This window comes from Hippopotamus amphibius, chromosome 16 (genome assembly GCF_030028045.1).
Source record: "Hippopotamus amphibius kiboko isolate mHipAmp2 chromosome 16, mHipAmp2.hap2, whole genome shotgun sequence".
NCBI lineage: Eukaryota > Metazoa > Chordata > Mammalia > Artiodactyla > Hippopotamidae > Hippopotamus > Hippopotamus amphibius.
Window position 1 is genome coordinate 20,333,263 of NC_080201.1, and position 144,179 is coordinate 20,477,441.

General features: G+C 45.8%; 1 long non-coding RNA gene across 1 annotated transcript; it reads left to right on the plus strand.

Annotated features, from left to right (window-relative positions):
* Positions 1–9,560: 9,560 nt before the first annotated feature.
* Positions 9,561–103,179, plus strand: LOC130839078 (uncharacterized). Its single transcript, XR_009049761.1, has 3 exons — positions 9,561–9,612; positions 12,067–12,110; positions 103,126–103,179. It is a non-coding gene; the product is annotated as an uncharacterized LOC130839078 (long non-coding RNA).
* Positions 103,180–144,179: the final 41,000 nt, after the last annotated feature.

Genomic DNA, 144,179 nt, shown 5'->3' on the forward strand with positions numbered 1-144,179 from the left:
AGCTCTGCCCTGGGGGTGGGGTGTCCAGTGGGACGTCCTGGCTTTGCCCACAACCCCCACCCCCTGCATCTTCAAGTGAAGGAGGCTGTTACTTGGATCACTCAGAATAAAATCTTACTTATTAAAAAAGCGTATTTCCCTCCAACTTTATAAATAAGGCAGAGAGGATTGAATGAATGAATGTTAACAAAATAACCCCCTTAGAAATAAACGAACATTTCATATTGCGCTTCATTTCAGTTTCATGAGCTCCAAAATAGCACTTCAAGTGATTAATGTTTTCTTCATTAACCGTAACTAAACCCAAGTAAAACCTTGCTCTTTTCTCTAACATGTTTTTTTAGGAGATGGAGGGTAGTTCATTTCTAAGAATAATCCTTTGAAATGTGCTGTAGGCAGTTCAAGGTGGTGCAGAGAGTATGCGCTTTTGGTGTCAGGCAGACCTGGGCTTGGATCTTGGTGCTGTGACGCTCTAACTGTGTGGATCTGAAAGAATGAGCCTTAGTGTCACTTTATGATATGGAAATATTAATGTGAGCCTCACAGAATCGTGGCAGTTTCTTACATTGGTGGCCTCCAATGAGCCAGGTGTCCTGGTATCCGTGTGCTTTGAATCTAGGCTGTGTTTATGGGTTGTTTTAATCAATAGAATGTGGTAGAACTTCCAAGAATACTGAAATGTAAATTGTTAGTTTTTCTAAAGTTGTGATTCTCAATGGGACCCGATTTTACCCTCCACGGAACATTTGGCAATGTCTAGAGACATTTTTTATTGTCCCAACTGGAAGAGTGCTACTGGCATCTAGTGAGTGGAGAACAGGGAGGACGCTAAACATTCTGCGATGCACAGGACAGGTGTCTGCCACCCCCTCCCCAGCAAAGAATTATCCAACCCCAATTGTCAATAGTGCCAAGGTTGAGAAACTCCCCTCTAAGGCTTAGACTGGGAACTAGCCCTGAGTCTCCACGTAAGAAAACCGGCCACCTTGCTGGAAAGACCATGTAAACAGGCTGCCTGGAATTGATGAAGCCACATTGAGAAGAAGAAGCCCTCGGACTCCCGGGAGAGGGAAGAGAGGCCCGGCTACCTCGGCATCCCAGCTGAGCTCAGCCCCCCACAGCTTCCTCAGCAGCAGAATACAGCCAATGAGTCGTCACCAGCAAGACCAGCAGAAGAATTGCCCACTGGAGCCCAGCCCATTTTGCAGAATCATGAGCAAAATGGAAATGTTTTGTTTGTTTCAGGCTGTGTTTTGGGATGGTTGTACATCAGTAGGTAACTAAAATCATAGCACACATTAAAGGAAACTGTAGTGTCTCAACTAATGTCAGAGTCCATTGACAGGGCTCTTCAGGTCTCAGCTTGCATCCCCCCAGCTGCTGGTAGTATTGGTGGCTGACAGTTCACAGTCGAGTGCCTCTCCAGGATTTGCCTTCTGCTGAAGAGACTCGCCTCACCCGAGCTCAAAATGCCTTCCCTGGGGTAGCCTGAATCAGATAACTGGTCCATGTGCAGGAAGAAAGTCCTGGAACCCTTGCTTAAAGCACGACAACAATAGCAGATCACCTCAGCACTGGTGCTCTCCAGGGCCACTGCTGAGACTGCAGTTGCTGAGCCCCTCCCTTGGCCAGCTGCAGGTTCTGTCACCTCCTCCAGGTCTTAATCTTGAGAAAACTCCCCCAAGAATCTCCTGCGTGCTGATCTCTGTCTCAGAGTCTCCTTCCCAGAAACCTGACTTGGAATGCCTTTCTTCCCCCTGTCTTCCTCCCATCTAGAAGTTTTTGTCTTAAGACCCTCAGGACAGAAGGTAGTTTGGCCAAGAGCATGTCCTGAGATGCTGAACCAAACCATAGTCCCTGCTGCATCACTGGCTTTTGGGTCTCTGTTAAGTTTCTGTTGCCTTGACAGTAAAGAAAGAAGCAAAACGCCATGCCCTGAATGTGATGAGAGATTCAAAAGTTTAACGGTAACTCTGGGAAACTTATAAATAGCAAAGAAACACAGGGAAACATATTAATCTTCACCAGAAATGCAAGAAGTGCAAATTAAATCCACCTTGAGATACCATTTTACACTGACTAAATTAGCAGAACAAAGTAAAAATAAATTCAGATACACATTGCTGGTGACATTATGGTGAATATTGGGTCCTCTTAATCTGCTGGTTTAAATATAAATTTCTCAACACCAGGAGAAAGCAACACGGCAATACACAATGGAAACTATAAATATGCCTTTGCCCTCTGGCCCATTAATAAGAATGTATCTGAATCAGTTTGTTTAAGAGAGGTTTGGGGATTTAAATTCTGATCTCTTAAATTTCACCAGGCTGAAAAATGTAGTGTAAATAAATATGTACTGGATAATAAGAAGCTACAATATAGAATTGGAAGATTGGGAGATACATGTTATATAAGAAAAAAAGACTAGTTGTTGACCATGTGGCAATGTTTCTCAAGGCGTAGTCTTCTGACTACCAGTATCAAAATTGCCTGGGGTGTTATTAAAAGGTACAATCCTGAGCCTGACCCCAAATCTCGAGTAGCAGAGTTTATTGTGAATTGGTCCTGGGGACCTGCATTTTAAGTAAATTTCCCATGTGTCCTTATGCCTCCCAAGTATGACAGTTCTAGATTGAAAGCCATCCCTTTATGCCTTTTTGAGGGAGCTAGAATTGGGAGGGACATTATCTTTTTCAAATTTGCTGTAGTTATTTTGTTATGTTTATGTAATTGTTAAGAGGAAAAAATGTAATTTTCCTTGAGCACTCTGGAGAAAAGTCATTTTAATTATAGGTGTCTTAATAGTTCCTCATTAAGGGGCATAGCTTAGCCTCATCCACAGGGGAAGGTGGAGTATCAAGAGAGAAAAGCCTTGCACTAAGAAAGGGCATTCTTATCATTATTCATCTTCCTAGTAATAGATATTTATGATATATTTAAGAATCTTCCATTATTAACCATTCCCAAGTCCCCTTGGGTTCTGTGTCAAACACACTCTTGGCTCCAGCTTGGGAGGTTCGGATGGCTTCAGTGTGGTTGAAGCTGTGTCACTGGGTTTAGGGAGAGCTGTTCTGAAGGTTGAAGCAGAGACATTAAATCCCAAAGCTTAAAAATATTGTGGCCTTCAGTCTGGAGAGGAAGAACACTTGTGAGACAGGCATGCCACAGAGTGGAACTGGCAAGATGGGCAGAAACATTGGATTTTGACCTCGACACCCCCTTCTTTGCCTTGTGCAGTCATTAGCACAAACTGAGATAGCTTTTGTAAAACTAATGTGTATTTCTGTCTCAAGACCTTATTTCAACAACTGTTTAACTAACTCTGTGCTAACCTAGCAGGCATTCTCGTCTAAAATTTAAGAAAAAAATCCTGGCTTTATCAGAAACACCTTTTTTTTTTTTTTTTTTTTTTTGGTTGGTGGTTCTGCCTGTGAAATGATGTTAAATTTATTTCATGTTATTCTGGTCTACAAATTTGAAGTATTGAAGAAACGTATTTCTATAGTGGGCTTAATTATATGAAGTGCTCATTTGAATTTCACTGTCTATTTTTTAATTAATTTTTATTGGCGTATAGTTGATGTACAATGTTGTGTTAGTTTCTGCAGTACAGCAAAGTGAATCAGTTATAGATATACGTATATCCACTCTTTTTTTAGATACTTTTCCCATATAGGTCATTACAGAATATTGAGTAGACTTCTCTGTGCTACACAGTAGGTTCTCATTCGTTATCTATTTTATATATCGTAGTGTATATATGTCAATCCCTATCTCCCAAGTTATCCCCCCATCCTTTTCCCCCTTGGTACGTCTTTAAGCTCTGTATCAGAGGGATATTGGTCAGGGAGATTTTTCAAAGGTGAGCCCTCAATGCTAGCTTTTCGTCCCTCATATCCAGCCCTGTTATTAACTGGAGGGAATGCAAGAAGATTAGAATGCAGGTGCTACTCATGTGTGCACGCACACACACACAGTTACACACACACACACACACACGCACCATGCAAGAGCCTCCAAAGGGCAAACAACAAATACAGTGAAGAAATGTTACAATGTTATGGAAGGCAAATACTGATGCTGTTGAAGTCAAATGAGAGAGACAGAAACTTCTCTTTCCACCTCTGTCATGTCTAAAGAAGATGAAACAAGTGTCTATCCTTGGTTATACAGGAGCTGGAACGAGGTCACTAGGGAACCAAATGGCTACAGGGACTTTGACTTCAAATAAAGTTGTGTAAAGCTTGGTGTTCTGAGAAGTCGCAAAGGCTTTTGTTTTTTTCTAACAAAAGAAATAATGATTATAAAAGGACATTCTCGTTAAGACTGACTGCTGTGACTGAGATTTCACCAAGTGGATTAAGGATAAGAATGGATGGAAAGGGCATTCAGTTCAATCTCAAGCTTTATTTTCTTTAAGTCTTGCCCTATGTATATTAGCATTTAAGCAGTGCATCAAGAACTGCTAGTGAAAATAACTGTGGTTAAGTGTCCTAACTAAAATTACCATTTTACTTTATTGGAGTGTGGTTGCTTTACCATGCTGTGTCACTTTGTGCTGTACAGCACAGTGAATCTGTTGCCAGATACCATTTTACTTTAATATTAAACTGTTTGAAAAAACTCATGGTTATTTTCTGAATCTCTGGTAAAATGTGTGTCTTGTAATTTATTTTTGGCTGCATTGGGTCTTCGTTGCTGCACATGGGCTTTCTCTAGTTGTGGCGAGCGGGGGCTGCTCTTCGTTGCGGTGCTCGGGCTTCTCAGTGTGGTGGCTTCTCGTTACAGAGCATGGGCTCTAGGCGCATGGGCTTCAGCAGTTGTGGGGCACAGGCTCAGTAGTTGTGGTGCACGGTATGTGGGATCTTCCTGGACCAGGAATCGAACTCATGTCCCCTGCACTGCACTGGCAGGCAGATTCTTAACCCCTGCGCCACCAGGGAAGTCCATGTCTTGTAATTTAGATCATGGATCTCATAAAGGAGACCTTTCCACCCATCTGAAAAACCAAAAATAGCATGACAATAATCATGTTACAGTAGCGCTAAAGTCTTCAGATCATTGAGCTCTAGATACATGTGTGTGTGTCTTTTCTTCCTTCCTCTAAAAGAATTCAAGAGTACTTGTAAGTATAGATTACTATGATACAGTATTTTGAAAACATAAAAGTCTGAATGTTAACATCCGTTAAAACTAGGGGTATGTGATGATCATGTATTGAATTTGTTTTGGTATTTAGCTATATGCTTGAAATATTTTCCTTCTAAAAGCAAACACATAAGCAGAAAAATTATCTGGACAACATATAAATATATGGTAGATGTGTGTGTACGTATGTGTGTGTCTCAGGTAGTAGGCAGAGTGTTTGTTTTTTAGGGAGCCGCACATTTTTTGCAGAGCACCAGTGAGTAAATATTTTCAGGTTGGCGGGCCAGGCAGTAGTCTCTGTGGCATCTACTCAGCTCTGCCATTATAGCGTAAAAGCATCCATAGGGAATACGTTAACGATCGGATGTGGTTGTGGTCCAATAAAACTTTATTTACAAAAACAGATGGTAGGCCAGAATCGGTGGTAGTTTCCTAATCCCTGGTTTAGAGAGTAAGTCAGGCATAATGTGTATCATTAGAACTGTCTTTTCACACTCACCATTTTACTTAAGGAGAACCCAAGGCCCAGAGTAATGACGTGACTGACCCCAAGACACACAGCAAAGGCAGAGTCAGAACCAGCTTTCAATAGTGTTCTCTTGATCCCTGCAACACAGAGTGGGAAGCAAAGTGGCCGCTCCCTGCACAGGCAGAGTGGAGGGGGCGGGCGGAGAGAGTGGAGGGGCAGGAGAGAGTGACAGAGCGTGCAGGGGTGCCCCCCAGTCTCTTCACCCTGGTGACCATTGGGGCTTGTCTGTGTTTTGCCCATGTGTTAATGTTTGTTTGGTTTGTCATGTTGGAAGAACCAGCAGGCAGGGAGGCTTGGAGCTGCCACTGACTTAGCTCTGTGGCTTTGAAGCAAACCACCGCCCCCTCTAGTCTTCACTTCCTTTAACCTGTAAAACAAGGGGCTTGTCTTGATGATCGCGAACTCCCACCCTATTCTCGAGTTTTCTGAATCTTCAAGTGCGTTCCTTCCAGTTTCAGCATCTCCCCCCTCAATCCACGGTGATTCCCAAGTTGGCTGAAACTTACTCTGGCCTTAGGTCCAGAGAGGCTCTACGTTGGTAGCCCCACCCAGGTGTGACCTGGTTACATGTTTGTCTGCTCACCTGGCAGACTCACTCCCCTCAGAGGATCCCAGGAACCCTGATGACCTCATTGCTTCTTGGGCCCAGAGTTAATTACCATAATAAAGGTACCCACCTGCTCACAAAGCCTTTCTGTTTTTGGCTCTGAACTGCTGAGCTGGGCGTTTTACCAACTCAGTAGTCTTGCTTATAGATTTATCTATCCCTTTAGAATCTCTAGTTCTCTCTGAACTTCTGAACAGTAAGCAGTTTTACAGCAAACCAGGCTCTGGCTTCGGCATACACTGGGCCAGGCAAGATGAGGCCCTCCTGCAGACTTGTTCATATATTTTTGCCAAGGACTTAGATTGTCCTTTCTCCACTCCAGGACTTGCATCCACTTAAGTTAATTTTAGTTAAACTCTAGTTCAGTTTTCTTTCTAGAAAGTATGGTGTAGTAAGTGGAGTGCTGGACTGAATCTAGAGACCTGGGTTCAAATCCCAGTGATGTCACTACTTAGATGTATGACCTTGGGCAAGTCCTATAACCTCTCCCAGCTGCCCAGGCATTGAGTGGGTACTAAATACTCTCCAGGTGATTTTAATGAGCCACCAGGCTTGAGAGCCACAGGATTTCATCATCTAAATGATGTCACTGATATAAATACATGTTTCAAAAGGACCTTATCAATGTGTTGTGCTGTCATTTTGTTTATTTCTGTTTAAATGAGAGATACCAAACTCCTGTACGAATAGATCCCTAGGAGAAATAAAATAAATAAGTGAATAAAATGAAGCAGTGTGATATTGTGATTTATAATAAGAAATATATATTTGGCGTTTGCTCTGTGTCGGGCTCAAAGCTCCCCAAACCCTTGGAAGTTCCTGAGTCCTAAGGGCGGTGGGAGTATCTTTTGCTATAATATTTGGTCTCTTGTCCTTTGTTCCTGAAATGGCTGCAGTCAGAAAGGTGAAGTGGGTATCTTACTATTCGTAACAATTCCCTTTCAGCCACACCTGGGTTTTGTTAATGAGGTGACTTTTGGAAATCCTCTAAAGCTGGGGGAGATGATTGGCAAAGCTGGTTGCCAGAGGGGCCAACCATGTGATTGGAGGGTTGGAACTCCCAGTCCTCCCCCCACCCGGCCCCCCCCAACCCGCTCCCTATCTCCTGGGAGGGGAGAGGGGCTGGAGATTGACGTCAATCACCTATGGCCAATGATGTAATTAACCATGCCTGTGTAATGACGCTTCTATATAAAATAAAAGGATGGGTTTGGAGAGCTTCTGGGTGGTGAACAGGTGGAAATTCTGGGAGGGCGGCAGGCTGGAGAGGGCATGGAAGCTCTGCACCCCTTCCCACGTACCTTGCCCTATGCATCTCTTCCATCTGGCTGTTCCTAAGTTCTATCTTTCTATAATAGACTTGTAATCTAGTAAGTAAACCGTTTCTCGGAGTTCTGTGAGCTGCTGTAGCAAATTAACCAAACCCTAGGAGGGGGTCGTTGGAACCTCCACTCTGGAAGAACAGATGACAAGTTTGGCTTATGACTGTCATCTGAAGGGGATGGGAGGAGTCTTATAGGACTGAGCCCTTAACCTGTGAGATCTGACACTATTTCCAAGTAGGTGGTGTCAGAATTGAGTTAAATTGTAGGAGACCCAATTGGTATTGGAGAATTGGTCTCAGAATCTTAGGCAGGCCATCCTGCAGCATATTTTAGTTCTTTGAGGTTTTCTTTGAGATATACAGCCTTTCTGGATTAAAATTAGGGTCAAGTAATTTAACCACCCAACAGCCCCATGTGACTGGGTTGCATGTGCTGCCAGTCTGTTTAATCCTATGGAAACACTGAGAGATGAGGTCGGTGGCCCAGTTTTTCAAAGTGATGCAGGTAAGGCTTGGAAAGGCAAATCACTGTAAGGAGGTTCCACTGTAAGGATATGGAAGTGATGGGACCGAACATCAGAGTCAAGGGCTCTTTGCATTAGATCTCAGCTGCTTCCTGACCCTACCACATAGAGCTTAAAACTTCATCCTTTCAAATTGCAGATGACATACAAATACTGCTAATGATGGCAGTAATATCACATTATCATCTTATGTGATGTCAAGTCTTCAAGATGGTTTCATCTCTCATGATGTCAAGTCTTCAAGATGGTGTCTTTCATATTTTAGAGAATCATCGTATTGAAATCATAACTTCAGCTGGCTACAGTGAGGCTGTCCTCAATTTAAAGGTAAGTAGAGTTTTACAAGTCCTAACAGGGAGTGTCCTAGGGAATGAATGCTATAAACCCCTAGTTGGTAAGTTCTCAGGCTCTCCCGTTGTTGCCCTGTACAATGCCAAGGAGGAGGCTGGGTCGCTGGCTGCTCAAGGCACCACCAGGGAAATCATAAATTTACCAAGTGTCTCGGCAAATCCACTCCTGGGTACCTACCTAAGAGAAGTGAAAACACTCTTCAACAAAGACTTGTTGTACTGCTATGAACACCAAAGTTCATAGCAGTACTATTCATGGTTGTCAAAAAAGTAGAAACAGCACAAATGTCCTTCCACAGATGAACAGGTAAACAGAATATGGACTACCTGAACAAGAGAATATTATTTAGTCATAACAAGGAATGAAGTACTGAAACATGCCTCAGCATGGAAAAATCTGAAAAAACATTACGCTAGTTGAAAGCAGCCAAACACAGAAGTCTGCATAATAGATCGTTCCCTTTATATGAAATTCCCAGAAAAGGCAAATCTATAGAGACAGAAAGCCAATCAGCGGTTGCCTGAGGCTAGAAGGTGGAAACAGGGATTAATTACAAATGAGCACGAGTATCTTCTTGAGCTGATAGAAACGTTCTAATATGGAGTTGTGGTCGTGGTTGCGCCCCATGCAAGTTAATTAGAAAATAAGTCATTGAATTGCACGCTTAAAATGAGTAAACATTATGATATATAAATTTCACTTCACTAAAGTTGTGTTTGTTTGTTTAGGAGCCCGTCAGGAGTATGACAGCAACGTCGGTGTGGTTCCGACTTTGACTTCTTTTTTCACCAGGACTTTTTGGCAGAACGTGGGAGGAAATCGAGCCCATGGGGAGTTGTCTCGGAAATTAGATTCAAGAGACATGTTGAAACCAATTTTCAGCCTCTAAATTTATATGAAGAAACTGATCTTCCCGGAAACAAGAAGGCTCATGTTATTGCAATGAAAAACCAAGGGCCCGCTTTCTGGGTGTGACTGGATAAGAACCCTGGGTGATGGATGGTATCAAGGATGTTTCACAACAGCCACTCAGGAGGCCTGTGAACCGAACCAGTCACTTGCTGGAGATGCTGTTTATCGAGCAGTTTGCTAATGTTTCCCATATCCAGTGACCTGGACATTGCAGGTGAGTCACTGTCAAGTCTGTTCCTCTCTGCTCCCCTTTACCACGTTCCATTCAAACAGTTACTGTTCTGTTCGAGCAGGCTTCCCCCAGCCAGGCAACATGTAATATTTTAGGTTTCTTCATTCTTCTGTATGATGACATTACATATCTGTCTTCTTGAAACTTTGGTGAGGTTATGCTGACCCACCTTCCTGAGGGTAAGATGTGCCTACAGACGGCCGGTCCTCCCAGGACCCCTCAAAGGCCCTCTTCTAGATTCTGGAGATGCCTGCCCCTCCTGTGGACAAGGGAGAGCACTTATTGGCTGAGTTCATTGGCTCAAACCTCATAAACTTCCTATTCTCTTAATATGTATGGAACAAACAGCTGCCTGTTCTCAAAGTGGGTTTAGTATTGGGAGGTTCTAGCATTCTCCCTTCACATGAAACCCAGATCCCTCCAGCTTACTCCTGCTCCTTCCTCATGGAGTTGGATACAAAGACCGGGGTAGAACTGGGTCATCAGTGTGCTGCAGTTTCTATCCCTTGTGGGTGGGCCAGCCTCACGGGTGTATGTCACATCAGTGCTGCCTCTCTCATCTGCTTGAACTGCCGTTGACTCCGATTAGGGTGCTTGATGCTGATGGGCTTGTCTGCGTGTTTCCAAAAAATTAGTGAGCGTTGGCTGTTCCTTGGGAAGGGTCTGCCAGTGGGCCGTCCCCCAGCTCCAGTCCTGATCCCAGCCTTTATTTGATCCATAGTTCTAACAGTAACCCTAGTCTTAGAATTGGATGAACCCCTAACTCAAATGCGATAAGAACACAAAACACTTAGCATGATGACTGACACCATTTCATTGCCAACATATTATTTCACCTTTAGCCATATCCACTGTTTAATCCTAACCCTCATGGTGTTAATCCTATCTTCAGGTTTAATCAAAAGTCCCTTCCATTTATTGAATGCTTAGCGTGTCCCATGTCAGAATCTCTCTTCTACCCATCAGTCAATTTAGCTGTTCATCTGTCTTCCATCATCTGCCTGCTTCTATCAGTTCCAGGGCTTTTCAGTATCAGCACCACTGACATTTTGGGCTGGGTGATTCCTAGGGGCATGTCCTGTGCTTGTAGGGTGTGCAGCAGAACACCAAACCTCTATTCCCTAGATTTTGGTGGCTCTCCTCGCTCAAGTCGTGTTGTGGCAATCAAGAATGTCTCCAAACAATGCCAAATGTCCCCTTGGAGGAGGGGAACAAAATCGATCTAATCTGGCATCTATCAATTGCTTTTTACTGCTTCTTTCAAGAAGGTACAACATAGACACTCTTCCCGTTTTACAAATGAAGAAATTGAGGCTGAGAATTTAGGCGACTTGTACAAGATTCCATAAGTATTAAGTGATGGATCTGGGTTCTAAAATTAGATTAGCCTTATTTTAAAACATCCATGTTCTCTCTATCACATTAGGCTATTTTAAACATAATGCTACCTATTAGATCTTCAGTGCCATATTCTCCTTTATCCTTAATTTAAAATCATCCTCTAATTTAAATCTGACTCTCAAGCCCAAACATATGTCTTCCAGCTAAAACATACGTGAAAATATCTACACCGCAAACCTTCGTTCTAATCCTGTCAACTCAAGATGTAACCCTATTTCCAACCCCAATTCTTAACCATCCAGTTGCTTTCTAAATCCTGTTTCCATCATCCCAGACAAGGAGAGTGTTAATTGGAAGAGAACCCTCCAGCGCCAGTGAACCCAGCAGAAGTGGATAAGCTTGTTTGCGGCCAGGGACGTGTACGTTGTTCCAAAGGAGGAAGGTGCACATGGCCTCTTCTCTGCTGACCCACTGAGTGTGTGCACAGACCCCCTGAGGTTGGGACATTTGGAAATTCCCAAAATAGAAAGCTTCTGTTTGCCCTCTTCAGTGACAGGCTAGAGCTTATAAATGTAGCTTTTGCAAAACTGAGCCAACGAAGAAAGGGTTGTTAACCGATCAGTTGGCTTCTCAGAGCCTAACATATGGGTTCAGCTTCTACCCAGAAGTTTTGATTTCTGCCCTGATACTCTGAGGGCCATTAGATGGCTGACAGCTTCTGGCCTCCATGTCCAGAATTCAAACAGGGAGAGGTGTTGTTTTATAGCAATTAACAGTGATGCTTGGAAGAGATGGCAAGAAGCTGAAAAAAAAATTAATTGAAAATTTAACCTTCAAATAAAAATACTTAGACCTTAGACTTCCATTTGTAAGCAGCTTATACTGTCTGTGCACATTCTGTTGTATTATTTAAGTATTTTCTACACCATTTCTGATTAATACAGCAGTGCTATTTTCCAGTCCAGTCTCTTTAATAAATATATGTGTCAAATATCCGTTTCCTCCCCTGAATGCAAAGGCTTTTAATTCCCCTTGTTTGCATGTGCTAACTGGTTGTGTAACGAGATTAACAGCTCTGTCTTTTTCTTTCTGCAGATTTTATAAGAAAAGCCAGTGGGCTCCCAGACAAAGTTAAAAAGGTACCTTCTTTAATTTTGCATATTGTTAGCTACAATCCAGTTCCTAATGTTTGTTTTATTTCCATCTGTCAAAAGCAATGCCAAAATACGTTGTGTTTGCCTTGAGTTGGCTCAATTAATCCTCCTCTGGAAACGGTTCTGTCATTTCATGTTTGGTTAAGGCCCTAATTCAGTAGCTACCAAACAGGGGTTCATCTCTGCCAACGGCAGCCAGTAAAAGCACAGTTAATACAACTTTCTGGGAAATATCTGTTTGACAAAAGGGAAAGGTGGAGTAGCGCCCTTATAGGAAAGTTGATGTGGAGCCAGACCTGTCGCTCCCATGGGTGCAAATATGTGTGTCCTGGGCTTGATCCTGTAGACCAGTTCCTGTGGAGCTAAAAGAACCCAGCTAACAGGTCACACTGAGAGAGTGGCTTTGTGAGGACTCAACATGGGGCACCCATCCCCCACCAGCACCCCACAAAGTGCAGCCTCCTTGTAAGTCTGATGGTGGTACGTTCGTCTGCTAGGGCTGCCGTAACAAAATACTGCAGACTGGGTGGCTGAAACAACCAGGTTTTCTCAAGGTTCTGGAGGCTGGAAGTCCAAGATCATGGTGTCAGCAGGGTCAGTTTCTTCCAAGACCTCGCTCCTTAGCTTGTGGATGTGACCCGTGTCTTCACACGGGCTTCCCTCTGTGTTTGTGACTTGCCCATAGCAAAATGTCCTCTTTTTATAAGGACACCTGTCATACTGGAATGGGCCCACCGTAATGACCTCATTTTAACTTAATGACCTCTTTAAAGACCCTGTGTCCAAATATAGTCACATCCTGGGATACTTGAGGTTAGGACCTCAACATATGAATTTTGGAGGGATTTAGTTCAGCCCAAAACAGTTGGTAACCAGAAAGAAAATAAAAATATGATGAGGTAAGAAGGGACAGATCTTAGGCCAAATACCATAAAAGCAGTCACTCTGTAGCATTCTCTCTCTCACCTCTCACACTGCTTGCTTCTTCTCTATCTCTGAATAAAGCTCTAGCCACGGTTCCTATGCAGCAGAGTATTTTATGGAAGATAAGCTTTCATTTTAATTTTTTAAATTAATTAATTAATTTGGCTGCGCTGGGTCTTGGTTGCGGCACACAGGATCTTTATTGAGGCGTGCGGACTCTTAATTGCGGCATGCATGTGGGATCTAGTTCCCTCACCAGGGATTGAACCCAGGCCCCCTGCATTGGGAGCATAGAGTCTTAACCACTGGACCACCAGGGAAGTCCTAGTAGGTTTTTGCATCAGCCTGCTCTGAGTCCAAATCCTGACTTGACCTCTTATCAGCTGTATGACCAAGGGCAAGCTGTTTAAATTCTGACTTCTCAGGTTCCTCTTGTTAAAATGGGGTTAATAACTAACCTAGCTGACTTTGTTTCCTAAGGATAATAAGATACTATGTTTGAAAGCCAGTGGCATGCCAGGGTTGGGTAAATGGCGGTGGTCTGCCCTGAGTGCAGGTAGCCGGGGGCTGTGTTGTGGATAGAAAATTTTAAAGTAATAACACAATTGCCTTTTTAAACAGTGTCTGTAGTAAAAATACTCTTCCCCTCTCAGGGAAGATGCCAGGGCGTGCTGACCCACCCTCCCTTGTCTGGAGTAGGGGAGAACCATCTCTGTTTCTGTCTGTTGTGCATTAGCTGCATGTGTCCTCCCCCACCCCTCCCCCACACACGTGTGTCTTGGATTCAGGCATTCTCAGGACAGTGTAATCAGAGGTAGTTCACATGACTGCACATCTTATTTTTTATTCATTTTACTCAGATTGCCAAACCTCAGAGCTAAATTATATATGATTGAAGAGAGTCGTCATTTATTGTTGTTTTGAAAAGAGGAGACTTAGCAGTCTCTGGTTAGAGCCTACCTTTTCCTTCCCAAATATCTTCAGTTCCTCCATCCAGCTTCCAGGACTGGGTCCTCCCAGAAAATATCTTGATATGAGTTAGGAAGCAAAATATGCAACAACTAACCACCGGGGAAGTGTGTGTGGCTGGGCGCGTCACTTTTATGATTCTAGACCCCTTTCTGAAGTGGTACCTGATCCCCTCGCATCTTTATATGAAGTAGCTGCTTATGTAATCGCTATACTATATAAGTAGCTATTTTATATAAACAGAAGAACAGAGAGTTGGTTGGTTGTGCTAAAAAAAAAAAAAAGCAACATAAAACAGAATTCTGAATGGTACATTTCTTTTTTCAGTGGATGACATATGTCTTCATACAGTATCGAAAAGTCTAAACTCTTGGCATGAATCATTAAACTTTCCCAGAGAATATCTTACATTGGGATTTTACAAAGTAACATCCTCAGTCTAGATCTCCAAAGGTGGAGGAAATTGATGATAGTGTGTACATTGCATGGGGTATCATGCAGTTACTAAAATGATGGCTTTGATGGCCATTTAATAAATGGAGCTATTTGATCATATGTTAAGTGAACCAAAAGAAGCAAAATGCTATATAATACGTATTGGAAGGCTTAACAACAAAAAGTAAACACATCTCATTATGTCTAATAATATGTAAAACTTGGCACTCACATAAGAATGCCTTTGGAAAGAGCCCTTTCCTGTGAAGCGAGTGGCAAGTCTTGAATCTGCTCTGTCCACATTGGGTATCAGAATCTTACTAATGTATCCCATTAGCTTGCGCTTGACTTGGATTTCTGTAATTAACTGAACAGGTTGTATGGAGTCTGAGGGTGAAGGGTGGGATCTAATTTAGGATTTAACAACGGCACTCAGCAGATGGGTTAGTATGGTTGAACCCAATCTGAAATGAAAACGTTATAGAGATTTCTAGATGGTTGGCATGCCCATAATTCAGATAACCTTTGAATATTTCCAAGCAGGGCCTTAATAAAAAGCTGCAATTTCTTCTTAGTAAGACACGGCAAAATGTCTAGCTTGTATTTACCAGGAGAATTATCTTTTTGCTCAGATGGCTGATTTTTGCCAGCCAAGTTCTCTCCCCACACCCTCTGGACATGTTACAGATTTGCCCTAAGATAATATTTCCATGGGTCAGGCCCCTAATTGTGAGCTGCAGAATTTTCAAGTTTTCTGTTACTAGAAACTGTTAAGTTAGTAGACTGTGACTAATAAAGTTATTATAAAACCATGTTTGGAGGGCATCCTGCTCTCCTCTGTGCCCCGCCACATGCAACCACATCTCCGGTTTGTTCTGTACAGCATCCTCTGATTTCTGCCCCCTTATCTGATTTCTCTTTGATTGCCATGGGATGTGGAGCTTTCGGGTAGCGGCAATTATTTTTCAAAATGGGAAGATATGAATGACAAAGGGAACATCTCAGCTGCAGGGCGATAGATTCTATGCCTCCTCCTAAATACCACGATTCCATCCTCCCCCTAGAGTCTGGCTGGTGGGTCACTTCACACCCACAGCCACAAGGCTCCACATTGAACAAGGGGCCAGGAAGGAAACATATCGAGATGTTACTAGTGACTGCATTTCAGTCTTGGGATTATGGGAATATTTTCTTCCCTTTTTTCCAAATGTCCTTTAATGACTTTGATGAAAAGAAAAAGGTTTTTTTTTTTTAAAAAAACATAATAGTCTCGGTACTTTTTAATGTGCATACCAAACCTCTTGCTATCATGTGAGCTAACTCTGTTAATTTCAACACTTTTATCATCACACATGAGAAATGGAAATATTGAAATTTATAAAGAGGAATAACTGAAAATTTCCATTAAAATTATTACCACATGCTGGATGCTGGTAGGAGTAACTTTCTAATTTAAAAATTTGAGAAACATTTATATAAAAAAGAAACAAAATAAATAGGATAAATAGAAAGAAATGGAGATTATTGTCTATGATATTAAAAAATATGTGAGTCTGGTTCATCCCAGCCTTTATTTAATCACTTGTTTATTCATTCAACATTTTATATGGGCTCAGCCATTGGATTCACTGGTGAGCCAAGTACGTAGTCCCTGTCCTCAGGGGGCTTATAGTCTAGACTTATTTTCTATCAGAATAAATATATTCTAGGATTAACAGATGCTAAATTAAATGTGGAGAAAAAGGAAAACAATATATTACAGAACTATATATTGCATGCATGGAAGTATGTAGGATAAAAATTTATTTTCCTCTTCATCCAATACACATAGACACACACACACACACACACACACACACACACACACACACACTCACAGTGTCACACTGTCTCTACCTAGCTCAGAGACCCAGGATTTATACCAATCATAAAAGTAGTTATTTATTTAAAGCACTTGTTCTTGAAAGGGGTAGTTGACTCTCCTACCTCTTGTTCAGTCCCACCAATATCTACTCATAGACAAAATAAGTAATAAATTAAAGCAATCAATGAGGGCAGATGGGGCCCCCTTATATCTGAGGGGCCATAACCCCTACAGGGAAAGGGCTGTAGTAGGACAGAGACAGGAAAGCCCTGGTAGAAATGCATATAATAGAGGTGATTCCTATACTTCATTGAGTCATTGGTTTAAAGTGTCAGAGAACCAAACAGATGGATTAGGAGATGAGCTCACCTTGGTCTGTCAGTAGCTGAATGGAAGAACACTTATTACAGACTAGCAATTGCATGTGGCATTACTCAAGAACTTTTATAAAAAGTATATAAGTCAAAGGGGTTGGTTGGGAATACTGCAGAACAAAGAAAGAAATAACATCACCTTGAAAATGATCTGTGGTGTAAGTTGGGTGTTTGTGGGAGGGGAGATTTAGAATGTTTTATAAGATACAGGACGTTGGGACCCCAAAACAGTACTTGGAAACCTTTTTTGGAAACAACTACAACACAGACTGATATGAAACAATGGAGTGAGTGATAGGAGAATAAGTTCCAAGGAAGCTAACACTCAGCCGTAGGGAGGTGAACTGCTAACTACCTGCAGTGAAGACAGAAATTATCAGAAAGTCAAATCCAAGCTGTGTAGGATGAATTTGAAAATATGTCCCCAGACTGGATCTTTCCTTCCCTCTCTCCCTCCCTCTCTTCCTTCATTTTCTTTCCTTCTTTCCTTCAAGACTGTTTATCGAACAGCCTGTATGTGTCAGAGGAATACAAAGCAGACAATGAGAAAAGGATGGAGAGACAGAGAATGGATATAGCACACATACGTTTTAGATATTTTTAACGATTAAAAGCGAGCAATTGAAAGAAAACAATCATCAAGGGTATAATTAGATACAATTTTCTGAAGCTGAAAGGATCTAAATATGGAGATCAAAAATCCCCACTGTATTGTAAAAAGAGGTAATGAAAAAAAGATCTATACCTAGAAGAGCAGAGTAAATGCCAGAAAATGGAACAACTTGTACTGTGTTTTCAGAGAAAAGTGTGTGACCCAAGAGTGTTCTAACCAACCAAAATGGCCATTTATGGGTGAAGGCAAAAAAAACCCCACCAAAGCCAAAACCAAAACCCAAAACTGCAACAAGAGAAAAACAAAACAAACAAACAAACAAAACCCTACACAAACACAAAACAAAACAAAAAAGCATATTGAAATTGAAAAACTTCCAAAATATGTTACCAATAAAATCTTATTTGAAGGAAACAGCTTGAATATGATCTATACACAACAGAGAACTGACTTGAAATTAATCACTCAAAAATGGGGAAACCATGGCATTAAGAGGGATTGTGAGAAAAGAAAATATATAAAGTCAAAAGCTGGAGATATCCTTCCAATTTGAATGTAAATATAATTCTCAAAAATTATAATTATCAAAAAATATAATTCTCATGAATATTCTAAAAAGAGATGGTTCTTAATTATACAGTACTAATATAATAGAAAATGAATTTAGAAAAGGGACATGAAACACTCATTCAGTTGCTCATGTTACAAAAATATGAAAGTTGACATTAAATCTCACATATCAGAGAAAAATATGATCCAAACATATAAAAGTCAACCAAAGTAAAATTTACAAAAGGGTGAGTTCCTTCCAAACTACTGGGAAAAAATAAGCAAAATGTAGCCAAAAATTAATAAATAAAGTTAAGGGAGGAAATGGTAATAGTATGAAAAGTGGAAATAAAACAAGATGGCCAAATCAGTTAATCTAATGGAGCTAACTCTTCATATGCATTTTATTACATCATTTAATCCTCTTTTCAGATAAGAAAACTGAGGCACAGTCATTTTAAGTACATACAAAGTGCTTGGAGCAGATGTCCTGAGATAGTAACTGAGACATACAGTAACTTGCCATGTAGGGGTCATACAGTGACTTGACCCCTGACATCTCCCATGGCATTGTAGACGGGCAAAGCCCTTATCTTAACCTGCCTTGGACAGAAGACGCTATCTGAAATCTATAATATGAGTTTCTCATATTTTATCCTTGTAACAACACAATGCTATTATGGCTCCACTGTTAGATTGAGACTACGGGAGAAGATGGCAGTGGGAAGAAAAATACATGGAGAGGTCCCCGACAGATAATACTAGTACTGTAAACATCGAGATTTTACCTAGTAGTAACATCTTACTTACCTCTCATTTGACCTCTGTTCCTGGAGTGCTGATCTGACTCTATAGCCTAGAGGTATGCTTGCTTAAGCCAGACATTCCACCCAGTAGCCAGAAGTGAAATGAAGGGCTGACAAATCACAGCCCTGCCTCCCAGAGGAAACCAGGGGGAGAGGGGTGCAGGGGCTACCGGTGAAAGGTTTCTGTCGGCATTTTTAGATCATTTAAGAAGATTGCGTATAATTAACAATATTTTCCAACAATTGAGAAAACCAAACTCCTATTGTGTTCAACAGTAAAATCCCATTCAGGGCTACATTGAACTAAAAGTCAAAGGAATTTGAAAAAGTTGGTTGCAAAATATTACCGAGGAACTGCAAAAACAAAGAAAACAGGGCTGACAACCTTAGTTTCCAACAAACTCTATTCCAGGCCAAATAATATTAAAGGAGACAGAGACTGTCATTTCACAATCCGCAGTACAGATAAAATAGTCACGAAAATTTATTTGCCGAATGACATAGCATCAAAATATATAAAGCTAAAAATGTTGGAAATAAAATGGGAAATTTACAGAAACATGTTTAGGGAGAGAGTAACACACCTCTCTTACTTATGGCAGATAAAATAGACTAAAATAACTAAGTACATAGACAAATTTAAATAAAATAAGACTATTCATATATTAAAATTATAATGTTTGTTTCATCAGAAGATTTATAAAATTGTATCTTACTCTAAGCCACAACAGTAAGCACAATAAAGTCCTTAAAGCAGATGTTTTGTAAGATCAGCTCTCCAAATTTAATGTCAGATAAATAAAAATCAAAAATAAAAAGAAATAATAATGAACATTAAAATTTCTCTCTAAATTTTGGGCTGATAAAGAATAGGAAGTCAATTGCTAATTACTTAGAAAGAAAATAAAGGTAAGACTATGCCATCATAAACACATGTTGTGCTGCTAAAGCTTTACTCCTGGGCAAACTTTTTAAAATAAATTTATTTATTTATTTATTGGCTGCATTGGGTCTTTGCTGCTACACACGGGCTTTCTCTAGTTGAAGCGTGCGGGGGCTACTCTTCATTGCGGTGCGTGGGCTGCTCATCGCAGCAGCTTCTCTTGTTGTGGAGCACAGGCTCTAGGCGTGTGGGCTTCAGTAGTTGCGGCACACAGGCTCAACAGTTGTGGCACATGGGCTTAGTTGCTCTGCGGCATGTGGGATCTTCCTGGAGCAGGGATCAAACCCATGTCCCTTGCATTGGCAGGCAGATTCTTAACCACTGTGCCACCAGGGAAGTCCCTAGGCAAATTCATATGGTAAATCAATTCCTTATTTAATAAGAAGTAAGAAAAGTAAGCTGATCAGTCTCTTTAAAATGTTAGACTGAGAACCCAAAACTAACCTAGGGAGACTAGGTAGATGCAAATGATGAAAAGAACAAAAATAAATTGAAATAGAAAATTATTATAAATAGAAGAAATAAATCATTGTAGGAAATAGTATCCAACCCTTCTCTCCCCACCCCTACCCCCCCCTCGTGTCATATAATATCGAAAATAAAAAAGATCAACTAGATCAACTTCTGGTAATCTTATTAAAGAAAAAAAAAGAATCACCATTCACCCTTAAGGAAAATTAAAGAGACACTGGATAATTCCAAATATAAAGAACATTTAAAAATAAGAGAATACAATTATAGTGCACAACTTGAGGTAAACACATTGATAAAATTATTGATAAAATCAATTATTTAGGAAAGAAATAGAAATAACTGAAATTGGCCCCAGGAAAAAAAGAAAGTCCCACTAATTAATTGCATAGCTGAGTGACAGAAAAAAATGAAGGTGTACTGTTTTAATGTGGCAGGCAATTTCATTGATGGGTTCTCTCAAACTATTGAAAATCAGATAATTTCTATGATTTATAAATTCTCACGCAGCATAGACAAAATATGAATATGTGTTTCCAAGCAATGCTACAGACTATATAGATTTGATATGCCTATTAAAATACCTTTGACGATGCAAAAAAAAAAAAACTAGCAAAACAACATAAATTTAAGAGAGGACTGTAGGACCATATGCTGCTGAGTTTATGGAATAGACTGAGAAGCACAGTCTCAAAACCAGCCAGGCTCTTCAGTTCACAGAATCTAGAGAAAAGTCTCAACCTATCAAGTTATCTCTTGCTCGCTCTCTCTCTCACGTGCATATTCCGATGCACACACATGCATGTACTCTCTCTTACATGCGTGTGCGCACACACACACACACACACACACACGAAAACACAGAGCTTTGAGACTCACCATCACTGTCTAACCCTCACTTGAAGTCCCAGTAGTTTCACTGATGAGAATGGTAGGTGACCATCCACAAGCATTGTGGGAAATTTATTATAAACGCGAAAGTTCCAGAACCCTGCTCCATGCTCAGGCTTCCATTAACTACTTGCTTTTAAAGACATAGAAATAATAACCCGGGGAGATGCAGAAATAAAAGTGATGGCAGGAGAGATGTTTCATTCTGGGTTATTTATTTGCGTGAGATAAAGTGGCATAACTAGTGGCAGGGAACCCACTTGTTGGAGCAGAAGAATATTAAAGCTGAGCCCAATGAATGAATGAATGAATGACTGCGGCCAGTATTCTAGGGAACCTGGGTGGTGACTATAACGCTATCGACTCTGGCTCCTAAAAAGCATAGGTTTATTCCTCTCGATTTGGGATGAGCGAAACAAATAGATAATTTAAAAAATCACCAAAGTGGGGGCCTTTGCGTAAGAGAAAGGAAGCATCGCTCTGGAGACACAAAGAAAAACTGTATCTCTGAAAAATATATTTTGTAAGGTAAGTTTAAAATAGAAGTCTACGGCAAGTGCTAGAAACAATCAGCCTCTGTGAAATAGAATCAAGGTGGCACAAGAGAGGCAAGAGATTAAGATGAACATAAAGGAGCAAAGAGAAGAACAGCGCATAAGAAATCTCAAAATGTCATAGTGAACTTTTTGTTTGTGGTCTGTTTTGTCTTGGCTGCGTTGGGTCTTTGTTGGTGTGTGCGGGCTTTCTCTAGTTGCTGCAAGTGGGGGCTACTCTTCGTTGCGGTGCGGGGGCTTCGCATTGCAGTGGCTTCTCTTGTTGCGGAGCACGGGCTCTAGGCATGTGGGCTTCAGTAGTTGTGGCTCAAAGGCTCAGTAGTTGTGGTGCTCGGGTTTAGTCGCTTCGCAGCACGTGGGATCTTCCTGGACCAGGGATCTAACCCGTGTCCCCTGCACTGGCAGGCAGATTCTTAACCACTGTGCCACCAGGGAAGTCCCGTCATGGTGGAATTTTAAATTTGCATAGGCAGCAACAGAAAGCAGAACTGACATCACGGTGGAATCAATTACATCCCTAGAATCAGTGATGTGGACCGGAAATGAGATACGTTGTAATCTGCCATATGTTCTCGCGAGGGGATTTGGAACATATTTTAATTTTACTTTTTTGATAATTTAGGATTCTCCTTTTAATTTCCCATTTTTTTCACTCTGCTCTAATCAAATTATTCTTTTAGAAGCTACTGGGCATATGTAGATTTCTGCTTCTATGCAAATGTACCCCAGCGTGCTGCACAGTTCTTAAGTCATTTTTAAAATTTCTCTTCTTCTCATCCTCTCACTAGACCCCCAACACCCGTAATTTCATTCTGAGTTAGATCTGCCTCTTTTCCATCCCCTCCAAGCTTTACCCTTTAGATGTAAGAATCTTCTAATCAACCGTGCACTAGAAAAGCAACTAACCAATTTTATTAGAAGTACGTGAAAAAATAATTGCCAATAGACGTTAAATTTTTTAAATGGTGCTGCCTGAGGCCATGAAGAATTCGTCTTTGAGTCTATTAAGAGACATTATGATCATTATTTTAACTCCTCAGTGGGTTTTTTTTCCTGGTTCTTCTGTCATTATTCACTCTCGTTCTACATAGCGGATTGATTTAGCTACTTAGGTGTTTTGTATATAAAATCATCTTAATGAGTATTGATTGAAGCACATGTTTGTACAGCTGCCTTGGAGGTATCTGTAGAGTAAGGCCATTGGATTTCTTCTGGATTCTTCACAAAGATGGGGTGACTGTTGTTTTAACAGACCTAGGAATGATTGTCTCAATTGTAGGAATAGTTGGAAGGGTTAGAGATGAGGATTAACGCAGGACATTTCTTTAAGATTCCTGGGAGCTGGGATGAGCCCTCCATCCCCAGCCCCAGCCCCTCTCGAATTCAAGGAAAGCCTGGGCTTATACACTCTTCAAGTTTCCTCTCCTAGAGCTGAATGCAGCTTCAGGGCTGCTGAGGGACCATGTCTCTCTCGAGCCTTGAAATTTAGTTTATGTGGTCGCAGTGGGATAGAGAAATGGGATAGCCTCTGCGTAGGAGGTGTCAGTTACTGCAGTGGAATCACCCCCTCAAGCCAGGTTGCTGGACTCTTGTTTTATTTTTTAACTAATTTTTGTTGGAGTATAGTTGATGTACAATGTTGTGTTAGTTTCTGCTATACAGCAAAGTGAATCAGTTATACATATACATATATCCACTCTTTTTTAGATTCCCTTCCCATTTAGAGTTGACTCTTTCTACACGGAGGGCTTCACAACTTATGTTTCTGCCATCTTGCTCTCCAAAGCTGCATGGGGTGGGCTGGGAATCTGCTTGTGGGACAATCAGTTAATCACTTGCTCTCCGACAACCCAAGGACTAGAAGATCCCTCTGTGGGCGTTTTTTTGTAGTTCCCATTGAGATAAATGGGGATTCTGAATTTTAAATAAAACAGCCTGAACTATTGGATAGTGGGAAGGGCCACAGTTGTTCTGGGAACCAACTATTTTAGCTCTTTTGTTTAGTGGTTTGCTGGATGCTATCACTGGGCTGGTATCATTGACTTTATTTGCAAAATAAAGAAGAAGGAGGAGGAAGAGAAAAAGAAGAGAGGTAAACCGAAAGAGGAGGGTCACTTTTCTCTCTCCAGAGAAATTTGGATATAAGGATCTACCATGAGTCAGCATCCCCCTGAGTAAGCGAGAAGGAGCTTTTATTTTCATGCCCCAGCCAAAGACTGAAGAGAAAAGAAACACAAAACAGACAAACAGAACTAGTTCGTTTTTCTTTCTGGGACTGTGAGGCATGGAAAGTCAACCTCGCTCCCAAGGCATGAATCCTGACTCCAGGAATATGACACATGGAATAGGATGTTAAATGAAGAGGGATCTTGGAACACTTTGAGTTCAACTCTCCACTCTGGAGAAAAACAGAGTGCAAACCCCTCGACAAATGACTCTCACTCTTCATGTACCTTTTTCTTAGGCTGACGCAGAGTGGAGTCAGGATTCACTGCCTGCTTCAAGCCTGCTTGGGTCTCCTCCACTCCCTCACCCCTCAAATAAGCAAGGGTGGCCACATTCCAGCTTCTCTTTCTTCTAGTTTCCGCTTCTCTTTCTCGGTCCTGGGGGCTGGGGCAAACTTTAAATAGTGTATTGGTCCTGAGTGCAGTTTGGGTGTAGAAAGAAAGATGCATGAAGTGAAATTGCTTGCAAGGCACTAGAAGGCTAAGACAAAGTGAATGCCCCAGGGAAGATCAGGTTGAGAGAGACATGAGCCTAGCAGTCTGGCCCAAGCAGGAAATGGATGGCACACCAGGGAGGAGAGGGGAGAGGGGTGCTGTGCAGGGCCATAGCCAGCTTGAGGACGCTCTGCAGGAAGGGCGTCTGAGGCAGAAGTACCCCAATCTCCCTCTCCCTCTCTTGAGTTTCTTGCGGGGGCTCCCCACTGGCCACATCCAAAGAGATGCTAGAAGACAAGTGCCCTGCTGCAGTCCTAACAGGTCAGCCCTCCACGACAAGGGCCAGAGAGAGGAGGGAGAGGGGTGGACTTGGAGGTTGCACAGCTCAAAAGAGGAGGTGCCTGGAAGTCTGGAGAAGTCCTGCAACTTTGACCCAACTGCTGTCTCCCTGCATCGTGGCACCCATCAGTCACAGGGAGCACCAGTGTGAGAGGGAAGGAGTGGGAACTGAGTTCCCTCTCCTGCTCTGCCCGTTAGACGGGTGAGCCTGAGACCACGTTGCCTCCCATGGGGCCAGACAGTGATTCCTAACAGAAAGCTCTCTCCGGATAACACACCAATCCTTGGGCTAACAGCTGTCTCAGACTCAGGACAGCACAGAAGCACATTCTGCAGGACCGTTGATAGCATGTTCCCCTCATTGCACTAAAAGAGTAACAGCAACTCCTGAAACCCCATCTGGTTATGGTGCACATACCAGAAAGGCGGTGATGTCTTCCATCCTTTGGTTTTAGTAGAGACTGTTTTCAAATGGAAGCAATCTGTCTTTCTCATGTCTGGGAAGAGTGGTTATTAACTACGGAGAAACTGTCTCTAACAGTAGGTCAATTAATTACTGCATTTTAGAGCTGCTTCTTGAAAAACAGCAATTAATTTCACTGTGTTTCTGGGTATTTCTTCTCCAGACCTTTTCCATTTGAAATCACTGTTATTCTGGGCAGATATGGAAACTTGATTATTTCTGAGGGCTTTACCGGGGATCATATTCCTTCTTTCTTTTTTTTTTTTTTTTTTTTTTTTGAATGAATGCAGGGATACAATTAGGTTTTAATTATCGCTGGCACCTTTTCACTATTGGAAATAGACAAGAAGACAGAAAATGGGAAGAATTCATACTGAAAGGAGAGTTGTTAAATACTCAGAAAGGCTATTTATCCAAATACATCTTAAATGAAAATGCTATCTGATATGAAAAATAGAATCCAAACACAACATGGGGGTATTTCTGTTTACTGATTAATATTCTTTGCACTTTCCTGGTCTATCTAATGGGTTAGTTCTTCTGTAAGACTTTTTTTTGGGGTGAGAGAAATCAAAGGGACTATTCTCACCTATTCCATAACCTTTTAACTCAGCTTCAGCTGCATTAACGTTGACTGGTTTGGATGCTGCCGCCCTCCTATTTGGTTTCTCAAAAAGCTACAGAGAACTTGGCTGGCTTTTGTCCAAAGGGCAGTGAGCAGTAATTTTTCATTGCCATGTATCATCTGGCTGTGGGAAGTGGCCACATCTGGGTTTAGAGATATAAGTCGGGCATTTCACACTGACCTTGCCAGACCTTCCTGAAGATGTGTGCTTTCAAGCCATTCTCATAGGTAGAAACCAAGTTTTCTCAACCTCAGCACTTTTAACGTTTTGGGCTGACGGATTCTTTGTGTATTGGAGAATGTTAAGTAGCATCCCCAGCCTGTACCCACTAGATGCCAGTAGCAGCCCTCTCCCCTCAGCTGTGATGGTCAAAACTGTCCCCGGGCATTGCTAAATGTCTGCTGGGGGTGGGGGGGTGGGGGCAAAATCATCTCTAACTGAGAACCACTGGTATAAACCCAACTATTTATGGTTATAGAGCTAGATGATAGACTATGGATAAGTAGACATGAGCATATGCATTTATAGCCCAATAATATGAGGGTTGTGGTTTGTGGAAAGACTTTGTGTATTAGGTTCAGGAAACAGAACCAGTAGGATATAGATAGATGATATAGATATAGATATGGATATAGATATATAAGAAGAGATTTGTTATAGGAATTGGCTTATTTGATTATGGAAGCTGAGAAGTTCCACAATCTGCTGTCTGCAAGCTGGAGAAGCAGGAAAGCTGGTAGCATAATTCAAGTCCAAAGGCCTGAGAACCAGGAATGCTGATGCCCAAGGAAAGGAGAAATGGATGTCCCAGCTCACCAAAGAGAGCAAATTCCGCCTTCCTCCACTTTTTCATTGTATTCAGGCTCTCGATGGATTGGGTGATGCTCCCCTACACTGTGAGGATAGTCTACGGGTTCAAATGTTAATCTCTTTTGGAAACACCCTCACAGACACACCCACAAGTAATGTTTTACCAGCTATCTGGGCGTCCCTTGGCCCTGACATGTTGACACATACGGTTACCCATCACACCTCGTACTGTATGTTCAGGCACGTGTGGATTTCTGTCCAGTCTTTGTCCAAAACGAGCTCTGGGATACTTCCTCATTTCTGGAGCCTAACAATGTTGACCCCATAGGTTTTGGCGGAAAATCCATGAGCTTGAAAAGTGCTTGTTACCAAGCCCAGGATACAGTAGGGGCTCCAGGAAAGCTCTTTCCTGTCCACATGCAGAAACTGTCAGTGCTAAATAGACCCATTACTGTAGTGGAAACAAAAAAGGCATTCCCTTCATTGATAGATGTTTCTATCCTCTTTGCTCTGTGTCAGCTGGAAGAGATTTCTGTCTCTGTTTCATGTGTATCACTTCACTTGAAATTGCTTTTCTTTAAAAAGTGTGTAAGCAACATACAAACACATTCTTGTTGCAAAACTTCAAACACCACAGATAAAGCTTGAGTCTCCCTTGACTTTTTATGCCAAGGCCACCCCCATCCCCAGAGGCAACCATGGGCATCAGATTAAGGTGTTTCCTTCTCAAGTCTTTACATTATTATCAATTTGTGTGGGTAAACATATATATTTTTAATCTTATACATAGTGATGTGTTATCTTTTCCCCACATATACTGTTAGTATACAGACCTGACTCATTCATTTTGATTGCTGTTTGGGCAGTCCACAGTCTGGGGCTGTCAGTTGTTTCAGATTTTGGGCAGTCACAAACAATCCTGCTATGAACAGATAACATCTCATTGGGTATTTACCTATAAGAGTCACCAAGAAGGGAAATTGTTGGGACAGAGATGGTAAGTATATTTTAAATTTTTATAGAAAAGGCTAGGTTGCCCTCCAGAGTGGCTGGACCATTTTATATTACTAGCATTCAGTAGCATCAAACTTGTATTTTTTTTTTTTTTTTTGGCCAATCAGGTAGAAAAAACAAACGTTGTTTTAATTTGCATTCTACTGATTACTGTCCAAAGGATTATATTTTCTTATGTTTGTTGGCTTTTTTTTTTTTTTTTTTTACTTTTGAGATTTGCCTCTTCCTTTCTTGTGCCTGCTTCTGCATTGGATTGTCATCTTTTTCCTATTGATTGTACGATTGTTTTTTTATATGTTCTGCATATTAATTCTTTGTTATACACATTGCCCAAGAAGAGACTTTAAGACACTGCACAGTAAGCACTTCAAAGGGCATCAGGTTAAAAAGCTGCCGTCTGGGATAATTAGCGAGCTTTTCCCAGCTGTGCTGTGTCCCCTTCTCCTTGTCCCTGCTTTCCCAATTACATCCTTGATATTGGCTCGCCCCAGCTGCAGGTGTCTTCCTGAACCTTCGAGATCTCCTACATCCTGGGCAGTCCCCCACCTCCCTGCCCCCGAGCTCAGAGGCCACGGCGTGTGCCTGCTCCAGGCAAGTACAGCAGCGCGCCTTGCAACCTTCCCTTCCTCAGAGCTGCATTCCCAGCGTGCGGCACGAAACACCATCCGTGGAATACTGATAACTGTTGCAGGCAAACAAGACTCATGACATAAATTTGCAAAACACTTGGCTGAACCAAATTCAATACCTTTTCTCACTGCAGGTCAGTTTTTTCTTTCAGCGCCTTTGCTATGCCACCCTGTATGTGTCCCTCCAAGAGGGGATGAGTGAGCCGCATTTCCCAAATGCCTTTCATGAGGTAGGACTTTTTTCCCAGAGCTTCTCTTAAGCCTGCCTCACCATGGAGGATGTTTCAGGGCATTTGTTGTGGTACATGCAACAAGAGTGTGGCTTGAAAGCTGTCACAGGTTCTTCCTAGAATGGGTCTGTGTGTGTAGGTGTGTGGGGGGGTGTGGGTGTGCGTGTGTGCACACCATGCTGTGTCCTGTTTCCTTTGTGTTCTGTGGGTCTTTCTCACACGCAGGGCATTTCATGCAGTAATAGTACCATGATAGCAGCTGAATAAGGGGTACCAGCAGGATAAGTGTGGGAAGTTGGGGTGGAGCTCCCAGGACGGTGCTGTTTGTGCGTTTTCAGGCCTGGGTGATGAACTGTAGGACTTTAGGGCATCTCCACAGCCTCTGTGGGTGGGAGTTTGCCTGCTCTGCAATGGGAATGACACTATCTGATCGTCAGGAGTTTTGAGGAAAATTGAATGAGATAATGGATGTACCAGGCTAAAGAAGGCACTCAGATGTGTTCAGACAGTAATGCATCTGCAGTTTGAGCCTTGGCACAGTGTAAAGTGTCTGGGACACCCAGAATCTCGAGTGGTCTCTGATGCCCCAAATCCATTCACTTTTCAAAGAGACAGGTAGCACTTAATATGGAAGTAATTTGGGGGGAGGAGAACATAGAGGCTGGCATCCTTTCTCATGGTCCTTCCTATGGGAGTCCCACCAGTTTCCTGGGTTTTCTTCACCCTTGTGGAGCAGCAGCTCATCACGCTTGGCAGTTTTCCCACCATTTGCAGAACCAGCCCACTGCACCCCCTTCGGATACCTGCCTCCACCAGTGGGCATCACCTCCTCAGAGATCTGAGTCCTGACTCTGTGGGCCCCCTCCCCAGAGCTTCCTGATTCCAACCTCTTCTCTTGGTTTGCTCAGCCTTGGGGGTGGGGAGGGCGACGGCTACTCCTACAACGGGTTGAACTATGATGCCCTGGCGTTCTCTTTTTACCCTGTCAAGTGCCTAGTTGTCAACTTTAGTCCTACTGAACAGTTCTTTATACCAAGTTCTCTCTGTTCAGATAACTGGGTTGGGTTCTGTCTTTAGACTGGACACTCACTGATAAAAGAAAGAAGGATGGATACAAGTAAAGAAGGAAGGAATGGATTAGAGGGGAGGATGGACATCACCAGTCTTCTAAATCCGTATCTTGTGCTCATCCCTGAAACTCTCAACTGCCAGCCAAGTCCTTGACTGGCTGACTTGCACCCTCCTTCTGATAGAAGTGTATGATGCTTCCCCCAAGCACAATAACCCATGTACCATAGATTAGCTGGTTAATCATGACGTGTCTCTTGTTTTCTCGTGGGATTGGCCGCTCAAATGTGTTTTTCTTTCAGGTGATGGAAAGTCATCAGTAATTCATTAACGTGTTCTGGTGATGTTGATTGCTGTTATAATGATTATTACATTGTTGTATTCGGTTACAGGTATTAACATTGTCTCTTTTATGGGAAACCATTAATGAGCTACCTACACTTCCAGCTAAGCCCTTGCGCTCGGTGTTTGGCGCCTGTTATTTCATGAGCTCCAATGGAGACTGAGGACTTTTCCAGTGACGGACTCAAGAGTGTGTGCTCTGAAACAAGATAGCTTGGCTCTGCCTCTTCTGCATACTTAGACAATTCACTTATCTTTCCTGCTCTCAGTGTCCCCGGCTCTGAACCGGAGACGATGGTGATGATGCTGACAATGCTAGTAACAGTAAGAATACCTCTTCACAGATTATTAGCAGGTTAAATGAGATAATAGCTCAACGTATCATCTCAGGGCGCACAATATCTATCGTTGCTCCTACAAACAGTTCCAGACACAACAATTTTGAGCCCTGAAGCCCTTCTTTATGCCCCACCTCCAACTTTTACACTGATTTCTCTCATCAGGTACCCATGAAAACAGAGAAGTGGATAGACTTTATCTTTGTGTGCCAGGGTAGTCCAGAACAGTGCCTGGCCCTCAGCAGGTGCTTCCTAGATGCTTACTGAAGGGATGAGTCCATTGGTAAGCCCCAGGCTTTGAGATTATAAAGATTGAGACTGAATCCACATGTAACACTACATAAGCTGGATAAGATACAGATTCTCCATGGTCCTCACATTTCTCATCTATAACCAGGGACAGTCAACACCCATCTTACTGTAGTGGTTCCCCAGTGAGAATCCCTGGGAAGCTTATTAAATAAGATGCGTATTCCCAGGCTTTTCCCTGGAGATGCTGAGCCAGTAAGTCTGGGATAGGCTCTGATGCTTATATTCCAACAAGCTTCCAGGGAGGGGGTGCCAAGTGGGTACCCTGAGGACCACACTCTGAGAAACGCTGCATGGCAAGTTGATTGTGAGACCTTAATGTGGCTGCAGGTGGAATACTCCTGGCTGGTGTCCAGTCAATTTGAACACCCTCCCCCTTAATCAATTGGGAGATCCTTTGTGGTGGGGGTAACTTCTGGAGTTTATGTCAAGACATTTGAGCTTAAATGTCACACCTGCCAAAAGACAGCTGTGAGAGATTAGATAAATTACTTAACTTTTCTGGGTGTCTCTTTGGACCTCATACGTACATACAGATTCGAAGGGATCTTTTCGAGAGTATCACGTGAGAAACTATATGAGAAAAACACTTTGCAAACCATAAAAGGTCTTTCAAATGTTATGCTTTTCATTTTATGGGTTTGTTTTCTTTTTTACGATGAGCCCCTAAATCCATATCCTTAATCCTAAACCAAAAATGATTTTTTTTCAAATGGAGAATCGTTTATATGGTGAGCTGGAATTAAGTTAGTCCGGGGGACCACGCGTGAGACACAAAGGCAGTATTGAAAGGAGATGTGAGTATCAATGACCAGTCTGACCCTGAGGTGACAGGTGCAGGGTCTGAGGACAGAGCAGGCTGGGGCAAGTTGAGGTCTGGCCCTGTGACGCTGCCCAGCACCCCTCCTCCTGTCCCTGCTGGAGGCTCTGGTCGGGGCCACACCGCACGCTCCCCGTGCTCTAGTTTCCGTCCACATCTCTCTCCTCCTTTCCTGCACTCTGCAGGGTGGGGTCAGGGAGCATCCCACACCTTTCCCGTTGTCACCTCCACGTTTCTCATGATGAGAAAAGGCCACGTTTCTGGAACTCCGACCCTGGCAACTGTCTTGATTTAACAAGAGCTGATAACAGGGAGAGTCAATGCGTTTCTGGGTCAGACAGACGTAAGCTCAAATCTGTGCCCTTTAAGCTTTCTGTCTCTGATACATCCTTACAGCCTCTGACCCTCACTCTCTTCCTTACCTAGAAGCTGGTGCTAAAGATAAGTTCCTCTCTTGATTGACATGATAAATAAATGGGAATAAGGAGTGAAAGAAAGAGGCATTAATCCAGCACCTACTGTGTGCCTGACCCTTTGGCTACGTTACCCTGCATGGGCCTCCCAGGCAGTGCTGTTGGGTGGTCACCGTCATTATCCTGCTAGAGCTGGGTGTGCAGAGCACAGGGATGTTTGCCCCTTCCCTTCACTGGGGTCCCCCCAGGACCTGGAATGTGGCAGATGTACAGTCACGCTCTCTCCCTTTGGAAGGAAAGGGATTCTACCAGAAATAAAAATATCAGCAATCTGCCAAAAGCTGCATGGCCTGGAAATGACAGAGCAGGAGCCCAGCCCCATCCCGCCAGCTTCTGACACCCTGACAGCTGTCGTGCTCAGACACGTAGGTGGCCCAGCTCTCGGGTCAGGGACAGGCTGGGTGTCCCTGCCACGCCCTGGACCTGTGGGGACCTGTGTGCCCAGGGACCCCTCTTGTCTCCCTTAGATCTTTCCCTTCCCCCCACCATCTCTCAGACTCACCATCACCTCATTAAAATGCAATTCCATGATTCATCAACATTATAAGAGAGAGCAGTTAGTTAAAATAAAGGGAAAGATAGTAGTATTTGCAAAGACGAGTAGTCCTGCGCTTTCCACCTTATCCGGGGGCTAAATGCACACCTGGAGCCACACCACTCTGACCTCCAGAAATCCCCTGAGGGTGGAGTGGGGTTTTTTTTCTCTTCTGTCTCTTATATGATCCATGATCTTTACATTTCGCCCACTGTCGTGAAAGCTAATGGCATCATTTTCATGCACGGACACGGGCCTGCCAGCTGACAGTGGTTAGCAATTCTTATTACAAATATATCTTCTAATTCCCGAGCTAGAATTGTAAAGCTTTTCTATAGTGACAGTGAACCAAAATATCGAAATTGCTCAAGCCTTTAAAGAAAGTGGCAGCAAAAGGTTGCGGAACGCCTTTTAAGTAATGCTGCAGCCAAGCTCTCTGGAATACAGATCGGATGCCTGCCTGAGTTTTCCTGTCACCTCAGATCACCCGGGAACTCAGACTCTAAACTTCCAGTGCCTTTGGCAAGTGTTGGGGGCGGGGGTGCGGCGGGGGGAGGTGTAAAGAGACAGGGAGAGGAGTGTCTTTGAAAAGAAACTTGTGCACAGTTTTTATCATTGCCACTCTCTGAACGTGGAGGGGCCTCTTTGGGGTTTGGAACAGAAACGCTGAAACACGATGTGTCTGTCAGGTACCACCTGTAGGCCTGTGGCTTGAAGGAATCCTCCTCCCTGTTCTTGGGCCACATCCACTTGGAGTTTCCTCAAGACACAATCCACTGTTTGTATTCCTAATGAGGGCACCTCTTCATTTCTTCCCTCCAGCCCTGGGTGGGTGAAGGTAGCGGTGTCCCACTACCTCCTGGGCTTCTCTCTATCACAGAAAAGGAAGTGTAGACAAGTGGGAAACATTCTGGCTTTGAAGCTGATCTGAGCTTCTGCCTTGGACACATGACTTAGGATATAGGGCAAGACATCTAATCTCTCAAAGCCTTAATTGATTCACCATCAAGTAGGCGGAATGATATTCACTGCATGAAACTGTTTTGTGGGTTAAATGAAATAATATTAGCATCAGTATGAAAGGTGGGGTTTATTTGTATTTTTATGGCTTTCACCACATGTGATTTAGGGGGGCTCTTGGCTTTAGAAGATGGGGCTCCTTGGGGGACCAGCTAGATCCACAGCTCTGAGGATGCCACTAGGAGGCAGCCTCTCTTCTGATCTTTTGGCTCTGTTGATCTCTGTGCGCTGGCTTCTTTCTGCAGGCAGGCTCTTGCCCTGTGGTTAGGAAGATGAAAGATGGCAACCCCTCAAGCAGGATCACATCCTCACAGCTTACCATTCTGCGGGGCAGGCTGGGGTGGAATGAAGGAATTTTCCCCCTCTGTGACGCACACATTAGTCTCAAGGAAGGCTGGTTGGCACACCTGGGTCACGTTTCCACCCACAGATGCCATGTGGGAGATGGGATAGAACATGCCCGAGTAGCCACTCCCTCTGCCTCCCACCCTAGTCTTCTGGAGTGGGGGTGGGTAGTATGGGTGCCTGTTGCCCCAGGACCACCGGGGCAGGGACAGTTATTCAATAGAAACAGACTGCTGGTACCAGGAAAAGGGAAGGATCCCTGGGAAGTCAAAACAAATAGGTGTACATTACAAGGCCAAACACTGCTTAATAAATTAATCAGCAAACACATGCATGACGGTGGGGTTTTGTTTTGTTTTGACGGTGGGGTTTTGAGCAAAGAACCCTGACATGGGACTAGGGTAAGTTAAGTTCAAGTCACAATGCCTCTGTTAACATGGGTGACTTTGTGTGTTTAGACCTTGCCTCTCTGGGGCTGGTGTCCTGGGCTACAGAATTTTCTGGCTAGATTAGAAGATCTCCAAGGCCCCTTCCAACTTCGCATGTCTATTGTCTCACGCTGCTGCTCTTTAAGAAAGAATTGTAAGTTAATTGGAACTGGGCCCTTTCAGCAGGCTCTGGAGAAAACCCTATAGATATCTCTGAGTTAAACAGGGTAATGGCAGGCTGTCCCTGACTTAGGAGAAGTGTAATTCAGAAGATGAAAAATAAGTAAGACTAGCCGCCGTGTTTGGGACAGTGCTGAGCTCTCTTCAGGGAAGACCGCAGACGTGGGCATTCTGCGGACTGACCATGGGAGGGTCAACTTGTCTGGCGGGAGGGATGAACTGGGGCTGTAGGGACAAGGACAGCACAAGGAAAGTACATCACTGTCACCATTCTCAGGATTAAACACAATTTGTTAGGTGATTACTTAGCCTTGCATTGAATAGGTGAGGAAACAGAGGCTCAGAAAGGGGAAGGAACTTGGCCTTGGTCTCCCAGTCAGGACTGGGGTCAGAGAACCTCTGGGCTGTATTCTTCAGGCCCCATGGAAAGGTCTGAGCCGTGCATGCCACGTGCTGGCCTTGGGTCAGGGATGGGGCCCACCCTAACGTGAAGAGCCAGTATCAGGCTACTCAACGTTCAAGGCCGGGCAGGAGTGAGCCGCGGGGCCAGGCAGCCCACCCTCAGCAGCCATGGGGGGTGGGGTGGAGGGCTGTTGTCTGAAGCCCAGAGCCCTGGAGCCCTACCTCTCCTTCCTGCATCCCTCCTTCTTCCTGCTTCTACCTCCCAGCACACCCGACACAGGACTCTGAATATCTGAGGAGCGCTCTGCTGTCTAAGGACTTGAGCAGCACTCAGTCCAGTAGACAGGCGGCTGTTCGCGGCCCAGACTGGAGCCGGAGGACCTGGCCGTCAAGCCCCACTGGGAAGGGTTGGGCCCTGTGCTGCAGGAGCTGCAGGCACTCCCTGCCTTTCTCAGACCAGCCTTTGTAACCTGGGTCCTTTCCCTGCCTTTGTTTCTCTCCTCATCTATGCCTGCCCCTCTCTGACATGTTTTTCTTTGGTGCATTTGTCCCTTAGGACTCTATTTGCCTTTGACTTTCTTTTTTCTCCTTCCACCTCTCTATTCATATCCCGTCCCCTCTGCGCCACCCTCTTTTTTCCTCTCTCGCCATGGCATGCCTTTCTCCGCCTTGAATCTCACTTTTCCTGTCTCTGCTGCCATCCCTGGCCCCTGCCCTCTGTTTCTTCCTTTGCAGAGCTCGGCGGGCTCCACACAGAGCCCAGCACCCTCCCCAGCTCAGCCCCATCTCACCCCGGATCTCTAGGTCCTGGATGGCTTCTGCCTGAAGGCCCAGGCCTGGCCCCTGATGGAGAGCCTCACCCTCTGGGCTCGTCCCCAACCCCTCCCTTGATGAGGTCGCCTCAGCCTGGAGATGTTGATGAAGTGGCCCCTTCACCCCAGACAGGGGCCTGCACTCTGGAGAGTGGAGGGGGCTTCGGGGGCAGGGAGCCAAGAGGTGAGAGGTCAGCCCTGGCTCTGCCCTCCTCCTGGGCCGGCCTGGCTCCCGTCTGTCTGCAGGTGCCCCCCTCCACTCTCCCAGTGGACGTGAGGGCTTGGGGAGAGGGCTCTCGGCGTTGTGGGTCCTCAGTGGATGCCACCCCCGTGTCCCCAGCCATCTTCCTGTTGTATTCCGGGGACAGCCCTTTATCTCTGCGGGTTAAGATCATTCCCAGACTCCACAGCCAATAGGCATTCATTGAGCACCTGTTGTACCCAGTATTGTGCTAGGTGCTGGCCTAATACCCATACCTTGGGGAACAAGCTAGGCGTGGCCCCTCTCATCACGGGGCTCGTGTGCCATGCGCAAGATCAGACAGCAAATGAGAGCTGATGGTGCCCGGTGGTGAGGGCTCTGCTGGGGGAATTGCAAGACTCTGTGGGCCCTGGGGGTGGGGGTGTGTCACCCAACCAGGTCCGTAAGTTTTAGGGAAGCCTGCCCTGAACAAATGCTGTCACAAGCTGAGACTGAAGGATGTTAGATTTTCCTGGTAAAGGTGTGGGTGTGTGTGGTGGGGATCGGAAATTATCCCAGTGGAAGGAACAGCCACTGTGAAGGCTTGGAGGTCAAGGAGAACGTTTCTCCCCATCACTTGTTCCCCAGGAGAATACACCTTCATCCTTCAAGATTCAGCCGGGCTGAGACCCTCCCTCCTCGGAGTTCCTTTAGCCCCCCCACCCCCACCCCCCACGCCCTTTCCTCCAGGAGAACCTGTATCGCTACCTGACAGCCTGGTCTCCTCCATGGACAGGCGCCATTTCTGACATCCCAGAGCCTGGTGCCATACCTGGGACAGTGAATTCCTAGTCAGTGTTGTTGAGTTCTGATATATGAAGGGATGGAAGGGTGGAGGAATTAAAAAAAAAAAAAGGTAAAATGAAGGCGTTCCAGGCATGACCCAAACTCCGAGACTGCCAAAGCTTCCTCTGTCCTCCCAGGCTCCCTCCAGAAACCCCATTTCTTTCCAGCATCCTGGGAATTTTGTAAAGGCTGATCCTTCATCATCTCAGGCTGCCAAGAACTCCTTTTTCTCCAAGAAATCAAACTAACCCCCAAATAATGGGTGTGTTTGTATGTGTTTCCTGCAAGCTGAGGCCTGGCTTTCGAGAAGTAATCAATTCCCATTGATTGGCAAAATCCGACTTGCATTCTCTGGGCCAATTTTGGATGGCAAAATTCATTAAAAGCGGGCCTCTGGCAAGCGGACGCCCCTCAGTGCTACAGTAATAAGGACTTATTATGCCAAGCAGCAGGGTCTGCCCTAAAGAGTCCCTGGCATGATTTTGTGGGGACTTGCCCATCTGCGGCAGTGTTTTCTGTAAATGAGTAATTCGACCATGGTAAAAATCCATGAGGAGGTTTTCCGAGCTTGGCCCGTTTGAAGGGTTGAGAGAGAACTTGATGGAGAGGAGAAGGGGGAGCTTTGGCCTGTGGTGGCGTGGAGACCCCTTGCATCCCTCCTTCTCCTTCCTGTTCTGATCCCCACGCCCCTGACCGGAGATTTCTCTTGGCATCACCAGCAGGAAAGTGGTTTGGCCCCAGGCAAACAAAGGCACTGCTCTGGAGTCTTGAGGCCCCTCGGAGAGGCCAGACCCATGTCTCCCACAGTTGTTTGCTTTCTGAGGCTCCAAGGGCTGGAGCTAGGAAGGTATCCATTTCTTTCTGAATTTGCGCGAGGCAGTCACTTCTGGAAGTCATCAACTCTGAAAGCAATCGGCACAGGGCCGCCTGAGCAGGCGATCCAACCCAAAAGCAGGAGTTTGCTTTGAACTGGTGTTTACGGGGAGCCTGTCATATGCCAAGCGCTGTGATGGGCTCATCCACACGCAAAGCTGCCTTCATAGTCTTAACAGCAAACCCCAGAGCTGGAGATCATCAGTGCCCTGGTTTGAAAGCACAGCATCATGTTTTGTTTTCTGTTTTAAAATGTTCATATGGAAGTTCTAAAAGGTTTTGCAAAACAAGTATTGAGTTACTTTTGAGAACTGGAGCTAGAGGGTTGGGGAAGGCTTTGAATTTTTACTTAACATCCTAAACATGTTATTCATAAATTTAAGAAGTAGTTATTAAAATACTTATTATAGAAAATTTGGAAAATATAGAAAACAAGGCAAGAAAAACATGACACCTGTTAGATATGATTAACATTTCCATTTTCATCCAATTACACTAAGACTCAACACACTCAAGTTCATGTAGATAAAAGATGAGCCAGGATTTGGCTCAGGTTTGGCTGTGGCTTCTGCCCTCCTGGGGTTTCTGAAAGTGTTTTCTACATAACCCTCGGTCCCAGGAGAGCTTCCTCTAGAGGGAATAATAGGCTCCACGTTCAGATGAGAGTGGGCTATGGTGGCTTCCGTGTCTTATCATTGACGATTCACAGTCAATGTACTTACAGTGTGTATTTGCTTATTAAAGGCTCTGAGAAGTCCTGTAAACCCCCCATGAAACTTCATTCCACTTATTTTGGAAAATGCATGCTCCTTCCTGCCCCGCCCATCCAGCCCTCTCCTTCCACTGGTGTCTCTGGAGTCTATGTGGGTAGGTGGGGGACCCTGTGGTGGAGGCAAGGACGAAGTGACCTCCAAAAGTCACTTTTGGGAGGAACAGTGGAAATCTTACTGGCCCACCCATTTTAAATTAATTAAGTAATTAATTTTTTTTTTTTTTGGCTGCATTGGGTCTTCATTGCTACGCGCGGGCTTTCTCTAGTTGTGGTGAGCAGGGGCTACTTTTCATTGTGGTGTGTGGGCTTCTCATTGTGGTGGCTTCTCTTGTTGCAGACCATGGGCTCTAGGCGTGCGGGCTTCAGTAGCTGCAGCATGTGGGCTCAGTAGTTGTGGCACGTGGGCCCTAGAATGTGTGGCTTCAGTAGTTGCAGCATGTGGGCTCAGTAGTTGTGGTTCGAGGGCTCTAGAGTGCAGGCTCAGTAGTTGTGGCAGCATGGGCTTAGTTGCTCCGTGGCATGTGGGATCTTCCCAGACCAGAGATCGAACCTGTGTCCTCTGCATTGGCAGGCAGATTCTTAACCACTGAGCCATCAGGAAGTCCCCTAGCCATTTTTTTTTTTTTTTTAACAGATGAGGAAGTTGCGAAGGGGAAATGAGAATTCCTCGCCAAGTGTGACAGAGGAAGTGAATGGTAGGATTGGGATTTGAGCTCTAGCCTCAAGAGCAGGACCTGGGCTCCTAGCAGATGTGGCTGCCTGCAGAGACCTGAGGTTCAGGCCAGGTGCTTGTGCGAGGCGGGGCCTGGCTGGTCTGGCTGTGGTGTGGCGAGTTTCCCCAGCAGAGTCCGATCATGAACGCTAAGGTTACACCAAGCTGCCCAGCTAGTTTTTGGCTTTCGCCACATAGTAGAGGTTATTTCTGGACTTTGAGGAAGGATGGTGCTGCTTCTGCCCAGTTTTCCTAGCAGCCCCCACTTTTCCATGGCACATAAGTTTGGGCCCCAGCTGAGCTTGTCCTGGAGTCTTCTTTGGCCTGGTGCTTTATCCAGCTCCCCCACTCAGTCTGCCCACGGGTAGCGGGGATATCCCACCGCTTTCACATTCTGGAGAGGACCAGGTTGCAGTTTCACAGCCAAGAGCCCAGGCGCCAGAACCCACTCCCCACCTTCCATGAAACCATCACTGACCAGTAGCTTTGAAATCCCAATCTGATTGGCCTGCAGGGATTAGAGATCCCCACACCTTACATTCATTAATTTACTTTTTCATCTTTTCCTGAGTATGAACTAGAGGCTAGGAATCATCTAGACATCGAATCCAAAGGTATTAAGACACCTAGGTGGGGACAGTTGTATAAAGAGCTCAGCAAGGTAGTGGCACTGATAAAGCTAACCTCTGGGTGCAGGAAAGCTTAGGAGGGTCTTCTACAGAAGGGACCGCCAAGATGGATTTTGAAAGATGAGGCAGGCTTAACAGGAAGGGGACAAGAGGCGTGGCTTTCTTTTCAGTGGAAAAGCTTAGCTAAAAGGGGTGGAGGTGTGAAATGGCATGTCTGGAGCCCAGCTGTATAGCAGCCCAGAAACGGGGAGGGGGGGGCGGTCCCAGGGGATTTGCAAGGAAGGGAGTGAATCCAGCCTTGGTGGTGGGCAGGCATCAAAGGCCAAATCCGGGGAATGGCATGAATAAATGCACATTCAGAAAAGAGCCCCCTCTGCAGTGCAGAGGGCAGGTTAGAAGGCCCCCGGGGAATGAATGAGAACCAGGCAGGAGGCAAGGTGCTGGGCCAGGGGATGTCTGGTCAGTGGAGTGGCACTCAGATGGTCAGCGGGGGTGGGGGGGGCACCTGCGAGGTGAAAGCGAGGGAGGATCTACTCAGATAGGGGGCTGAGGAGGGAGGTCTACGTCAACATCCATGTCTCTGACTAGTGTGGTTGCAGAACGCAGACCATGGTCCCAGTTCCATCTGCGAACGAGCCACTAAATGCATACCTAAACACAGTTTGATAGCTAGACCTCTGGAAGTCTTTTCCCAGACATGAAATCACTGATCAGTCATTGTTTTAGGCCTCGTCTCAAACAGTAGCATACGGGACAGTGGGGAAGGTCCATCCTAGGTATAGATAATAAGGGAGTACGTTGTTGGCAGAAGTTCAATAAAAATCAGTCAGCTTTCTCTTATCACCTTATGCCAGAAATTCTAAACAGCCTCAGGAATAAAATACGACTTTCTAACAGGTAGATTTCTCCCACCACTGACCGGCCTGGATTTTTCGGTTTGAACCTGCAGCCACCAGCCTTACTAGTTAGTTTAAGCTAATGTCATTTAGAGGGCCTTGCACTTTTCCAAGCGGGAGCCTGGTGATAGGTCCATTTGGCACGCTACTAAGTCTGGATTGGAGGGCTTTAGAGCTTCTTCCTCAGAATATTTTTAAGGGCCTCACTATCCTTTTATACATCCCCTCCCCAGTCTTCAGACTCCAGAACAAATTGCCTTGCAGAGTGGGGAGAGTCTCGCAGCTTCTTGCCAGCAAATCTTCAGGTGAATTACTGATCAGGGCCTCTGGCCGGGAGGAGGCCCAGCCCTTCTCCTCCCCAGGGAAAGCACTCTTGGACCCTATGTAAACCTCATATGTCATGCAAATGTCCCCCAAAGGAGCGTGCAACGTTTGGCCTTTCTCTGGGGGCAGCAACAGTGATTCACAAGGGACATGCAGACTATTACGCGTGGTGGGTGCCGTGCCAGGGCCTCTTGGTATTAAAGCTCTAAATAAAGCTTCATAGTGAAGGGAGTGGGACTGGGGGAGCAACTGCAGGTGATCCTTCCAGAAAGGATCTTTGGAGTCACCTCCTGGGAGGGCAGAACCTGGCAGCCGGCCCAGAGTGGGGCAGGGGTCAAGGCTCTTCTCAGACAGGGCTCTAAGGCCTGGTTGTAAATTGCTAGCAGTGTCCTCAGCCATTAGTCCAGCTATGAGTCTCCTGCCCCCTCTGCCTTACATTTTCATGAGCAGACTTGGGGGGGGTCTGATTTTAGGGTGGGGGTGGTTGTGGGATGAGAGTAGGCCAGGGACACTGGGACTCAGCACCTGGACACGGGGACACAGCACTCACCAGGAGTCATATTTTGTATGTTTCTCTTGGACCAACCTTGCTGCTCCAGAGAAAGGTCAAGTTCCTACCTCTACTCTCTGCCCTGGAGCAGTGGTTTGAGACTGCCGTCCGGGCCATGCCCAGCTCTCAGATGTGTACCTCCTAGTCCACGCCACCTAGGTCCAGGTTGGAACCGCACTACAGCCATTGTTATGCACAGATGTGGGTCATGCCTTCTCTGGCTGATGACAAAACCCCTGGGTAAGGCTGCTCTCACTGATACTCCTTCCAGCAGGTCAGCTCAAGGGACACCTTGTTCCCCTTACTGTCACCCACTCCAGGTCGATACACATTTGCTTAACCCGTGGTAACCCTTTGGGTGAAAATGGCGTCTTATGTTGCTTGCATTTTTGCTTCCTGACCACCAGCGATGGTGAATACCCTCTGATGTGCATTGTTGGTTTATACCTCTGTTTCTGGGAGTTGCCGATTCAAATCCTTAGATCATTTTCTGTTGGCTTGTTTATTTAATTTTTTACCTATTGATTTTTAGACATTTCAATATAGTCTCATCTTTAGCCTTTTTTTCCCATCATGAGTATTTTCTCTGTTATATGTTTTGAAAAGATGTCTTGTAACCCAGTGTTTTGTTAGTTCCCTTTACAGCAGTTGCGTGTAGAAAGCCTGACTTAACCTCAATGTTAGAAATCTATTTCTCTGCGTTTTTTTCTAATTATTTGACATTTTTACTTGTTCCATGTGTGATGCTTTAATAATCCTGAAACCTATTTTTGTGACTGATAGTAGGTAGGGAGCTAGGTAGGAATCTACTTAGTTCCTTATATCATATGAATAGGCTCTTGTTTTCACACTATTTATTGAACTGTCCAGTGTTTCTCAACTGATTTGAAATGTTTCCTTTGTCATGGATACTGTTTCTATACATATGTGTTTTTGTATACAGGTGTGAGGGTGTGTATTACCCGTGCCTAGATCTCTATCTATACCTTTGCATTCATAATTTGGTTCTGCCATTGTTGAGGTCTTTGCACTGATAACAGCAGTATAACAGATCTCTACTAAGTCTATATTGCTTAGCACATATTTAGCAAGTACATATCTAGTGGCTGAACATAAAGAACTACGGTTCCAGTGGTCCTTACCTTCTGAGAACTCTCATGTCCTCGCAAGTGGGCTGACATTGGACATGTTTTCAAGGCTGAAAGATTTACAAATAATTAAATTAGCATCTAAAATCCTGGATTGGATCCTGGAGCAGAAAGACATTAGAGAAAACTGTTGATATCCAAATGAGGCCTGTAGTTTAGCTAATAGTTTTGTACTGATGTTAATATCTTAGCTTAGACAATGGTGACAATTATGGAAGATGTCAACTTAGAGGAAACTGGATGAAGGGCATATTGGAACTCTCCCTATTACCGTTGCAGCCTTTCAGTAAATCTAAAACTAACTATTCAAGGATAAAAAGTTTACTCAAACATTTTATTTTTTAATTAGCATGCAAAGTTGATGCAACAGTAGAGATGCAATCATGAGCTCCTTTTGGGCAGAGTCAGTGACTGAGTCCCAGAAGGCAGAGACTTTGAAGTGTGTGGCTTCTGAAAGACTCTTCACCAATTTGGGATTTTGTTCTCATTTTTCTCATCCGTAAAATGGGAGAAGGTTGTGAGATGGAGCCCTTTCCGGGAGATAGGGTTATTTGCTCTATTGGGAAGTCCCTAGGCTCAGAATTCTTTGAGCATCTGCAAATTTCACACTCAGAAGATGCTTAATGTGTTTTGCCTTCAAGCAAGCATACGTCATCAACTTGTAATACTGAAAGAGCAAAGAGCTCAGGTCAGAAGAAAATCATTTGAATTGCCGGTCGATAGACCCGGCCTGCTGTGGTCCTTTGGCTCAACACAAATTCTCAGATCCTTATTTGCTCATTGGTAAAATGCGGATTACAAAGTTGCTACCTCCCAGGGCTACCATGACAATTGAACGTGGTACTACATGTGGGAAGCATACCTTTCGGTGCTGGGGTGTTGTTAGTGTCTATGAACAGTTCCCTTCCCCACTTCCCTCACTCTTGCAGCATTTTAACTCCTGTTCAGATTAATATGGCGGCGAAGGAGCTCTAACAGCTGCAATCTCATTTAGAGTTTGTCACCATCCTCTTCCAAACTGTCATACCACTCAGTGGTTACGTTTCTTTCCCGTGCTGGGGACAATCGAGCAGGCGAGATGCTTTCTCAATAATGCAAAATGTGATTTTTCCGGGATGATATTGCACGGGGAGGACATCTGAGTTAAAAGGAATTTTTAGTAGGCTCACTGTCACAAATCAGATAACAGGAAATAAAACAAGGCTCAGGCAGTACACCGGCAGTGTCAAATTGCTTAAAAAAACAGGCACACAGTCCTGGCAGAGGTTTGAATATCAGCCCCATTCTGGGTACAAAACAAAGAGGTAAAAGCAGGAGCTTTGGCAGGGTCCCTGCATCACACAGCCCAGGAGGGAGGGCACCATTCCCATACCCTGCCTGCAAATAGTGCTTCCCCGGTTCTGCAGTGTGCCGCATCCAGGGGGTGCTAGGCAGCCCTGGGGCCACATCGTGGCTCCCAAAGGCAACCAAGACAGAATACCTAAATCCCTCCAGCCTTGATGTCTGTCTGTAAAATGGGAGCAGGATTGGATGAATTAGTAGAATCTATAGCATCTGCTGCAATACAAATTTTTTTCCATGAACTCTCATTAAAATTAGCTGCACAGAGTCCATTGCTAGGTGAAATTCCCTGGTTTTTTTTTGGCATTATTGAGACTATCTGAAAAATACAGCATAATGTACCAAAAAATGGGATGCACGAGGCCACGCATGGTATGATACCACTTTTGTAAAGTACATAAACGATAGAAACTAAACTGTATACCTGCAAGGGATGCATATGCATGCATGTGATGTGTGTACATCTATGATCTACAAGCACTCTGGCAGTTTACGAATGTACGATTCAGGATGGGGCTTACTTCTGGCAGGGAGAAGGCAGAGATGGAAGGAGAGAGGAACACTCAGAAGGTCTCAGCATTTTAGTAGCAATACTTCTCAGGCCCAGTGGTCAGACAGTGAGGATGGATTTTATGATTTTTTAAAATATCTTGCATACACCTAATCTATTTTCCATTACGTATGAAATATTACATAATTTAAAGAAACCCAAGGCAACCACTCTGAAAGCAAGTTTATGTTAAAAGGTTTATCAAATGAAAAGAAATCCAAAATAGATTGACAGATAGGGACAGCAGCATAAAGACAGTGAAACTCCACGCGACATTAAGCTTCGAGCCCATTCAGTTCACCCTGCTCGGGTGTGTCTTCCTTTCCTTCCCAGGCACCCAGGCCCTGGGCTGGAGCTTCTGTGTCCACCTCTGCCTGCTCTGCATAGGCTCCCCTTCTGCTTTCAGCTCTGTGGTCTGCTCCCCGAAACTCTTGCCCTGGGGCAGGAGGTGGAAGGTGTGACTTTCACAGAAATTCATTGCCTGCTTTTCTTCCTTCTCGCTTTTTCCTTGTAAGGAGGAGGGTGTGGTGCTATGATGCCATTTTTATAAAGTAATGTAAAGACCCTGTCCTCTGGGGTCTTTCTGCACACTGCTCGCCCACTCTATCACCTGAACCTATTTTAATGGTCTTGCTACCTGTCTGTCGTCCCCAGCATCAGGTGCTCAGCAAGTACTCATCTCCTTTTCCCTTTCCTCGACCCCCTCACTCTCAGTTTCTCCATCCCTAGAAGGGGGACAACAGTCCCTACTTCAGATGCACACTGGGACAACCCTAGGAGAAAGCCAGGTAGTCACCCCCGCATAGGAGACAGTCAGGAAACCACTTCTTCTCCCAGGCTGTCTTGGTCTGACTGAGCCGACCACTTTTTCTTTGGGGGCCTTAATATTCCTATCTGTCAAATGGGGACATCCCTTTCTGCCTATTTTGGGGGCTCCTAGGCAGTGATGGAAGGGAAAGTGCTTAGACAGGTTAGAAGCATCTTCTGGAGGTGCCAGTAGAGAGTAGAGCTGTTTCCAGAGACTTGGAGCATCTGTCCATGCAGCTGTCTGATGGCCCGTGTGTCCTTTGTCGGTTATGGAGACATTGGTGGTGACAGCAGCTCTTTCATGTGCTCCCTCACGGCCTTGCCACAGTCATGTGCCTTCCCTTTTGCCCCACTGCTCAGCTTCAGGGTGAACTCCCCCCTCATGGCGTGGGATCTGTCATCCGTGGGCCACGGGTCACAGGGAGGTCAAAGCCTCTTTCTCCTGTTTCCCTGGGAGCGGAGGGCTGCTCCTCTGACTTCCCCTGCCTTTCCCTGGGGGGCTTCAGCTGGGAGTGCCCCTTGCACCACCACTGTGACACTGGACATGGTTTGCAACATGTGGAAATCAGCCTCGGTCCACCTGGGAAGCGATTTCCAGTTTTCAGTTCCCAGAAGGTGTTGGAATGCAGACAGTTCTCTCTCCTGCCCCAGAAGGCAGACTGTGTTCACAGAACAGGTTTGTGACTAGTCACAGTTGGGAAAAGGGGGACAGCAAGGAGCTACACTGGGCTTGTGGCCTCAGAATTCCGGAGATCCACACGACGTTAGCCTTCAGGATGACAGGGTCACACATTCTTTCAACCTCCTACCACCGCGCCTAGGACACCTCGCTAATTAGGCTGCGTTCCCTGCAGCCTGTCATGTTCCTTTTATCTTTTCATTCCACCTGGGCTAGGTTTTAGCTGCATGACCTTGGACAAGTGACCTCACCACCCTGAACCACAGTGGCATCATCTGTAAAAAGGAGAGAGGATGCCTTGCAGAGTTATTGTGAAGATGAGAGCTCACGCGTGCAGAATTCCCAGCAGCCTGCCGGAGACCCAGAACATTCGAGTTATTCCTCAAGTCCTTGTTCTGTAGCACTAATGTGCCACCAGCACAGGAAGCCTGACTTTTGGGGCACAATGTGGGTATTTGATGACGGTTCGATTATTGTTTATATAAACTCTAAAATCTTAAAAATGGGAAGCTGGAAGGAGAAGATATTTGGCGCTGAAATCTCTGTTCTTTTCCAATTTGAGAAACATTTTCTTGTTTTGAAGATGCATGACATTAAGTTTATTTCCTCCCTGTCTTATGGAGGTGATGCCACATCTGTCTGCTGAGTGGGCTCTTGAAGGCCACATCTCCGTATTTTGTTCATCTTCTTGTCTGGGGTTCACTGGAGACTCACCCATGGTCTCCTTGGGGCCCGGTCCTCTGGACAAGGTAGCTGCAGAAAGCCTAGTAACCAGTCAAGGAAAGCTGTGTTCTTGCCTGCGATAGATGAGGTCAAGCCACACTTGGCATATTTAAAATGTGTTTTTCCTAACTTGCTACCTCCTGACAAAGAAAGAGCCATATCACACCCTCATTAGCTTCAAAGAGAAATACTGATGTTTGTTTTTTTCTCCTTTTCTTGCATTGGCAAGAGATTTAGTTTTGCTTAAAGGAAACACAGATGACGCTAATGAGACCGCAGTGTCTTAATTTGCATATTAGATGAGATAAATATTGAGCTAATTAACACCTAGGATGAATTTTCGTTGCCTTGGACAATTGTTCTATGGTGATAGTAGTTCTCTGCTGCTTACCCAGGAGCAGAACAATTTGAAGAGAGAATCACTTTCCACAAATACTTCAGGCCAAAAAATGCTCCCAGGAAATGCCATCCAGAAATTCTTATGTTAATTTGCAATAAGTCCTGGACCCTCTTTCAAGTTAACCCTGGTCCTGTTGACAAGTGATGCCAACAGAGGATTTGTTCCACAGATCAGAGAAGAGCTGAATGGGGCTGGAGGGGCTGGGAGCAGGGGAAGTTGGTTGGTCCCATCTGGCATTCTGGCAAAGGGTTTGTAAAGGACAACCTGGGTTGGACAGTCACTTGTTCTAGGAGCAGGAGTGGTTACATAATTTTCCGGACCCAGTGGAAAACGGAAACACGGGGTCCCTTGTTCAGAAATTAAGACGTTCAAGATGGCCGTAGGAGAACATCAAACCAACAGTGGTCCTTCTAAGCAGGGGGGCTTCTGCTCTACTGCACAGCATACGTGCTTTTGAAATCTGCCCTGTCTGTTGTATGTGAGCTTTGGAGAGAAGAAAAGAAAGGGGAAACATTTTTGAAAGAAGTAATGCTTCACATCTAGCTCATTTCAATGAATTAAGTGAGTTTAGATAAGTATAAATATAATTAACTGAAAAAAGAATGCTGAGCACCAGGCCTGCCACGGTTCCCCCGGCCCCCTGTCCCTTTCCTCTCCTCTCTGCATCTGTTTGCATCTGCGAGTTGCTGACTAGGGCACTTGATTCTCTTCCCACACCCTCCAGAACCACTTCCCAACCTTCAACAATGCTTTCTCAACTTTCAACTTCTGAGTGTTAAGCTTTGCTCTGCCTTTTATATTTTAATTGCTTTCTCTCTTGCTTTTAATGAGCAATAGGGCTATTTCTTTATTGAGGACCTGCTGGCAAATTGCAAGCAGACCGTGTGTGCGTATGAAAGGAACAGGTGAAATCCACATTCTCTGGCATGATTAGCTGTGGGGAGGCGTGGAATAGCCATCTATCTAAGGGAAAATGTCCACTTAACTTGCGGTCTTAATTCAAAGGAAATGTCAAGTACTCAACTCTGTGCTTTGTGGCAATTGAAGAGAAGATTGGAAGGAGGATTGACGAAAATAACTGAGACCACAGCCGCGGCAGGGGAAATTAGCTTAGGTAGGTGTGCATGCCTGTGTGTGGCGGTGCGCGCCTGTATTTAATGCCCAGCGTTGCCCATCAGCATTAACTTCCTAGCAACAAGTAGGCAGGAAATAAAGGCTGAAGTATTGTCGGCTCAATTAAGAGAAGCCATAAACTCATCATTATGGTGTAAGGAGCTGTAGTTAGGCAGGGCAAACTCTCTTGTAGGATTGCTTCAAAGGAAGGGTCGTTCTTGCCCCAGATCTTCTTTCCTTTGGCTGATTCATAAGAATGTTGCCAGTGGGATATTTGTTTCTTCTTATTTCTATATTTTTCTACAACCACCTTGGCACCCCACGCTCAGCTGGCTGCCGATACGTGCCTGTGGATTGACAGAGAGGTAGGAAGCCATCACATGCATTTCCTCCCCGAAGGAGTGAAAACCACGTGCCTTCAATTAGTGCCTTTCCTCCTGGCTGGAACTCTTCAGTATGACAAAGGCATCAGGTTACAGGGGGATGTGGGGAATTGTCCTAGCAGTACCACAGATGTCACACATGTCCCAAGCTCTCAGAGACAGCTGAGGTCAATGATAGGAAACGTGGTGATGCGTCTGTGTCATTTTCATGGGGCTCCCCCGTGCCCTGAAGGGCACACTTTCTTGGCTGAGAGCTGTAACAGCATTGCTCCAAATGGGAACAGGGCTTTCTAATCTGCCAATCTGACTACTTAGGTCAAAGTGAGCTAATATTTTATATGAGTTAAACATTTTTTTTTAAACCAAACCATTAAAATGACAAATTGTGACACTTTGTAAAGACAAGCTCCCCGCTTTCCCCACCCCAACACGACTGAAAACTGGTTTGCTTCTTTTAAAAGGGAGGACTGGATATTTGGAAGGTCTGAGTATTCCATTATGTCAACCGCAGACGTGGGTGGGTGACATGTTGTATGTCTTTGTATGTGTGTCTGTGTGCTGCTGCCGGCTTGGCAGTTTCCAGCTCAGTGCCCTCCTTGTCAATCTGAGCGTGCCCTGGGGCACGTGCACGGTCTCAGACTGTGGACCACTGCGTTAGTCTGCTGAGGCTGCCATCACAGACCGGGTGGCTTAAACAACAGAAATTTATTTTCTCATAGTTCTAGAGACTGGAAGTACGGGGTCGAGGTGTCAGCAGGTTTGGTGGCTTCTGAGGCCTCTCCCTTTGGTTTGCAGACGGCTGCCTTCTCCCCGCTCCTCACGTGGCCTTTTCTCTGTGCCTGTGCATCCCTGGTGCCCCTTCTGTGTCCTCTTCTTATGAGGATACCAGCCACATTGGATTTAGGGCCCACCCGAGAGACCTTATTTTGATTTAATGACCTCTTTCAAGGCCAAGGTACTGGTGATTAGGGCTTCAGTATACATGAATTTGGGGGGACACAATTCAGCTTGTAATGATTATCAAGTCACTTCCCTTCACATTACCAAGTGCAAATTGTTCAAGGGTGGAGATAAACCGGAAACATTTAAAGAGACTAGTGATACTCTTGGGGGAGAAAGATGGAGATGTGCTTCTTTCTTTACCACAGGCTCAGGCCTTCTTCAGGTCACTCCAGTCCCCACTCCTTCTCCTGTGGGTGCCGTCTCCCCAGGGCCTGGCATCAAAGGGTGTGGCCTTCACAGGCCCGGCTTTATTTGCTTCTCTCCTGCGGGACAAGTGTTCACAGAGCCTCTGACGCTGAATTTGACTCTTTGGTTGATATTGTTGTCAAGGTTTTATTAGTGATGACAGAGAGAGAAGGGGATGGAGGTAAAAAAAATATAGAGAGACTCCGGGGGAAGGTTAGGCCTCTTTAACATTTCGTTTTGCAGTTTTGGTCCTTAATCTGTCACTCCCTTTTATCTGTCTCCCGCCCCCTCTATTGAAAGTTGCAGCTTCTGCAAGCAGAGACGCCTCTGACAAGCAGAGAAAGAAAGACAGCAGGACGTCAGCCTGGGCTCAGGTTGCTTGCTTTGCTTAGCTTGACATCGTCCATTGGCTGTTGTCAGGCAGCTTGTCATTTATGGTCTCTGGTCGAGAAGGGAGAGCCAGGAACCCCCACCTGCACCCCCTGCCCCCTCTGGGTCCATGCAGGGCCTTTCACAGCTTCTCTCTGCTGGGGAGGGCGTGGGGGCTGCCACCCTCCCACGGAGCCCCCTCCCCTGCAACCCCCGAGTAGTCTGTCTGGTATCTTCGTCCTGTCCAGTGGGAAGCCATGCCCTTCTTCTGAAGGCCACACAGCATGTCATGCTTTGCTCTTTGAGACTCAAAATAGCTGTTCCCAGTGGCGATTTCCCCCTTTGGTTCTATTCTTCCATAGAGGTTCATGGTTGAAGAAATCGAGCCCCAGAGAAAAAGTCCAGGCAAGGACAAGCAAGAAATGTGACCCTCGCGACAGCATGGCTCCCCTCTCGCTCTGCTCCAGTGTCACTGTCCCTTTTAGGTCCACACACCCCTCTTCTGAACACCCTCCCAATTCCAGGCACATCCATCTCTGGGCACCACAAGCGCCTCAGTAGCATCTCTGGGGCAGACCTGCTTACCCTGTGCAGACACTCTTTGGGGCAGAGCTTCTGTCCTTGAATCTGACCTTCAGTACCCAGCCTGGAGCTGTGCACACACAGTTACTCTGTAAGTCATACGTCGGCCGAGCAGGGTGACGCTGAATGATAACTAACAAACTCCTCCCCCTCCTGCACCTGCTCGGATGTGACTGCTCTGGGGACTCCCACCTCCACCTCCGCAGTTCACTCTCTCCTCTGTGTAGCCTTTCACATTTGTCTAACTTTTATGTGCAATTATATTTCGCTGGTTACCCGTCACTCTCCCCACCCTAGCAGAATGTGATCCATTCTTAGTGTTTCCCAAACCTAGGGTTCAGTGTGGTCCCAGAAGCCACCATGACACGACATGACATGACTGTTGAACTGAGTCACACTTAACTAAGAAGAGAAGTCATGTTGTTTAAAGTGTGCTGGATCTGGCTTTGGCTACTTTGGAAGCCATGACTTAATTTAGTCTCATTATCTGTGGAGCAAGTGCTACGTCGAGGCAGGGTCCTGGGCATTACAAATGAAACGAATGGATGCTTGTTGAATTGTTTCTATTGTATTAGCAACTTTCAAAGTTACCTTGCTACACCCCACTGGAATCGGATCAGGGGATGTGTCTATTTTGTTCACTGCCCGATTCCCAGGGCCTAGATCAGTGACTGGAAAAAAAGGCACTCAGTAGTATTTGTAGAAGAAATGAAGGAAGAACCTGTGAGATAGATAGTATTGTGGTATTTTATGGAGAAGTTAAATCGCTTGCGAAAGGCCATTCAGCTATTACCTGGCAGAGCCGTGATTCAGATCTGGTCCGTTTGACTCCAGAGGACATGGTATCTGCATGTCCCCCATCCTCTCCCTGTCTTGCACAATAACGATGTCTCCATTGTCCGCGACTGGGAGCACAGATGCTGTCATATCACATGGCCCATGCATGTGATGCAGGGAAAGTTCTAGCTGGCACTGGAGGAAGTGTGGGTTGTTATTGTTATAAATTATCTTCTTTTTCTGCAGAATACCAGGGGAGGCCTCAAAGAGATGGTGGTCACTGGCTGGGTCTGGTAGAATCACAGGTGTGTCACCTTCACATGATGGTCAGCAGGGGAGCCTGCGGGGTGAACGCCAGACCTGTGCGAGAGGCAGAGTGTGCCTTGACCACCAGTTGTTTGCCTGAGGAAATTAACTCAGCAAATTTATACCAAGTACCTAGGCTGGGCCTGCATCCTGGAATGGACAATGCATGTCTGGTACCCTTGACTAACTCATGATCTACTCAAGGAAACAGAATCATGTCCCGCTCACCGCAACTTGGCCCTAGGGTGGGGCAGTGGTCACTGCACAGCCCTGTTGTGTGGGGTCATCTAGCCATGTGCTGGCCTTGTTCACAATCTAGATATTTCTCTGGGAGAGAGTCCCAAGTTTATGGGTGTTCACTGGCCAAGGTCTGATGAATAAAGCCTCTGTTTTTCACCAAAGTAATCATCTCTAAAGGAGTGGGAACTCAGCTCCTGCCATCAACTGAGAGCCAGAGAGAAATTAAAGCTCTTGATCTGCAATTGATCAACTATTAAAGTCACAGTGTGGGGTGCTTCTGGGCTTTGTCTGATTTTTTGTTTGGTTTTGTTTAATATTTTCCTTATTGGTGAGAATGGCACACCTTCATTTAAAGACACATGGGAAGTGCTTCTTGATGATTTATGCCACGGAGGGTCCAATTTGTGGGATAGATAACAGGTGCTCTTTGGGGAGCGTTAAAATGACATTGTTGTGCAATATTTATGCTAATGAACAGCTCAAGTGATCACTCCTGGGCTGATGGCTCAGGAGTAGCTGTCACTGCCTGAGGAGCAGTGTGTGACGGCAGCCTCCTCCGTGTCGATGCTCCTTGACCTTTAATGAAAAGGCAGGAGACAGGACTGACTCTCAGTTATTTATCCCCAGTTATGGACCTACTGTTTTTAAATATTTTAACACATTTACTTACTCCCACTGCAATCTCTGCAAGGAGCCATGACTGTCCCCGTTCTATAGATGAGGAACTGAAAGCTCAGAAAGCTCGAGAGAGTTGCCTGAGGTCACACAGCTTGTCATAGGTCTAGCTTGCTTTATCTGGAAAATTGGTGCCTCTGTTCTTTACAATGCATTTTCCCTCCTAGGCTTTATAAAGCTTTTTTTAATTAATTACTTTATTTATTGGCCGTGTTGAGTCTTTGTTACTGCACACGGGCTTTCTCTAGTCTTTGTTGTGGTGCATGGGCTCCTCATTGCCGTGGCTTCTCTTGTTGCAGAGCACGGGCTCTAGGCGCATGGGCTTCAATAGTTGTGACACATGGGCTCAATAGTTGTGGCTCATGGGCTCTAAAGCACAGGCTCAATAGTTGTGGTACACGGGCTTAGTTGCTCCGCAGCATGTGGGATCTTCCTGGAACAGGGATCGAACCCATGTCCCCTGCATTGGCAGGTGGATTCTTAACCACTGTGCCACCTAGGAAGCCCCCCTCCTAGGCTTTAGAATTCCACTCACGGGCTTTCAAAATGACATGTTGTACATTTTCTGTGACAGTCAGAAAGATAAAGGACTGAGAAAGAGTTGGGGCTCATCTGACATAGGAGGTGAGGTGGGCTCCTGTAAGCCTCTCATCCCCCGGTTAGGCATGTCTGAATGTATAAATGCTCCTTAGGAGCCCAAATAGCAGGGCCTGTTGGGCAGGATGGGAGCAGTCACTGTGTACTAACCATTTTCCTGTGGACCTTATATGGACTCACGTTTGTAACTGGCCAAGCAGCCCTATGTGGTGTATACTATTACTTCCATTCTACAGAGGATGAAATGGAGACATAGTGATGATAAATGAGTTACCCAACATCATTTGACAACCAGGAGACAGGGCAGGGATTTTAAACCACTGGCTTCTAACTCCAAAATCCATACTTTTTCAATTAGGTCACCATGTCTCCTAGTCAGGGGCAAATGGGAAAGTACAGAAACATTCTGAGGGAATGTGAGTAAGTGAGGGTGATGGGAAATGAGCAGTTGTATTTGGGAGGGGACAGCACGTGGAGGACGCCATCCTGTGTGAGGGGAGTCGGGGCACAGGAAGTGGGCCTGCAGGGTGGGCGGAGCTGGCCTTGGCTTGGACAGTCTGTGGTGGGCAACCCCGTGTAGTCGCTCAACGTGAGGTGGGGGCAGGGGGCAAACTTCAGATTTGGAGAGAGGGTTAAAGAGGCCCTCTCATCCTCTGTGTGGGGCATTTGAAAAGATTGAGCTAAAAATAATGGGTGTCCTCTCTCTGAGATTTCCATGCACTCCTTACATGAAATTAACAAAGATGAAAGAAACATTATATTTGCCCTAAATATTCTCCTCACTTCAAACTGCTCTTCTCCCTCCAATATCTTGAGACAGCTGGGGAGGGGGGTTGTTTCTCTTTTGTGTCGTGTTGTATTGTTCTGTTTTGTTTTGATAGCCTGTTAGCCTGCAATAAAGCCAACTCTGGTTAGAAAGAGACATTTTCATTCCACGTTGAAAAGTGTGACTGAGAAAGGAGAGTCTATTTTATATTCTTTTATGACTGCTATTTGGACAAAGTGACCACAGTCAAGTTTGTAGCTAATGATGGAAAGGGGACGTTTAACCGGTGTTACACAGGCTGGGCCATGGCTCTGCGAGGGGACATCTGACAGTGTTACGCAGGATGTGCCCTCCCTCCGTGCTCTGGGCTTTTGATAGCAAACCGGAAGGCACTCATGCTGGTAAAAGGGGTTTAACAATGTTGCGGGAAGAGTGGAAGTTTGTCCCGGGGCTCATGTTGTAGCCATAGCTGCTGCACAGGCCTGAGGTTAGACTATAAATACTGGGACCTCCCAGGCTGGGCTTAGAACAAGCTGGCAACTAAGAAGCAAACTTGAGGAGTTAGGAACATGATTCCTGTAGCCAGAGGTGGACAGTCCAGTGCATATAGACCATGGGGAACAAGCGTCTCAGGGGCGCCCATTCACTCTCTCAAAGCACGTTTACTGAGAGCCTACTAGGGAGGGGTTAAAGATGCATTGCCCTCTTGGAGCCCGCATCCTAGAAGCCGGTGATCTGGGCCAAGTGTTCATTGCACTGTTTACAAAAGCCAAGAGGTGAAAGCAACCTAAATGTCCATTGACAGAGGAATGGATAAAGAAGATGTGGTACATATATATATAATGGGGTATTATTCAGCCATAAAATAGAATGAAATAATGCCATTTGCAACAACGTGGATGGACGTAGAGATTATTATACTAAGTGAAGTCAGTCAGACAGAGACAAATATCACATGATACCACTTATATGTGGCATCTAAAAAAATGATACAAATGAACTTATTTATAAAACAAATAGACTCATAGATATGGAAAACAAACGTGTTACCAAAGGGAATAGCAGTGGGTTGGGAAGGGGGCAGAAATTAGGAGTTTGGGATTAACATATACAAACTATTATATATATATAATAAACTGTATAGCACAAGGAACTATACTCAATATCTTATAATAACCTATAATGGAAAATAATCTGAAAAAGAATATATATGTATATATGTGTAATTGAATCACTTTGCTGTACCCTTGGAACTAACAACATTGTAAATTAACCATACTTCAACTAAACAACAACAACAACAAAAACAGAAAAAAAATGAACTGCAACCTCCCTTACGTGGGTTGTAGATTATCAGACATACTTTAGGGCAGCACTTTTCAAATGGGGGTCTTGTTAAAACACAGATTCTAATTCAGTAAGTCTGGGCTGGGGCCCAAGATTCTGCATTTCTGTGAAGCCCCTGGTGCTGCCGACGGTGACCTCGTTGTTAGGAGTGCAGTCCAGGCTCCCAGCTCACTGTGCTTTCTATGCGGTCTGTTCCTTGCACTTTGTGAAGTCACAGGAATCAAGTCCTTCTTCCAGCGGGTGAACTTTGGCACGTTCAATAAATCCATTCATCATCTTGAGGAAGGGGCTGGAGATAGAGATCCCCTCTCATAGTAGATAGAGCCCTGGAGGAGGCACCCACCGTCACCTGAGTCTTAGGGTCAAGACTCTGAGCTCGAGTAGAACTGATTGCAGGAATACCTTTTCACAGTTTCATGTTCCATTTGGGCTGGATTTCAGCAGCTGCCCCTAATTGTATGGAACTTAAACTTGGTCCCGATTTATGACGTGCTCACCACCTTGTATTTTTCGGGGGAGCCCCCAAAACACAATTTGCTCCTTCTGTCTCAATAAAAACATACTTTCTTTTCAGGCCATGAGTGCCTATGTTATTGCAGACAGACAGACACAAACACACATCCTCTTCGTTGTTTCTGGTTACAGTTTTCAGGTCGGGCCATATTTCAGCAACACAATTAGTCCCTAAACTCCAAAACTCCCAGTTATGATGCTGGGATGTCAGCAGTTCCCAAACATCCCGTTTCAGGAGACTTGGTTTCGTGCGCGTGCTCCGTTACTCCGCTATAACCGACACTCAAAAGTGGCGAGGACCAGGACATCGGAGTGGGGAACTGAATAATGGCCCCTGAAAACTGGAAATCCATTTAAAGTGAGAGGCCATCTCGTCCGCACCCTTGGTAAATGTTATAAAGCGAAGGAGCTATAACCGCTGAATGAGTGTGGAGAGAGAGGCAGTGCGGCGCAGCAGGCTATCAGGGAAAGGGTATCGTGTTTGGAAACGAGGGCTTGGTGCAGGATGAGGAGCACAAAGTGCAGGCCTTTTTCATTTGGCCAGAGATCAGCAGCTTCTGCTCGCAGAGTTCCTGGAGGGATGAAATTTCATCGGGGAGAAAGGGGACCGGCGCACAGCCGGCGGAGGCAGACGAGTTTCCGAGACGAAGGAAAATGCAGTCTCGGGTAAATGCTATTTACTCTAAAATATGAACTACAAAGAGAGTAATTGTTTAATCATCTGGGGCCTTTAAACAATTCACTTTTTGTGGCTCTCTTCATCCGAGAGCGCTATTACCTCTGTGCTGCCCACCTGTTCCTCTGCCAAATGGGAATGTAACCCACTTAATGAGGCCATTATCCAAAGCTCGCTGCAGAAAGAGGGGGCATTTCACCTGGGGTGAGGAATACAAAAAAAAGAAAAAAAAATTACTATTTTGTGAATTTTTTTTGCTTGAAAAGTTTGGAGAAAATGGAATTGGCCGAAAGAAATTGGCAGGAAAGCGCAAAGCACCATTTACCCCATGAATGTAATAGCGGTAGTGCACATACTTGCTGGAAACCACTGGACTCTCAGTTAAAGAGCCACAGATCTTTAGGTTTCCACATAATTAAGGATTAATAATCACCATGCATTGTGCCACCAGCACAAAGTAGTGTTTAACTTTCAGTACTCACTTCCTTTAAAACTCACCCAAAGTTCCAGCTTCAGGCTTTGCTTTTATACATGTGGTTGCTAGAAACTACATGCAAAACCAGCTCCCCCCCCCCCCCTTCTCTCTTTAAGAGCAAACCTAATAAAGTTGCTTAACATCTCAGGTTGCCCGCACAATATTTTTAAGTCGTTTGCAGATAAGGGAAGATTCCATAGCCCCAAGAAGTAGAATAAGTACTGGCCACCTTCATTAACCTCCTAAATTTCAGGGAGAGATAATGGTCTCTAAGAGGGGCGCACTGTTGGTTATCAGGCCTGCGGACACCTTTGTAATGACATATCAGGAATGATTGGGGGCAGTTTGCTGCCGTTTATTTCCAACAGCGTGGAGCTTGGGCTTATTCATTTGTTCAGGCGTTTGACATCTATCAGGATCTGCGCCAGGAGGCCATGGTAAGAACGAACACAAAGAGACCCGGCTCCTGCCTGCTCTGTGTTTACAATCACATGTGTGAGACAAACACAAACAAAAGAATCAGATGGAGAAATATGGGATGACAGCTGCTGTAAGTGGAAGGACGGTGACGTGGTACTCTGCGAGCTAACGGCAGGAAGGGACCGAATGAGGGAGCATCAGGGAAGCTTTCGGAAGAAGCAGCACTCAAATGTGCATCCTCTAGGCATAATTCTTCAGTTCCTTCAGTGTTTAAGGGTGTAGCCCACCTTTTCTGAATCCTTCTCTACTCTGATCTTCACAATAGAAAAGCAAGTCAGAGATTATTGTCCGCATGTCACAGACGGGGACAGTGGGGCGGGAGGGGGCAAAAGCAGACTGGCGGTAGAGCCCAGTCTCTGGGGTTTTGTGTCGTCCTTGATATCAATCAGCCTCATGTCTGTTTTTGTCTGTTGCCTTCTGGATGATGTTTTACATATCAAGCCTGATGAGACTGAGCTGTGACCAGCCTCTCAGCAGTGGTGAAACTCTGAGTCACTGAAATAAAATATTCTTCAGCTGCCGCTGTCAGCCGGGCTGCTCAGATTGCCATTCCCATGTCTGTGAATTAGTCTCTGCTACAGCCCTCTGCGGTCTCCTCTGACATTCTTAGTCCCCCTCTGCTTGATGTTTCCAGGGATGGGAACCTGGCTGCTTACTGATGTGGTCCCCTAACTTGGGACAGCTGCACATATTAGCAAGATCTTTAGGGTCAGCTGCTAAAGTTCTCATGGTGTCTTCTGCTTGGTCACATGGCTTCTGGAGCAAGCATTAAGGGAGAGACTGTAGCAGAGGTGGAGGGAAAGGATTGGGGACCTTCTGGAACTCAACAGTGTAATACAATGGGGCACATGAAACCTGCTCTGAAACGTGCGTTGGTGCTGGGTTTGTTTAGGGATAGAACGCCATCCTCCCTTACGGCCCATCAAGACTAGAACTCTAAACAAGCAGGGCCTGTGTGAGACATCCTGGGTGGTCCTCCCCGCAAATAAAAGGGGTGCAGCCTCTACTCCTCCTCCACCAGCACTCCCCCCCCGCCCCGATGTTTCTGCGTGAACTTCATAAAACAGTGAGCTGTGAATTAGATGAAGGAGGCCCTGGGGCGCTGGGGTCTGTGCCCCTGACACCACCGGACTTGCCACAGTGTGGAGGTGGATGTTTCCCGCCCATACTCTGAGCCATCAGCCCCTTTGACGTACTGCTTCTGGAATCACTGGATGTCCTGGAAATGACAACTGGAAGTTCAAGGCTGTGAGTTCCTTTGTTTCTTTTGGAGATGATTACTGTAGGCCCTCCTTGCCCTCATAAATACACCATTTCTAGTGGCTATAGGTGGCATGAAGCGCTGGCAATGGCAGTTTCCCCAGGTGGCCTGGGGTGTCTCCCAGGTGGCAGGCTCGCACTTAGGAGGTATAATCAGATGAGGAGAAGTGGGAAATTCACCCCACAAAACCTCTGCTAATGAAAGGAGAAGACTTTGGCTTTGTAGAGGGAGAGAGGTGAAGGAGTAAGATACATCTCGGGAAGAAAATGACCCCTTCCAAATCCACACCTTGAAGCCTGATGCTGTCCTCCCCTAACTGACAATGTGCTTGGCTCTCAAGGAATTAGAAAACAAAAACCGTACTCAGCTCAAGAGAGAGGGTTGGCTTTAGCATTCAGCTGATCAGGCTCTACTAAGCTCTGCATGTGAAATAGTGGCATTTTATTGCCTACATTAAGCAGCGTGTCACAGACAGTGTCTCATTGCTTGGGGAGAACCTGACACATGGATTCAGTGGTGCCCATTTTGCAGATGAGAAAAACCTATCCGGAAGAAGCTGTACAATTAGGACTCTGGATTTGCCAGCCTAAGAAGCCCTCTCCTTTTTCATGAATCAAATTCTCTCCTTAAGAAGCAACACCTGGTGCTAAGGCCTGAGGGTGACTGGAGGAAGAGGCCGTGAGGAAGGAGAAAGCCTCTGCTGCGGGCGGGCTGTAGTTTCTGCTGCTGCGGGCGGGCTGTAGTTTCTGCCACTGTGGGCATTCAGTGCTGTAGGGCGAACAAGGCTAACAGTGGATGAAGCAGGTGGGGGCTTCTTTGCAGTGAGATTTGAATTCAGGTGTGAAAGAAGGACCTTAATAACAATTGGAAGATGGGTGCTATGGACTGAATGTTTGTGTCCTCCCCAAATTCGTATATTGAAACCTAATCCCCAGTAGGGCAGGATTTGGAGGTGAGGCCTTTGGGAGGTGATAGGCCACGAGGGTGGAGCCCTCATAAGTGGGATTAGTGCCCTTGTAAAGGAGGCCACAGAGAGCTCCCTCGCCCTTCCCAGCTTGTGAGAACACAGTGAAAAGACAGCCCTCTGTGTACCAGGGAGTGGGCCCTCACCAGACACTGAATCTGCTGGCACCTTGAGCTTGGGCTTTCCAGCTTCCAGAACTGTGAGAAGTAAGTGTTTGTGGCTTAAGCCACCCAGTCTATGGTGTTCTCTTATAGCAACCCAAACAGACTAAGACAACAGGGATTCCTGCTGAGATGCTGGTGTAGGCAGAGGCCTGTTGGAGGCACGCTCAGGGACTATGCAGATGGGGCTGATCAGACCCTTGCAGTTAATTGCCTGCAGGTGCATCTGGTCACAGAGAGGGGACAGATACTGAGGCTTCCTGTGCAACTGCAATATCTCTGATGCAGTGTTTCTGGCCCTCCACACCACTGACACTTTGGGCTGAGTGATTCTTTGTTGTGGGGACTGTCTTGTGTATTGTAGCCTGTTTGATTGCATCCCTGGCCTCTACCCCAATCATGGCAACTAGAAATGTCTTCAGACTTTTGCCAGATGTTTCCTGAGGGGAACAGAGCTCTGACTCCATCCTTATGGCAGTCTCAGCAGATGACTTCACTCCCCTTTATGCAGGTGTAGGAAAACGGAAGCTAATAGTTACAAACCTTGTACCTGGGAGCATGGGGTTTTGAAACCACATTTGTTCTGATCCTTGACAAGACTCTGCTTGACTGCCGAGGGGGAGAAGGGTCAGGCAACCTCTTGGACTTGGTTGCAGTGAGCTCTGATCTGTTTTCTCATGCTTTGGCACTTGCCCTGGCTTGCTTTGCTTATTCAAATAGGCGGAAGTGCCCTGTACAGCACAGGAGCAAATTGTTGGATTTTCATCCCTTTCGATACGACTTATTCATGTTCTTGCGTAGCATACTGTGAACTGATACGTTCATTCTCAACATTTACTGAGCTCTGACCACGTGCTAAACATGATGCTGGCTGCCAGGGAGAGAAGGGTGAACAGATCACAGCCTGATCCCTGCTCTCACGACTTACATCACAGCTGGAGACAGACAACAAGACAGGGACAACCACCACAGCAGCAGCGAACCCAAACAGCACACTCTGATAGGAAACACTGGGATGAGAGAACCGGCTAGATAGCCCGAGATCTGAAGGCTGAGAAGGTACCAGCTCTGACTACGGAGATGGGTGGAGGCTGTTGGAGGCAGAGGGAGTAGCTAATGCAAAGACCCTCAAGTGGGAAAGAGCTTGGTCTATTTTAGAAATGGGCAGAGAGGTTTGTGGGGCTGGATTTGCAGGGAGGCCCACCACTCTAACGCTAGTGGTTGAGCTCTGGGAGTTCCAACTAATCGCCCTGTGGACAAGATTTCTGGAATAATAATGACTTCAGCGTGGAAAAGAACGTGGATCTGAATATGTCTGGAGATCCTCATGAACTCCCGGCCTGACAACTTCTCAGGAGACATGTCATTGTCTCCACGTGTGTCTGTTTCTTCCCCAGACTTTCAAATGCTGGGGAGGAAGACATTGTCCTCTACCCGTCTAGGTTCTCCTGGCTGATCTAAGAATTAAATTGATGTGAAGCACATTAACAGGAGAAAATCAAACAAAAGCTTGATAACATGTATACGTGGGAGAGACCCAGGAAAATTAACTCGCCAAAGTGGCTGAAGCCCTCACCCTAAATCCCGTCTTCAGTTAAAGACAAAAGAGGACGTTGAGGGTCGTGGTTTGAGACTTCAGAGGGGAGGGAAGTAACTCACATGGAGACTGAAAAGCCAACGTTTGGTAAATAAATGTTTCCTGGACCCTGCGGACACACTGGGACACAGAGTGGACTCTGACCTCCGGGCCGCCCGCTGACTTCCCCCCACCACCCCCAGCGCAGATTCTCTGCAGGTGGCTCTGGTGATAACAGGCCCTCTAGCTAAATTCTTTTAGTCAGTTAGGGGGACGGTCAAAGTTTCATCCTAAGTCTTTTGGGCCCTGATTGTTTTCAGCTCAACATAATCCACATGCCAAGGTGACGTTTTGGGGAGGCCAGTTCTGCTCCCCTACACAGACCCCCTTGGGTCATCTCCCTAAGCAGGGGCAGTGGGTCCTCGGGGACCTCCTGTTTCTGGGATCCCTGAAGCCGAAAGCCCTGCTTTTCTCCCTGCAGCTTGGGCTTCGAGGCTCTGCCTCTGTCCTGGCCCATGAGTGGGGACCCACCTGTGCCTCTGGCACCCCTGCATTCCCTGTTCTGCTCTTTTTCTTGCTTTGATCCTCTGACTGTCCTGGGATGGATTCTTCTCCCACCTCGTGTCTCAGAGTTTGCCTGCAACCCGGCCTCTCTGTCACGCTGGGTGCACTTGGAGCGGGTGTGGGTGGCAGCCTGTGCTCTGAGCTTGCGTGGAGCTTTGCAAGTTCTGGGGATCCAGGGAAAATTACGCCCCCCCACCCCCACCCTGTGCCTGCCTCTGGGAACTCATAGCCTTCTGGCTGAGTGCCTGGAAGGGGCCAGCGTTTCCTGGACTAGGAGAAAGCCCAGTAGCAGGATGAGACATGCTGGGGTTTGCAGTCCACAGACTTGAGCTAGAATACAGGCACCGGAAGGCAGGAGCGGTGGAGTCTCAGAAAGTTCCTCTACCTTCTGCGACGTGGGCGCCTGTCTGAACGTGGCACCCAGAGCCAGGTAGCCAGCTCAGGGTCATACTCCCAGCCCTTCTTCCCCGGATGGGGTCCTCAGTGTTTGGCAGCGTGCCCACCTCTCTCCCCCGTGTCTCTGGGGTGCATTGCAGATGGAGAGTGCCCCTCCTCGGCTTCAGTTTTCCTGGTAGCCTGGAGCTGGAGGAGACTGTAAGCTTGGGCATTTGACGTGGATTCAAACCCAGGCTTCACCATCCATTGGTTATGTGATTCAGACAAGCGGCTGGGCCTCCATTGCCTCAGATGTAAAATGCAGATAACGGCTCCCTCAAGGAGGGGAGCCCGAGCCCTGGTAGTCAGGTGGCATCTCCAAACATCAGTGTGCCCTGTCCTTTCCTTCATTCCTCCCTCCCTGCCTCCCTCCTTCCCTCCCTCCTTCCCTCTGTCCCTCCTTTCCTTCCCTCACTCCCACCCTCCTGAATGAATTCAGCGCAAGATCACTTGAGGACATATATCCTTTGTCTCCCTGTGAGAGTCCCCCTCCCCAGCCCCATCTCATGTAATTGTCAGCAACAAAGTTGGAAAATAAGGACGTCTGAAGCAGCTCTCGGCACCGCAACATCTGCACCAGACAAAACTCGAAAAGCCCTCAATCCCCAGTCATGAATGCACTATAAAAACAATGTGGCAGAAATGAAAATTGTTCCATCATAATATTTCACAGTTCTTTTTGACAAAAGCCAAGCCGCCCTCATGAATACACATTTCCCAGCATCTTATGCATTATGCATCAGCCTAGAGCAGGGGACCTGGGAATTGCCAGTCCCTAGTAAAGGGCCTTTGAAAGTGCCTATTTTGTAAACAAATGGAGCCCAGACCCAGCACTCAGTCTCTTTAGGTAATTTAAGGCTGACTCTGGCTGCCCGCGTGGAGACCAGCTCCTCAGGGCTGTAAATGGCAGGTGTCTCCAACGTTCTCTGGGTGCAGAGGGGTGCTTCAACGTTCAGTAGTCTCATCTTTAATTTCTGCGTATCCAAGATGGCCGTCCGGAGGGGCAGGGACAATTCCTCCCGGAGCCAGAGCCAACTGTGGCCGGAATGCCAAATGAGTCCCCCAAGGCTGGTGGGGCAGTCAGGCAAATTAGTCAGGACTTCTGACTCCCAAGAGCCTCCATGGATGGAGCCCCGTGATGGGGATGCTGGTGGGTGGAGGGGACAAGGAGGTCCTGGCACACAGAGGCTGGCTTGTCTCAGTGGGCTTGCAGGAGGCATTTCTTTTTGCCCCAAGTAGGTATTAAGTGTGCGTTACTGTCAGCAGAAAGTCCCTTGAAGATTATCAACTAACCACTGCGTTATAAGGAAGGGGAGACTGAGGCCAGGTGTTTTAAGTGACACGTTCAAGGTCACACTGGTTAGTAAGCAGCAGGTCTGGGACTGCTGGAAGCCAGTTGTCTTTTCCCGGCACCTCCCACTGCCTCAATCATGAATTGGCAGCAACTGAAAGGACCAGGGGCAAAATGGTTACTGATTGCTATAATTTAAGCAAAGGGCAGACTGGGATCCTTACAACAGCCCTAGAAAAAGAGCATAATGCAGGGCTGTTTTGTGTCATTTGCAATCTGTCCTCTATGGTAGCTTTATTTGAAAGGGTGACCAATACACGATAGATATCTACTCACTACATTATATCTGTCGCAATAACAAGGTGGTGATTGATTCATCGCTACACGTTTTTATTTCATAAGAATATTCGGCTCCCATTGGGGGTACTGCAAATGGCCTTGCATCGAGGGACAGGAGTTCTGAATTCCAGTGTTGGTACGCCCTATTCTCTTCCCTTCTGTGGATCTCAGATTCTTTCTTGTAAAAAGCAGAGCTTGGGAGGACTGGTCACTGGGTTGCCTCCCAGCCGAGAGCTCCCACCTGCTAGTGAGTGAGTACAGGCACTGTGCAGAGGCCACGACGAAGTCAGGGGGAGAGGCTGCCACCCCACGTTGTTTACATGCATCTGCAGGGGTGGGCAGCGGCGGGATCGGCCCCAGTTAGGGGAAGTTGAGGGGACGTTCCTCATTACTGCACCTGCTGCTCTACAGCTGTCGGACCCACTTGCTGATTGGTTCAGTTTGACTAATGAAAGCAGGGACAGCTGAAGGCTGCTTGAGACGATGAGGCAACATTACCCCTCACAGACACCTGGAAAAATCAATGTAGGGGATGGCTGCTTCCCCATCCTCTGCCGACCTGGGGAACACGCTGATGGGGGAGGCGGCTGGAAGGGGGAAGTCGGGATCATCACGTCGCCTCCAACACTGAGAGCCCACCAGTGACGCTCTAAGCCTAGAATAAGTGATGCTCAAACTGCTGGGCATTTTCTGTGGCTGTTGTTTTGAAAACACTCCCCATATGGAGTTTTTTATTCAGTAGAGATGTGTGTGTATGTGGTGGGGAAGTTCTGTGTCTCAAAATTCCCAGGTGATGCTGCTGGTCCAGGAGCCACACTTTGAGAACCACTGATACAGAAAAAAAGAGGATCTACAGATGCTCCATTTTCATTTCTCCGCATCTTCAAACTACTCAAAAATACTCCCAAATGTTTGTAAAAGTAAATAATTTCAACTTCTACAACTGGCACAGCAGTTAAGAAGTGTCCTTGAGTAACGTAAATATTTATTTATTTGGTTTCAAACCAAGAAATAATTTCCCCTGAATTATGAAAGGAAAATATTCAAATTCAAAGCCTTAGAAATTCAGAAAAGTATAAAAATGAAAATAAATGGAAATGCATCACAGAGAGATAGCAGCTGTTGACATGCTACCTTCTTTTAATTTTTGGCCGGTGAAGATGTGTATGTAGGTCTTTCTACTGATCTCGTGCGGTTTTCCTAAATTGGGAACCTTGGGATTTTAAAGAGTGTTGGGATCCAAGTAACAAAAACAATAAAACCAGAAACAAAAACAATAACAGAAAAGGTATATTGTAGAGGCTGATCTGAGGTTAAAATCTTTGGAAAATGTTGTGGTCACCAACATTAAAAAGTTGAATAGTTTTCAGCTGGAAGTGTGAAACCCTGATGGGCACTCAGGGAGGCATTTGGGGTGGGAGCATCTCCCATGCAGGTTCCTAATGGAATCCCTCCTTTTCTGCCCATCCTCCCCTAGCCCTACCCCAGGCTTTTTAAGGGGTGGAGGTTCTTAACCCTCCCAGGGAAGATGCCTGGAGCGTTGGAAGAATTTCACTCTGGGCATAAAACATGGAGTTTAAAATCCATATCATTTTCTTTTTTCTTTTTTTTTTTCTGGCTGTGCTGTGCAGCTTGTGGGATCTCAGTTCCCTGACCAGGGATGAAACCCGGGCCCATGGCAGTGAAAAGCGCTGAGTCCTAGCCACTGGACTGCCAGGGAACGTCCTCATTTCATTTTCTATCATTGGTCATCTTGGGTTTGCTAAAAGGAGCTACCTTATTTTGTTGAAAATTCAATACATAAGCAAGAAATGGTCACTTCACCTCAATTATCACTCTCTAGACACTCGCGTCAGGATTCAAAGTCCATACTTTCCATGGCTGTGACTTGAGCGTGCCGTAAGCTGTCTTCCTCTTCTTAAAAAGACACTAATTCCATCATGAGGGTCCCACCCTCATGACCCTACGTAAGCCTAATTACCCCCCAAAGGCCCCACTTAAAAAAAACCATCACATACGGGGATATGTGTATAAAAACAGATGATTGAACTTGGTGTACCCCCCCAAAAATAATAAATAAATAAATACAATTAAAAAAAAAATCACGTGGGATGGGGGCAAGGGTGGGGGGAGCTGGGCTTCAACACACGAATCTGGAAGGACACAAACATTTAGCCCAAAATAGCAGCTTTGCTTCTTGGCAAGCCACCTAACCTCTATGAGACGGTTCACATGTCTAAAAGAGGGCTGATGATGCTCACGTGATCTGCAAATCTCTATTCTGGCCATTGTGAGATGGGCGTGGCCCACGACACACCTATTGCTGCCACCTCCCTGTGGACCACTTCCTCTGCCTGGATAGCCTGTGCTCCACCCACTCCCCAATCACCCCCCTAATGTCTGCTGGACTTCCAAGACTCAGTGTTGTTTCCGCCTGGTAGTCTGCCTCCCCCATAGCTCACACTACGCTGCGTTGATCCATATTTCTGTCTCTACCACTTGGCTGCAAATTGCTCCATGAGCACAGAGACCTTGTGTCCCAACTCACTTTTATTCTTCACCGCCTAGCAGTCTGCATGGCACACCATAGGTGCTCAATAAGTGTCTGGATCACTGAACATGATGGTGTACACTGCAGAGAAGGAAAGAGAGACACTAGAAGTATAGCTACAACCACTGGTGAAAAAGAAACATGCCAGCAGAGAATATAAGGAAGCAACTAAAACGGCCATAGGATTGCCCACCGATATTTAAACAAAAATTCCTACCACAGTGGTTTAATGGGGCCAGACCAAGAGAAAGCACCTCATCAGGCTGACGAAGGCTAAGACCAGTGCTCAAAATCCAGGCAGGTTTCCTGCAGGGGTCTTGTGTTTGCTTGAACATTCTACGTGCACAGGTTGATCCCAGTGGGGCAACTGTGTCTGATAGAAGCAAACTCTCTACCTACAAATCATGAGGCTAAGAGCGAGTTCCAGCAGTTAATGATCATCTTAATTAACCCACAAAACTTTATGCATGGCCTGGATTCAGCCAACCTTTTGATCTCAGACAGAAATCTATTAAAGCTTATTGAGAGAATGAAAAGACAAAATCTGATGAATGCTTTTTACCTTGGTGGACATAAAAGTTGGCAGGTTCGATGACTCTGAGAGTGATCGATTTGCCAATAGCAATATTACATTAAATGGGGGAAACCATTCCCTTAAACGCACGCTGAGTGAATACCCTGAATAATGGCTTAAAACTGCACGTGTTCAGGGCCTGTTGAGGCTGGAAAGGATAGAATTAACATTCCTGCTTTAGGAATGTGGACGAATTCCACATTTCCTCCAAAGGAGTACTTTCTAAGTTTGTTTTGAGTCAGGGGCTAGTTTCAGAATCTGGTGAAAATTCTAGAATAATGCGTGTGGTACATGCACACAGCACTTTGTGTCTCTCAGGGACCTCATGGAATTCTTAGATGTCCGTCTGCGGATTCCCGTCAGGAATTCCTGCTCTGAGGAGACTATATGGTCTAGTGCACAGGTTTTCAACTGCAAATGTGAGGAATCACATTATCAGAATCACTTCTGAAACTTTTCATAATATATATTTACCCCATGTGGTCTGATAGCGGATCACCGCAACCTTTCAAGAAGGCAGAACCAAGGTGGGGCTAAGACATGGGTGTTTTGAAAAACATCCCAGTGATTCTCTCACCCCCTGCCCCTCACCTCATCATGAACAGGAGTGAATAGATTAAGAGGAGAGAGCAATGGGTTATAGACCCATTGCTACGATATAGCTAATATAGTACAAATCCGCTGTTGGTTGAATCCAGGGATGGGGAACCACGGATATGAAGGGCTGACTATAAAGATATATGCAGATTTTTGACTGTGCAAAGGGGTGGCATCCCTAATGTTGTTCAAGGGTCAACCGTATATCTAATAAGAGATATATCTAATAGAGGTAGACCTGGGTTCAAATCCCAGCTTCTTCCTCTCTAGCCTCATGACCTTGCTTAAGGAACATTTATTTCCTCTCTCAACCTCTATTTCTTCATCTGTAAATCGTCGTTAGAAAAACTGAGCTGAAGGGCATGGAGTTTATGGCTCAACCTTAATTCCCTTTCTTCATTTAAAGGAAACATAAAGGTGCAAACTAGGAGTTTCATTACGGGGTCTTCTCAAGAAGGAAATTACAGACATTGGATGTGCCGTGTTACATTTTATGCCTGCTACAAAGTGTAGTTGATGATGGGAATTCTCCATGTTGCTCCTAAGGGTCTTAGGTGTTGGGAAAGAGTTGCATTTCTCAAAGTCTGCTGTAAGTGGATATATTACTTGTAAAGGCCTCAAGGAATTTTTCACAGTGAAGGTTAGGAGTGAGCGAGTATTGCCAGCAGAGTTGGGAGTATTTCACGATATGGTGACTTTCCCTGGTTTGGCTTCCAAGGGCATTCTGAGTCATCAGAAAAGTGCACAAATGTGGGTGATGCTGGAAAAGGCTTGCTTTTTGATTGGAGTGGAAGGATGGCTAGCTGGGTGGGTGCCACAGGGCTCCAAGGTCTGGCATAGCAGGGGGCATCCTACTTGTGCACAGATCAGGAGGTGACTCTCTTGGGAAGTCAATTTCCAAGACTCTACGGTGGGAGTCATTCTTATCTCCAGAGCAGTTATGAGGACCATTAGATAAGCTATGCAAATCACCTACCTGCAAGGTATTAGGTATTGAACGAATGGTAGTTATCTTGGTGTCAGTGGTAGTGGTGGTGCTAGTAGACCACTAGTGGTGTCCAAATAAGACTCAGAGGTTTCAGCTGGGCAAACCAAGTTCACCGCTCATGGTGAAGTCTCAAGGCCTGAAATGGGGGAACAGAGCCAAGGGGGAGGATCATGGTGAAAGTGGGAACACACGGGAAGGGGTCTGGAGTTGGAGTGAAACAAAAAACCCTGTCTGGGCTCAGGCTCTCAAATTTCCTCTACTCCAGCCCTGCTCAGCTGCAAAAGATGGTATCTCCCACGTATAGTGACAAATTCATCCCACTTTATCCAGGACTTAACTGGACAAACAGTCCTTTGGGTTTGGAAATACCTTGGTTCCTGGAAAACTAGGATGATTGGTTACCTTCCTGCCACCTGCGTTCTCCAGCCCATGAAGACCAGGACAATCCCATCCCACTTACTGGGCACCCCTGACATCAGCCTTTCCTTGCTCCCACCACAGTCTCTGAAAGCGTCCAAAAGGGCATCAGCTTTAACTACAGCTTCACACGTGCATTCCTGCTGAGAATGTAAGAGATGTCATCTAGTTCACTGTATCAACAGCATGTAGAAAAATCCTGGCACATAGTAAGGCTCAATAGTATAGGTTGAATGGGTGAATGGAGATCTTTGCCCAGAGTTTACAGTTTACTTAAACTGAACTAGTTTCACCTCCACAAAATCAAGTCAGGCTGCCCAGGTCTTGCTCAATTCTGAATGGGCCATTCAGGACCGCATAACCCTCTTGCTGATCTTTGCTGCTTCCTTGAAACTTTTCCAGGATGCTCAGTCGCCGTGTTGGTGCATGGCACACACATTAGAAATTTTGTCTTCCCCTTTAAGTAATGAGCAAGTCCCTCTTCTTCCGAGACCAGCTCGGCGACTCGAGGCGAGTGACGGGTGCCGCAAGCTTGAAGAAGACACAGACACAGACTGAAGAGAAAAGTGGGACCGGGGGGCTCAAGACCTCTCGGATCAAGAGCCCTACTGACTCATCCCAGGTTGCTTTTATTGAGTTCGTGGGCTAACATTCTCAGGTTACACTCATAATCAAAGGCCTCACATGACTGAGGCAATTATCTTTGTTTACTTCCTGGGTCCGAGTTGAGCAGGTGTGGATTTGAGCTGGGGGTGGAGAGCAAAACAGCCCTGGGGGCAGGAGACCTCTCTCAGATATTAGGGGTCTGTGCCCCACCCGTGTTGGCCCCTCTGCGACTGTGCCTGTCTTAGGTTGTTCCTCCCTTGAGGAATCTTACCCGTCTCTGGCTAACCAGTCATCCTCCAGGGCCAAACACGGTGATATAAGGAAGGTTCTATGCACCACCCCTGTTGGCCCCTCTGCGGCTGTGCCTGTCTTAGGTTGTTCCTCCTCTGAGGAATCTTACCCGTCTTTGGCTAACCAGCCGTCCTTCAGGGCCAAACAGGGTGATATTAGTCTCCACGCCCCGCACCCTCAGCTCCTCCACTGCTCAAGCAGGACATTCTGAATCCCATCGCTCGGCCCACATACTTCAACATTTTCAAGGTTACAAAAAGGTTCCCGAATGTCTTCCCACACTCTTCCCCTTGCAAGGTCAGCAAACCTTGAGTCAGAGTGCATTTCAAATTGCGAGAGGAACAATGGTCAGTGTACAAATATCATGTTTTTAATATTTTCTACAGTGGTCCCCATGCATCTTTATTATTTGAGACATTCCAATATGTAGGCACCCACCCTCTTTCTGCCACCCTATTTCTCCTACTTGTAACGGGCATGTTCATTCTTTGTTGAGACTTAGCAACAAACCATGATGCCTTCTTTGGAGTACAGGGTCCCTGCAGCTCTATTTGGTTTCAGAACTATTAGGAGAGGACACGATGACACCCCCTTTGCTTCTATTTCTGATTTTTAGAGAGGCCCCTTGCATTGATGGTTCGTCCATTAATATATTAACTCCCGTTGAAAGTTGCAGGGAGAGGAGGAAATAAGTTGGGTGTGGTTGCTCTCCCTGTAGCCGTGAATGACAGGCAGACGTGTATTCCATCAAGATCCACAGAGGCTGTCATCATGGTGTCAGGAGATAGGTTTTGACTCTTACACATCTGAGTTCAGCTCTCGATCAAACAGTTGATTAGATCTGTGATTTTATTATTGTTGTTTTATTGCCATCATTGTCACCTTCGGCACAGTCAGCACAACTCGCAGGTCATCTGTCGCCAGTGTAGTCGAGGCAGCTCTTCACTGAATGATGGAGGACGTTTTGTATTCTTACCCTCCACCCATAAAGGCCACTGTGTCTCCAAGTCCTAGTGATAACTCCCAGGTGCTCTACATGCATTTCCAAATGCCCTGTTGTTGGGCACTGTCCCCAGCTGAAAACTCCTTGGGGTAATTCAAGGAGGCAAGATAATGGAAGTGATAGAAACTTGAGGATTCTGAGCTCTGGAAATCCTAAGCCAGTTAAGAGGTGATCTTACTCATCCTCTTTCACATAAAAATACACTCACACTGATGTCAGAACAACCTCACAGCTCACTGGTTCATGTCCAATCTCTTAAAGACTGAATCTGTTTTACTCTCCTATGGGGCCACATGTACATTTCCCTTTCTGCAAACTTCCTGCTTTTGCTCAAAATATTCTTCTCTATCTGGAATGTGCTCCCTGCCCTTCCAAATTCAACTCCTCATTCATAGTTTAGCACAGTAGTCCTCCCTCCGTGAATGCTTTTACCGTGTCCACTGTGTGCCCATCAGGTACTATTCTTTTCTCTATATTTGTCATCTCTCTGTCCAGACTGGAAGATGTTTGAGGACAGAGACTGTGTGATTCTCTCTGGTTCCTTTTCAGCACCAAGACTAGTGCTGTTTGCTTCTGATCTTTGAGGTACTTCTGCTGGTTTGCTGGGCAGAAAGATCCACTCCCTGGTGTGGACGGGTCTTGCCTTTCCACATACCTTTGTTGAAAGTTCCAACATGTATCAGATGCTGAGAAAAAGCACTTGTTTTAACACAGCTACTGGGCAGAGGTCATTGCTTTAGATAAGGTTTCTTTTCTTTCTTTTCTAATGAACTTAATCATTTTTAATATCTTTTCCAGAGCAGAATACATTAAATGACCCTGACTTGGCTGAAAGCCTTCTCTCAAGTGCTTTAGGAGGATTAGAGGAAGCTCTTTTACAGCCTCTTAGCAAGACTGGCTGCCTTTTCCTTTCTTCGGGTTAGCAGAGAGGGAGATTTGATCCTAATTAACGAAAGGGGAGCCCTGAGCCTTCTATTTTCCTTACATTGGGAGAGAAGCAAGGGCTGGACTCTTTGGAGAAGGGAGGCTGGTATTTTCAATGATTACAGCTTGTGTCTGGACACGGGGGCTGACATAGACACTGACAAGGCAGCTTTGGGAAAAGCTGCACAGCAGACCCCCGAGGGAGAAAGAAAGAAAGCATAAGGGTCAGGAGAGAGAGCCGTTATCATCTGAAGAGAGTCCGTGCTGGTGGTGGAGACCATCTCCAGCAGTGATGGAGGCAGGATTCAGGCTTATGGTGCAAATTCAAAGTCAGTGATGACATTTTTTATTGCACAAAGATCATAAAAAGAGAACAGAAATGAGACAAATTAATCAGCAGTGTAATGAGAATGGAAAATAGTACAAAATAAAGTTGTTCACTGTGTGGTATTCAAATTCCTGGCTCATTACCTTCTGGCAACAGGAAGAATTGTTTCACGCTTGGGGAGGGTCAGGGTCGTGCAGAGAGAAGGGGAACTTCAGATGGTCTCCACTGGATCCTACGGAGATTCCCTTTGTCTTACATGCGTCCCCTTGTTATTTCTGCTTTGGGCCTGTGACATAATCTCTCCCCAGAGAATAAGGAATAAGAGGGGGCATACTCTCGCTTTTCTTCTTTCTCTCTGTGGCCCCTAATAAAGTGCTGGCCGTGGGGTACCATTTAGAACTTTAGAGGAGGAAGCATCCATTGGAGACACCCTGCCTCCGCTTAGTGTCAGAATTAATTGATTGAGTGGCTGAGGATGATTGAGACTTGCCTGGGATTGGGCGATTGGTATCTTCTATTTATTTATTTATTTGCTTTGTTGGGTCTTCATTGCCACGTGCGGGCTTTCTCTAATTGCAGCAAGTGGGGGCTACTCTTTGTTGTGGTGCACAGGCTTCTCATTGTGGTGGCTTCTCTTATTGTGGACCACAGGTTCTAGGTGCGTGGGCTTCAGTAGTTGCGGCATGTGGGCTCAGTAGTTGTGGCTCTCAGGCTCTAGAGTGCAGCTTCAGTGGTTGTGACACACAGGCTTAGTTTCTCTGTAGCACGTGGGATCTTCCCAGACCAGGGATCGCTCCTGCATTGGCAGGTGGATTCTTAATCACTGGGCCACCTGGGATGTCCCTGGTGTCTCCTTTTACCCATGGTCTGCAGACTCCGAATCAAGAAACAGAACCCTGTGATTCCGTCCTCGCTCTCAGGCAGGGATAGCATGCCACTGAGAGACCTCAAAGAAGCAAGCAGAGGGAGGATTTGTCCAAATGGCACAGGGAACTGCATCCTCAAGTTTCGCCAGTTGCATCAGTGGTTCGAGCCCGCATCTTTCTCCGAACATGGCATTAAAATATTCTGCTCAGCTGCTCTGTGCTCCAGAAATACAATAAATAGCAGCACTATTTTTAAAGGATCATTGGGCTTCATTAAGTAAAGAGCGGCTTCTCTTCAACATGGTTTTGAGGATTTGCTGTCTAAACAGTGGGCCGGGGTGTTGACATCCTGGCAGAAGTTTTTCAAGTGTGTATTAATAGGCCTGGCTGCTTCTGGCGCTGCCGCCACCCCCTGGCTGGGCATTCTTCAGCCAGTCATTCCAGCCGCTCTTGGCCTCACTCTCTCACCTGTATGCACAGTGGGGATAAAAGTCACGTTTCCCCGTTTATTGTGAGGATGTGATGCAATGACTCAGCTCCAGAGCCGTTGCAGAGTGCCTGTCGGTTCTTCCCTTCATTAATTCACTGAGAAACGCTGCTGTCAGAGGGTGCTTTGGATGGCTGCTGTCCTTTGAATCAGTCTCTTGGGTTCTCTGTCTTGTGAGGATCTAACAAGAGGTTTAAATAATTAAAAACCAGCCAGGCTGAGGTTAAAGCTCTCTGGTTCACGTTCAGCCACACGCCATCATAATTGTCCAACTCTGGTCCAGGATTAGGAAGGAGGTAGAATTATCTATGCGTGAAGAGGAGGAACAGGGCCTAGGTCAAAGGACAATTCTTGCAATCAGATAGACTGATTCAAATTCTAAATGGGCTGCTCACTGGCTACATTTGGACAAGTAACTTATTTGCTCACAGCCTTGTTCCCACTACTTATAAGAAGGAATGATAAAACCTATCTTACAAGACTCTCGTGAGACCAAACAAAATGATGCCTAGATTATGCTTTGCAGTGATCGGTGCATAGTGGTTGACGGGAGCGTCCCATCAGAAACAGATGCTATTGAGGTGGTGGTGTCAGTTCACCAGCCTGCCTTTAATTCCTCCTTTCTTTCTCTCCCAGGCCCTCCCTGCCTGCACTCTCACTGCCCCAGGATGGCCTTATCGTGTGTCTGCCATCAGAACTCTCTCAGGAGGGACCTAGATGAGTCCCTGCTCTTTCTTCATGGGCTGGACTGGGTGGTCTCCCTCTTCCCAGGTGTGGTATGTCTCGTGCCTCTTTTGGCTTTGTGGGACCAAAGACTTTGTTTTTATGAGAGGAGAATTAAACCCTGGGAGTCCTTAAAAAATTTATTGAAATGTATAGAAAAGTGCACATATTGTCAGTGTATAGCCTATCACAGTTTTGCAAAATTAACAAATCAATGTCATTAGCACCTAGATTAACAAACAGACCATTGGCAGCTCCCTAGAAGCCCCCCTCCTCATTGTCCATTTAGTCACTGACCCCCGAGAGTGACCGCCATAGGCTGCTTGTATACTTTATATGAATGGAATCATATCTAGGTACTCTTCTGTCTGGCTTGTTTCACTTGACCTTGCATTTGTGAGAACCATCCATGTTGTTGTGTGTGTTTGTAGATTGTTTTTCCTCCTTGCTGTGTAACATTCCATCCAGTGAATATATACCACAGACTACCTGATTCTGCTTTGGATGGGCGTTTGGGTTGTTTCCTTTGCTGTGCAGTGACATCCGCTTTTGAGAGGGTCATGGGGCCTTTGCTCTAGACACTGGCTGCCTCCCCTGCCCGGACGCTCAGGGCAGCCATGGGGTAGGGCTTCAGGGCAATGGCAGAAGCAAGACTTTTCACATAGACTTTGATTTAGGACCCTGAGTGCCTCCAGCGACAACCCTGGAAGGCAGGTAAGGGTCTCCCAGTTGTCTACACCATCAAACTGTGGCTGAGAAAGTTTAGACATTTGCCCAAGGCAGCAGATCTAACAGATGCCAAAACCAAAATTCTAATCCAGTTTTCAGCTTCTCTAAAGATGCTACTCCGTTTACAAATCATGCCATCTCTTTGCAAGATTTGATGAAAAGCTCTTCTTGACTGGGGGTTAAAGGAAAATCACTTGATTCCAAAGTGTCTACAAGAAGTTTGATCAAGTCAGTGCTTCCCTGGGCTGGCCATCCTCTTCTCACCTTTAAGAATAAAGCAGTAGAATTCATTGCCCACAGGGAGAATAGGACAGTAAGTGAGACTTGAACCAGACTGTAAGGTTGAACCTCTCAGTAGCTATGTGACCTTGAGCAAGTTACTTGCCTTCTCGGCGCCTCTGTTTACCCATCCATAACATGAGGGTAATAAAAGTTGCAACCTTACAAAGCTACAGTGAGAATCAAATGGAAAATGAATATATAGCACTTTGCATGGTGCCAGGCACTGAGTTGATATTTTTTTAGCACTTACTGTTGTAATAAAATGCAAGCCCTTTGGCAGGGCTGACATTCTAAGAGCCGGGTACTGTCATTTCAGCCAGCACTTTGAATCAGAGATCTTCACCAGCTCCTAAATAAACGTTACATGGCTGCTACCGCCACTTCTCTTTTTGGAGATGTCTATTAAAATTATGATTCAATTGTCAGAAACAAAATATTCTTAAGATGTCTTCAACCAAACCCTCAAATTATATGACAGTGTCTGGCTTTAATACCCATCTAAATAGTTATACTGCTGACAGGTTTCGGGAGCAGCGTTTGCTCCTCCATTCCTCTCATTAACTTATGTAGCAACATCATAACTCTCTGGAAGGATTAAAAAAAAAAAAAGGTTGGCATATTCCATCTGAATTCATTTCATATAGCGTCTGTGTCAGAGCGTTTGCATATGAATGAGATGACTTGACGTTGGATCATTAACGTGGGAGCACTGCCGTGACATGTTTTAGAGTTCAGGTTCAAGAGTTTGAGGCAAGCCAGGGGAGGAAGGTTGGAGACTCAGCCCATCGGAAATTTTGCTGGAGTCGCCTGACATAGAATCTCCTTCCCAAATAGGCTGTGGTCTGGGACCGCAGTTCCATCTCTTGCCTTAAGGATGGCAAATCCATCAGCACACCCATCCTCTCCATAAACCCAATGTTTTAGCCCCGTGGACATGCTTATTCATTAGTATTGTTAAGTCTTCGTATCTGTAACCTGCTGCCTCTACTTGACAGGGCCCTCTCTCTGCCTGGCAGATCTTAGTGGTTCCACTGAACCATCAGTGTTTCCCCGGACACTTCTCAGTCCCTCCAGGCAAATATAGCCACTTCTTCTCTGGGCCCAGCCCTGGATCCTCATGTCTGGAATGGCCTGTGTCCCATGTGGCATGTCTCTTTCAGACTGAACTCTGAGGTTTAAGAAGGCCTGGAGAGGAGCTACTGTCTTCATTCTTCCAACCCCAGGAATCGGTATAGAGTAGTAGGTGCTCAATAAATGTGTATTACATAAATGAATGTAGAAAACTGGAATAAGATGTGGTTGGGCATGTTCTGAGTTTCTCTCTCCAAGGGACCTACGGTATTTAAACTGCTTCTAAGTGTCAGTAACAGGCTGCCAGTAACACTTCACCAGAGAACGTGAGCTCTGGTGGACAAGACTCGGGCTCAGAGCAGGCCCTGGGGTTTCATCTGAACAGTGTCTCCCCCACATCACAGGCATTGGAAGTGGGCTGAGTATGTCCTCACAGCCAGCTGGCTGCCTGTGGCTCGTTGGCTCATCTCATAATGGAACACACTGACTTGGAGGCAGTTAGCCTCAGCAGTGAGCTGTGTCTCCCAATAATGTCCCTTGAATTGGGATGACATGGGTCTCAGTAGCTGAAGCCTGGGGATGACATGGTATCAGGTAAAGGCACACCAGACAGGGACAGTGATCCACACTGTCAGCTTCCAGGAACCTATAGTGACCTTGTAGTGATTGTACACACACATTCACTGCAGCAGGACAAGGCAGGTAGGGTGACAGACTCTCAAGTGAGACTGCGTGGGTTCCATCACGGCTCAACCGTCTGTCAGCTGTGTGACCTTGCACAAGTTCCCTTACCTTTCTAAAAGTCAGTTTTCTCATCTGTAAAATGGGCACAATAAGAGCTAGGCAGAGGGCTGTTATGTGCTCCCTCATAACAGAGTGACCCTTACATGTGTCATAGAGTCTATGACACACAGAAAACTTGACTCCATTGAGTTAATATAATTTTATGTAATCAGTTTAATATATAAAAATTGTATATAAAATATGTAATTATTATAATATTGATATAAATAATTCACACACCAAATTCCATTTGATTCTCACCAAAGCCTGAGAAGTTGTCACCCTTTTTCAGAAAATGTGAAACTCCCTGTAGTTTAGAATGTAAAATAAAAAATAAAATAGGAATGTAAAGTAAAAGCTCATCAGATCTTATAGTCCCTGTGCCCAATGTGATGATTCAGTGTCATGGCCAAGGCCATAGAGCTCTTGTCTGTCATGTCTTGAATATTTCCGGCAGCCCAACATTCCCTCTACCTGGTCCATGAGGGTGGGTTGCAGGCAGTTGCCCAAGACCCTGCCCCCTTTCTTCCATCCCCACCCCCATTCTCATCCCTCACCCCTCTGATTCTAGGCCTGCGCTAGCTCCCTCAACCCTGAACCTGTTTCCAGCCCTTGGGACTTTTTGTTTGAACTGTGGCTTCTCCCAGAGTTACTGATTTGTTCTCTCACCTCTGACTCTTTGTTTTATGCCTTATGCATCTTCCTTAAGGAAACTCTCTCAGTAGCTCCAACCCACAGCCCTTTGGGAAGGCTAAAGTTATGGACTCTGAACCCCAACAGGCCTGACTTTGAATCCTGGATCTTCTCTTTCCTGGTGTACCCACTAGTCAGATACAGCAGGCAGCATCTCCATCTGCCCAGATGAGAAACCTGCAGGGACCTATCAAATACCTACTATGTGTCAGGTCCTCTCATCTGCCTGGGTAGAGAGCTTGAGCAAAAACAGACAAAAATCCCTGCACTCATGCAGTTTACGTTTTAGTGGTGACGGGAAAGGGAGATAGATGAGTGAATTAAGTCGTACGTAAGCAGTGATAAATATTACAAGGAAAAATTGAGCCTGCTAAGGGGAGCGGTGGTGCCCTGCACTGGCCCTGGGCCTGCCCACAGGAAGTGCTCAGTAAATGGCAGGCATGATGATAAAGGGTGAGGGGAAGAGGGAAGCAGCTGGTGCAAGCTCCCCTGACCTCTTCTGGAATGCTCAGCCCCTGCACTCTCTCTCCTGCTGCTGCATGATGTGGAAGGACCCAGACAGCTGGGGGTGCTGCTTCCAGTCTTCTGTACTTGGACCTTCCCCATCCTGTCCCTTTCCCGCTACTTACTATAACACTGAAGGTTTGGAGTTCCTTGCCCGTGACACGACTTGATAATTTACACGCACAATAGATATAGGTCGTTTTTGGCTTCCCAGCATCGGAACACCCATTCTAATGTAGAGGGACCCTGAGACAGGTGGGTGGCAGGCGGAGCTTTGCTTTCTACTTTGGGAACCCCAAGGAGGCAGATGGTCTCTCCACTTGACAGTCCGTGCCTTGACTGTTGGGAAGTGGCCTGAGCAGGGTCTCCCAGAGGTTCCAGTGTGGGTTGTTGCGTTTGGGATGAGTAACAAAAAAACGAGGTGACAGTTCAGGATCCACTGCAGGGGTCCTTGGTGCCTGGTGGCCCCTGTGCCAGCATCCAGGGTTGGTGGGTCAGCAGTGGTAGACCGGAGACCTTCCCGCCAGACTCTGGGGCCTGGCTGGGCTGTGCTCCTGTGGCCCAGCCCGCCCCATCCCTGCCCACTGTCCCAGCGTTCCCTCCAGGCTTCCCGACAGCTCCGTGAGCTGGTTCACATCTTGCAGTTAATTCCTTCTTTGTTGACATTCCCAGGATTGACTTCTGGCATATTCAGCAGTCACCCATGAGTTCACGGCCTTTCACCCATGGTAGTAGCTCTCCACCTTTGTTACGCGGTGGAATCACTCGGGGAGCTTTCCGTTATCCTAGCACTCAGGCCACCTGTGCGGGAGGTACCAGGAGGCTGCCTTCATTACAGACTCTCAGGTGGTTTCCTGGTGTGACCATGTTTGAGAGCAAATACTCTACCTGGCCGAACACTTGTGTTTCATTGCTAGAACTTGCATTGCCATCTAGACCAAGCTCAGATTGGCTCTGGGAAGCCATCTCTGCCCCTTCACCTCTCCCTGGGTTGGGCTAAGCCAGTGGTTCTCAGTCTTGACTCTACATTGGTACAACCTGAAGAGTAAAAAAAATCCTGCAGCCTGGATTTTTTAATCCTTAGAAATTCTGATACAAATGCCCTAGGAGGTAGCTTGGGCTTCTTTTAGTGTCTGTGAAATGTCCTATGCCACCCAGAGGATGTTCAAAGGTGTTGAGATTCTTTGACTAAACATGTAGATTAAGAATGACTGTTTTTATAAGTGGTACACGGGAGTGATTTGCAAGCAGGCCTCCACGAATTTTGAAAAAGAGGGAAAAATAGATGCTTTGGAAAAGCAAATTCGTAAATGCTGCACAGAATCAGTGAAGTTAGCCCCATAAGAGCAGTTGGCACCACCTTCTTCATGTGTCCACGAAGGAACTTCTGCTTCTCCTTCTGCAGAAGGGTCGGCACTGAAACACTTCTTCCTTTCTCCTCATCCCCTTCCCAGGGAAAGAGGGGCTAACCACTGGGTTGCTGAGATGGAGAGGGGCTCTTCCCATTCTCCTGCTTCGCCAGATGTGACTGGGGGAAAGCTGACATCTGTGTGGGAGGTAGGAAACTCACTGCCTTCTCCATTCCCAGCTGTGCCAGTGGCAAACCTGGTCCTGTGTTCTGATCCCCAGAATGGTTCTTTGTAACTGTCCCAGACTGGCTAGAACCTTTTAGTTCTTGAAGAAATGAACCAAGAGTGTCCATAAAGGCACAATTACAGAGTTGGGGAAAACCTCAAGCTCCTTTGAAGTGACCTAGGGGTTATCACCTGTGGGCAAGACAGAGGTACATGGAAGACCAGTGAGTTGTGGGTGCCTCATTGGAGAAGCTGGTGCCGGCAGGAAGATACAGGTGATTCCGTAGGGAGTAGGGAAAAGTGCAGTTCTGTAAGGCAGCGCCCAACTGTATTCCTTTCCTGTGGCTACGGTAACAAATCACTACGAAATTAGTAGCTAAAACAGCACACTTGTATTCCTTTACAATTCAAAAAGTCAGAGGTCCAAAATCAAGGTGCCATCAGGGCGACACTCCCCCTGGAGGCTCCAGGGGAGTCCTACATTTTCCAGCTTCTAGAACTGTATTCCTTGCATTCCTTGGCTCCTGGCACCTTCTGCATCTTCAAGCCAGCAGTGGAGCATCTTGCTTCAGTCATTATATCCCCTTCATCGTCTGCCCTACCGTCAAATCTCCTCTGACTTCCTCTTATAAGGACACAGTGATTGCATTTAGGACTTACCTGGCTAATCCAAGACACTCTCCCTATATGGAGAGATTTGAATTTAATCACACCTGCAAACCACCCCACCCCCACCGGCATTTAAGGTAACACACGGTTCCAAGGATAAGAACCTGGATGTCTTTGGGGGCCACTCTTCAGCTTACCACCCCAGCCAAGCAGCCTGAGTGGAGTCTGAGGAGCTCTGACCCACGTGTGTACTTGGGCCTCTGAGTTGACCTTCACCTACTGTGGACCGTGAGCTTGGCCCGTGCTCTGATCTGAGGCTCGGCAGGGACATTTTACCCTGGGACAGGATAACATGTGGAGGATCGGGACAGAACAGACCAGTCTTGCAGAGGAAAGCATTGGCTTATGCAGCAGTTGTGCTCCTGGAGGGTTACGAATAGGTTGGTACTTTGTCTATCAGCTTCTCTGAGCCTAAAAGGTGGGGGTCTGGCCCAGAGAGATGGGCCTCCCCTGCTAGATGCTGCCAAAATTCCAGGGCCGGGGACCTGAAACAGCACTTGGGTGGATTCGCCAAAGGAAGGACTGCCTAGACTGGCTGGAGAAACCTTGCCCTGGCCACGTATTTTCTTGGAAATACCATTTATTCTACTGACATTTGAAAACGCGATTTGAGCGGGTCGTGCCTTTCTCTATTTTTTATACAATTCTCACTCCCGGGGCTGGTGCACTATTGGCTTCCCCGGTTTCAGCCTTGACACGCACGCAGCCTCTCCTTCGCCTCTCTGAGCAGCAGGGCCACTGTCTGCTGTGTGTGCCTGGCTCAGGGGCGTGGGGACTCAGGCAGCCCAGGAGCCGCCTTGCCCCTCAAAGACGCTTCAGCTCTGTGACATCGGAGGTGTCTGCTCATTGATTTGATTCTTTCTCGAGACCACACAGGAGGTCTTCACTTGCTCACCGAGCGGTTCAGACACTCAGCCTGTGGACAGAAAGTGCTTGCAGCAAAACACAAGCTGATGCTCTTCCTTTTCAAGGCTTCCCCTGGGCAGAGTCCTGGGGGAGTCAGGCCTGATGCCTCTTCTCTGGACGTTCACCAGATGAGCAAAGTCACCACACTTCACTTTTAACTTTTCTGTTTCAAATGGAAAATATGTGGGAATCCATTTGTTCTGCCAGCGTGAGCTGACATCTTCCTAAGGCTGTCCTGCAAGAATCCCCACAGAATCCCATTAGCCTCGGTTCTTACCTGCAAAAGTGATGAGACCTTTTCCCCAGCAAGGGTCCTTCCCCTGAATCAGGAGTTCCCCTGGCAGTGCGGGCTGGAGAGGGAATGTCACAGTCCTGGGCGTGGCCAAGTCAAACAGTGATGCCACAGGGCCCCTGCCCCTGGGGGCACGGTGGGGAATGGGATACACAAGTCTTGCCATCCCTGTTTCTTCTGTTGGGACTTCAGGGGGGAAGGCATTTATTTTGTTCTTTGAAGTTGAAATCTCTACCACCATGGGTTGCAGGCAAAGGCTGAGCTCACTGAAAGGAGGGACAGTTTAGGTTAGAAAGGCAGGTTACGTGGGTTAGGTTGACTTTTAAACTCACATTATCACAGAGCCTGATCTGAGGTGGTATATGGGTTCCAGAATCTCTAAGGACTCAGCAAGGAGAGGCGTCGTCTATCACATTCCTCATTCTCCAGGAAGGAGACGGAGCCTCAAGGAGTTTCAGTGACTTGGCACGGTCACCCAGCTACTAAGTGGGGTAGGACCCAGGGAGTCTGCTTGAGCAATCTCCTCTCCTTCTGCTCTGCCACAGTGCTGCCACTCTGCTTTTCCCAACATTATTCAGTGTAACTTGGTGACTTACACAAAGGGTTTTAGAGCAGGAGGTGAGGTTTCCACCTTGACCCAGCTACTCGGGATGCACCCTGGAGAACAGAGGCCCATTGTGGGCAGTGACTGCTCACTCAGCTCCATTGCTCATGGGGTCTCTGGATCCTTGAGGAGAGGCATCCAGAAGCTGAGATGAGAGACCATAACGACCCTGCATGGCTTATTGTGTATCAATCTCCGAGAGTAAGTTGCACAGAGCAGCAGCTCTCCAGGGATGGTCCCTGAACCAGCAGCATCTGGGACCTTGTTAAAATGCAGATTCTCAAGCTCTACCCAGACCTAGTGAATCGGAAACTCTGAGCCTGGGGCCCAGTGATCTATATTTCAACAAGCCCTGGAGGTGGTTCTGATTTACGCTAAACAGGTCTCCTTCCAGAGCTGGTGCTCTGTCCGTTCCAGCAAACCCTTTAGCCACTGTCTGCACAGACTGAGACTAGACAGTAACTTCCCAGGGCTGTGCAAGCGGGGACTCGGGCCGGTGGAGCCTCCTGATCGCTGGAGGGCTGAGAGCCCCCTCAGCAACCCCGGGAGTGGGGCATCCTTCCTGGATGAGACACACTTTTGCCTGGGAGTGCTGTGTGTTCCAAGAGGAAGATCCAGTGTGTTCTGGGTTCCTGGCTCCCAGCTCCTGGCTGTGCCCGGTTCCTGCTAGCAGCACCTCCCCTTCCCTGAAGACTTCTGACTTGGGAACACTGGTCCAAACCTGCATGCATGTGATTCTGGTCATTAGCACCTTGTAGCTGGGATCCTTGCCTTGTAAATCTCTTTGTTCTCTCAAAGTTCAGGGGGAGGGAGGGGCAGGAAGCCTGGAGGAGCTCTCCTTTCAGCCTGTTCCTCTGCTCCAAGTAGAACAAAGCCAGCGTGTGGGGAAGGCGCTTTGATCCCAGACAATGAAAATGGCTGGATTAAGTGTTTGGAGAGACCAGACAGCTCTGGCACAAAACAGATCAGTTACTTTACTTTTTTTTTTCTTTTTTCTTCTATTTTTTTAAGACCGAATTCAAGTGCTGGAAATAAAAAAGTAAAATGTTTTGAAGGCTGGTTTTTCCATAGCTCTCTAAGTCGCAGGCTTTAACCTGAAACATCTGTGTGCTGGATTCCCAGCACAGACAGGGAGGCTCTGCCCCTGGGCGGGGGGCGCCCTGATGTGTTGGGATAACAGGGCCTTCCCAAGGGTTCTGCCCTGCCCTCAGGCCGCTGAGTGACAGCTGGGGACTGGAAAATGCTGGAGCTGGGAGGAACCTTGGGAAAATCTGCTCCTGTATTCAACACAGTTGCCAGACACAGGAAACTCTGAGTTTAAATATAAACATAATAAAATAAACATGCCTGCATAGAACACCACCTCTGTGCCAAGCACTAAGTGTGTTGCATATCATCAATTCACGGAACCTCCACCACAGCCTCAGGGGCCTCTCTTCTCTGAGAGTTTATGGCAGTTTTAATAATACTTGTGAGATGGGTGTTATTGTTGTCCCCATATTTCAGATGAGAAAAACTGAGGCTCAGAGAGGCTGGTAACTTACCCAAAGCTGGATAAGTGGCAGACCAAGGATGCAAACCCAGGCAGCCTGGCTCCAGGGCCCACGCTCTTCGCTCTAAGGATAAGGTCCTGTTGGTAATGAATTCCAGGCTAGTGATGGACTGTTGCAGGGAGAACCCAGCTGGTTCTGAGAGCTCTGGACACGGCATCCGCTGTTACCACTGCTGTTGTTACTGACACACACAAACCCAGCCCAGTGTGGCCAGGGCTGAATGGGTGGACAGAGTGTCAGGAGAAAGCAGAAGAGGAAACCTGGAGCTCAGAGCTGCCAGGTGGCCAGGAAGAGGACAGCCTTTATTCACAGAAGAGGCGATATCCGAGCTGAGTCCCTTTTTCTCCAACCACGTTGGGTAGAGAAAGCAGAGAGGATGTCACGCAGGGGAAATACCATGTGCAGAGGATTGAAATTAGACTAGAGAAACCCGTATTAGAGGGATTTAAGGAGGTTTTTGCTTGCCAGGGTTTCAGCTCATGCCTCTCAGGACCCCCTCATCCTTACAGAATCCCCAAGGTTGCTGCTGTTACAAAATGATGGAGTTAGGATTAGGAAGGATCAGAGCTGGAAAGGACCTCAGCGTACGCACTGAGTTAATGAGTAAACTTATATCCAAATAGCAGAAGCCAACGATGATGGTTTGACCATTTTTGCCCTCATGCCCTACACAGCCCTTTGACTCCAGGCATCCTGAACTTGTAAATATTCCCTGGATGTCCCTTGTTCACCTAGAGCCCTGGTCTCGCATCCTGTTAACTTGTGCTCCTTACCCCTCCGAGTATGTCCTCTCCCATCTTTGATACCCAGGTCTCATCCACGGTCAAAGCCCAGTTTAGGTGCCATTTCCTCCAGGCAGCATTCCATGCTTCTCCCAGCTGGGAATAATTCCTTCCTCCTTCCAGTTCCCTCATGGCAATGACGGTTCCTGCATAATGGAGAGAGAAAAGACCTCTAATACTGCTCTCAAGTTGACAGTTCAACCCTGCTTGGGGTAATACATTCCTCAGTGTCTGATGAGGCAGGACTCAGGATACGGTCCTAAGACAACTAAATAGGGCCTCGATTCAGCTGCACTCTTGAATTCCAAAGGCCTCATATGCCTAAGATTTTTTTCTTCCTTGGTGCCAAATCAGCTCTGCTTATCAACTGCTATTTTAATGAAACCTTGTGGTACCAGCTCAGGAAGGATATTTTTATGAGATACGATTGGGCGGATTCTCATGTTGAAAGCATTTGGTGTAAAACACAAATGCATCCAGTTCTCAGATATCCTTCCAAATATTTCCTTTGAAATCAGAAAATTACCGAAGAACTTGTGATACGAGATGAAAAAAGGAATTAAAAACAAGGATGACATGCTTGCCCTCCCCCTCATGTTCCTGCATGGGTGGGGCTTCGGGAATTTGAAGACCAATTCAATTAGAAGATTAGATGGGGCAGGACCTGGCTCTGCCCCAGAAAGGCTCAGGAAGATCAGGTCTGTGTTCTAGTCTTTTGTTTTCCCCTGTCTCCTAACTTCCCTTTAGGAGCTGGAGTCATACAGAGAAGATAACGGTCTCTCCTATAGCCAGTTCTATTAATTGATGATGCCCCTGGCAGGATGATACCTAAGTCGCAGCATCAAGGAGAACACTGTGGTCAATGTTTACAGAAATCTACCCTCTCCTCCTCCACTGGAAATCTCTTCCTTGATCATTCACCTTGCGTAACTCTGAATACAGTATACACAGAGGCTTAAAGCTTGGGCTCTGGAATCACCACCTGAATTCAAATACTGGGGTTACCACTTTATAGCTGGGTGGCCTTGCGCAAGTTACTTTACCCACATCACTCTGTTGCCTTATCACCAAAATGAGGATAAACAATAGTACTCATCTCCTAGGGTTCTTATAAGGAGAAGGAGAGAATTCATTTAATACGTTTAACCATATGTGGCATATAGTAAACACTCAGTACATGTTAGCTACTATTAATATCACTGTAACTACCCATCTGTCTTGACAGGTGGAGAGTGAGGAGGATGAGAATTCAAATAGTTTCCTCAGAGTCCTTCTGCAATAATCGTAACACATAGCAATCACCTCGTTTTTTGTGTGTGATTTGTTTGCTTGTTTTTAATTTTATTGGATTATAGTTGATTTACAATGTTGTATTAGTTTCAGGTGTACAGCAAAGTGATTCAGCTATACATATACATATATTCTTTCTTTTTCAGACTCTTCTCATGTAGGTTATCACAGAATATTGAGTAGAGTTCCCTATGCTCTACAGTAGGTCCCTGTTGGTTGTCTATCTTATATATAGTAGTGTGTGTATGTTCATCCCAAGCTCCTGATTTATCCCTCCCCGCCACATTTCCCCTTTGGTAACCTTAAGTTTGTTTTTGATATCTGTAACTCTGTTTCTGTTTTGTAAATAAGTTCATTTATATCATTTTTTAAATTAGATCCCACATATCAGTGATATCATATATTTGTCTTTCTCTTTCTGACTTACTTCACTTAGTATGATAATCTCTAGGTCCATGCGTGTTGCCACAAAGGGCATTATTTCATTCTTTTTTTATGGCTGAGTGATATTCCATTGTATATGTGTACCACATCTTCTTTATCCATTCATCTGTTGATGGACATTTAGGTTGCTTCCATGTCTTGGCTATTGTAAATAGTGCTGCAATAAACATTGGGGTGCATGTATCGTTTCAAATTACGGTTTTCTCCAGATATATGCCCAGGAGTGGGATTGCTGGGTCATATGGTAACTCTATTTTTAGTTTTTTAAGGAATTTTCATACTGTTCTCCATAGTGGTTGTGTCAATTTATGTTTCCACCAACAATGGAGGAGGGTTCCCTTTTCTCCACACCCTCTCCAGCATTTGACCAGTGTGAGGTGATACCTCATTGTAGTTTTGACTTGCATTTCTCTGATAGTTAATGATGTTGAGCATCTTTTCATGTGCTTTTGGCCATCTGTATGTCTCCTTTGGAGATATGTCTATTTAGATCTGTCACCCATTTTTTTGATTGGGTTGTTTGTTTTTTTGATATTGAGCTGCATGAGCTGTTTGCATATTTTGGAGATTAGTCCCTTGATGGTTGCTTCGTTTGCAAATATTTTCTCCCATTCTGTGGGTTGTCTTTTTGTTTTGTTTATGGTTTTCTTTGCTGTGCAGAAGCTTTTAAGTTTAATTAGATCCTACTTATTTACTTTTGTTTTTATTTTCATTACTCTAGGAGGTGGATCAAAAAACACACTGCTGTGATTTATGTCAAAGAGTGTTCTATGTTTTCCTCTAAGAGTTTTATAGTGTCCAGGCTTACATTTAGGTCTCTGATCCATTTTGAGTTTATTTTTGTGAATGGTGTTAGAGAATGTTCTAATTTCATTCTTTTACATGTAGCTGTCCAGTTATTGTAGCACAAGCTATTGAAGAGACTGTTTTTTCTTCATTGTATATTTTTGCCTCTTTTGTTGTAGATTAATTGAGCATAGGTGTGTGGGTATGTTTCTGGGCTTTCTATCCTGTTCCATTGATTTATATTTCTATTTTTGTGCCAGTATCATACTCTTGTTTTGATGACTGTAGCTTCGTAGTATAGTCTGAAGCCAGGGAGTCTGATTCCTCCAGCTCCATTTTTCTTTCTCAGAATTACTTTGGCTATTTGGGGTCTTTTGTGTTTCCATACACATTTTAAAGTTTTTTTGTTCTAGTTCTGTGAAAAATGTCATTGATAATTTAATAGGGAATGCATAGTAATCACCTTTTGTGATGTAATAAAAAATATGTATTTGACCTCTTCCCAGGTTTCTGACACAGAACTCTCAAAACCCCTGTAATTTCCTGAGTAATAGGATTGCTAGAAGCGTCTTTTATTCTAATATTTGGTCTTCGACCCTGGTTCCCGACTCTCTTGGAATTTCCTGAGTAATAGGGGCATCTTTTGTTCTAATGAGGCGACTTTTGGTGGGCTTCAGGATGGGAGCTGATCACCAGAAGGACCAAGCCATGATTAGAAGCCTGGAAGTTGCAGCCCCACCCCCCATCATCCTCTGGGAAAGGGGTGAGAAGCTGGAGATTGAGTTAGTGATGAATCACACCTATGTGATAAAACTGCCATAAAAATCCCTGAAATAGGGGATTTGGAGAGCTTCTAGGTTGGTGATGATATTCACATACTTGGAAGGTGGTATACCCCTGCTTCACGGGGACAGGAACTCCTATACCCTGGACCCTTCCAGACTTCGCCCTATGTATCTTTTTCCCTGACTGTTCATCTGGGTCCTTTGTCATATTTTTTATGATAAACCAGTAAACACAAGTAAATGTTTCCCTGAGTTCTGTGAGCTGTTATAGCAAACTACTGAGTCTGAGGAAGGGGTTATAGGAACATCTGATATGTAGCCAAGTCACACAGAAATGTGGTGACCTGGGGACCCACTATTGCTATTGGCATCTGAAGTTGGGGGAGGGGAGTCTTACAGGACTGAGCCCTTAACTTTTGGGGTCTGTACTAACTCTAGGTAGTTAGGGTTGTATGAACTGTAGGACACCCAGTTAGAGTCTGGAGAATTGGTTAGTGTGGGGAAAATCCCCACACATTTGGTGTCAGCAGTTGTCAGTGGAGTAAAAGAATTTTTTTTTTCCTTTTACTTATGAATCCTGAACAATTTCCACATGAATCTGGGTTTTTCTGAACTCCTAACACTCCTGATGTCATTTGGGTCTTTCCCCAAGTTAAACAGTGTGCTGCCAAAACAAAACAAGATTGCATAAACCCTGCTCCTCCACTAGTTAAAAATGGAGGCAAAGAGCTCTAACCAAGAGGGGATTCAGATCATCCATGGGTAGCCTTGTCTTCTAAATTTCAGAGATCATGAAACAGGAGCCAAAATAAGGAGACAGATTTAACTCTGGAATTCAGAGTTGCTTAACCAGAGAGCTAGGATGGTTCCCTAGTTCCTACTGAAATTCTGTCTTAAGATTTGCCACCATCTAAACATTATTCTCACCATCTGATAGATGAGAAGACTGATGCTCAGAGAAGTCAACATCAGCGGCAGTAATTCAGAAGCATTTAAGGGTAGAGATGCTGGTGGTGTATTTTAGAGAAGAGACCGTGTACACTTTGTGAACATGTTGGATCCATTCGGCACGGCTTGCAGGGATTTGTGGTTCATTCACATTGTCAGGAAGACCAAAGTGACCTCTACTACCTTGACTTGAAAGAGTGGCTTTTTCCTGCCCTTGGGCTTTTCCTGGATATTGATTGGTACAAGATCTAAGGCATTCCTTGGAGATGAAAACTATTTCGGGGTGGTAGCCATTCCAGGAGTCCCGTGAACCCTTATCCTTGGGCCAGGCTCCCTGGATGCCATGCCTATGGCCCCTTAGCTGTTTTCTAGACTCACATCTTCCCCTTACTTCTGCTCTGAGTATCTTTCTCTCAGCCCTGCTTCCTGGCCTAAGTCCCCCAAGACACAGGAAATGTTGGGAATCCAACGTCCTGGCCTGGTGCCCTGCACTCTCTAGGCTCCGTGCCCTGTTCAGCCACTGGTTCTTCTTCGAGCTGACCATTATTTGGTTCTGTTGCCCCTTTGCCTTGCTCTCAGCTCTTTTCTGGGACACGAGTTCAGGTGGTCTTTGTCTGACTCCAGACTAAGACCCTGACTTCTGTGATCTGAACAAGTCCGTCTGATGTAAGCCTCACAGCCAGTGACACTCAGTATTTCTTTGTCCTCATGCACAGGGACATTCAGAGAGGTGACCCCGGGATGCCAGAAAGTCCCCTTTTTACTGGAATACATGAATAATGGGAAATGTGTTTAATCCTCCATGCCAATTTCAATTCCTTAGCCATGTGAAGGTCTGGAGTCCCAGGCAGTTATGTCATAGACCAGTGACATCTTTCCCAGCCAGAGCTGAGGGTGTGGTGACTGTGTGTGCACACACTTTATGCATCTTTTGTATACTCTTTTTTTCTAGACCTCCAGCCACTTGTCTGGAGCCACCATCAAGTATGTAATAAAAATTCTCTCTTTGCTGCTGAGTTGAAGGAATCAGATGCTCCTGTAAGAAGATGGGAACTTCTTGATACTCCTTCTAGAAAACTGGGGCATTATAGCACAGAAACAATGCCTTTAGATGGGAAAGAAATACATTCTTGAGTATCTACTATATACCAAGCTCTGAGATAGCTTCTTCTTTTTTTTTTTTTTTAAGGTTTATTTTATTATTTATTTCTTTATTTTATTTTTGGCTGTGTTGGGTCTTCGTTGCTGCATGCGGACTTTGTCTAGTTGCAGCAAGTGGGGGCTACTCTTTGTTGTCGTGCGTGGGCTTCTCAGTGCAGTGGCTTCTCTTGTTGCTGAGCACGGGCTCTAGGTGCTGGGACTTCAGTAGTTGTGGCTTGCGGGCTCTAGAGCACAGGCTTAGTAGTTGTGGCACACGGGCTTAGTTGCTCCGCAGCATGTGGGAATCTTCCCAGCCCAGGGATCGAACCCATGTACCCTGCATTGCCAGGTGGATTCTTAACCACTGCGCCACAAGGGAAGCCCCTGAGATGGCTTCTTTACTGTGTAATCTAGAGTCTTTCTTGATTCCTGAATTCTGGATGAGACAAACTTAGTCACCTTTTCTATCCATGCCTTGTGGAAGTTCAAAGCTTTCCTCAAGGTTTTTGTGATTTTCAAGGTCTCTTTCTCTTGTGGCAGAATAAAAGGATTCTTCTTTTATTAGGAACAAACATACATAAAAGGCAGCTAGCATTGTAAAGTTTGTTTTTGTTTTTGTTTTTGTCCAACACAGAAACATTTTGGATCTAATTTTTCTTAAAAGGAAAAAAAACAGCAATAGCAAAAACCGTTAAAGGTGGACATTTTAAATCTCATTTTACAGATGAAAAAATTGAGTATGTATTAGGGCTTTTAACTGTTTTTTTCTCTTACATCACAAATATCTGGCAGATTCATTATTCAAATCCAGATCTGTTTGACTCCAAATCCATGTACTTTCCACTAATTTAAATGGAGTTCCACCTTCACATTCAAAGATCATTTTAATTGTGTAACTGATGTAGGTTTTATAATGTCATCTTATATCATTGTGGTAGATGAAGTCCGTTTTCCTGGGAGGTATTTTAATTTGTGCAAGTTAACTAGAACTTTCACCTATTCAGTCTAAATTTTGACCCTGAACTTTTTACATTGTACAAGTGATGGGACAAATAACTTATCAGTCTATTAAGACTCTTTGCAAACCTGGAATAAATCAGGCACCAACATAAGGGTCTGCAAGAAGCTTCACCTCCTGGAAGTAGATGGTCTGGTATCTTAGTGGAAAATTGCTGGATTCCAGAACTTATTAGGAATCTGTTTGAAATTCTGTACTGTCCCAATTTTATCTTCAGAATTGAATTAATTAGCCAAAAAACATTTGCATGTGTAATTTGTTTTTTCTTCAGATGCACCATGATAACAAGCTATTCTTTTACATCATTAAGATGGAAACATTATATTTTCATGCAAAGCAGAATCTGTTATTTTTTAAGTGTCTAATCCCCTTCTCTTTAAAATATTCAAAGAGTAAGCGTATGTCAGACAGTGGGTACCCTGGGCCTTTGGAAGTCAGACTTTCAGCTCATGAGGTCGTGGATGTTTCATCTGTAACACAAGCAAGGTGTCCCAGAGGAAGGACTCGCAGGAGTTACAGCTTCATTAAGGTGTCCGCAGAAGGCCAGTTGGTAATTTGAAATGGTGTTGGGCATAAGAATCGAAGGAAGAAGAGCTGGAAATGGTAACTGCCATTGGCCTTTGTGGTGCCATTTCAACCAAAAATGTTATAGTTGATTTCTTTTTTTTTTTTTGGGGGGGCTCGTCCGGGATTTGAACCCGGGACTATAGTTGATTTCTGTTTTGTGACCTTGGAGGCTTGAGAACTCATGGCCATTTTTGAAAGTGAATCCAGCTTGATTAACCTCACTGTCTTTAAAGTTATAGTCCGTGAAATGGCCTCTTCTGACACTTTTTCCTACAGCAGATTGTCATGAAAATACATTTTAAAGATGTTATTGATTTTAAAATGACAAGGAGAGGAAGTTTATCTAATTACCAAATATATATTCCCACTGTTTGATGAGTATAAGGAAATGGGATTTTATGGACTATTCCTGGTAAACTGGTGAATTTCTTTCCTAAAATTACAGAGACATGCACCACGGATATTTATTTTAAACATCAGAAACAACCTATCGGATTTTATAAGAAGATGTTCTTCAACTGGTCAGTTGTCTTTTTTATATAGCTCTGACTCAATTCGATTTACTTTTTCTCCTCCATGTCAATATAATGAAAAAACAAATAAAAACATGCCCACTTATTCTTTCCTGCGTTTTAAAGTCCAGAGTAAAGTTACCATGTTGCTGAGGGAGTTCAAAATCCTGGTGTCAGGAACTGTATGGGATTCAAAGAATGACCTGTGTCTGAAATCTGGCTCTTGTTCTCTCCCTTCCCACCCCCCTCCCACCCATATTTATGGTTACCATGGGGAACTTATATTCTCTGAGCCTCAGTTTTCTCTCCTTTAAAGTGGGGGTAGGAATGAAAGCCTCTTAGGGATATAACATATAAAGTTTCTGGTCATCTGATCATACACAGAAGGCATCTACAAATAGTGATTTTTAGGTTTAACTTGGGAAGGACAGTCGTAAGGGTCCCAAAACTCGTAAAATACACAAAGCTGTCTTTGTGTCTCATAAGAAATTTTTTGTAAAAGAGTAGTTGTGTTTGTCCCGATTGTCTTCGGTGGGGGGAATTGGGATTGATTGGTGCAAGTCACGGGGAAATCACCTGTCTTGCTTGAGCTGCCTGGTGCTGTAGGAACTAGGTTCTCTGTCACTGGGTATGATCAAGTAGGGTCTGGGTATCCCCACTGGTGGGCATTGTAGAGAGGTGTCAGAATCAGATGAAAGATCAGACCAGATGACCCATAACTCCATTCTTTGCCTGAGGTCCTAAAATTCTCTGACTAATCAGATCCTCTACCTTTGTAGAAATCACATCTCAAATCAAATCTCTAGGGTCAGATATTTCACTCTTTTGATGTCTTGTAGACTTGACCTCTGTGGACAGACATCATTTGGTCTCTCTCGGGTCTCCTCCTAGCTCTGACTGGTCCCCACAGTCTACCCATCCAAGGAGCCTGCCCTCAAAGTTTTTTCTGTCCATTTCAGTTCCCCTTAAGCCCTCTCTCCTCACACCCTCTATCTGCCCCACCTTCTTTGTCTCTCATCTTTCGATTCCTCACTCCCATCAGGACCAGGAATACCTGCCTTTGATTGGCATCTGTTCACTCAAGTTTACTTCACCCCTAAGAAAAGCTAACCCAGAGAAAACTTGGACACGACTTGGAGGCCCAGTTCTGAAAATTACTTCTTTATCTGCTGGCCTCACTCGAGAAGTGCTACACGGGAAAGAGGGTGGACTTTGTGTGCAGACCTAAGTTCAAATCCTGTTTCTACCACTTGCTAACTGTGAAATGTTGGATAAATCTCCTCATCTCACAAAACCATCTTCCTTTCATCATATAACCAGTGCCATGAAAAACACATTAAATGCTACCTCTGCCGGGAAGACTTCTCTACTAAAGGGAGTTATTAAGAATATTAAAATCTTTATGAAATGATATTAAGCTAATATCCATTCTGATTTCTTTTCTGCAAAGCAGAAAAGGGAACCTACTGTGGGGTGAAGGGTGAGGAAAAGCCTAAATTCCTATTTCTCAAATGCCTTCCACGTATATATATCTTCGCTGCTGCCTGTAATTTGCTGCAGGAAACCTCACTGGTGTGTAAGTAGGTGGGTGGGTATTTTTTGGGATTAGATCACACAGAGGGGCCATGTGAATTGGTTGGTCCCTCCATGTGATGGATATTGTGAACAGGCATATCAGTAACATGGAAGAAGGAGGATTTGGACTGAGAACGGGGTCTTTACTACCACAGGCTACCTGTGACCAGGGCAATTCGTCTAAACCAGTGATTAGCAAACTTTTTCTGTAAAGGGCCAGATAGTAAATATTTTAGGCTTTGTGGGCTGGATGGTCTTAGTTGCAACCCCTCAGATCCACTGTTGGCTTGAAAGCAGCCATAGATGATACGTAAATGAATGTGGTTGCCCATCCAAGAAAACATTATTTGCATGAACACAAGATGGGCTCAGTTTGGACCACAGGCAGTAGTTGGCCAACCTGTGGCCTAAATCTCCAAGCCTCAATGTTTTCATCTTCACCATGGGGGCCACAGAGTTTCAGGAAGATTAAATAGGATAATGCAAATGGGGCATCTGAGCCCACAGCCTGACCTGTGAAAGATCTCCCAAAAGTTACTTCTTTCCATCTCTTTTTTTTCTCCCAAGTGCTTCTGTACAGTACAGAGCTGGGAAAGAATGCACACAAAGGTCCTTCCCAGCTCTGTGATTTTATGAAATTGCCCATCAAAAAAATAAATAAATAAATAAAAAGAGCAAGAAGGAGAGAGCATGCCAGAGAGAGAAATTGTATGCGTGTTCTTTTTCTCTACAAATCTGACCACAAGAAGCATTAAATCAATCACATGATGAAGCAGAATATGAAAAATTGAGTTGGTTTAGTCCCAAGTATGCAGGAGGCCTCTGTTATTGAGATCAGAAGCAGAAAAGAAAAATAAAGGGGGGGGGGGTGATTTTTTTTTTTTGCATATTATGTGCATTGGCTAGTGTGTGACTCCCACATAATTCATCACAGGAAAACTTTGAGTGCAATAAACATTTCCCCTAGTTTAGTAGCTGCTCTGACCAAGAACAAAGCCATTAACATAAATGCAGATAAATACAAGGCAAATAATGATATTCCCAATTGCTTCTGTGTCAACCAGCTCAGCACATCAATCTTGCCTGACTGGTTAAGAAGGAACTGAGAGAATTTATAACCGGGAAAGATTTCTTTCTAAAGCAGTTCCACCTCCCAGACGAGGGGAAGGATGAATCATCTGGAAAGTCCCAGGAAACCAAATGAACACTCTCCGTCTTCAGAGCGTCCCATCTGAGGTACACACTCAGTTACTGCTGCCCTGACACTCTGCTTTTCTGGGACTGGGGCTCCTCCAGTGTGGCATTTTTTCAGGCAAAGCTTATGGCTGCTTTTGTAATTTGCAAAGCCTGCTCTTCGCACTCCTTGGAGAAGGGTGCATCCCAGGGAGCTCTCGGTTGCCCATCCTGCCTGTTATGTGTCAGGGGAGAGGACTTGGCTGGGTTTCTCCATCCTTGGTCCTGATGCCAACGCTAATTCACAGTCCAGTTGCAGAGTTTCTTAGCCTCTGGCTCTGCCTGCCTCTTCTGTATTCACTTCATCAGCTTCACATCCTTGTCCACTTTTAAACAGTGTCCCTGGTCTCCTCCCCGCAGTGCTCTCCTCTCACTTTCTTACCTCTCCTCCTGTCATCTCATTTACTCTCATGGTAACAGGTACCACCTACATCCCAGTGCCTCCTGCATCTTGATCTGCCCAGGCTTCTCCTATAAAGGATGCAGCCTTACGTTTAATTCCTCTTTGCTGTCACCACCTGCTTGCACACCAGACGCATCACATGTAACATATCTGCTGCAGCTTGTAACTCTGCTCTACCCCTGCTGAGTCTTTATAGGTAACGCTCTTCTGCACCCAGTAGCCCAGATCAGAAACTGGGCCATGCTGGGTGCTTCCCTTTGTCTCAGCCCTAATTTCTTATCAGTAGTCATGACCTGGAAACTAGAATTCATAGAAATCTCTCAAAAGCATTTCCCCCTGGTCTACATGATCACAGACAGTCTCATGAAGAGTCTCACTTGTTGTTTTTGACCAGAGAAATGCCTTATTTTTGTCTCCCTGCCTCTCTCTACCCCACCCTCACCTTCCCCCCACTCTTTCACAGCTGATGTGGGCTGTCTATCTGCTGTGCTGGGATGACATAATTGGTGCTTCCAACTGATGCAGATGTCCATGGTCTACAGGAGCTCCTGTGGGGCCAGAGTTAGAATTGGAAGCAGGGGTCTGTGGTTTACAATCTGATACAGTAACTCAGGCTTGGGGGAGAGAGGGCTCAACCAAGGAAGAGGGAGAGTTGTATTTTCAGTGTCTATGTGTCAGGCTAGATGCTTTCACATACTCAAATGAACTCGTCTCAAATCCCTTCAAGGAAAAGATTATTGTCCCCCATATTATAAGCAAGAAAATACCCTTGCAATGTGTTAGATTTAGTTGACCTATTAGTTAGGATGTGACAAATCCAGGATTCAAATCTAAGGCTGCCTGTGTATAAAAACCTCACCTTCAATCCCCACTGCCCACTTCCCTGGGCAGGGAGACCACAGGACTATTGTGATAGACGTGTGGAGAAGATATGTGCCGAGACCCGGCATAGACACATTTCCCAAGAACACAAGCATAAGGAGATCAGAGACTTTATTATCTATTTTGCTCACTGATCTAAGCCTATAATAGTCTGCCCCAAGGGAACCACTCAATAGATGTTTACTGAATAAATGAATTAAATCACACAATCCTACAAACTTGTCTTGGAAGCTACATTTCCCTAGAGAGAGCATCATCTTGTGACCTTGCCTGTGTCCTCCCCCATGTCTGCCCTCCTCCTTGATTCTGACTGCTGCGTAGACAAGACTTCCTCCCGTGGGCTTTTTTTATCCATGGGGTTGAGGGCGGCAGATACAACACTCAGCAATGTTTGTTGAATGAATCCCGGACCACTGAGTCCTTTGCCTTTTTTGCCTCACTTGGCACAATGTGTTGACGTTTTCCAGGCTCCTGTACTTACCTTACCTTCCTGGTGATCCTTTAGAGCAGGGGTCCCCAAGCCCTGGGCCAGTACCGGTCTGCCGCTTGTTAGGAACCAGGCCGCACAGCAGGAGGTGAGCGAAGCTTTATCTGTGTCTCCCCATAGTTCCCCATCGCGCACGTTACCCCTGAACCCCACCCCCACCCCTATCTCCATCCATGGAAAAATTGTCTTCCATGAAACCGGTCCCTGGTGCCAAAAAGGTTGGGGGCTGCTGCTTTAGAGTCTGCCCTGAACCTAATCCTGCCAGAAACAATGACTCAGCTCTGCCCCCAGCTTCCATCCTATCTATCACGGAATTCTGGGCAAGGACAAAGCCCCGTGCAAAAAGGACATTTCTTTCTCTGCTTGCTACCCCTGCAGATCATCTTATTCTCCATCTGCCTCAGGAATTATATCTCCTTCAGTTGCAGAATAGCAACAGCAATACTTGGAGAAACACTTTAAAAATTCCTCCCCCTCTGCCTCTTTGCCTGGGAAAATATCTCGCCTTGCATATCTCTGCATCTCTTGGAGTCAACGTCAAAAGTATAGACCAGTAGAAAGAACAAGACTTCCATGGCTCAGGAAATCCAGATTTGATCCTGGTTCTATCTTCTCACCCATACAAATTTTAAAAGACCACTTGTTTATCTGAGCCTGAGTTCTTTATCTGTAAAACAAGGCTAGTAACCCTGACTTGGCATTTTGCTGACTATTCGACAGGCCGGTGTTATGCCTTTAGTGGAGAGCCTGGCCCCGAAGAGGTGGTCTCTACACATAGGTTTCCTTTCCCTGGGTTCCCACACCCTGGTAAACCGCATCTACCCCGACCTAGATATGCCTCCTGCTTAAATGAACTGGCTGCAGGCAGTGAATTTCAAACCACTACTCAGGGTGATTGTATTGGTCTGACGGTCACCTCACCTGTCTGAGTGGCCCCAGCCAGGCTGCAAGGCACTGTGGCCTTTGGCTGGTGACATTTGGATCTGTCTGCCCGGATGTCAGTCTTCTCGAAGGTGCTGGGCTCACAGATGCCAATCACTGCTTACAGAGGCTGACCGGCATGCTGCGGGGGATGCCTGTGGAGGTGCTCCAGACAGGAGGGGAAGGACCGAGCTGACCCAACATCGCCTGGCTGGCCGGCCGCTCCTTTTTCTTCCCTTGCCTGTCCTTCTCCTGCTCCCGGCTGACCGCGTGTCTCAGGGTGCCCTGCCTGCTGTGCTTCTTCCACTCACTCTGCCTTCTCAAGGCGGCTCGAAACATCCGCCTTGGCCTTACGTGGTATCTCAGTGACACATTCACTCATTCACTCCTTCTGTTCATCTATCCATCCCTGTTTTCTCTTTCTTTCTTTTTTCTTTTTAAATTAATTAATTATTTTTGGCTGTGTTGGGTCTTTCTTGCTGCACGCGGGCTTTCTCTAGTTGCGGCGAGCTTTCTCTAGTTGCGGAGAGCAGGGGCTACTCTTTGTTGAGGTGCGCGGGCCTCTCACTGCAGTGGCCTCTCTTGTTGCGGAGCATGGGCTCTAGGTGTGTGGGCTTCAGTAGTTGTGTCAAGAGGGCTCAGTAGTTGTGGCTCACGGGCTCTAGAGCACAGGCTCAGTAGTTGCAGCACACCGGCTTAGTTGCTTCGCGGCTTGTGGGATCCTCCTGGACCAGGGCTCAAACCCGTGTCCCCTGCATTGGCAGGTGGATTCTAAACCACTGCCCCACCAGGGAAGTCATCTTTCTTTCTCCTATGAATAATTGTAGGGCATCTTCCATGTGCCGTGCTCTTGGGAATTTTCAGGTACAATTCTCCGTAATCAGGTTTGCCTTTCCACTCCAGAAAGAGATGAAAACACAATGAGTGTTCAGAGATTTCTATTGTGTCATTACTTGTTCCTGCTGCTCCAGCTGCAGGGGTGGTTGAGGGCTTAGGGCTGGGTGGGGTGAGGGGTCGCCTCTTGCTAGGTATATGTCCAGACCTGTCAGCTAGTTCTGTTCGTAGAACAACCAGTCATCCTTGCATCCTTCCCTCCTCTGTGGCAAATCAGATACATTCTTGCTTCTGTGGTTCTAGCCAGTGCTCTGCCAGCTGTTGATCTAGGCTTTTCCTACTCAGCTCTTCAAATCAGAGCTGCTTTTTTGGCCAACCTGGGAGGGTCCAGCCATTCAAGATAGCACCAGGAGGTCTGCTCCTTTTTCTCTGAGTTCACGGCTTTCTCCAATGAGTTCTTCAGTGTTGGATGGGATGATGCTGTGCTAAGTAGAATTCAGCGGCATTTCACTCTGCTGTGGTTTGCCATGTGTCTTATGCCTTCCTTCTATCTCAGAGGGACTTCTTCCCTTCCTGACTGTGCCGTAAAGAAAGTCAACCTTTGTCTCTGCTCTGTGCCTGGTGGTTGTGATTCCTTGTGCAGAATTCCCTGCGCAGGGGCTTTCTCAGGCTTCCTCCGGAGAGGCATCAGGATCTTTTTGCAAAAGGGTCTCCTGCAGCTCTCCTTGGACCTCCCAGGATTCTAGAGATATTTCTGCAAATTAGAGTCCCTCTGTGGCCTGTGCTTCTCTATCCTATTGGGGGCTTCTCTTCACAGTAATCAACATCTCATCTTAATTGCTTGTGTTTATGGTTCAATAAGTGCATCATTTTTGGCAACACCAGCTCACAGCAATATCTTAAATTACCCAAGCCTGCCCACTTTCCTTTATGAACTCTGGCTTGTGTCTGATGAGCACTTAGATTTTTAACCATTTATTTCCTCCGTGTGACAGGGAATGAGGAACATAAAGTGGATGGGAACAGTGAAGAAGGGGGAGCACAGGAGACTCGGGACCCATAAAAGCAGTGTACAGTGTGCAAGGCCAATATAAAAGCAATGAGTTTTTAATATACGGCGTATGTAATACATTCATATTCCTAATAAAGTCAATTATCGTCGGATCCGTTATTTCTCAATTTTCCACCTCAGCTCAGACAAAAACAAATCTGGAGCTATTCAGAAGAAAAAAAATATACTACAGTAATTGCAAAGGCAGCAGCTGTCAAAAAAATTGTCTAATAAGTGCCTGTTTAACACATCTACCCTCCCAAGAGCTGGGGCAATGTCGGGAACAGCACTTGCCATGAATATAACCTAAGACAAAACGAAATCTTTGCCCTTGATTTGAGCAATTATCTTGCTCTTTGCCACTTTTTTTTTTTTTTTTTTTTTTTGAATTCCAGTTGTCATTGTGCAGGCAGCAAAGAGATGGGAGATGGAGAGCCACCTCCATCTTGGGGATGTGTGTTTGCAGGGACATTTCAGTTTACAGAAGACCTGTGTGAACGTTCGTGCACAGTGTTTCTCCTCTTTGGACCTGCCCCCGCCACTCCACTTCTCTGTGCTTCGGTTTCCTTTTGTGTTTAATGAGGGAGTTTTTCTCAAACCCGATGGATCATCAGAATAATTTGTCTTAAATTTATTTTTAATTGTAGCAAACCATTGCAAATTGAAAAAACTTCCAAGTAGCGTTATGATTACTTTTATTAATTACAGGAGAGTATTAGTTATCTATTGATGCATGATATTATCAGAGATCTAGTGGCTGAAAACCCCATGTCTTTATTACATTTATTATACCAGTTTCTGTGGGTCAGGGGTTTGCACACCTTGGCTGAGTCCTCTGCTTCAGCGTCTCACAAGGCAACAGTCAAGGTGTTGGATGGGGCAGTGGTCTCATCTGAGGTTGGACTGGGGAGAGAGATGTTTCCAAGCCCACGTGGTCCACAGAATTGTCTTCCTTTTTGCCTGTTGGACCAGGAGCCCCCGTTTCTTGCTGGCGTTGGGTTGGAGGCCACCCTCAGGTCCCAGATAGTTGTTGGCCATAAGTTTGTCCCTGTTCTTTGCCGTGTGGGCTTCCCCAGCAAGACCACCTGCTTCATCAAAGCCAGCAAGGGAGAGAATCTAGCAAAACCATATTACAATCTTCTATACTGTAATCATGGAGGAGGCATCATGTCACCTGGATGTGCTGTGTTCTGCTGGTTAAAAACACATCATCCGTCCCACTCACACTCCAGAAGAGCGAAGAAGGGGTTACACAATGGTGACACCAGGAGGCAGCATAGGGGGATCTACCCTAGAGCCTGCCTACCGCAAAGAGTAACACCTGATAGTTGTTTCTTTAAAGCAAAAGGTACAGAAAGTTGTAAAGTATAAGGTCAAATTCTCCTTTCTTCCACTCATTTTAACCACTTCTCTTGTAAGATTTTGGTGAGTTGTTGCATTAATCTCCTAAGGCTACCATAACAGCTTATCACATACCAGGTGGCATGAAACCACAGAAATTTATTCTTTCGTAGTTCTGGAGGCTGGGAGTATGAAATCAGGGTGTTGGCAGGGCCACACTCCTGCTGAGGCTGTAGGGAAGAGCTCTGCCTTGCCCCTTCCTAGCTTCTGGTGGCTCCAGGCAATGCCTGCACCTTGATTTGTAGCAGTATCATTCCAAACTCTGCCTCTGTTGTTACCTGAGCTTCTTCCTTGTTTGTGTTTTCTTTTCCTCTTAGGAGGACACTGGCCCTTGGATTTAGGACCTACTTTAATCCAGTATGACCTCATCTTAACTAATTACATCTGCAAAGACCCTGTTTCCAAATAAAGTCACATGCTGAGGTTCTGAGTAGACATGAAATTTTTGTGGGACACCATTCATCCCACTACAGTTGTTAATTCTTCCTCTGGCATTTGCCACTCTGACACTAAATCCTCCCCGTGAGCCACGACGACTGCCTGTGAAAGAGGAGCACTGTTAGAGGTAGCAGAAGGCGGTGGCTAAGAGTCACTGGTCTTTTACTAGTGGCCTGGGGAGATAGTCAGTCTTTCTCTGCCTCAAATTCCTCATCTGCAAAATGGTCATCAGCAGCAGCAGAATAGTATTTAACTTTTAGGGTTGTTAGAGGATTAAATGAGATAATAGATGTAGAGCTCTTAGAACAGTGCCTGGCACATAATAAGTACTATGCCAAGGTCAGCAATTGTTACCTCTCACTTCTCCTTCCGTTTCTACCACCTGCTTTTCGGTATTTAGAAATATCGTGTTTACTGTTTGTGTTCTTATTTTAAATTACACCTAAATGAATGGATTATTTATTATAATTATATATAATATGTAGATAAATTCCATGTTATTTCTCTCTGTTTATATATTATCTATAAATATTATATGTAATCTGTAGATAAAATATACTCATAATTATAACTAGTGAGAAATTAAATAATTTTTGATGAAAATTAATTTATTATTTAAATATTTTGTCATATATTTATGCTCAAAGCTCTTTCTTGCTTAATCTATTTATTTTGTACAGTCTCTTGTTACTTCCATCTTAGATGAAGGAATTAACAATCCCCTTCCTCCTCCTGCAGCATCTCTTTCCTACCTCCCTGCTTTGTCAGCTATATCTAATTTCATTAGTAACCTTTACATTAAAAACCAACTATTCTTTCTATATTTTAATATTATAATAATAGTGATAACATCTACTGTTTACATGCTCATTATAAATCGATAACTATTCTAAATACATTATATATTAGCTCATTTCATCTTTATAACAGTCCTCTGAGGTCGGTGACAGTTTACAAAGGAGAGAACTGAGGCCCAGAGAGGTTAAGTAACTTTTCCAAGGACACAGAGCAAGCGGCAGGTGCAGAGTTTGAGCCCCTTCCATGACCTCAGAGTCCTTGCTCAGAGCCAGTATGTTCTGTGACCTCTCGGTGTTCACGTCACTGACTGCAGTCACATGGTCTGGCTGGACTCAGAGAAGGCTAGGCAAGGCTAAACTCACATGACTTGCAGGAATATGGGGAACACATAACAACTTTCTTTCTTTACTTATACCCAGTGAATTCCTCAAAACTAGGCTGCATTTTAGTTTTTCATTGTCAGCCCATGCCTTTCATATATATGCTTTTGTTTTTCCAGGGGGTTGCTTTAGTTTTTCTCGAAAGAGAAAGATCTATGCCCTCATTTTCCCATTAAGGGATTGCTGTGTCTTCATCATACAAATGAGATGACAGAGTCGACTCCTCTCTTGAAGATGTTATTTCTGGCACCTGTCGACTTCCTGTTCCATTTGGACTGATTGCTTTTTGCTGCACACTTGTCATCCTGCTATTTCATTTTATTCACCTCTGGGTTTAGTTTCCATTTTCCCTGGATTTCCTGGACCCCTTTTCTATTTTCCTTGGATTTCTTTTTCATTTGGCTGAAGTATAATCGCAATTTTACTGCTGTTTTGCAGAAACGTTAGTGTCCTTATATGTATGTTGTCTGAGTGTATAATTGAAACGCATTTTCTCTCAAAAAGCGAGGACTGATGCGAATCTGATTACCGTCCCGTTGAAGATAACACCTTTCTTCTCTTTAAGCTTTCAGGATTTTCTCTTCATCTTTGCTTGTCCGGACGCTCACCAGGATGCTAGGGGAGAGGTTTCTGTTTCTTCATCCTCTGCTGCGCTGTCAGTGAGTCTATCATTCTGAAGATCTGAGTTCTTTTATTTCTGTGATTATTTCCTTGGGAAGCTATATTTGTTAAATAGAAGTTCCTGGTTTCCCCCCAGGTCTAAGATGGGGCTAGGATCCTTGTTAAGGATCCAGGAATTTGGATCCTTAACGAGATTCCCAAGTGGCTTTATTAATCAGTGATGTCTCTGAACTGCCAACAAAATAGCCCCTGATACCCCTTGCCAGCTTTAGCCCTTCACAGGGTAGAGTGATCAGGATGGTGTTTTGTGATGTTGTCACTTGGTGCTGTGCTTCCCCAGCACGACAAGGGTGGAGGTGTGAAGTCATGCCACCCCTGCCTAGCTCTCAGCAGTCCCGCAAAGGTCACGTGCCATCTTGTTTGTAGACCCACTCTGAAAACTCTCCTGGGACGTCTACATGTCGGAAGTTAATTTGTCAAAGTGTCCCCGCCTTTGACGAGGCTCTGTGAAATTCAGCAGACCACATCTCTTGTTGTGTCCTCCTGGAAGAAATGTTTGTCCTTGAGTTCCATTTTTGCTAAACCTTTTCTTCATATTACCTGCTTCTTGGTCCCTGAAGATAATGTCGACCCAAGACAGAGCTGTTTTAATTCCTCTCCTTGCCTCTCCTCTTTCTATTACAGTTGCTGACTTAAGTATCAAATCAGGCTTAGTGTTCCTACTCTAAATAGCAGCGTCTCCTCACACTCTTCTATAAATCATTACTATTAATAACAAGGATAATAACAATAATACTAAACAGCACTCAGGTAAAATCTTCCTTTACGAAATGCTTTCAGAAATAGTACCTCTGGGCTGCTGGTTTATATAGGAAACACAAAAACTGATTAAAAAAGATGACTGTTCTATCCAAAATGTGTTTGCTTTTCTGGGTTGATTTCATTTGTTTGATTGAAAATTTCATAAGGAGGGTCTGGGATTGTGGATGGAATAAGCACAATGTGGAGTGCTAAAATAGTACATTGATAACCCAAATGTTTGGAAATATGTGAGTGACAGATTCAGCTTGAGTGGAGAAGTAGGGTCATATAGGCATAGCGGATTCAATGCCTAAAGTAGAAAAACCACAGCCCAATTTTTTTTTTTAATATTTATTTATTTATTTATTTATTTATTTATTTATTTATTTATTTCTGGCTGTATTGGGTCTTAGTTGTGGCATGTGGAATCTTTTGTTGCAGTGCATGGGCTTCTCTCTAGTTGTGGCGCATGGGCTCAGTAGTTGTGGTGCACAGGCTGAGTTGCCCCTTAGCCTGTGGGATCTTAGTTCCCCGACCAAGGATCAAACCCACGTCCCCTGCATTAGAAGGCAGATTCTTAACCACTGACCCACCAGGGAAGTCCCACGGCCAGATTTCTTGAAACACTCTTGTGGAATCATGAGGCAGCCCAATGTAGGGCTTCTTGGGTTCTGATTCTCCCTCTGTTTCTAAAGAAAGTGGCAGCTTGAGGTGTTATTTAACATCTCAGAGCCTCTGTGTTCTGATCTGTAGAATGGGCGCTAAAGTTGATCTCACACAGGGCTGTTGGCACCTACCAGTTTCTAGCACATAGGATTGGGCTGCCAGAGGGGAAGGCATCGTTCTCGTGGTTAGTGACATTGCTTTGACGTTGTGCAGCAGGCACTGCAAATAAGGATACTTTTATGTTTTGTAATTTTTAAGTATAATATATTTATGTAAAAGTGCACAGAGATCACATGTATACAGCTAGGATGGGCTTTCACATGGTGAACACAACTGAGTAACCAGAACTCACCCTAGGGATGCCCATGTTCCCTGGATTATGACTTGGCACAAACCGCCACTGAAGTGTAATTCATAACCTCTGACACCATGAGTTCATTTTGCCTGGTTTTGAGCTTATCATAAATGATCATACAGTCTACACTCTGGTTTTTTGTTGCTGTTGTTGTTTGGTTGGTTGGTTGGTTGGTTGAGTTTTTTGGTGGGTGTATGGAGGGTCTGGTTTGTGCATTTCACCCGTATTGACCATTCTGTCGGAGAGCTTTCCTCTCACAGCTGTATGGACGTTGACTATCTTCCATGTGGCCATTAGGGAGGGTGTCGCCGTAGGTGTTCCCGAACGTTCCTTAAGGAGAACATAAAGGGTTAACCATCTTCTTTCTAACAGTGTAGCAGGCAGGGTGTTTTTCCTCACCCTCTTCCTCTTCAGCTAAGTGATCTCCAAGGCTCATCCATCCACCTCCTTAATGTATGAGCTCTGACCCTGCCACCCCTTCCTGAACTATTGCAGTAACTGTTTTCCATCCCTTTGTTTCTCATCTCTCCCAGCTGAACTTCAGCACCACTAGAATTATCTTCCTGAAACATATATCCGATTGTATCACTTTCCTGCTCAAAACTTGTATCCTTAAGGCCAATGGAAACAAAAGGAAACAACACTACTCTGAGCTCCTTGTATGATGGGGGTCCATCTTGGGTGAGCTCCTTCCCTCTTCTTCACCAACTTCCTGTCTGTTTCCTGGCACCATATTGCTTAACCCCTTGGCTGCCGTAGTGCTCTCTCAGCCAGTTGTGACATTCCTCCCTTCCTGCCAATACTGAATTTGGTTTGAATGAACCACTTCTCATGGTTGAAGACCAGCCCAGGGCCATCCTGTTCCAGCAGCACTTCCCGCTCCATCTCTGTGAAGCCGAGTCCGGCATGCTGGGACTCCTCCGGTCAGTCCAGCTCTCACCCGTTGAGTGCTGGGCCTGAGAGCTGGGCTCACAGTTTTCTCTATTGCTGAGTTCCTCTTGAGTCCTTGTTCAGGTAATCAGGCTGCTTCCTCACCCCTCTAGTGAGTCTTTCTCATCCCCATTAAGGAAGAGGACACCCTGGCACAGGCTCTTGTCAATCACGTTCCTCCTGATTAGGGTCCGTGGACCCAATATCTTGTGTATGCTAATGACTTGAGAATTACTATTTCCTGATAAGTAAAAAGTCACTTTTATTTTTGTAATTACCTCCCTCCCCACAAGGCAAGTGAATAAGTAAAAATTTGCATTCCTCTCATAAGAAGCCATTTCGTTTTCAACAAGACCCTAGACCATCACTTGGAGTCTCACAGGTCCCCTGACCTGGGATCTGGTTAGTGTTACAGGAAATCTTCTAAAAGGAGGGGAGTGATGCAAAATCAGAGATTTCCCCCCAACCAGGCATTCTGATGGGGATGACACTCTATCCTCTTTGAAATCATTCCTACTCCCTACTTGGGGCCCCACAGCCATGAGCCAGGGCCTCTTTCTGCCTGACATGGAGCAATGATCTGTATATACAGGAGTTTCCCTAATTCATCTTCCCTGTCCTCCAGGCTATCGTAGCCTTCTTCTTACTCCCAGCACCTGGCACATTGCCCAGCACATAGTAGGTCCTCAATAAATACTTGCTGATTGAATGAATGAATGAGTGATTGGTTTTGGGCAAGTAAAAGTCATTTGCACTGGGGAGATTATGTTAATGTTGTTTTTTTTGGTTTGTAAGTTGAAGGGAGAAATTTTAATTGACTCTATAAATAGATATTTATTAATGTCTGATGCCTATCTACAGATCCTAAAGACAGGCATGCTGGCAGCATATTTTAAGCTGACTAGGACCCATACCCCACGCTTGCTTTGTGTTCAGTTTCAAGTGTGATTTGTGACTGCTACCTCTGTGTCAGGGGTTCTGGTAGATGCTCTGCATTTGATCCAAGGGAAATACCAATTCTTAACAAATACACGTTCAAACAAACAGACCTCCTTCCCAAGGCTGGTAAGAAACTAAGTTAAATGGATTGAGAAAGACGTGGGAAAGTTTCGTTATATGAACCAATGGCAACATTAGTAGGGTTTTAATCAGTAATTCCCTCATATTAAGATGACACAGAACCATCTTATCAGACATTTATTTGCCACCTGTCCTAGGCACTGGGAGCACAGTGGTGAACAATGATCTCTTTATTTTCATGGGACTTATGTGTCTTTTGGGGGGAAGCCAGACAAAATAGGAAAAAGGCAAGTAAACAAGCAAATGACTTAAATGGTTCCGAAATGTGACAGTAATAAGACCAAAGTTCATTGATTTGTAAGCCACATTTCTTTTCACCTTTTAATACTGTTGAAATTGTGATGTCTTCAAATGGGAATGTGTGTTTAATATATTGTTTCTCCCCCTGAGAAGTTATGAAATTGATGCTTTGACTTCCGATCGATGGTTTCTCAGAATGGAGGAAATATGGTAATGATAAAAGCTCACATTTATTGAATGCTAACTATGAGTCAGGCACTGAGTGGTGCGCGTTGGGGCAGTGCTTCTTTTGTTCTGGATAACAATCAGATGAAGCACGGAGAAGCCTCTCTGTTTTTACAGGTGAGGGAGATGCCTCTCAGGGAGGTGAGGTGCCTGGTTTAATGTTGAACACGTTGCAGGGGGCAGCATGCAAGCCCCAGCCAGTCTCACTCTGCTCTCCTAGCCCCTCTGTTACTTCGCCTCCCCACTTCCCTCGCCCCCCACCCCGAATCATTAAGAGAGCTGCTGCAAAGCAATCAGCGCTATTAGGATTTCCCCAGGTATTCCTAGGGTAGCTAAGTGGTTTTCATATAACTAGGTTTTCATACGCACCCTGGAAGCTAATTGACCTGAATACGGGATGCATAGAAACACCCACCAAGCCTGTGTCCTCCAGTGAATCTCAAAGCAAGTGTTGGGGACCCCTCTTGGTCAGTAATCTCAGATTCCTTGACCTCCTCAGGTTAGTACTTAGAAAAGGGGTACGAAGCAACATCTGTGCTACCTTGGGGTCCTTTTAGAAGGCTGATCTGGTAACAAAGAGAAAACTCCAGCTCTTACTGTAGGAGGATAATTTGCCAGTAAGAAGATGCTAGAGACAGCTTCTAAACCAAGCCAACCCCAAAGAAGCTAAGTGACTTGGAAGGGCTCCCAGGGCCAGTTAGACAAGCAGAAGTGGGTCCCTGATCTTTAGGTCCCCACGGTGTTTATCTGTCTCACCTGTGTTTCCTTCTGTTCTTGTTTCTCAGCCTCCTCCTCTTCCCTCCTTTTCTTCTCCCCACTTCTTTCTCCCTCTCTCCACCCTTCTCTTTCTGTTCCTTTTATCTAAAGAAGGGCCTAGTAGATTGAAAAGGTATTAAGTAACTTTGGTGGCAAACACAGTGAAGCGTGGGAGCTAAAATAGAAAGTTCTGGAACTTGTGAAAGTATGATGAACCACTAAGATTAGTTTAGGATTGATTTATGTGGCTAAATAGTTAATATGCTCAAAGGGGTTTTAAAATATGAGGCTTGTAATTAATATTTATAGATCTAAGTGATGAGAAATGACCAAAAAAAGAAGGCTGTTGGGCTGACTTAAAGAGTTAGAAATCTCCTGAGATAATATAGGCGAGAAGAGGGAAGGAGGGGTGCTAGCATGTTCGAAGGGGCTGGCTTTACTGCTAATGCAAAAGGAATCCAAAACAGGAGCTCTGGGAGAGCCTGTGTCTGCGTTGGAGGCATGAAGGACTTGGAGGCAATTTCCATGTTCATTGAATTCATCTCACATGAGCTGGACTGATTTGGGTTACACTGAGCTGGTGAACTGACAGGAGCACAGAACTCCAGCACATGAGCTCGTAACCTATTTAGAAAATTTGTGAAAGAATTGGAGGTGCAAGGCCTTTGAATCCAGCAAGCAAGGCAGTGGAAAGAAACACGGGGTAGAAGAGGACTTGTGGAAGCTTATCCACTGTGCCTGGGCAGGGCCCCCGAGGCTGTGCCACATCCAGTCAGCTCACTTGCTGCCCCGAGAGAAGACACGTTTGTGGCCGCAGATGTGTACTCTGGAGTTTACTGTTCCTGGACACCTCATCTCCCTTTGGTGTGCGCACCGTTTACATATATTTGGTTAAACTGAATTCTCCTAAGCAGAATATAGCCCACTGTCTTGGAAATTTCTCATTGCTAAGTGAATGTTTAAGAGCCTGTCATTAGTTTATAAACATAGACGCAGAAGGAGAAACTCATTTTAAGAAACTCTGGCTTTCTGGTTTCAAAAAAATAAATTACAGAATGATTAGTCACTTCACCAAAGGGTTTTTTTTTTTTTTTCATTTTAAAAAAGGCTTCACTGTGAGTACCTTTAAAAAAAAAAACATGAACTTTTAAAGTTTGTATCCTTACAAATCTTTTTAGTGTATAAACTGAGGCCACTCCGTCCATGTATAACGCAATGAACCGTGCACCCCTTTTAGCTCATTCATTCATTCAAGGATCCAGGAGACTTTCAGGTGGATCCTATGAGGAAGACAGAGACGTAACATAGCGTTTTTGTCTTCAAGTAGAAGAAATCGTCACTTCCTGTTGTTTGTAATCTTTATTACACTTTATGAAAATAGTGTCTGCTGTAGAAGGTTTAGAACATACAAAAATGAATCACAAGGAAGGAAGCAAATAAGCCTATAATCTTTCTACTCAGAAGAATTCACTGTGGAAATATTTATCCACTTCCTTCCTGTTGCTGTTGGGAACGGGTGCGTGTGGGTAGGCAGGTAGGGCTGAGAACAGGATCTGAGACGGGGAGGGGCCGGGACGGTGCTCTGAGGGTAGGCAGCGTGAGAGCTTTGCGAATCACAGTGGTTTGCACTTTTGCTTTTGGTGATGGGACGTATGGATGAATTAATGGCAAGTGAGTAGTGTGAATTGAGTGCCTGGAATCTCTTCTCTCCGGTCTCATATATATGAAAGAGGAGCTCTGCTTAGCTGGAAAGGTCTGTCAAAGAGCCTACGGACAACGTTAGCTCAAAGCCTACGGATCTTCTGGCATCACTAGCCAGGCACTGTGCTAAGCACTTGACGTGGGTTTCATTCAGTCCCCTAACAGCTCTTGGGGTGGGGAATCCCACCTTGACGCTTCGCAGATGATCCCGCTCTTGATGCTTAAGGGCACTCGACCTGCAGGAGGTCACCCAGGTACCAAACAAATGGACGAGCATTTGAACCCAAGCCATCTGGCTATAGAGCCCTGCAGTCATTATCTATTGTTGTATAACAAGCCACACTGAAATTTAGCGGCTGAAACCAACCCCCATCAGTTACAGTCACGGAATTCAAGCAGGGCTCTGCTAGGTGTTTCTTCTGCTCCTGTGGCATTGGCTGAGGTCACTTGGTGGGATTCAACTGGTGGCTGAGTCATTTGTGGAGTGGGGGTCCAAAGTGACTTTTTCCACTTACTTAGTTCCTCGTCAGGGATGGCTGGGCAGGGGGCTTGGCGGGGGCTAGTGACTGGACACCTTCATGTGGTCTGTCCAGGTTGTGGTCACCTCAGGGTAGCCAGACCACATACATGGCCCCTCAGGGCTCCCAGAGCCAGTTGCAGGTGGAGGCCGCCAGGCTCTTAAAGCTTCGAAAGTGGCACAGGCCACTTCTGACATTTTTCTATTAACCAAAGTGTTGCAGAATCTACCTAGACTGCAGGGAAGGGACGTAGGGCTCCTCACCAAATAGTCTGTGGCCAGCTTTAATCTCCGCAAGTCCCAGTGTTTAATCTGAGATAAGAGGCAGTCATTGAATTCACTGATTGTCTAACTTGTTGATGGATTAATCTGTTAATCAAATACATGTTGAACAATTGTCATGTGTTAGACACCAGGATATAACAGCAAAACAGAATACAGTTTCCATCATCAGATGCTTCTAAGACTCAAATGGGAGGGGACAGTTGTAACTGAGGAACAAATGGAGATGATGGAGCGGGTGCAAGGAAGGACCTGAGCTAGTTTATGAGAGAGAGGGCTCCTGGGGTGGGACTCTGGACAGCTTCATCAGGGACCATGCTGAGGAATTAGTGTTTTACCTGCCAGCTGAGAGAAGAACTGAGGGGAAAACACATCTTCTAGAAAGGAGAAATAACGCGTCCCCAAACTCAGAAGTGGGAAAGGACTTCATGAATCTACAGAGCAGAGAAGAAGCTAAGATGCCAGGAGGATGTGTGGAAAAGTTGGGGTGTGGCCCCAGTGGAGAGAGCAGTGGGGGGAACCAGATCACCCGAGGCCTCAGAGGACACAAAAATTTCGCTTCAGCTTAACGGCAAGCATAAGCCACTGGGTTTGGGGCAGGCGTGTGGCATGATCTAAATATGTTCACCCTTCCAGGGCGTTAGCCACTAAATGCTGTGTGACTTGAGGCAGACATTAACCTCTCTGGACCTGTTTTCATACTTGCAATGAAGGGGTTTGAATGATTTGCAATGATCTTTTCAGCTTTCATATTCTGACTCTACACGTCCACGTCCCTCATTTATATTTTCCCTTGGGGTTGGCCCCTTCTTTATTTTGCCAAGAAATAAGCTACCCTCAGACAGCCTCTGCAGCCCCGCGTTCATGAACAAAACTTCCTGGGCCCCTGTGTCAACACCCGAGACGTTTTGTCCACAAGGAGCGTGGTGCAGGATAGAGGCGGAGACAGGGATTGGAAACAACGGGGCTTGTGCGTTCCGACGGCTCTTGATTTCAACTTTTGACCTGTAATGCTTCCCAGCTGTTTTGAAGTCACACATCCCATCTTGATTAACCTCCCCCCAAAATGTGATCCTGCTGGCTCTGGGTTTGCAGTTCCTGACTGAAGGCAGTCACTACTCTGAATGCAGGGAGGGTCCAGTTCCTCTCTCACTCCCACTCCCTCTCCTGGCCCCTCTCCCTCTCTTCAGAGGGAGGCCGCCTCTTCAACAGCCTGTTTGTACAACATGGAGAAAGAGGTGGGAGCAGGGACAAGCCAGAGTCCCTGCCCCCCACAAAATAACATCCCCCAGGTGGTGGGAGTTAAGTGGGAAAGCGCAAGGCTCCGATTCCAAAGTACACATTGAAATAAATGAAAACCAACTGGACTTGCGTTGGGCGGAGGCAGGAGAAGAAATTTCAGCTCCGAGGGGTTTTTGTTTTTACAAATGCTAATTATGGGGTGAACTCAGAAGGAATGTGCTCTCTCAAGCTGAATTTCCTAACATGGTAGAAAATGGACAGAATCCAGGCAGCAGCTCAGCCTGTTGCCTGGGACGGATGTCTGCCTTTGGCCATGAGGGGTGACCCCCCATCCATCACCGGGCCTGGGGTCCAGGCCCCTGCGGCCTGTAAGAGTTGGGAGAGGGCTGCAAATTCTCAAGTTTCCGTGATTCTCTAAGACCCAGAAATGCAGACCCCTTGCTCCCATATTTGGTTTCTACGAAAATAAGCCTCCGGGTAACTTTTTTGTCTGTTTATCATGAGAAAATGTCCCAGGAACTCTCATTTTTGTTGTGCGCGTCTCCTAGCATCTGCTCAGCTAAAGCACATACACATGTTCGTAGAAGTTTGTGCAAATTCGTTGATAAAGATTTCCTGTGATTCCATGGACTTTTCATCTGACCACCGAGATGTTGTCCAAGTCTCTGCTGTGTACCTGGCCGGACGATCATGAGTAGATAGTGCGTGCGGAACATCGTTCAAAAGAAACCTCCAGGCAGAACACGCTGCCTTTTCTGCTTGGAAGCTTTGAGAGGGATCAGCTTATCTGGATTCTCCTGCTGAGCCTGGCTCCCAGCGGCCTTCACTCACCCGACTTACTGACTTTCTCACCTTGTTCATCACAAACGCTCTTCTCGAAGCATCAACTCCAGCCACTCTGATATCATAGCTCTTCCCCAAGTGGGCTGGGCAAGCTCTTCCTCCCTTTCTTTGCAGACTCTGTGCCCTCCGGCTGGGAGATGTTCCCATCCGCCCTCCCCCTCTCCCTCCGCCCGTTCATCCGAGGGCTCGCTGCCTGGAAAGCCTTCTCTATTGTTGCAGGTAGAAGTATCCCCACCTCTGCTCTGTTCTCACTGATAATCTTGTAAAAGGACTTCGCTACTATGGTCGTGTCTTCTCCATTAGGCTGCGTGCCTTTGGAGGGCATGGTACACCTGACTGGTGCTTCTTTCTTTCTCACGTGCCTTGCCCAATGCCTGCCAGAGTAAGTGCAAAATAATCACTTTCCAACTGAATGGGAGCACTTACTACATAGTTGCAAAACTCTAAACCAAGATCAGGTTTACAAATAACAGCAATTTCTGATGAACTCTATAAGCCTTTGAGTGTCTGTGCATCCAGACCTTGTGGGGCACCTTCGGGTATCAGAGCCCGGAGAGGGCGGTTGTTTTGTGTTGCTGTAACAGGGTTATTGACGCTGCTGTAATGGGACTCACCAGCGCCTCTTTCCTCCCTGATGCTTTTCTCAGCTGTTTCCTGACTCCTGAGTGGGCCCAGAGAGTCAGTTAAAGAAAGATTTCACAGGGTAGGTAGCTCAGCCCCAGGGACAAGGAGACCAGCACTTATTATGCAGTTAATGCAACCCAAGCCCCTGGCCTCAGTCATCTTGTTTTGTAATACCTTACATTGTCCCAGAAGGGATCAAAAGAGGCTGATGGTAATGTATCCTCCCAACCACACTGAGGAGAGTGTTGTAAGTTCTGTTTTATAGATGAAGAAATTGAGGAAATTTCTTTAATTTTAAGAAATTAAAAAAGTTGTCATTGACCCAAGGTGATTCATCTACTAACTGTATATCTGGAAATCACTAGAACCACTCAGGACTCTGCCTTGAAGCCTCCTCCGCTGGGCCCTGACCATCTTGTCTTCATTCCTTTCTCCCCCGCCTCAAGCAGAGTGCCTAATAATAAGTAAATGTATTTAATTCACCAAAAAGATGTGCAACCATACATTTATTGTCATTACTGACATGGCATCTTCAGGCTTTACTTTTTTTTTTTTAATTATTTATTTACTTGTGACTGTTCCGGGTCTTAGTTGCGGCGTGCGGACTTCTCAGCTGCGGCGTGCATGCAGGATCCAGCTCCCCGACCAGGGATGGAACCTGGGCTCCCCATTGGGAGCGTGGAGTCTCACCCTGGGCAACCAGGGAAGCCCCTCGACATTATTTTTTATGTCTCCCTCTCTTTTTATTATCATGCCTTCTGGGACTTCCTGATCTATCCAAAGCTGCCACAGCTGTTCAGTCATAAAGCAGATTCTACCTGCCGAGGACAGTCCAGGGATCACAGAACTGTTGGCATCAGACTTTGGCCCTGTAAGGAAAAGCTTTTGCAAGGAAAACTAGGAGTTGTTTGCAGCTGTGGGTGTGAGACACTAACCCTCAGAAGGGAAGGCAAGGATTCAGTGGGCAGTACTTTCTGGACATCACATCAGTTTCCCCATTGTTCTGTCTACTGTATTCCTATGGTGGGTGGGGGGCATTTTTTTTTTTTTTTGGTTTTATTTTTTTTACTTTTCACTTGGATGTGGCCCATCTTGTCAGCCCATTCTTTTGCGCCAGTGTGTACAAATTAATTCTGTGGGTAATTTTGATGGAAAATTGGATGAAATGGCAAGAGAAACTTCAGTAGGGAAATTAAAAGTAGTCATTTTAAGAGAGGAGAAAATACAATGACCCTTTTGATCATTTCAGGCCCAGGGCATTGGCTAGAGCTGAGATTTCAGCATGATTATTCATGTCCTCATTTTAATTCTGTATTTAAATGGCCTCTGCATCTGAAAGAAGAGTTCTCAGCCCATCCTTGGAGGATGCTTCACTGCCCAGTTTGTTCACTAGATGGCATGGCTCAGACTGGCTGAGTTGCAGAGATTCAGCTCAGCTAAGGAAGTCCTCCATGGACTTGTGTCAAATACTGAGTGTCTTTTGTGAAGTTGCTTTGGGACAAACGGTGCACCTCTAGGAGTGGAAGAAGTAGCGGGTTTCTTTGATTTGAAGCAGGAGTTATTGCTGGAGATGAAGTGTATTAGGAAAGATTCACAGAACCAGATGGTGCCTTGTGGATCATCTTGTCCATCTTGTGGTTTGCAAACTTGTTTATAGAGTGAAACACTTTCCTCAGCAAAATGCTATTCAGAGCCGAAGATGTAACTCGGGAAACAGCAGAAGTATGTGCTGTGGTTGCTTTCTGGAACTTTTGGGATTTGAGAAACATTGAGCTTGTCCCTTTCTCTCTTGCCTCCTTTCCTCTCTTCCCTCCCTCCTTCATTCCTTCTCTTTCTTCTTTTTGCCCTTTCATTTTCCAGAGTTGGAAACTGAGGACTCGAGAGGACAAGATGTTTATGGCATATCTTGGCCCCAAACCAGTCACTGAAAGATCTGTTTGTTTATTTAAATCCCACAAGTTCCCAAAGCAAATTGTTTTGATTTCCCTGGAAGTGACACTGTGGGTGGATGGATACACACATTTGCTGAATTCACTGAATATTTCTGTTGCCTCCAGTACGTTGACTCTGATCATAAATTCAAACAGGACACGAGTGACAAAGACAAGTGTGTGAACTCTGGGCCAGACGCTGGACAAATACTTTCCTGCCTTATTTCATTTTTCTTCACAAGAAAAATGTGAGGTTTGTTTTTCTATCCCTACTTACAGATGAGGAACATTAGATTCAGAGGTTAAATTTTTTTGTACCAACTAAATATATTAGGGTACAGGTGAAACTCCTATAACAAAGGGACCCTAAAACACAATGTCTTTTTTGGGGGGGAGGGGTATTGCGCCAGGTCTTAGCTGAGGCACGTGGGATCTTCATTGAGGCATGAGGGATCTTTTTGTTGTGGCACATGGGCTTGTCTCTAGTTGTGGTGTGCGGGTTTTCTCTTCTCTAGCTGTGGCGCATGGGCTCCAGGGCACGTGGACCCTGTAGTTTGCATCACAAGGCCCTCTAGTTGAGTTGCGTGAGCTCAGTAGTTGTGGCGCGAGGGCTTAGTTGCGCTGCGGCATGTGGGATCTTAGTTCCCTGCCCAGGGGTCGGACCCGAGTCCCCTGCGTTGCAAGGCAGATTCTTTACCGCTGGCCCACCAAGGAAGTCCCCACAATGTCTTTAATACAGTAGAAGTTTACTTTTTTCTCCCATAATAGTCCAGAGGAGGGACTTCCCTGGTGGTGCAGTGGTTGAGAATCCGCCTGCCAATGTAGGGGACAGGGGTTTGATCCCTGGTCCGGGAAGATCCCACATGCCTCAGAGCAACTAAGCCCGTGCACCACAACTACTGAGCCTGCACTCTAGAGCACAAGAGCCACACAACTACTGAAGCCCGTGTGCCACAACTACGGAAGCCTGCGCGCCTAGAGCCCGTGCTCCGTAACAACAGAAGCCACCTCAATGAAAAGCCCACACACCACAACGAAGAGTAGCCCCCACTCGCCACAACTAGAGAAAGCCTGTGCTCAGCAAGGAAGACCCAACACAGCCAAAAATAAAAAAAAAGAAAGAAAAGAAAAAACTTTTAAAAAATTCTTAAAAAAAAAAGTCCACAGGAAGGTGATTGGGGACTGCTGGGCATGGCTGGCTGCTTTCAACATATGGCTTCCATCCTGCAACTAATGTGGTTTTTCCAGCTTTTATCATCTCCCCACCAGCAGAGAAGCCAGATGGCTAGTAAATGATTGGGTCCAGATTTGAACCAAGGCTTATGTGATTCAAAAGTATGATGTTCTCTACATCTGTGTCTCTGTTTCTGCCTTTGTACCATTTTTCTATAGTCCGCATATATGTGTTAATATACGGTATTTGTTTTTCTCTTTCTGACACACTTCACTCTGTATGACACAGATGTAGAGAACAAACATATGGACACCACGTGGGGAAAGCGGGGAGGGTTGGGGGGGAATGAATTGGGAGATGGGGATACCAAATTGTACGCTCTAAATATATGCAGTTTATTGTCTGTTAACTGTATCTCAATAAAAGTTCTAAAAAAAAAAAAGTGTTGTTGCTATGCACGGAATAGGTTTCCCCCATCACTCGTACCCCCGTCACTACGGACCAACCAGAATAACAAACCGCCGCCCCCTCAGGCAGCGTCATCAGTGGTGGTAGCACCCTCCAAGGTAGCGCCCGATGCTTCTTACCTCTTGGTAGCCACACCCTCCTGTGATTCCCTCCCGCACTGGACAATGCCGATGTGTGTAGTCAATGGGATATTATGGATAGGACAGAGAATGCCTTTTGAGGAGGCTGAGTCCCAAAAGACGCAGCAGCTTGTGCTTAGCTCGTCCTGGGATCACTAGGTCTGGGGAAGCCAGCCACCATGTGGTGCGGACGTTCAAGCAGCCTCGTGGAGAGGTCCACGTGGTAGGAACCGAGGCTCCCACCAGCACCAAGTAGCCAGCCATCCGAGTGAACCGCCTCAGAAGCAAATCCTCCAGTCTCTCTCGGCCTTCAGAGAACTGCAGCTCTGAGCCCATCTTGAATGTAATGTCGTCAGAATTCCTGAAAAAGAGTTAGCAAAGCAGTACCCAAATCCCTGCCACACAGGAAGTATGTGAAATGATTAATGTTCATATTAATTTTATTCCACAACATTTTAGTCATTTGTTATGTAGCTATAGATAACTAATACATTAGCATAGGTGCTAGGTTGAGAGGATATATTTTTTCTAGATCAAATTCAAGCCACCTCCTCAGGAAAGCCTTAATTGACTCTATCAGGGAAGTAGTTGCTTTTTTTTCTCTGTGTTGTGGCTTCTTTATCCTACCTTGTGTCACTCAAAGCTGAAATTTGTATTTTTTTACAAACCAGTTTCCTTCTCCAGACCAGATTCACCTGCCCTGGGCCTACCAGTGCAAAATTAAATGTGTATTTGAGTGACTGACTGACCTCTTCTACCTATCCTTCAACTTAGTTGTTTTATAATATTATGTACATATTTTCTTTAAATGCAGCCTCTAAAAGCATGTTCATGTTGCCTTTTACATGAAGCCTCTCAGTTACTTCTTTGTTACAGTCACAGGCTTTTTAAAAATTCTCTGTATAAATAAAAGATAAATCTCCTGAGGGCCAGAGATTATGCCGTTTGAGGAGCTTGTACAAATAGTTGGCACCTCCTCATTGTTGAAAATCAGGCAAATCTCATCAAAACAAATGTTCCCTGGAGATCCCCAGAGCTGAGGAGATTTATTTTTTAATCACATTATCTCTTATCCCATTTAGAAGAGGAGAGAAGGGGACCCGTCATGGTCTTGCTCAGATCAGGGGTCTCCTGCTCCCCTGGCCTGGGCGACCCCACTTTCTGATGCACCCAGGGTGTTTCTGAAGCCACCTCATTACCAAACACACGTCCAGCCGTGTGTAAGTTTTTGCAAATGCACCCGAGATGTCTCACCTACATTTCCTTCCGCTGCACCGAATTTAGAACCACTCCAGAGGGGAACTGGAGTGCATTCTGCATCCGTTTTAAACCTGTGTATTATTCTCAGTCTTCAGACTCTGCGAAGTTTGGGGAATATGCAAGTCACATGGAATGGAGTTTTGGTTCCACAAAGGAAGAAGTCGAGATGTTTTCACGTGTGATTGTGGCTTAACAAGTGGAAAGACAGGGTGTTTAGTGACGGTCCGTGTTGCTCCCTTGTCAGGACTGCCAGGATGCAGTTCCTCACGTGCAGCCAGATTCCCATCTGGATGGAGTCACTGGGCAGAGACTGGAGTCTGAACTGGTCTGCACCCGTCCTCCTCCAAGAGCTGCATTTTCATATGAAGTAACGTTAAGCAGCAGATTTCCTTCTTTGCTTGTTTTTCATGGTGACATTAATTGACCCACATGGGACGGTGGTTAAGATCATGTTTATGAAATGGTCATGCCTCAATGCATCACCAGAGAGAAAGTGTGTAAATGTTATCCTCCATTACCTCCCCCCTGCCTCAAACACTCTACATTGTGCCTCCCAAATGGGAGGTAATAATGTTTCAATTATAAACATTTTCCATGCTTACTCAGATTTAAGACTCTATTGATCCACACCACTGATTCAATAACACTACATAAATACATACATATATGTGTATATGTGTGTTTTTAAGGAAAAAATCAACTACATTAAGTCCCTGTATCAATTTTAAGATGCATCCAGCTTTTTGAAAGCTAATGGAAAAGAAATATCTGTCATATACTTAAGGATGTTTGGTCAATTTCTTGAGCGGTGAACCTTCTTGGTTCCCAGATGTGATCAGGCAGAAACGTGAATGGAGTTTAATGCACTGGAAAAGGGCTCTAAAGTCCTATCAACATGTCATTTTCCAACACAAGACTGAAAGATCTTTGGGGAGAGGGATGATGTCACATCCGTTGCAGGGTCTCCAGCACCTGGTTGGATGCCCAGCACCCAGAGTCACTTGATAATTCTCTGTTGTGTTAGAGATCAGAGGGCCTCCCTGACCCCTTGCAGGTTCTACTCCTTCCCTCAGTGTCTCTCCCCTCACAAGGCTGTTGCAAGCATTGCATGAGATCATGCACAGAAAAGACCTGGTGAAGTCAAGTTCTCAGCAAACAGATGTCAGTTCCTTCAGTTCCTCCTCATGTTCCCCGCTCCTTCCCCATTTTTGCCTACTCAGGACCCTTGAACAGAAATTAAACTCTGCAGACAAACTCCCCAGGGCCTTCCCAAAGACATACTCTTTCTATGAGAAAGTGAGTTTATTGACTCCTCTGCCTTGGGAGAGCACGAGGTACAGCTCTCGGTGCCGGGGGGTATGGGTCTGAGTCGGGGCTGCAGAGGCCACCCCATCTGTCTGCTGGGCAGGGGGCAGCGGCCAACACCACAAGAAGTTCCTCCTTCCAGCTTCCCTCCCCTCCCCTCCCCACCCCTGTGCCCCGTCCTGGCCATGCTGCACAGTGGGGTGAGAGCCGGCTTTCTGTCCCCCAGCTGGGCTTGCATTACCTGCCCCCTGAGTGACGTCCACGTTCCTCGGGAAGGCATTCAAGGGCCTAGTTCTTTGGCCTAAGTTGTGCTTTCATCTTCATCCTCACACTGTTATCTGTCACATGCCCGGAATGTCTCCCACATTCTTGATCTGTTCACAGGGGAGATTCACATGGGAGTGGAGAAAGAATTTTCTCTTACGACACAACGCATACCTTTCTCATTGATAGGCTTTGGAACCAGGGGAACTGTGGTTTGAAGCCCAGCACTAGCCTTCCCTGGGCCCCCAATTTGTGTCCTCTCCCTCTCTGCCTAGGATCATCTTCCTCCACCTGGAAGGGCCTCCGTTCACGCCCTTCATCCTCACTTGCCAGCCTGATGCAGCTCGCAACAGGCCACCTACTTCTGAAGCCCAGTGGATTTGCCTTTTCAGAGTAAAGACTTGAGTAGCTTTGGTCTGCCTTATGTTCATCCAGATGGAGAGGAACTTGTGTGTTAGGCTGGAGGTGAGGGCCATTTCCCCAAAATGCAGGAGAAGCCAAAGAAGAATGTAAAGTAGGGGATGATAGTATCATACTTGTGTGTTAGATCACTCAGGACAGATTCTGCAAGGGAGAGATGAGAGGCAATGAGATAATTTAGGAGTTGGATCAAAATTTAGGTTTGGAGCTGCCGATACTTAGACCCATCCTTACCTTTCTCCTTGTCTCTGCTTCCTAGCTTCAGAAGGAAGCCAGGATACTCTTTCTTCTTTTCTTTCTCTCTCCCTCTAACCCCTCTCTCACCCTATCTCTTTGTTAAACAGGCCTACCATGGTTTCAGCTTTACCCACATGATTCCGGAACCTGGATTCCAATAATGTTCCCTCACCTCCTGCCCCTGAACTCTAAGAAGGCAGTAGCCGCTTATATTCTCACTTATTTGGATTCTTGGCTCTTCTAACACTGGTATAATCAAATTCCTGTATTCAATTCCTCCTGTTTAAATACTTAGGGTGGTTTCTGTTTATCTATTTGACTGAGACAGCTGTCTATTGGAGTCATACATGTAAAATATGTGAAGGTCTAAGTAAGCGTATTGCCCCATGGCTGGAGGAGAGGAAAAGGTTTGGAGATACCCTTAATCAAAATCCTACCTACAATTGTATTTCCTTGCATCCTTGACCCAAAAGGTATCCCTTGCCATTGTAACAGTCCCCATTTGGAATATTGTCCACCAGATCTCAAACATCAGTGGTCTTTTCAGGCCCCTTGTCATGTCACTCAGCCTGTAGAGAATGATGCTTAGCTAGGCACGGATGCTTTATCACCAATTTTCATGTTTCCCTGAAGTGAAATGCACAGAGAGGCAAAAGACCAAAACAGAATTGAGAAGAGGGATAGAATATTAATCTGCAAGTAAACAGACCAGGCATTTTTATTTGTTTGCTCTTGCTGGGATTCTAACTAGCTGTGTGATCTTGGGTGAGTCACTTTCCTTCTGTGGGGCTTACTTTCTCCATCTTAAAGAGTATGATCCTAATATGCCTTCTAGGCCTGGCCAAAATTCACCATCCTCTCTACTGTTCTGAGAGCTTATCATGGGATCCATTCCTTTGGGTGAGCTCTTATGCTCTTGGTGCCTGAGCCATGATATTAAAGCCTACATCAATGTTGATAACCTTGTTTCCCTTTGAAAAGCTATGAGAGTACAGATGGATTTTCCAGGCCCCATCTGAGCTTTGCACCCAGAAAATCAAATATCACACATTTAAATGTCCTTGGCACTCGGTGTAGACAGAAGCCTTAGCCAGACATTGCAGGGAAGGTTGGTTCATTCATCACCGAGCAGTTCAAAATCAGACCCTCTGTTTTTGAAATGAACCAACTTGCCTCTCACCGTCTGTTTTCTAGGACCTGGAATGATGCATACTCTTATTTCCATTTGTAGCCTAATCTGTTCCCAGAAATATGCACTGAAAACCAGGAAAGAAATGTCATCCTTCGGCTGGTTACCCTAAAATACCACAACCACCTTCTTTTTATTTTCTTATTTTTTCCATATTTAAAATTATCATCCTCTTCTAAGAAATATCTTCATTTAAATATATTCCTCTCTCTGGGAGAATGGAAAGAATGCACTTATTCCTGGACTGGCACTAAGGTTCACACTGGAGATGGCGTCACCTTTTTGATTCAGCAAAATTCACTGGGGCCTTAGTGGCACCCTTACTATGTAAATTTTATTAAGGCTTTTGTTTAGATGTTGAAGGCAACTTTCAACCCAAAAAGTAAATGTGTGTTTCTGTGGCAGATACTTTGCTTATCTTTAGGTTTTCTGAGATTAATTATGTGGCACCTTCCCATGAGGATCTTTGTTTCTGATGGGAGAAACAGAGTTGTGAATAGTATTCACTATAATATTGGTGGGTTTACAGTTTTGAACACCCTTGTGACTCCCATCAGTCTTGCCCTCATCCTTCAAAGCCAAAGAGTGGCCACTAGTGGTCAATTACTGAATTGCAGGTACAGAACTAATGAGGCGTGAGCTGTAAGGTTTTTAGGACTAGAATTAGATCTTAACTTTCCAAATATTGGCCAAAAGAGTCATTCCACTAATTTTTCCAGTGTGGGGATTTATGTACCTGCATGTTTGAAGGAGGTTCCTAATATTTTCAAAAGTTTAATCTCTCAGTTTGAAGGTGTGCCTCGAAAGTCATAAAAATGGTACGTGAACTTTATTCCAGCAGTTTCTCTGTAAGGAATTCACCCTAGGAAGCTATAGATGCACTCAAAGGTGTATTGTAAGTACATTCATTACAGTGTTAATTACAGTAGTAAAAGAAGAAAAATATCATCTAATTGTAAGGTATGAATTCACTGAATTAGGGTAGATTGAGATGATGGCATGCCATGCAGTGATGATGTAGAAAAGGACATAATGGCAGGGAAAGAAACATGACATATAGTTTGATGAAACAGTAGATGATGAAACTTTTTAGGCAAGGAGACTAAATTCAAATATTTGTGTACGTTCTATACAGGTAGATAGAGATGCAGGTATACACATGTATTGAAGAAATGTTAGAAGGCTATGCACTGCTACTTAACAGTGGTCATTTAATACTGGGGCTCTTTCAGGTGTCATTTATTTTCTTTTGTGTATGTGTTCTGTAGTGTATGTGAATTGCTTTCAAAATCAGAAAATACGTTGATTTTTTAAAGTGGGACAGGCTTCTTCTGGCTATGCTGCAGGAATGACAGTGGTGAGGGCCAGTTGGCAGAGCCATCAGAGAGATTTTGAGGCCACAGGCTTCATAAAGTCCCTCCAGAATGAGCCCCACCTTTAACGTCACTTTGGGCCATTTGGAAATGGACATTTCAAACATGTCTGTGTATGTAAGATGGTGAGTAGTTGTAGTAAAAGGATCTCCTTGGATGACTTGGGGCAGTTGGTTGGGTTGGACACAATGACTACGGACAGTCTTAACCAGATGGAGATCGGGGGACAGAGGCTCATGTCAGTGTTTCCATCTGCTTCATCTGTTTCTGAAGGCACTGATGTCACAACAGGAGGGTAATTAGAATAACTTGAAAACAAGATGGCAAAGAAGTTGCTCTGATCCAGAACTTCAGACTTCAAACCTAAATAAGATCATGTTTGTGGGCCAGCTATTCACTTGTCTAATTCATTTTGGAGGTTGTAGATTAGAGGCACTGAATGATGGTGGTACTTACTCCCTGAGACTAGCCAGTGACATACTTGGAGGCATCTCAACAGTGTCCGAAGAACCACTTTCTAGAGGAAGAACTGCAAATAACAATAACAACAAAAACACATGAGGTGCTGTTTGGGTTTCTCTTGGCTTATAGTATATATGGGGGACGTAGTCTCAGCTCCCTCCCTCCATGTGTTTCCTCCCTTTCCACTCCCCTCTGTAATTACCAGTGAGCAGGAAGCTGTTATAAACCTGAGTGATCCAGGGGAGCCACTGAGTCGTGTTTCGCTGTTGGGCGTGGTGACTGCTCATTCCCATGTTCCATTCCTTCTCTTCAACTTCTTGCTGAGCCTGGGCAGGGCCCTTCCTCAGGACCAGTTTTCTTCTTCCATCTTCCCTGACTATGCAGCTGGGGAGATAACGGGGCAGGAGCACCTGGCCTGGCCATACTCCAGCTCACTGGAGCAGTCCTGTGTGGCCTGCAGTTTTCCAATCTATAAACCTGGAGGATGGGTCAACCTATTGACATCTTGATCTGGATAATTCTTTCCTTTTTTTTTTTTAATTTTATTTATTTATTTTTGGCTGTATCAGCTCTTAGTTGGGCACATGGGACGTTTGTTGAGGCATGAGGGATCCTTTGTTGTGGTGCATGGGCTTCTCTCTAGTTGTGGCGTGCAGGTTTTCTCTTCTCTAGTTGTGGTGTGCAGGCTCCAGGGCATGTGGGCTATGTAGTTTGCAGCATACGGGCTCTCTAGGTGAGGTGTGCAAGCTCAGTACTTGTGGTGCATGGGCTTAGTTGCGCTGTGGCACATGGGACCTTAGCTCCCGGACCAGGGATCGAACCTGCGTCCCCTGCATTGCAAAGCCGATTCTTTACCACTGGACCACCAGGGAAGGCCCTGGATAAATTCTTTGTGTGCAGGGCTTCCTGTGCATGATAGGATGTTTAGCAGCATCCCTGGCCAGTAACACTTTCCCCTCCATTTGTGACAACCCCAAATGTCTCCCAACATTGCTAAATGCCCCAGAAGGGTAAAATCTCCCCCAGTTGAGAGCCACTGCCTTTCACGTATGACTTCCTAGGTGCACTTTCAGCGTCTGTTTTGCAGAGTTGGGTAGTGGCAGGTAATTTCTGGATACACATGGGCAGGTATCTCTAGAAAAGCCACATCAGTGAGGGTTCAGTTTAGAACTTTCCTAATACACAGCCATATCAACAGGTCTGGCCTACCTCCAGCAGACTTCAAACACCTTACGAAGGTGGATTTTCCCTCGTAGGCATCTTTAGGCAGCCTCTGGGAATCAAAGCTGGCAGCTCGCCACTGCCAGGGGAGTCAGGGCGCCAGGCCTTGTTCTGCTTCCTGGCCCCCAAGAGCCCTTGGGGAGTTTTGGCTTAGCTCAGAGCCCAGAGAGGGGAGAGGCTGATGTTGAGGCCTAAGCAGGGCAGCAACGAGAGAATGCAGGAGTGGGGTCAGGAATGTCCTTAGCTTCATTGGAAACAGATGTCTAGCAGAGGAGGCGGGCTGGGCTCTGCTTCAGGCCAGTGTGCTTAGCGGCTTTCCTCTCCACTTTCCTCAGCCTCTGCCGCCTCCTCCCCACCTCCTCCTCCCCACCTCCTCAAGCACCGCCAGACTATTATTTTAAGAGGAGGGCTCTGGTTTAAGGGAAGCGGGGGTGGTTGTGACATAGGAACAAAATCTGCTTTCATGAGAACATGAGCAGGTGTGATGACTGTATATGCATGTGATCAAAGATGGCAGGATTGAAGCACATCAGGGTAGTAAGGTCCTTTTATGATCTGAGTTCAGCACCTTCATCTGAGGTCTGAAACCAAGAATGGAGTCCAGGAATCCAGGTTGGTTAATTCCCAGGGCCTTCGCCCATAACCCACCCCTTGCCTCCAAGTCCTCTTTTAAGAAGTAAACCCTTTAAGATCTGATTGAACATCCCTGTCATTGCCAGCCTGTGCCTATGGCAGACATCACTAATTGATCACAGAGTTCTTTCCTGCTGGGTTTTGATGCTGCCTAATTATCTTTTATCCAAACAGCACTCCAGGTAGGTAAAACCAATCAATCAGATATGGCAGGTTTTCCATACCTGCCAGTGACTTGGTCTGTCAGAGTCTTTCTAGAGATATATGAAAGGAAGAGCCTGGGGGAATGTATTAATTTGAGATTGTCTTTTGAGAAAGTGTGAAAGGAAGTATGGCAGAAATGTATGCGATTCCAGAGCTTCTTAAATTTTAATGTGAACATGAATTGCCTGGGAGAGCTTTCTGAAACACAGTAAGTCTGGGGAGTGGCCTGAGATGCTGCAATTCTAACAAACCCCCAGGTGATGCTGATGCAGCTGGTCTGCGGACCACACAAGCTCTCCCAACCAGCTATTTTAGCATTTAGGAAACTGTGGTTCCAAGAGGATGAGGGAAGGAATCAGGGATGCCTCACCATCAACTCAACAAGGCGCTCGGTGCAAGGATTCCATTAACATCTGCTCACCCCTGTGTCTCACTCTGCTCTCTTTTGCCGGTCTCTTTACCCCTGCACCTGGCTTGCATCTACCAACCTTTTTAACCAGAGCCATCTCAGAACTGAAATCCACTTCACCTCTGGTGTGTTTAGAACCTGACCACAAGAAAGAACTATTATTTATTTGCCTTCACATTTTTGATCCTTCTGAAACATTCTTAAAGATTCCACTGGAAGTCACACCCTGCTGAGAACTGAACCTTGACCAAGAACAATCAAGTAGGTGCATAGTCCCTGAAAGGTCTGTTTCCTTTGAGCAAACCTCAATTATTTATGGAACTCCTGCTGCCGGAGGGAAAACTAACCAGGCTCCACGTGGCTCATCACGTGGCTCGTCACGTGGCTCGTCATGGCTTAAGAGAGAGGGGTGGGGCTTCATTTTTTGGTAAATGACCTCTGAGTTGAGAAAAAGTTTTTTTTTTTTTTAAATCCTGCCTGAGCAACAGCAAGGGAAAGGGTGGTGGGGAGGGGGCTTCTTTCCTCCCCCTCAGTAATTGAGACATCTCACTCTGGCATAATTATATTGTCAAATGGATGTGTCAAGTAATTAGGAACATAATTAGTCAAGCTTTTCTGCTCTCTGTGTCCTCGACTAAAACACAGTCCTCGTATCCGGTGCCCTTTGCAGCACGGGACGATCTTTAACAAGAGACACTTTCTTCTTCTTTTGCTTTTAGTGAGTAAAAAGAGAAAAGGAAAATACAGGGTTTTTCAGGGATCAGAAAGGCTACCTATTTGGTATCAGTTGACAAAAATCCGATTTGAGGAAAGATAACATTAGGAAACGTATAATGTGGCTTTGGTCAAAGTTGCTGCTGCTGTTGCTATTACTGTTAATAATAATAGTAGTAGTATAATTTCTTAGAACTTGGCGTCCTCAGAGTTCATGAACTTGCTCTCTGACAATCTTTTCATAAGATATAGGAAAGCCTTGGATGTTTCAGCTGATTTTACAGAGCTTGTAAAGGAGTCCCTTGATACCTCAAGTCCTCCCTGCCAAGAAAAGCAGAGATGTGAATGAGGTCAAATAGGTTGTGGTCTCTTCCAGGGGAGGAACGTGGCTTTTGTTCATAAAACGCCCTTGACCTATGGGGGACATCCATCCAGTAATTGGTGACTCCACTAGTGGAAACTGGTATGTGACCAGGCCATGTGGACTTGGGATGAAACGGGGCATGGTACCATTTAACAAGCCCTCAGAGAAGAGCTTCACCAAGGCCTTCATACACATGAGCTCACTGAATTCCCAGGGCCTTCTTACAAGTAGGTGTTATCATCAAAATTGTTTGGGAAGAAAACTGGGCTCAGTGAAGGTCCCAGTATAGCACGTGATGAACCCCCTTCTCAGGCTCAGGCCACACCCACAGGATGGAGCGGGCTCCCATTTCCCCTGCCCTCGCTCAGTCCCTACCACTCCACAGCTCACGGCTGCTCCTGCATGCCGGTCTGGGTATGGCTTCCTTCTCCTCTCCTGCTTCTATATGTGACTTCCTGACTGTCTGGGGCCTGTCGGTGGTGGTGGGGACGTGGGGGACTGTGATACAATGAAAGGACAATAGACCCTGGAATCAGACATATCTAGACTTGAATCTAAGCTCTACTTACCCTGAAGCAAATTTCTTCATCTTCTTGATCCTCAGTTTTTCAGTCTGTTAAATAGGAATAAACATATGGATGGATGGATGGATGGTGAATGGATGGATGGATGGATGGATGGATAGAGAGATGGATTAATTAAAAACAAATAATTAATAGGAAGATGATGGGTGAGTGGGTAAGTCACGTTGGCATTAACATGCCTAAATGGGTAAGAGTGATATTTGCTTTAAGGAAAGTAGATGCTACATCTTTGGTTCAGGATAAAAGGGCTCAGGAGAGCATGACATCGGAGAAACGAGGTTAGAACCCAGCCGGGGCCCGTGGCTTAGTTTTGTTTCAGGTCAACACTTACCAGGTTTGTGCTGAGGAATGTGAGGCAGATGCTTCATAAAAACAGGGTTCCATGGTCCAAGGAACCTGCTCTTGGAGATTCACGTATACAAAAGTATATTGAGGCCTTTGAGAAGTTTTAACAAAAACTTGTTTTATTATGATAATACCTACTGTTGTTTACAATCCAGTGATTCTGCAAAATGTGCTCATGCAGCCTCTTCCACATGTTGCTTGTTAATTTCAAGAGGAACTCCCCCCATCCTGTAGGGCTTGTATTTTATATGCAATATAACTATATGGCCAAGATTACACAGCACTCTCAACGTTGTACCCAGTGTTGGTGGTCATCCAGAGTCACACACGTGCTTTGGATGCAGCCTCCCAAACGATGACGTGATGGAATCAGGACTCATGTTACCATCGCCATTTCACAGAGGAATGAATGGCTCTCAGGCAGGTGGAGCGGGCTGAGTCCACACAGCTTACAACACACAGGTTCACCTCCAACCCTAGTCGCCCAGTGCCAAGTCTGTTCTCTCACGTCCACGTGTGCTCCCGCCCGCAGCCACAGAGGTCTCTGGTGCCTGCTTGGGGATGTCTCAGGTGGCAGATCTGTTGGAATAGGTCTGGGCAGCCCCGTGCACTTCACTTTGCGTATGTGGAAATACTGAGCGCACTTCATCTCCTGACGAGCAGCTCTCCAGCAAAGGATAATGGAGCAAGAGAGCATGATCGCAGTAACGGAGGCAATAATTACACTTCCCAGGACTTGTAGAGCACTTTGCAGTGCTGTGAGTGCCTTCACACATGGCACCCCTTTGGATCGTCGCAGCAGCCCAGCGCGTAAGCTGGGCTGGCAACTCCTGTCCTCCTCTGACAAGGGAGAAAACCACGGTGCGGCGAGGTGAAGCAAAGAGCAGAAATCTCACACGGTCCCTCAGTGGCAAGCCTGTCACCCAGTTCCACCTCCTTTTTTCCTGACTAGTTCTGGTATGCGCCTTGCCATCCAGGAGAGAACATGGTAGAAACAAAGCTGTCTCCTGCCAGTGTCCGTGCTTTCCTCCTTCCCTCTTCTGTTCTTTCCTCCTTCCTTCCTTCAAAATGAAAATTTCAAAATCCAGAAATAAGCAAAGAGAAGTCATTCATAATTCTCCCACCCAGAGATAACTACTGTGTATTTGTGTCTAGTCATTGTTTTATGCACATATGCCTGTTATTAAATTTTCTCGAAAGTGTAATTTTAAATATTTGCAATTAATTTCATTTTATCTTACTTTACATTATCCTTCTTTTGTTGTCAGATACTTAGAATGTTTTCATATTTTCTATAGTTTTAAATAACACGGTAAACATTATGATACATAAATCTTTGTGGACTTCAAAAAAAATCACTGCCCTTGAGATAAATTTCTTGAATGAAATTTTAGAGTCAGAATGTTTCCAGATGTTTAAGACTTTGGGTAGGTATTTGAAATCCCTATCCAGAAAAGTTTTACCAATTTTACAGCCCTACATGCAATAATTTTCTACACTTAGTATTATTCTTTTTGAACTTTTGAAAGTTCACAGACATTGTTTTAATTTTTATTTCTTTAATTACCAGTTTGGATGATTACCTCTTTTTTAATATTCATTTTTACCTGGTCATTTTTATTTCTCCTTTGGCCAAATTCCTGCTCATGTCCTTTCCTGTGATTCCTGTTTCAATTATGATTATTTTGCCTGGGCTCTGCTTTTCTTATTAACATCCTAGGCATCTTTATATATTAAGGGAACAAGTGTTTATATCACAAATAATGTTTTTCTTTAGGTTGAAACTGTGAGCCATGTTTTTAATTGATGAGGGAATCTATGGGGAGAAGACCTCAGCCCAGGATGAAGAAGACATTTCTAGTGATGAAGGAAAGTTATGCAAAGAAGGGATTAGTGGTTTTGCGTTAATCTCATTTCCTGGAGCGGTAAACCAAGACTCAGAGAGGTTCAGTAACTTGCCACAGCTCACACAGCACAAAGCATCAGAAATGAGATTTGAACCCAGGTCTGTCTGTCTCTAACTTCTGTGTATTTTCCAGTGTGTAGCATCTGGGCATCCAAGAGGGGGGAAATGATCAAAGCGATGTTGCAGATATCTATTTGTTGCAGTCCACAGAAAACAGCAGACAAGGAAAGAGACAGGAGAATGAAGAAAACAGGGGATTGAGAATTGGAGTCCTCAAAGAAATACGTTCAAAGACGTGAAGGCAAAGGTCTTCATTCATAAAGGGGAGATAGAGTAACATCTTCACCTTGCATCACCCCCAAGAGCACCCAGCCTTGGGTGCTTTTAAAGCCACTCTGGGCTTTCTTTGAGCTAAGGTCTAAGATTCATTTTCTTAAGACAGACATGGAGTAACCCTTTGGGCAGCACCACTTCCAGTATTTCAGATTCCTGCTTTCTCTCTCTCTCTCACATTCCTGTTTCTTTTTATTTATTTTTCTTAAACTGCTGAGTCTGATAAATGAGGGCTATTAAGAGACTGTTTGTTATTCTGTCCTGAGTTACTATTTTGAGAGCTAAACACACTCATAAACATATGGATGTTCCCACTGTAAGTGGATACATTTTAGCCAGTGAAAAATTCATTTTCTCTAATACACGTTTTTAAAGTGTCCTCCTGAAATTCTGCACAATATCTCACCATGATCTTTCACGGTTCCTCCCATTTCTATCCGATAAAAGCAGATCCATCATCGATGTGGTTCCTTTTTCTCTGCACCATAAATAACAGCTGGGGAAGGGATCTCCCACAACACAGCATCTTCGGATTTTAACCAATTTCGGAATTTATTGTTAAGCCTTCTTGGGATGGGAGCCAAAAGTACCTGCATGCCCGTCAGTTACCTCATGGCCTTCCTCGTTTTGGACAAAGGCACTCCGTGTCCAAGCAGAGTGAATTTCGCATCTGATTTCAGCCTGACTTTCTGATGGAAAAATGGGATATGGTGGGTTGTTGTACACCCAGGGTCTTCTGGGTCAGTTTCAGTTTCTGATTATGGGCCCAGTGAAATTATTGAGAGTGACCTTTTTAACTCTCAGAAATGTCCTGGTTTGGACGATAAATGATATGGTCACTGTAGATGTAGATTTAGAAACCCAGTGTCTTAGATTGCCTCTCATCTTTTCCCTATTTCCCATCAGAGGCTCATCCTGTGTGCTAAAGCCTCCTTACCCTTCCATCACCCACTCATCATGGTCAGGAGGCTGGAGGTAACATCTCCAGATTGGCAAAAAGGAAAGAGAGAAATAAGCATGATGTTACGTCCCATCATGTACAAGGCCCTATGCTAGAGGCTTTGCAAAAAAGTCATGCTTTCGTTCTAAGCACAACCCCCATGAGGTCATTCATTAGTATCAAGAGGTGTATTTTTTCATTCATTAATATCTGGAAATTGGTCTGTGCCTTCTCACTGGTGTCATCTTATAATTGCTGTTGGTCATGTAGCATTGTGATGTACTTACTGTCTGTGCTTGTACAAGCAACAAAACTCACAGAACGGGTGTCAGCAGCTTGGAAGAAAATCCTAGAAGCATTCTAGGAGCATTCTTTTAGACTCCAGGAATCAAACAATTGTGGAGAAAGGGAGGCAGAGTTGGCAAATCACAGCTATTTGGCAGTATTTGGGGAGCAGACCTCAATAGCAGACCAGCACTACATCACTGCAGAGCCACATTCAACACTCAGCAAACACGACTTCTGGTTCCTTTAAGGATTCTTGTAGGACATGCTGCATCACCAGTAATCTTGATGACACGGAGGGCTGTGTTGTTTGGAAAGTTACCTATCTGATGATTTTGGATGGCAAAGTGACTCTGAATATGAAGAACATTTAGGAATACTTCAACCAGTTTGATTCATTTATAATTTTTTCCTTTTTATATGTGCCCAGGAGTGACATGGGATAAAATCTACACTGATTACATCTCGAAGAGATTTTTTTTTTAAACTAATTGTGAAATGAAAATTCCAAGAGATTAGAAACATCGGGTCAAAGGTTTTTGGAAGTATCCTTTCTTTCTTAGTGCTATGTAAGAAAACAGGCATCCTGCAATTGATGGTGTCTTCTGGTGAGTAACGAGTAATATCCTAGTTAGTCCTGAACCCATTTTATAGGTGAGACTAGAAAGTTGTGTTTTGTTTTTCCTAAGATGACACAGTTGGCTAGTGGCCGTGCAGGAGTAGCGCTGGAATGACTTAAAAAATGGACTTAGATGATAGTCATGGAGTTGCTACAAGGTGCCAGACAACATCTGGGAGACCCAGCAATGAAGGAAATATGTGTGGTCCCTGTCCTCACAGAGCTTCCTGTCGTGGGAGTAGAGGGAGGGCCTGGGGGGACGAAGAGGCAGGTAATTGTGATATGTCTTAAAGGGTCTGATGGTAGCAAGAGAATCAGCCCTGAACCCGGGACTCTGGGGCAGCACCCAGGAGAAAGGAGCTCCCACGTCATGGCCTGGAGAGTAAGAAAGGATTACTGGTCAAGCAGGAGGAGTACGGGGAGGAGGAGCATTGTTCCACGCAGTGGGACAGCAAGTACAAATCCCTGCTGGTTCCGCTGCCAGCATCCTTTCCACGAGTGCACCACTCAGCCTTCTGGAGCTGTTGATGGTGATTGGCCGGGGCAGTGCCCTGTGGGAGACATCAGCAGCTCTCCCGTGGAGAAATAAGATTAACTTCCTTGTGTACTGATGCTTTGGACCTTGGCCTCCCTAATTCTCACAGAAGTAGGGGGTTGGCATTAAAAACTCCAATCTGAAGGTGAGAAAAAACAAAGTTCCAAGGGCTAACCTGCTGTGCCCAAGGTCACACAGGTTGTAAGTGATGGAGGTAAGACTGAACCCCAATGGATTGGACTCAAAGTGAGTTTGTGCCAAACATCAAAGTAGGTCACACACTTCCAGGATGAGAGGAGATGCAGGATCCATTTGCCTCCATCCCCCCATGCCCTGGTGTGCTGGGGTAGAGAGGGAAACAGAGGCCCCACAGGTGAGGGGTGACCTGCCTGGGTCACATACAGCCAAGGTCAAGCTAGGAACTGAGGTGTCAGGGGGCGTCCTCTCCACTCACTCGTTTGTGCATGACTTTTACCAACTTGTATTTGAGGATTGTCCAAGCAGAACAAACCACAGCTTTAAAGCAATTACTTGGTGATGATCAGGAGGGGCTGGGGGGATTCTGTTTGCTTATTTGTGTGAACCTAAAATGCCTGCTTTCTTAATTAAGCTTTAACTCTGGGTTTTGCCTCAAGCTTTTCTCTTTCTTTCCCCCTCTTTAACAAGCCTCCGGCTTCCTCCATCACGGAAGGCCTTGGGCTTTGCCTGTTTGATTCCTCGGTTCTGAGAAGCTTCTGCTCCTCTCCACCACCAAGGATACCTCCCTTTTTTAGCCCCAGTCCCCAGCTGCCTTTAATTTCATGATTACCAGCCACGAGCAGTCTGTATCTTGATGACTCAGCAGCAAGGGATGCAGGGAGTTCTCTACCTGGGGCTCCTTCCTTCTGCCTAGCTCCTCTCAGTAACACTCACCCTTCCTCAAGAACTCATCCCAAGTCCCCTGCAAGGGAACAGCCTTCCCTGGTGAGCACTGAGTCTGTCTGAGGTGCTCTGGGTCCTGCCATCAGGGCCCTGGTGACCGCACGTTTTTTGGCTTTAAATCTCTAGCGGCTGGCAAAGCATCCGGTACATGGGAGAGCCTTCCAAGATGCTTCTTGAACGAATGAACGCAAGAAGGAATGGATGGACAAATAAACCAGGCCAGCGTTCAGGTGAGTGCAAGTGTCTGGAAGGGCTGTCAGTGGGGCCGGGGGGAGTTGTCAACTGCCTTTTCGCGGAATATTGTTAGGACTTGCAGATGGAGATGTTTAGAGATGTTAAATGGTCACATGTTGGAGTATCTATGTACCCAGCCTCCTTGGCTGGACATAATTTCTGCATCAGTTCCTTCCTAGCCTTGGTGGAGAGGTCATTTATGAACCCTGCTTGTTGGCTTTTAAGAATTTGGTCGTGTCCTTAGCTTACCTCTCAGCCCTAATCAGGAACCTCTTAGATGTCCTGGGTGTTTCATTTATTTGTGCATCCCTTCATTCCTGAAGTATTTATTGAACAACTACTGTGCTCCTGTTGGAGGCACAATTCTGAGGCAGACAGATGCAGGATTCTCGCCTCTGGGGTCCTTTAAAGCAGTGGGGGAGAGAAGTTAGCAACCGGGCACATTCAGATGGGCGAGGCGTGGATTTCTATGGGAACACGGAGCAGAGGTACCTAAGATGGACTTGTGTCATTAGAAAAGGCTTCCCGAGGAAAGGGTACGTGCCTGTTAGTCAACAAAGGGGAGGGAGAGAGAGTGGGGGCTTATTTACTGTGTAACTGGCTGCCCCAAATCTTAGTGGTTAAAACAACCACCTTTTTGTTGTATCTCGTGATTCTGAGAGTCAGGGGTTTGGACAGGCCTCACCCGAGGGATGCTTCTGCTCCATGTGACATTAATTGAAGTCCTTTGACAATATTCAGCTGGAGGCTAGTCTGATCTGGCAGATTCAAGGGGGCTTCCCTCTCATGCCCGGGGCCTCGGAGGGGGCAGTTGGGAGCCGGCCTCTCCAGTAGGCAGGCAGCGTTTTTGCAGGCCACGCGGAGCTCCACCAGAGAGGGGGTGCAGCTGCCCGTGTCTCAAGGTCTGAGGCCACAAGCTGGCGGGGCGTACCTTCCCCCAGCCCCGCTGGTCCGGGCGGCTGTGGAGCCTGCCCAGACTCAAGGGGAGAGGACGAAGGCCACCACTTGTGGGTGGAGGCGGGCCAAGGTGTCGGTGGCCGTCTAGAATCTGCCGTCTTGCAGAGCTGGAAAGCGGGTTCCAGGCAGAGGGGGCAGAGTGCGGAGGTGAGAGCCTGACCGAGTGGGGGTGATGGGAAGCCAGCCCTCAGAGGCTGGACCTGGGGCTGCAGGGGCCGCACTCAGGGCCCAGGCTTCAGCGTGGGCAGGGGTCGAGCAGAGCGGACCTTGTCGGGACGTGTCACGGAGTCTGGGATTTATCCTGGGGACAACGGGAAGGCATTGAAGGATTCTGAGCGGGGATGTGACACGATCAGACTTGTAGTTGAGAAGGATCACGCTGCTGGTTGTGTGGGGAATGTGGGGCAAAGTTGGCAGAGGGAACCACTGACACTGGCAGGGGGACAGGATTGAAGTGATGCAGGTGAGAGATCGACGCCTTTGAAAAGGCAGGGGTGGTGGGAACAACTGGACGGAAAGGGGACGTTACGGACGTGGGTGCCGAAATGGACTTAGCATCCCGCTGGCCCTTGTCTCTGGCTGCCCGGCCTTGCCCCTGCGTGTCAGAGGAGACCCCGTCCCACGCCACCCGATGACAAACGTCTGGGCAGCAGCGTGCACGCTGGCCCTGCACACACAGTTGCGCAAGCAGCTGAGTTTCAATCCCAGCGTTTCCAACAAGCATCCGTCAGCTTCCCACACGTGAAAAATGGGGACGATAATATGAAATGTGACAAACATGTAACCATCTCTGAAGCTGAGATATCAGTAGCGCTGGGAAGAAATGAGAACTTGGAGACAAGGACGGAAATCAGATTTCCTGTTGGAGGCGTTGATAAAACATTCCCTTTTTCTAAACAAAGAGAGGTCTTCACGGACCTGGTTTATTTCAAACCTTCAGGGGCCTATTTTGGAATCCCCGAATCCGGAATTGGGAGGCCTGAGGGTTTCCTTCTCCCCAGACTGGTCCCCTGCTTTGCAGGGAGGTGAGAAGACCCACAGAACATCAAATCTGCATTGGGCGCGCCTGGATTTGAAACTCTCCCCAGCCCTCCCCAGCTGAGTCACTTGCCCTTCGGAGCGTCCGTTTCCCTATTTGCAGAATGAGAATAACTGATTTCCACCCCATACAGCTGGCGTGAGCAGCGTAGGAGATACTGCGGCAGCTTGACAAGCACCGCCAAACCGACCCTCACAAACATTCTACGTGTTCAGTTAGGGCCTTCCTAGTGCAAATGTAAAGGGATGGAGGCTCCAAGGGGTCAAGCCGTGTATCCACCCAAGATCACCTCCAAGAAGAGGTTTGAAGTTCTGTGATGGTGACACGGGTGAGACTTTCTCTCTGGCTCTGGAACACGGCACTCCTGTTCCAGAGAGTGGGTGGGCGTCATGTGGAAGCAAGTGCGAACTCGATTCACAGAGTTATCTTCCTTGCAAGTAGTTACACAGGCACCTTCGTGTGTGGTAGTGAGCTCCCCATCACCAGAAGTGTTCAAACAGAAGCTGGGCTCACCCGGTCAGAAGCCTGGTTGAGAGAATTTGTGACTCACGTGAGGAATCAGAGTAGCCCGGCTTGGAGCATCTACAGAACGATAAAATACATGTTTCCTGAACAAATGCCGGAATCACCCCAAAGGGTTATTTATAGCCAGCCTCTTGACAGTGGACCCTTTGCTTGGTGGCTTAGCGTCGGGATGAGTTGGCCCTCTGAGCGGGTGGCTGGCCATGCCTCTGGACACAGCTGGGGCCAGCTGGGTTTCCTAGAACACCTTGGACCACAATGAACAGCTCACATTCCTCTGCGTACAGGCCGGCTTCTGCCAATTCCATTAGGCCTCTGTGATGGAGGCCGAGATGGACTTGACATTGCTTCCTGGGGTGTATCCGGTTTCTCCACCAAGAGGGAAACCTGAGGAGACCCCATCATGCTGTGGAGAAAGACTGACAGCAACTGACTCTCCCCTGAAACAAGTGGGCTGGCCGGGCCCCGGGGCCAAAAACACAGTGTAATGGAGTGTGTTTGATTTTAAATTCAGCATTTTCCCTCCTGTCTCTCTCACTCTGGCCCCCTGTATCCACTCAAGGCAAGTTTGTCTCATTTGAAAGCCTTGGTCATCTCACTCAGGGGTCAGACAGCTTTTTCTTAAAGGACCAGAGAGTACATATTTTCAGCTTTGCAGGCCATGCGGTTTCTGTCACAACTACTCAGCCTTGCTGCTATTGTGCAGAGAGGGCTGTGGACAGACAATATGTAAATAAATAGGCATGACTGTGTTATAAATACAGCCACAGACAAGACATACATAAATTAAATACAGCCCCAGGAATATGTAAGTACATGGGCGTGGATAACATTGTATTTACAAAAAAGAGGCAGCAGGCTAGATTTGGCCTACCGGCCTCAGTTTCCTGACCCATCATTCTAGCTGCTCCTCAACAAATCAAGAGGAAAAGAGCACCTATCCCTTATGCCAGTGTCTGGTGGCGGGGGAGTTACAGATTCACTTTACAAAGTGTGGGCTGTGAAACGGCAGCATCCCCCTTGCTGTAACAAGGTCTGGGGAAGACTCAGAAATGCACAATCGCAGCACCTCTCTTCTCTTCCTTCTCCTCCTCCTAAAACCCCTCCCCGAAGTTAGAATCTGCATTTTCACAAAATTTTCCAAATGATTCACATACACATTCAAGTTTGGAGAATACAATACTGGCTTATGAGATAGAGCAATCTTGGGGGTCGTGATTAACACCTGAATTTAAATAATTTGTGTGTGTGTGTGTGTGTGTGTCATTGTTATTGCTGATTGTATCGTGAGCCAGCTAGTAAGTGCTAAGTTTAGACTCTGCCAATAGGGGATCAGTGGAGAGAGGGTAACAGTGATATTCTTCCGATAATTGTTGTGGTGATGGCTGATCTTTTCAGTCTTTGGCATTTTCCAAACTGATCTAACAAATTAAATTCTCACAGTACCCCTTTGTATGAAAGGTCACAGCTCTGCTCAGCTCCAGGAGTGGTCCTTACATGTGGCGCCCCCTGGATTTGTACAGTGCACAGCCCAAGCAGCTGTCCACAGCAGCCCTGCCTGGAAAGCAGCTTCATGGCCTTGGAATTTCTGATGTATGAACTGAGGCCAGCAGCTTATGAGAAGAGGGGGATGTGGAGATCTGTTTGGCAGAATGATTCTGTAGTTGCATAATGGAAGGGAAGAGGCAGACAACATTTATATAACATTTGCCACGTTGGAAACATTTTTGCATTTTGATCCTTAACATCCTGTGAGGTACACAGGTATGACTACTGTTGCTCCCATCTTCTGCTTGAGAAAATGGAAGCTAAAGGGGGAGCCAGGCCTGGGAGGCCTGCCTTCCCCTCATCATGTCCCCACATAGCGTCCTCCCCAAGCCTAACACCACCCCTTTCCTCCCAGGTGTGCACCCCCCTCACTTTGTCCTGGCAGGAAGGTCAGAATGTGAATGGCCTGCAGTTGTCCCAGGCTGGGGTCTTTTACTCTTCCTGAGCTGAGCCTTGGAGAAGCAGCCCCGTGGGGCACAGATGGGGCCTCTGGAGTCAGGAGCATTGGATTCTGGGCTCACTTATCTCACTGTGGCTGCTGAGGAGCTGAGAGACCCTGGGTCATGGCCTTGTGCTTTCTGAGCCCATTTTGTCTCGTTGAAGGATGAAGGCGTTGCAGATAGATGGCCTTGGGCAAGCTGCCCATGTCCAACAGTTGAGGTCTCTCTTCCTCCCCTTGACCGTGAATGTGCTGGCTGTCTTGTGTCTCCCTCAGGAACTAGCAGGGCCCTATGGCTTTCACAGGCAGCCCCCAAGTCCTGTTTCTGTTCACGTCCACGTTCAGAGTCTTACTGTACCATGAGTCTAAGAAAATTGGCCTTTCATTCCTTCTCATCTTTAAAGATGAGGGGTGGTCTCTCCAGACCACACAAGGAGTGAGCCACGTTTCCTCTTCCCACCCCAGGGTGGCCCTCCAAGCAGCCCCGATGAAGAAGAGCTGGGAACAGGTGAACCCTGGGAACGTAAGGGTCCAGAACTGGTCTCCGCACATACTGTGTGCCTGGGCCCGTGCAGGTCCTGTCACATGCCTTGTCACTAACACTCACCCTAAACCTAAAGTCCTCCCACTTCACAGGTGTCAGAACTGAATTTCAGATGTTCCATCAAGTGCACAAGGTCACACAGGGTCTAATCTTTGAGCAGGGTTTAATGGGCTTCCCTGACGCCAAGCGGAACCCTTTCCCAGGAGGAACGGCCATGCAGCTTGGGGATTTGAGATGTGGTCTATGGGGGCTGTTACTTTAGGAGATGCAGATGTGATGCGATTGTAAGGGAGCTGCTGGCTCACATATGGAAGCTGGCATCCAGCATCTTGACTGTTTACTTAGGGTTTTGCTGAAGCTCCTGCTCAAGAAGAGGTCATAAAAATTTGGAGTGACACCACCATTATTCAGGGTATCCAAAGCCTTCCCATGCTCACTGGTGTCTGGGTCATTAAAATATATTGTGGATTAATATTTGAGCAGCCACGCAGGGTGTGCATGTCACCAAGGCCCACATTTCTCATCCATTTCCGCTCCCGCAGCTCTCAGGTCTCCCTTTGGGTTTCCTTTTACCCTCCCTTAGTCCTTCCTCATCTAGTCCACACACCCCCAATCAGAATGGACCTGAAGAGCTCCACAGCAGTGTAAACAGCCCCAAAACACTCCCAGCTTGTCCCCTCCCCGCCAGGCCCGAGGCTGATTCCCCGTTACACCCTGGAGAGCTCCTCCGGAGATGCTCCCTCAGGCCCACTCTCTGCTTTTCCTTGGTTTGCATTCTATCCACACGCTGGTCTGTTGAAACAGTTCCTTGCTATTCTATAAGGCAACTTGCTTGGCAGTTCCGCTGAGAGAGGCCACTGCCTGAGCTGGGGGGCATCCGTCCCAAACCTCTCCTTAGGTGGAATTTCATTTTGAGCACAAGAGGCAGTAGCCTCTGTTCCAGAATTTCTCCCTGAGTGACCTCAGGCAAGTCTCTTAACCTCACTGACCCTCAGTTTTTTGTCTTTAAAATGGGGGTGTCATCAGTACCTACCTCCAGGGGATTGTCATGAGAATTGGATAAGATAACCATGCCTTTTAAATACAAAATGTCCCAAAAGCTTTAGTGCAATTTTAAGCGTGAATAACATCAGAAGCATACCTGCTATAAACCAACCAAATGCATTATTTGAAAGTTGAAGTTTTTCCATTTAAGTGTTCAGTTTTGTGAATTCATACATTTTTAATTTTAATTTTTGTTTCAGTCAATATATTTGCTGTGTTTAGCCACAGGGGCTGGGAAGAAAAAAAGGAAATTTCAAGACATTTTAAAAAATTCACCAAAGTGAATAAATGCAAAAGAAATTTAGACCAACTTTCAAATGAGGGTTTTTTTTGGTATATTTATAGCATTTCTATCTCTGAAGTTATTAAAGCTTAAGACGATACGAAGCTTAGTGCTGCAGGAAGAGAAGCTCTTCTTTTATTATTTCTATCAGAGTTGTCACTGTCACCATCATCATTTGGTCAAAACAGTCATAAAGGAGATCCTTCTTTGATATTAATTACCGGAGACCAAGCACCCGTGTGCTCTTTCTGCTGCTCCTTTGGTGCTGGTCTTGGGCCCCAAGGCCTGCCATGCTGCTGCCTTCCACCTACATCTTACAGAACTTGGCTGCCATGCTGTTATAGGCTTACATCCCTTGCTAAGTTGTTTCTTCTCACCCCCTGACTAGCTCAGCTGTGGAGCTTTTGTAAGACAAGGTGGACTCAGGCTCTGGCAGGAAGCAGGGGGTGGGGGGCAGCACCTTTGTGGCAGCGCTACAGAAAATGTCACCTTGTTCCATGTTGAACGTAGATGTCAGTTGACCTCATCTGCATCCTTCCCCCAAATCCCACTCTGCCCTTGACCCTACCCATCACCGTCTCCAAGTCAAGAGCACATCTCTTTAGACCGAGCACTCTCACCTCCTTCCTTATGTCCTCCACACCCCAGCTCAGCCTCCACCCATCGTCTCCCACCTGCTTATTTCCACCGTGCATTCTGGAACCTCTGCTCCATCCGTTACAGAGCCGCCCTCAATGCATTAACCTCTTCATGGGAACCTTAGCCCTCGTGATTCCCCTTGTGGAATATTCCTCCCCTCAAAGACTTCCTCTTAACAGGAACCCTCTCAAGTCACAGAATTCAAGGTCCAACAGAATACTGGGGATGAAAGAGATATGAAGTTTAGGAGGAAATCTGCTTGTAGCCGCTGAGTTTGTAGTGATCTCAGCTCCATGAGATGGATGTGAAATGAATGAGTTCGTTCTGAATGCTGAAGGCCAGGTGTCTCTGTGGGATCCAGGAGGTAGTTGGATAGATGGGTCCAAACCTTCAAGGAGATGTCTAGGTGGACGTTAACCTCAGCCTGGAGGTGCTGGAAGGGCTGGCCAGGGACACCGTGCTGCACTAATGGAGAAGGGAAGAGGCTGGAGCCCAGGAGAAATATAAGAGAAGCTTGCCCGACAATGATTTTGAAGGACCATGTCTGGGCTCACAGATGCCAAAAGAGGACAGGGATTCAGTGAAGTGGCAAAGAGTGGCCAATGCTGGAGAGATGTCAGGAGGGTTGAGGACTGATGGCGGTGACTGGGAGACCAGTGGCGATGCTGGAATGACCAGCGTCGGGAAGGGGGGATGGGAGGAATGGCAGGACGGAGCGAGAAGGTAGGATGTGACCATAGCCAAGATGAGTCGCAGCAGGAAGTAGCAAAGCAGCCCAAAGGGAAAGCAGTGGAGGGTGTTGGTTAGAGAGGGAGAGATTTCAGAGGAGCTGATGCTGAAGGGAAGGGTGCAGGAGTGAGGTGGTTTGTGGTGCTTTGAGCTCTGCCACCTTCTGAAGATCCGATGGAAGCTCTGAGAGACCCACTCTGCAAACTTGACCTCCATACAGATTTTACATCCTGTGGTGCAGAGTTTACAGACCCTCTGAAGCCCACCTGGCAGGAGCGAGCAGGGTCAGGGCAGAGAGAGGATGCTGGCTGGGGGGATTGGTGTTGAACCGGGGGCCCTCGGGCCTTTCCTTGGAGCCTCACTTCCTTCTCTCTCTCATTCAAGGCCACACGTCCCTCTCTCTTTCACTAGGACTCTCTCCATTTTACAGGCGGGGAAACTAAGGCACGAGGGCTGGAGGTACAGGTTGCTCAGCTTAACTCCCTTCAGCAGAAGCAGGAGGCAACCCAGGGCTGCTGAGTCGCGTGGTCTAATTAGCCTCTAATTGAGTTCCCTCTCCTTCCTCTCCGGCGTCACAGTGACATTAAATTACAGGATTCAAACATATAATTTCCTAAACTTAAATGTGATTTATCTTAATAGGACTTTGTACCAGGTCACTTTATCACGCACAGTTGTCAGAGACCAGATCTATTATTCACAGGGACTATTACAGAATCAGAGAAGCTGGAGCTTGGAGGGACCTTGAGAGGTCAGCTCATGTTCAACTCAGCTGCCCCCAGCCCAGCTGCCCCCAGCCCTGGGCAGCCCCTTGCCCCATGCTGGCGGCCTGTGGATGGACAGTTGGATTTAAGTGTGAGCAGAAATGGAGAGGACCAACCTTCACAAGCCGCATGTCCTGCTTGGGGTTTAGCTTAAAGCCTTGTTGCTTTAAGTCATCTCCTCAATTAAAGAGCCTATGTGTATAATGCTGGTTCCACATCTGCGTGCCTGGGTTCTGGTCTGGCCAGTAACCAAGCTGGGCTGTTCACTAGGCAAATGTGTCAAGAGTCATCATATCTCAGAGCAGGAAGATGGCTGGTGTATTACAGCATTCATTAATTCACCCATCAGTTCATTCCTTCAGTCATTTCATAATTTGTAAAGGCCACACTTGCTGTGCAATTGGAGAAACAAAAACCGAGAGAGGAGAAGTGACTTGCCCAAGGTCACACTTGCCCAAGGGTAGCTGCAGAGCTTGGATTCAAACCCAGGCCTCCCCAGCCTCAGGCCAGGTCATCTTGTTCTACCCCAGCTGCCAACCAGCTGGCATGTGCTCTCTGAAGGCGGCGGTGGGGGAGTCGACGGCTGATGTTTATCTCCGTGATGAATGGAATTCCGGTCGGCAACTTGATCTTCCGCCTTTGCGACTTTGGGAAGACAGAGGGTGATCAAAAGAATATATTTTTCTAATGAAAGACACCTTTGGAAATCCAATATACCGCTCTGTCAGCCTCCCGAGTCAGGGGAGGAGAGGTGGGGAAGATCTGTTGTGAGCAAGCCTGCCATTGACAAGTTGATCTAAATGTGGTCCGGTCTTTCCAAGTGCCAGCCAGACTCCAAATGCACGCTGAGGAAATCCAAATGCAGTGGGGTGGGGCGTGCACTGCAGTTCTGAGCTGCGGTTCTGGACCCAGGTCACTGGAGCTTGAACCCTGAAAGGCAGCTTGACCACTTAATATCTGTGGGACCGGCCAGGCAGAGACTCCGACACTCGCTGTCTTGGTTTCCTGGTCTGTAAAACTGGGGTAGTTGAACTTAGCTCATCAGGTTGTTTTGAGGATAAAGGAGATAAGGGATGTAAAATGTGTAGCGTGGGGCTGAGTAGATACACTGCGAATCCTTCACACTGCTGACTCTTAGGATACACTCCCAACCTGTAGTGCTGGCTTTTATTAAACACACTGTTACTTTCTTTTCCCAAGCCCAGAATGCACAGAGCTGGTTGCACAAGGGCACGGTCTTCCTGGGGCAGAATTTGCCTCGCTATTTGGTAATTACAGACACGTGCTTCCGAATTCAGTGGAGAGGCTGGGGTAGCCCTCTGGCACCCTCAGTCTCCGTAAATCCCTTCCTCGTGGGCCCCAGGTTACTGACTCATAAATTGAGGGACGGAAGCCCCTTTCCTGTCCCCAGTTTTGGAGTGAGGTGGGTTCCTGTATGTCAGGAGCAGTGCGGATACCAAGGATGTTAAAGGTGGTTTAGACCCAGGTGTTATGGTCTGGACTCGGCTAAGATAGATGCTTGTTTTCCATGTGGGCCACACATGTGGGCAAACTGCTGCTGGGAGGTGGAGGGGGTGTGGGGGCACCGGGGCGGAGGGGCACAAGTGTGAGGGCGCAGTTTTGTGGATTCTGGTCAGGAGGGGCTTCAGGGAGGAGGTGACCTTTGAGCTCATCATTGAAGGATGAGGGGAGGTTCTGAGTTTTTAATTCAGCTTGACAAAGATGGGAAAGTCCTGGGGCACTGCATGGATGGGGACCCAGACGTGGGAAGGACCTTGG